Source organism: Ammospiza caudacuta, chromosome 6, assembly GCF_027887145.1.
Source record: "Ammospiza caudacuta isolate bAmmCau1 chromosome 6, bAmmCau1.pri, whole genome shotgun sequence".
NCBI lineage: Eukaryota > Metazoa > Chordata > Aves > Passeriformes > Passerellidae > Ammospiza > Ammospiza caudacuta.
This window is the reverse complement of record NC_080598.1, coordinates 61,892,770-62,036,948: the sequence shown is the minus strand read 5'-3', so window position 1 is coordinate 62,036,948 and position 144,179 is coordinate 61,892,770. Positions and strand designations below refer to the sequence as shown.

Sequence of the window (144,179 nt, the reverse complement as noted above, 5' to 3'; positions counted from 1 at the left end):
ACATGTTCTGTGTCACTACCATCTAGGCAGGATCTTCAGGCCTTGCTTCTAGAAGGAAAGTTTTGTTCAGGAACCCAGATAGGGCAATTTATCAAAGGAACAGATAAATGCAAGTGTTTGTTTCGCTTCAGTGAGAGAAAATGAGAAATTGTTACTTAAGGTTGACCCAAACACATCTCCTTGTTTCTTCCCACTCCTTTCACCTCCTCTCCTTCCTCCCTCTCAGTTTTTTCAGTTTGACCACTGAACTGAAAAATTAATTATTCTTACAGCTCTATTAAAGGATAACTTATGCCAGGCTGCATGCAGCCTAAATGATGTACATTAAATATCTCTATTTCTTACTTGTTTTTCCCTCTCTTTTAACATTTATCCCTTGGTTTGAAAGTTTCTGAATTCCCAAAGTACTCATGGGGTGCGATCGATTGTTCATTAGGCAAATATGTGTTAAAAAAAATTAAATTAAATTAAATTTTTAAAAAAATTAAAAAATAAATAATAATAATAATAGTAGTAATAATAATAATAATTTTGAACCAGAAAGATAAAATTAAAGAGTCAGTTCCTAATCAGAATGGCACACACAGCCTTCAGTGTGCACAGTAATGACTATCTGTGTAGGACAGAGTTAAATGGGATATTGATGGGATATTGGGAAGAAATTCTTCCTTGTGAGGGTGCTGAGGCCCTGGCACAGCTGTGGCTGCCCCTGAATCCCTGGAAGTGCCCAAGGCCAGGTTGGATGGGGATTGGAGCAGCCTGGGATAGTGAAAATTGTCCCTGCCATGGCAGGAGTGGCACTGGATGATCTTTAAGGATCTTTCCAGCCCAAACCATTCTGTTCCATGATTTTATGATTCTCTCTACATCTCTGTCGGACCTTTCTGGTTTCTCAGCAAAACTCACCAACCTCACAACATTTTGGTGCAAATTATTCAGCTGGGAGGGCAGGGAACACATGGCTTGAGAAACAAAGTGAGGTGATCAACAGAAATAACCGAAGCTCGTTCATTTTTTGTGTCTCTCCATCCTCTGGAGGAGGTCTGGGCTTTGGTCACCCTCTGCTTTAGTCATTTATTTCAGTTTTCCAGCAGAAGTACTTACAGATAGAGAAATACGGAATTTATGCCTGGAAGAGGAATCCCAAATGCTTCTCATGGCCACAAAACCACGAATGGATCTGTCCATTCATAAATTAGAGGCCAAACACTCAGCTGTGAACCAGCAAGGGTTCACTGCAGATGCAAAGCCAAGGCTGAAACAGCTGGAAGTCAACATGATCCATTTTTGGATCCAAGCTGGGAAAGCACTTCCAGGAGAAACGACACAACTGCTGGGTGCAGCTGTGGTTATATCACACTGCAAGACACGGAATGCACTTGGAAGGATCCATAAAGATCCACAGTGAGCAGCCCCAGCAATGACCTGAGAGAAGGAGAATTGTTCAAGAATCCTCTCAGCTACTCATTGCTTGCCTCAGCCAGGCAAACACTGATCACAGGTTCAAAACACAGAAAATCAAAAGATCAGCTGGGTATTTCAGGGTGTAGAACACACTGCTCTTAAACTTCCTCAGAAGTTCTCACTTTTTTCGTGTGATTTCATTTCAGTCAGGTACACAGAAAAATTCACTGTGCAGTGCAGCTAAGAAAGCTGGCAGGAGCAAACATTAAAATATTCAGAACATCTTAAACTGCAGAGTTAGAGTTTTTTATTGTTGTTTTATAACTTTGCTTTAATCAACTTTTTATCCATTGACTCCCTCGCAAGTGCCAACCAATATAATTAGCACTATCTAAATTAGTTATCACTCAAAATTACTTCCTTCTTGGAAAAAAACAGTTTTATTTTTAAATCATAGGTGTTGCCATAGGCTGTACCAGAACTATATGCATGGACACATTTTAAGTAGATAATATTTTTAATCCTAATTAAAAAAAAATAAATTCATCCCCTCCATAAAATGTTGAGATTTGTGAATGACTTTATTTTAATTTTTTGATAGAAACATGGTAACAATCAACTGATTTTCATTCATATACCTACTGTGCACCTTCCATTGAAGCATTATATTGCTCAGCTGAGCTTTTATAGAAACTCAACACAAATTGCCACTGCGGGGTTTGTTCCCATTTCATTGCACACTGGATGGAGGGCAGAGGAGCCAACACTCCCCAGGGGTGCCTGTCCCAGGGGCTGTTATTGGCACACTGCCATCAGCAGCAGGACTTTGCCTTCTGCAGCCTCCAAACCCATCAATACCTGTTGACTTCAAGGTGAATTGCAAGTACATCAGTGCATCTGATAAAGCAGCTCTCAGCAGCGTGAGCTGAGAGTGGAGATGCTGAGATATCAAATCTCCCAAATGTGGCCTTGGATCCGGGACCTATCAGGGTGCTGAGAGGGGCTGGGCACCCCAGCTGAGCCACTTCAAAGGGACCAAAGATATTTGTGGCCTTGGCCTCAGGGGTCTTAGGATGAGGGAAGAGACAAGGATCTGACCCCATGTTTCAGAAGGCTTGATTTATTATTTTATTACATATATTATGTTAAAACTATACTAAAAGAAGAGAAGAAAAGGTTTCATCAGAAAGCTAGATAAGAATAGAAGGGGAAAGAATGATAAAGGTTTGTGGTTTGGACTCTCTGTCCAAGCCAGCTGACTGTGATTGGCCATTAATTAGAAACAACCACATGAGACCAATCACAGATGCACCTGTTGCATTCCACAGCAGCAGATAACCATTGTTTACATTTTGTTCCTGAGGCCTTTCAGCTTCTCAGGAGGAAAAAATCCTAAGGTAAGGATTTTTCATAAAAGATGTCTGCGACAGATATTATTTCACAGAAGCCCACAGGGTCATGATCTGGCTTTGAAAATGTTGTCCCTGGTGGAAATTTTATTCACTCAAGTTTGGATATGCTGCCTGGAGATTTCATAAAGCTCAGGGACATGGGTTAGGGGTGGCTTGGCAGTGCTGGGTTAAAGGCTGGACTTGCTGATCTTAAAAGTGTTTTCCAACAAAAATCATTCCATAATTCTGTGGTTTTACATCCTCCCACCACTCAGACCTTTGGGAGCCCAGCACTGCTGCAGGCTCTGCTCTGAGTGGGTTGCAGGAATATTTCCTTTCCCTATTGATCCCCAATAGTCAACCTAAATCCACCTTCTTCAGCATCAGGGAACAGTTCAGAGCTCCCATTTCCCCGAGGAAGGATCTCCTGGTGCCTGGGGGATGTTTCTCTTGCTATCCCTTGCAAGCTGTCATTCCTTTAGGGAATGATTTCCATGCCCTCACCCACCTGAATGCCCCTGGTATTTATCCCTTGCTGAGGGAAATGAGGATGGGATGGGGACGCTGGAGAACAGCCTGAGCTCTGAGAGGAGGCTCCTTCCAACACAGAAGAGGGGCAGGATGAGGCACAGGATGGAGAATATTGGGCAGACCCGAGCAGGAGGGCTGTGGGCACATGCCTGGAAATGCTGAGCTGCAGTGCCTCACCTGGGAAAGCTCCAGGCTTACAAAAAAACCACTTTAATTGTTGTTTATTGGACATGCCAGTGTTTATTAATGCTACACTGCAGTGCAGGGTACCCCAAATCAGTTTTATTACTCATTGCAATAAGAGCATCCATCACAAACTGCCCTTTCCATATATCCATCCTCCAGTCCCGCTCCCTCTCAGTTTCATGTCACTGGAGTTGGGGGTGTGGGAGGTGCAACAGGAATCAAAGCCACCTTATCATTTCAGTGTATCATTGGAAACTGGGTAAAGAGAAAGCTGAATCATTCCCCACAACCTGAGGGCAGTGCTATCTTTCATCCTGACTTGTTCTGCTATTTACAAAAAAACCTGCATAATTACCAGAGCAAATGCCACGTCACAGCCTGCACCTGCTATGGGCAAGATAGAGAACATTTTTCTGAAAGTAATAATTAAATAAACCCATCCATCAGTCAGCTGCATCTAGTTTTGTGGCTTCTGTGGGCTTTAAAAGGAGCAAAACAATGCATTTGTGCAAGGAGCTTTCTCTTCACGTTTTAATGGCAATTATTGCATGTAAACTAGCTTTTGTAAGAACTAGGAAGCAGATGGATGTGGTCAGAAAAAAACCCAGGCAAATACACCCACTGGAAAATCAAAAAGATAAAAATGCAAAGTCACTGCGTGTGTAGTTGTGTGTGTGCTGTGAAATGGTTCTTTTCAGCCTCAGCATCTGAATATTCCCAATGGAAATGTCATTACAAAAGACAACAGGTTGTTTCAGCAGAACTGATCAAAGGCTGAGATTGCTGTTCCAGGCACGGCCCCACAATGAGTCTGACAATCCTGAGCTAAGGAATTGTTATTTCCCAGAAGCTCAATCTCCAATGGAAGAGACATCCAGGAGGAGATGGAGATGCCTGAAATGCTGGGAAGCAGTGAGAGGGTTGTGAGGAGAGCACTGACAGCGTGGGAGCATCTTCTCATCTGGCCTTCATTTCCCCTCTGAGCTGTGCACTGAGGTGTGCCAGGCAGGGCACCCCTCCTTTAAACCTGCTTTAAACAGGAGTCCCAGCCTTCCTTTGGGGCTGCAGCACTTTCCTGATGCCAAAATTCATCCTCAGCCAAGCCAAGGGGTGATTTGGGTGCTGCACCTTCACAATGACCAGACAGATGTTGTAACCATGTTCACAGGGGTCTCCTGTTGAGGGAAGAGAAGAGGATCTGACTCCATGTTTCAGAAGGCTGATTTATTATTTTATGATATATATTACATTAAAACTATACTAAAAGAATAGAAGAAAGGATTTCATCAGAAGGCTGGCTAAGCTAAGAATAGAATAAGAAAGAATGATAACAAAGGTTTGTGGCTTGGACTCTCTGTCCAAGCCAGCTGACTGTGATTGGCCATTAATTAGAAACAACCCCATGAGACCAATCCCAGATGCACCTGTTGCATTCCACAGCAGCAGATAATCATTGTTTACATTTTGTTCCTGAGGCCTCCCAGCTTCTCAGGAGAAAAAGTCCTAAGGAAAGGATTTTTCATGAAAAGATGTCTGCGACAAGATGTTTAATGCTTGGGCTCAGGCATCTAAACATCCCCACATCTGTCCACCTGCTTCTTTCTCCATCTCTTCATGATGCATTTTCCTCTCTCCCAAGCTCACACCTGTGGTGCACATTCCTTTTACACTGCACTTTAGCTGAGAACTGGGATGAGCACATTTGTCCTGGGTGACCACTGGAGAGAGCTGCCTCTCCTCTGCCAAGGGACAATTTTAACCATATTAAGCCATTCCACATCAAATTTTGGGAAGCTGCATGCAAGGTAGGATTATGAGGATTAAAGGGGTGGAGGGCTCTGCTTTCCATTAAGGATTTGCTGACAAAGAATCTGTTGGCAATTAATAGATTAATAAATCTTTTTGTAAATGTCTCATGAATTCCTGCGGAGCCGAGCAAGGCAATGATCCCAGTTCAAAAGCCCACAGAGCACTCTGTGATATTTAAACCTGTGATTTGCAACTCTTCTTTTTTTTCCACAACTTTCCATGCTCAGAATTTTGCAGCAGTGGCCCAGGCCCTGCCCAGTGTGTCTAAACCACTTGCCAATGTTGTTCTTCACCACCTCCAGAGACCTTGCAGAAGCAACTCTTGGACAACTTTGGAAATCTTTGCTTTGGACCAAGCAAAACAAGCAAACCCTGACTTCAAAATGCTGACTTTTTATTGCCAATTAAGCCTTCAGAAAGCACTGAAGATTCAATTCTTGAAACACACTGTAGCTAAGAAGCATGTTTGAAAAGACACCACAACCAAAAATGGGAAGGCAACAGAAATGGCTCAAGAAAATTCCAGCAGATGGCTCCTACAGGGAAACAGAGCCCAGGAAAAACCCTGCATAATCACCTCTTCAGACAGCAAGGAAATAACTTCTGGGAAGGATTTACTTCCATCCCTTTTCAGTATCCCATATATTCAGAAACTCTTCCTGAGATCTGCAGTTCCTACTTAAAGAGTAATTTATTGATGTTCCTAAGAGAGAAGGCTTTAATTCACAAAATATAATTCATCAAAATGCTACAAAAATGGCAGTTTCATTCTGATCCTAATCTATAAAGCTTTTTGTCTATCTTTAAAGCTATGGTTATCTTGAAGTGCTTAGTCTCATATTCATTGCTTTTATAATTGGACAACATAGAACAATGGGAGATTTACTAGTTTATTAAGAACCAAAATGAATGTAATCCAATATCACCCTTTGTTGAAAGCCACCTACAAAAGAATTGCATGAGGATGTGAAATGAATAATCTTTCTTGGTTTTCTCCTCTTGAAATCACTATAGTGCCTTTCCAGAGCATAATAAATGGCAGGATGTTATGGAAAATTACTACAAGTCTTGCCAGGTAAACAAGTTCAGGAGATTTTGGGGAACTGGTGCAGCTCATTCCTGACAAAGATTTTCACAGAAGAATCATTTTTTATTTGAAATTATCCTTATGGTCCAGAATTAAAAAAGAAAGCCTTAGGATCAACAATCTGGTTCTTCAGATTCAGACATTCAACCCAACCTTTTTTTTGTCTTTTTCTTACCTATAAACATGGGCTCGTGCATGGAGCAAAGTTTCTAAGGTGGGAAAATAAAAATTTTTCCAGTAAAGGTAGGGCAATAAATAGCATTTAATATATAATAAATTCTTTTATATACAATATAATAATATATAATAAATTGATATCTAATAAATTGTTCCAGAAAAGGTAGGACAATAAATAGCATGTAATATATAATAAATTCTTGTATATACAATATAATAATATGTAATAAATTGATATCTAATAAATTGTTCCAGAAAAGGTAGGGCAATAAATAGCATTTAATATATAATAAAATGTTATATATACAATATAATAATATACAATAAATTGATATCTAATAAATTGTTCCAGAAAAGGTAGTGCAATAAATAGCTTTTAATAAATAATAATAAATTAGCACTGTGAAATAAATCTGAAAGAATTAGCTCGCAAGACCTAAGTCCTCCTCTGCATTATTAGTCCTTTAAAGAGGAGCTGAATGATCAGTGCTGAGCAAGAGTTAAATCTTCAGGAACGAGAGCAATGAAAAAATGGGAGCAGTGCCTCTCCATGATGTGTCACAGTTTGAACCAAGCAGCCAAACAGAGAAAGGGATTTTGATGACTCCTTGCCATGGACAGAACTAATTTTTCGTGTTGTAAATTCTTTCTAGGTTGGAATGAAGCTGAAATACATTGAAAAAAATTCACAAATCCCATTTTGGATAAAAACTGGCTTTGACTGGGCAGTGAGCTCAGGGAGTGTCTGCCACCAGCTTGGTCTCCTCAAGCCCGCTTCAAATCAGAATACCAATTTCTAATTTCAGTTCAGCTCAGTTCTCCGCTATCACTGTTCAGCTCCACCATTATTGCAACAATTTCTTCCCTGGCCCTCAAAGTGCTTTTGTAAAGAAAGAAAATGGCACTATGCCTCATTCGCCCTTAGGGAAACTGAGGCGCACAGAGACAAAGATTTACTTTTGTAAGTAGGACCTAGAGAGCAGAGCAGTGCAGAGCAATAGGAATCTCTGGTGCCAGGAGGGGTCTGTGCCCTGCACCAAGAGGTCACAGTTTGGGCTCAGACCCATCTTGGGGCTGGATTTCCATCACACCCATGGCTGTCACTTGTGGGGATCCCTGAGGAACCAGTCCTGAAGCAGCACTTGACTCCAGTGTGTCTCTTTGGACTCCTCAATAATTCCCTTATTATATTTCATCTTCAATAATCTGCCTTTTCCTGATCATCATCCAACCCTAACCTTGCTCTGTAAATTCTCAGCTTTGTTGTAATGCAAGCAAAAAATGCATTGAGCTCCTTGGAGCAGACCTCCAGGGAGATGTCAAAACCTTCAGGAAGGGAACCACAAAGCAGAGGTGCAGTAAGTTAGTTCTTAAATTCTCTTTTATTTGATGTGGTGTTTATGAAAGGCCTGATTTCTACCTCTCTTTCTTGCACCATGAGCTTGTGGTCTTCCCATCCTCTGGGAAATAGGATGCTGGGATTCCTGAGAGAAATGGGAGAATTCTCTCCTTCTGTTTGACAGGACCCAGCTCCCCACCTCCAGGAGGAGAGATGCTGGGATCACTGAGAGAAATGGGAGAATTGTCTCTTTCTGCTTGACAGGATCCAGTTCCTCACCTCCAGGAGGAGAGATGCTGGGATTCCTGAGAGAAATGGGAGAATTCTCTCCTTCTGTTTGACAGGACCCAGCTCCCCACCTCCAGGAGGAGAGATGCTGGGATCACTGAGAGAAATGGGAGAATTGTCTCTTTCTGCTTGACAGGACCCAGCTCCCCATCTCCAGGAGGAGAGATGCTGGGATGACTGAGAGAAATGGGAGAATTGTCTCTTTCTGCTTGACAGGATCCAGTTCCTCACCTCCAGGAGGAGAGATGCTGGAATCACTGAGAGAAATGGGAGAATTGTCGCTTTCTGCTTGACAGGATCCAGTTCCTCACCTCCAGGAGGGCTCTGGGCTGATGCATCTGCAGGGAGATGGGAAAAAATAGATGGGAAAACCTCAGCATGCAGATTGCCATGGCTCAGCTCCCCCCTCCCCACCACCAGCAATGGAAATAAGCAGATCTGCCACTGGGGCAGCATTTGAGCCCTTCCCATGGGAAAAGCCAGAGGGAAAAGGCTGGATTCATGCAAAGGTCACTGACAAACTGAACCCAGGGGATCTCCATGCATTTACACCCTGCAGAGGATCCACCCAAAAACACCTCAAAAAGTGAGAATCACTTCAAGCTCTCTCACACAGATCGCACATAAGATCATTTCTCAAGTTAAACTTTATCCATTGGCTTCAAGAATAAATAAATGTTATTAATAAATGTTATTGTTGGTTGCTCTGCTTTTCTGCAGCACATGGCAGGGCAGGATGTCAATTGCCTCTTTGCTCAGGACTCGTTTATCTTCTGTTTTTCCCTATAGATGCTTCCTTATAAAGAGAAAAAAAAAAAAAAAGGAAATGAACAAATTGAAAAAAAAAAAAAATCTTGTAGACCCAAAAGAAAGAATGCACCTATTATAAAATAAAATCTCTTTTAGTAGCTATTAGAATGCATTAAAAATATTCACAGGACTCTCCCCTCCAGTTATGTTGCAAAAGCCATGCAAATAATTGTGGCTAAGTGCAGTACAGTGACAGTCAATATTGTACTTCCCAAGCTAGCACTCATTATTCTTTATGGAAATCATGCATTTTGTGAAAGATCAAAAGATTTACATATCATATGGAGTGCTTCAGGGAGTGACTTGCTGTGCACTTTAAATGCACAATGTTCCACAGCCATTTAAATACAGATTTCATTTCTCTCTTCTGTGTGATATTAAATTTGAAAAAGGAGTGAGACAGGGACGAAATCGACTTGGGTACCTTTGTTCACATCATGAAATACAATTTTAATTTGCTTCTGATATAGAAGTTTAATATTTTTATGGGATGTTATTGAATAATCTGCTAGGCTCAGCATTGGCCTTTTCTCAGGAAAGAGATGAAAGAATTTTTTTTTATTTTTTTCAGAGCACTGCAGGAAAAAATCGTCAGCTCTTCCATGCCCTGGAGAAGGAGACAGACTTTGACTGCTTGGCCTCCCTCCACCATCAGCTCCCCTGCAACCTTGCCCTGTTGGTGTGGTCTGCACTGGAAGGGGCTGCCCCGGCTGGAGTCACCATCCCTGGAGATGTCCAAGGATGTGGCACTCAGGGCCATGGTTTGTTTGGCAAGGTAGTGATCAGCCAAAAGCTGGACCTGATGGTCTTGTGTCACAGACATCTTTTATGAAAAATCCTTTCTTTGAGATTTTTCCTCCTGAGAGGCTGAAAGGCCTCAGGAACAAAATGTAAACAATTATTATCTGCTGCTGTGGAATGCAACAGGTGCATCTGTGATTGGTCTCGTGGTTGTTTCTCATTAATGGCCAATCACAGTCAGCTGGCTCAGACAGAGAGCCGAGACACAAACCTTTGTTATCATTGTTTCTTATTCTATTCTTAGCCGGCCTTCTGATGAAATCCTTTCTTCTATTCTTTTAGTATGGTTTTAATGTAATATATATCACAAAATAATAAATCAAGCCGTCTGAAACGTGGTGTCAGATCCTCATCTCTTCCTTCATTCCAAGAACCCCTGTGAACACCATCACAGTCTTGGAGGTCTTTTCCAAACTAAACAATTCTGTGAGTGTTCCCTGGGTGCTTCCCCTCAGAAGGTGAGGTGGGGCTGACAGCCAGAGCTGCATTCCGGGGAATCCACCAAGGCTGGGACCAGTCCAAAAAGCAGATTGTTCAGAATGGTCTGCAGAGCTGGGGGTTATTTCTGGGTGGCATCCACGAGTCTGGGTTATTGTTGAAGATTGCAATGCAAGATGTTTTCCATTACCATCTGTATGGCAGGTTACCTCTGTCAAGTGGGCAGTTTGCCTTATCTCTCTCTTTGAGTGACCACAATCACTCCTCCCTCGGGAGGGGACATTGCTGATAACAGCTATTGAATGTCCCTGCATGGCTGATAAGAACTACAGCATCCCATTGGGAGATGTGAGCCCAGAGGGAGGAGCCAAGCATTCCTGCCTGGATATAATCTGGAGATTCTGCAACACCAGCACGGCTTCTCCACTGGATTCCCCAGAGGAACAGCAGCTGCCTCTTCTTCCACTGGATCTTCAGAGGAAGAATACATCCTTCTCTACAGGATCCCTGCTCCAACAGAACCACCCCTGACACTGCAGGAGGGCTGAGCCACAATTCCAATGGGACTGCTGCCAACAGCCTGACCCACAGGGTGTCAGGTTGGGTTCTGACTCTGTCAGTGCTGTTCTAGTGCACTGCATTGTTTATTTTATCCTTTATTTTTTCTTTTCCCTATTAAAGAACTGTTATTTCCTGCTCCCATATTTTTTGCCTGAGAGCTCCTTAATTTAAAATTTATAGCAGTTGAGAGGGGTGGGGAGGGTTCACATTCTCCATTTCATGGGAGGCTCCTGCCTTCCTCAGCAGACTCCTGTCTTTCCAAACCAAGACAATAATTCAGGGTCTAAGCAGCAGCACTGGGAGGAGTTGGGCACCACCCAACAAGAGATCCACACTGGTGAGGATGAGGAAAATTGTCCCTCTGCCCCCTCTGAAGGGAGAAAAGAGAGTTTTCTGCACAAGCAATTAGTCCTGTATTTCTGAGCAAGAAGGAAAGTGTTGCATGAGCAGGAAATCTGCCCTGTTTGTTTGCTCCTGATACATCTGCATTATTTTCTGAACGGAGCAAATGGAAAACCTCTTTAATGAAGCATAAAACTATGTTGTGATTAAGGCTTATTCTGTGTAAATATTGACTCAGATAACACTTTCTCGGGACAAACAGACCATAACCCATGACTCTGGCAACAAAGCCAGGAAGATTAACAGGAAAGATGCATTTTCTGGTCATCTGAAGAGAAGTTTGACACGGCCAAGACAACAGGCAAAGTCTTTTATGATTGTGAGATCCAGCCACAGGGGCTTCAAGAGGCTGTAGCTTTCTAGTTTTAGTGAATATTTGAAAGTTCAGGGGAAAATATCTCTGTCCTTCCCTAAGTGGTTAGCACAGAGACAAGAGCAGAGTGGCAGGAATTTCTGGAAACTTCTAAAAGTGAGAACTTCTCCCATTATCTTGGAGGAAAGATTACCCAAGGAGTCTTGCAAGCCCTGTTGAAGTACAACCACTGGCTCTTTGACCTTCACCTGCAGATAAAATCAGAATAAGTCAGGCATGCAGATAATAATCCTGGGAGAAGAACAGGTAGATTGGGGTCTGGAAAGCAAAATCTGTAATTAGAACAGAGGGTGCTTGGAAAATCAGCTCAAAAGGGAGAGATAAAATCTTGTGCCAATTTCAATGGTGTGATGTTTTCTGTTTCTTTCAAAAAGCATAGATTTGCTTTATAATAATTTTAAAAAATAGTTTTATTTGGAAGAAAGGTCCTGGTCTGAGGGAGGGGGTGTGAAGGGTTTTTGGTTTAGACATTGTTATGTGTATTACAGTCAGTTCAGAGAACCAAGCTCAAACAGGATCCCATTTTGGGGGAAAAAACCCAAACCAAACCAATCCCAAAAAAACCAACCAACCAACCAAAAAACCCAAAAAACAACAACAATAACAACAACAAAAAACTACAAAGAAAACAATAAAAAACCCCAAATAACTCACCACAAAAAGCCTAACCAACCAAAAAAACCCCACAGGAGTGAATCTCTGTCCCAGAAGGATTACCACGAGGTGAGGGAAGGCACACAAGAGGGTGAGGATTCTACAATTCTGTTTTCTGGGATTTCAGACCTTTCCATCTCTGTCTGCAACTAGCAAAGCAATGATACCTCCCAGAGAAATACCACCTCCAGGGCTAATCAGCTGCCATGTCTTGGAAATATTCATAAATAAACAGAAGAAAATGAATTGTTTCCCACAAATACTTAACAGATAAACCTTCCTGGGAAGGAAAAAAGCTCCCTGAGAAAGGAATTATCTCCTTGGTCCAGGGGAGTTTTTGATCATTATTAGGATTTGGGAATTTAAAGAAATCATGACAATAGATGATGGTGTCAAATAGAAAAGCAAGTAAACTGCTGCAGCTGTACAGGCACAGCAGTGTTCTGTAATTCCAGTCTGGGATATCACCGGGGCAAGGTGAGGAGTTCGGAGAGTTAACAGGAATTATTTGAGCAGGAATTTAATTCTTTGAGATTTATTCGCTTATTTTAGCTTTCAAAACTCTTTAAAAGGTAAAATTAACTTTGGGCATGCCCCTAAATGTCACTGTGGACAAGAGAAAGGATTTATACTGGGTGTTTTTTTCAGGGTTTTGGCAGTGCAGATGGTCTTAAAGGACAATAAGGATGGACCGGGAAATCCTGGACATGAACCTGAACTCTGTGGGCACTTCAGGAGGAAGATTATCTAAAACAGATTCTGGTTAGTCTTTAACTCCACCCTCTCTCCAGTCCTTGTTTCTTCAGACAGTGTTTTTTCATGGTATCATGGAATCATATATGTCTCAGACATCTTTTATGAAAAATGCTTTCTTTGAGATTTTTCCTCCCGAGAGGCTGAAAGGCCTCAGGAACAAAATGTAAACAATGGTTATCTGCTGCTGTGGAATGCAACAGGTGCATCTGTGATTGGCCCATGTTGGATGTTTCTAATTAATGGCCAATCACAGTCAGGTGGCTTGGACAGAGAGCCGAGTCACAAACCTTTGTTATCATTGTTTCTTATTCTATTCTTAGCCGGCCTTCTGATGAAATCCTTTCTTCTATTCTTTTAGTATAGTTTTAATGTAATATATATCATAAAATAATAAATCAAGCCTTCTGAAACATGGAGTCAGATCCTCTTCTCTTCCCTCATCCTCAGACCCCTGTGAACACCATCACACATACAGGCTGGGAAAAACCTTTATGATTACAAAGTCCAACCATTCCCCCAGCACTGCCAGGCCCACCCCTAACCCATGTCCCCAGGTGCCACATCTACAGCTACAACATATCTGGAATATTTCCCTACAGAATTCTGCCATTGTCTTTCCACCTTTGCCACCTGTCCAACCCACCTAAACTTTCAAATTTCTCCTCTGTTCCCATTGTAAACTTCCCCAAGCTGAGCTCTGCAGCTCCAAGGATTTCTGGATGTGTCAGAAGTGTCCAGGTTAGCTAAGTGTTTGTAAAAGATAAAATTATTGTTTTCTGGGAAAAACCCCCAACAACAACAACAGGGGAGACACAAAATAATAACCCAGCAGATCTCACAAGCCAATTGCCAAAACCCTTTACAGCCGTGCTTTGTCTTCCCACCAGCTGCAGATCCCAGCCCTTATTTTGGGCTCTGCACTGCAAAACTGGCCTTTCCTTTCCACTGGAAGGAACCAGGAATAAAAGAAGCACGGAAATGTAAAGGCTGAAATGAAAGTGGGAGAGCAGGGGGAGCGTGGCAGTGCTGGTGTTAACGCTGAAGTATTCCCTGGGAGCGTGAGCTGGCAAACGGAGTGGACACCCAGATATTTGAAATGCAGCCAAATAATTTGGCACATCTCTAAACTGGCACAAAGCAGTCTTAGCAGAGCTTCCTACTGCTGCTGGCACTTTTACAGCTGTCTTTCTTCATCTTGCTCTTCCCACTGCAACAGCTACTCAACAGGTGTTTCCACAGGCACAGTGTGTTTGGCAGCTGCAACCCTTCAATATTATCGCTGGAATACATTTTTCTCCCCATCAACAGCATTGCCTGGCTCTGTTGCCCAGAGGCCAGCATGGCAACGGGGACAGCTGACCAACTGGATTTGGGAAAAGGGGGCTGTGGGCTCTGGGCAGCCAGATGTAGGAGCCAGTAGAGCAGTTGGAGAACATCAAGGCTTGGCATGGCTCGGGAAGGCTGGAGTGATGCTTGGCTGAGGTTTGTCTGGAGCCCCATACTCTGCTCACCTGGGTCTTCACTGCTTTTTTTTCACTTGTTGCTCTCCTGGTCCCACGTCCATCAACAGAACATATTCTTAGTTATTTTCTGTTGATTAAACAGGCATGGAGAACATAATTTCTTTGTTCTCTGTTGTTCGCTTGGAATGCAAGGGGGTTTCATATTCTGTGATTTTCTTCATTGCAAATAAGTTTCCCTAACCTCTGGGTTTCCTGTCTTTGATTTTTCATAAGGATTGAGTGTTTGCTCAAATTAAGATGGATTTTCCCTGCCTGACCCTGTTCAGTCTTCAATCCAAATGTGCTTATAGCAGAAGGCAGGAGAATTCAAATCCTAGAGGAAACCTGGGAACTGTGAGACTTTCAGACACAGAAAGCACCCAGAGCAATTCAAAGGTGAGCCATTTTGGAGTAGAGTTCATGAGGACATTAAAATTAAAGAATTATCTTTTTGCTTTTTTTTTTCCAGCTTGCCTGTGGGGCTTTTTGGCCTTTTTTCACCTTTTTGGTTTTCATCTCATACACGCCAAGGCAGTCTCAATTCCTTCAGCAATGCAGTTTGCTGGATGTTTTCTTCTTCCCATTGCACATTTTCCCCATGCACAAAACCTTGCAGCTGAGAAGCTTCCAGAGCAAGAGAAAGATGGTGTTTAACAGCCCCCAAACAAGCTTCTCTCCATGGATTTATCTGCTGGCTTTTTGAACCTTGGTGAACTTTGAGCATCCACCAAGTATTGCAGCCAGGAGCTCCATCCCTTCACATCTCTGGATGCAAAGAACCCCTTCTTGTTTATTTTGTGCCACCATGATAATTTTCTGGAAAATCCCTTTGCCAGGATTTCTTCTCCTGGGAAGCTTCAGCTTCTCCCTGTTTTGCTGCTTTGGAATGTGATTTGGAGATTGTTTTTCCAGCATTAAGTGAATTGTTTCTACTTAATGGCCAATCACGGCCAGCTGTGTCAGTCTCTCTGAGTCAGTCACGGGTTTTTATTATTGATTCTTGTTAAACCTTCTGATGTATCCTCTCTATTTCTTTAGTATAGCTTTAGTATAGTATTCTTTTAATATAATATAACATTATAAAATAATAAATCAGCCTTCTGAGAACATGGAGTCAAATTCTCATCTCTCACCTCATCGTGGGGACCCTCACATACACCACAATTTTGCATCCATGACCCAACAGTTTTGCTTGGTGTCCCTGAGTCTTGTGTTGGAAAACAGGTGGGAAAATGAGTTTCTGTCCCTCCCTGCTTCTCCAGCAGCTGTGGTTTCTCAGGTCTGAGCTTATGGGTAAGTTCTCCACCCATCCTCCCTTTCCCATGAAGTGCTTGACATGGACATTTAAAATACAAGTATGGAAATGTCCCAGTGGATCTTAACTCTCTCTGCTTCCCACAACATCTCACCTTGGATTCAGTCCAGGGGAGGCCATGAAGGTGATTAAAGGGATGGAATCCACTCCTGTAGAGAAAGGCTGAGGGGGTTGGTGTTGTTCATTGAGGAGATGATAGAGCTCCTTCCAGTGCCTGAAGAGGCTCCAAGAGAGCTGAACGTGGGCTTTGGACAAAGGTACAGGACAAGGAGGAATAGCTGCACACTCAGAGAGACCAGATTTAGATTGGATATCATGAAAAAATTCTTGCCTGAGGGTGAAGGTGCTGAGGCCCTGGCACAGGGTGTCCAGAGCAGCTGTGGCTGCCCCTGGATCCCTGGAAGTGTTCAAAACCAGGTTGGATAAGGCTTGGAACACCCTGGGATAGTGGAAGGTGTCCCTGCCCTTGGCAAGGGGTTGGAAAGAAATGGTTTTTAATTTCCCTTCCAACCCAAACCATTCTGGGGTTCCATGACCTCTCCGAAGAGCCTGAATTGTATTTCTAGCCCTCTTCTCTCTATGTTTATGTTGGATGTGTAGACACAGATTGGCTAACCACAGGTAGGGGCCTTGAAGAGCCCAAGTCTCAAGGTATCTGTGCACAGAATAAAAGTTGTTAAATCTCTGTCCAGAGCACCACGAGCTCTCAGTTCCCCACAAGGACCAGGAGGCCGTGAGGCTGTTACAGCCCTCTTCCCATTCTCCCCAATGTTGCCATTAATATGTAAAACCTTAAGCTTGCTAAAGGGATTATTTCCCATCCTATCTGATTGTAAACTGGCATTTCAATGATTACATGTATCTTTTTGTCATTTCCTCGTAAAACATCTTATTCTTGAACAGCATAATTGGCCTCTTACTAATGTTTAATGAATGATTAAATCAGCATAAATGCAACATACAGCTCGACATGGAAAGCATGTTTACAACCTCCAGAGCCACAAAAATGTAGTTTTTGCAATATAGGTTTTAAACCCTTGTAGTTTCCTGATTATGAACTTTCTGGTATATTTCACATTAAATACATGGGAAAGAAAATGTGAATTTGCCTGTGTGAGCTCAGAAGCAATTCAGCCACTTATCATTTTGTTTGCAATTCATAACCTGTGTATTAACAACACCTCTGTGGTTTTCATTTAAGTATATTATGTAATCTTCCCAAATTAAAAGCCAATTAAAGTCACATAATTGCAGAGCTCAGGCAGGTAAGTCCTTGTGGAGATGGCTAAGCAAGGACACTGCCTTGCACTGGCACATCACATTAACCACCCTCACAGAGAGATTCCAGGATTTGCCCAGGAAAAGGAGTCCAAGTCAAATGAAGCATCAAATGAGTGTAAAGAGAAATGGAAAGCTATTTCTTCAAAGGAAGGAGAAATATGGGAGGATACAAATCCAGCTTTCTGAAATATGAGGTTGAGAGGCTTTTAAGACAAATGGAAAGTCAATGATGATCTCAGGATCACAGGTGTGAGATTAATTTAAGAAAGTCCACTTTAATAAAGGCCCCTTTTGACAAAAACCAGACCCATAAAACTGGGATATGTTTTACCTGGGTGACTGCAGCACTCCAGAATCCTGTAGGAGTGGAAAAACCAAGTGAAGTCCTAAGGTTTATCCAGTGGAGTTAGGGGAGTATCACTGATCCTCTCCAGGTCACTGGCTCAGGAAAGATCCACCCATTTCAACAAGTACAGAGAAGCCAGGGAGATGGGGAATTTCAGTCTTCCAGGAGAAGATGCAAAAACATTCTGCTTTCCCTGTAGAAATATGGCAGGGAAGTGAGCACAACAAAGCAAAGAAGCCTGCTCAGGCAGAAAACTGGCATTAGCACAAGGATATATCAGAACAAGCCAAATAGTTTGGGGGTGGAAGTTACAGCTCCCAAGCACTGAGATGCTGAAGCAGCTCTTCGACAGATGCTGCAGGGCCAAGGAAATGCACAGGTTTGGAGTGAGGCTGGATTTGTTCGTGAAGGGGCTGGGGGTCTGTTTTCCCTTCAAAGCTGCTATCTGCATTGTTCAGCAAGAAAGTTTCTCTGCAAGAGCAGGAAGCAAAAAAGACACCGTGAGGCAGCATCCTTGAGGTGTGCCAGGCTGCTGGCTGATCCTGGGGCTCAGCTGCACCATGGGATTGTTAATTTGAGACAAGACCTCCAAATCACCAGCTGACCAGCTCTCCTGGGGTTCAGCTGCACCATGGGATTGTTAATGTGGGAAAAGACCTCCAAGATGACCAAGTCCAACCATATCCCCAGCTCTGCAAAGGCCACCCCTAAACCACGTCCCCAAGTGCTGCTGTCTGGGGATTTCCTGAGCTCCCTCTGCACCTCTACTGAAGAAATGTCTTTTCTCATTCTGGAGAGGAGGAGAAATGGGGATTTTATCCAACCAGACCAGCGTGATGCCCACACAAATGGATTTTCCCTTCTGCTCTCCCACAGCTGTTGCTATTCCTCATGTGCTTTTATGGCAAAATTCCACAGTCAGGACTTTCTGCCCACTGCCCAACCTGTGGCCTAGTCCATAAAGCCCAGCTGACAGGAATTCTTCCTCCAACCTCCTTTGTCATTTAACCCTCCCATATCTTGCTGCCTCCATCCACTTCTGGATTGCAGCATACAAGGCAGTGAAAAGAAGAAGACAGTTGGGTGGTCTGTTATGGTTACAAATGCAAACAAAGTAAAAAAAAAACTAAAAACTAATTAAAATGGCAAAACAATGTCTTATAAAGGAATTTCAGTATTAAAAAAAAAAAAGATGGGGGATCAATATTCCATTTTCTGAGGTGTTGCTGTAACACTTCACAAGGGTCACAGCACTGGTATCTCAGCACTTCATCCAGCTACCATGCACCACAGACTAAATCTGAGTTTGGCAAACACTTTCCTGGTCTCATCATCTGGTTCATAAAACCACTGGAGGATTTTAAAGGTACCACAGGCAGGTGCACTTTTAGCTGGCATCCCAGTTTGGATTCATGGCATGCCCTACCCACCAGCAGGAGCAAGTGTTACTGCTCTCAGCAAAACCAGCCCAGATTTATTCATTAACACATGAGGAAGGAAAGGCAGGAGCTGAAACCAGCAGAGATTCACCCATTAAAAAGAACAAAAAGCCGAATCAGGTAATGCAAGAGCACAATATTTTAACCAAAATGCAAAGAAAAATTAATCATCAAAACATTTGGAAATTTTCGGCCAAGGTGTCTGATGCTGTCATGACAAGACCACAGTCTGAAAGTGATCCCAGGGTGATTTTTAAATTTTTTTAAAACAAAATCACAGTGTCAGAGAATGACTCTTCAATGAGCCTTTGTCCCTGCATTCCCATCCCTGGCAGTTCAGCTCTGGGGGCTGGGGCTGCTCTGCTTTGCAAATCTTCTGAGATACTGAAATGTCCGAAAAAAAAGAGGTTCCTGTGAGAATGCCAGGTGAAGATTTCGAGCTGAATGTTGGAATAACCAACTTTCCAAGCCAAATTGATTCGAGTTATCTTATTTGCTTTTTATGTAAACACAGGTAAGCTATTCTTGTATTTTAGGAAAATAATGGAAATAAAACCAAAAAGTAATGCAGTGTCAAGCTCCTTCAAGCATGCCCTGATCTGTCACTAAGGGAATCCTCCCCAGCCATGTTTGAGGGCTCCACATGAACCATGGCAGTGTCTAAAGCTGCTCTGTTTGCTCTCTCTGACACAGCCCAGTGGTTTCAGTCAACACAGATACCTGGAGACTGCCGACTTCAAACATTGTTTATTGAGCAAACAACCACCCTACAGCTCAAAAGGCAAAGGGGGGGGGGGGGGAAGAGATGGGCAAGTGTCCCTGTGAATGTGAGTCAGGAGGGACACGAGCCAGCCAAGGATATTGGAGAATATAGCAAATATTCTGTTGCCAAAACCATCTAACAAAATAGACCAAGGATAAAATAGCAAAACCAGAACCAGTGGACTGGGATGTCTGGGTTAAAATCTCTGCCAGGAAGGTGTTTAATTCTCAAGATAATAAAATTCTCTAGGTGCTGCAGTTTCCACCCAAAAAGTCTTCACAGCACCTGTATTTCAGCTGTTGGGCACTCACGTGGCCACCCAGGTCCTGCAGAGCACTGGTGGGATTCCTGCATGGAATCTTCTAGAGGGGAAAAAGGGAGGATCTACCCAATCAAAAATAAAAGGGGAAGGACACACTAGTGGCTAAAATATTCTGTTACATCACACCAATTTTTTCATGTGTCCTGTACCAAATCTGATCCTCCTTGGTAAAATTATTCAAGATTGAGGGTTAGAGGGAAAACAGGAGATTTCTGAGTGCTGGAAACTTATTGGTCTTCAAGCACTAAGGTTTAGTTTTAAAACAACTCACATTCAGTCACATCACTCCTGGGGCAGGACACTGTGTTGTTCTCATGTTGTAAAGCCAAACAAATGAAACAGAGACAGACCAAGAGATCACTGAAATTTATTTTGCCCATTTTAGAATGTTTTCCAAGGGTTTACATATCCACTGGCTTCTGACATGATTTACCTGGAGTGGTGCATGGCATGGAAACGCCCTCCTTCTCTGGAAATGTCAGCAAATCTTCTGTTCCCAACAAACCAGCAGAGCCTGGAAAAGGGACTGGAGATGGGGTGAAGATGATAGTTTGGGACATTACTGTGAAAGATGAGGATCCATGCAGGGAAGCAGAGATGGCACGAGGCAGAATGGGAGCATGGAACGCACAGAACATACAAAAGATGGGAACATACAAAAGATGGGAATTTCAATCTTCCAGGAGAAGATGCAAAACCATTCAGCTTTTCCTGTAGAAATATGGCAGGGAAGTGAGCACAACAAAACCCATGAAGAAAAGCACTGAAACTCAGAAAAACTCACTTTCTGAGTTTCTCCACATGATGGTGGCTCAAGGCTGTGCAATTGGGGCACTGTGGTATTTTCTGAGGCCCCCATCATTGGAAGGAAATAATGAATCTGACTCCATGTTCTTAGAAGGCTAATTTATTATTTTATGAGCTATATTATATTAAAGAATGCTATACAAAAATTATACTAAAGAATAGAGAAAGTATACAGACAGAAGGCTAAAAGATACTAATGAAAACTCATGATTCCTTCCAGAGTCCTAACACAGCTTGGCACTGATTGGTCATTAAGTAAAAACAATTTACATGAAACCAATGAAACAATCACCTGTTGCTAACAATGTCCAAACCACATTCCAAAGCAGCAAAACACAGGAGAAGCAAATCAGATAATTATTGGTTTCATTTTTCTCTGAGGCTCCTCAGCTTCCCAGGAGAAAATCCTAGGCAAAGAGATTTTTTAGAAAATATGACAGTGACAGAGCACCTTCTGTAGTGCACATTAGAGGGGGAGAAAATGCAGAGAAAAACCCAAGTAGGGAATGGGTTGTGAGAGGGAACACGTTATTCTCCATCCATTTTCAGGGAGAAGAGGTGCTGGCATCCCAGCATCCCAGATTCCTTCCTTACAGGAAACCTGGGCACTGCTTCTTCTCAGTCTCAGTGCTGTCACAGCTGTCACCACTGCCAAGCAAGCTCCGGTGCCACCCTGTGCCCCTCTCTCCAGGGAGGAAATTCCCAGTTTCCATCTCAGGGCAGGAGAGCTGGCATGGCAGAGCCCTCGCAGATGGGTGAGCAAACCCACAGCTGGCACTGCAGCTTGCATTTAGACAATTACACACCCTGCCAGCAGCCACGCTTCTTGGAAGGGATTGTGCTGTAAATATTTCACTGCCTGCTGCCCGTGGCCGCTAAACACTGACAAATGCTCCTGTAACAAAGGCTTGGGCTCTGGACCTCAAACCTCTTCAGTCCCAAACTCCAGCCTTGCTCCTGTAACTCATCCTCACCCTGGCAAGGTTGTTTTAGTGGGATTGGGTCAACACAGCTGCACCTACTTCCCGCAGTTCTTTTCATTCTGTCTCTGTTCTTTTTAATTCTCAGCGTTTTATTGTTTCTGGAGAGTTTAATTTAAGAAAAAAACGCTTGATTTCTGGTTTTCTGGGGTTTGGTTTGGTTTCTTTTTCAAGTCAACAAAACCCCCCACAATCCTGCACCTCCAGTGAAAGGAAAACTTTCCCTGCCAGAATTAAGTGGAGGTGGCAGAAATGAGGATATTTGAACAAAGAAAGCAGGAGTGATCACTACCCCATCGCTGGAGCGCACAGGGAAAGGAAAGACAGAAATGGAACAGCAGCAGTGAAAAATATGCATGCATATTCAGCCCCTTTGTCAAAAAACCTTGTGCTGCAGCATTTCAATTAACAAAGTAGGATGGTTTACCTGATAAAATGCTCCCTGTGTGAGTGTAATTACATATTTATGCCCCACAGAGATTTTTTAATTTCTCTTCAGTTTGTTTGCCTTGAAAGTATTTGTCACTGGAAATGTTCTTGATGTGTAATTTTAAGGCAGGGTTGGCCAAATGTGTAGTTTGTTTTCATTTTAGATTTACTTCGCTGAAGAAGGATTGGAAGATAATGTATATTTTCAGAGCAAAGGGAAAAAAAAATCAATAAAGAAGGTGATACATGAACCAGCTGCAGAAAAAAATACACTCAAGTGCTGCTTCAGAAATTTAATTCTCTTTTTCTTTCTTTTTCTCTTGCTTTAAATATATTCTCAGGTGCTTGAAACAGCTTATTGTTCTGCCCCTGTCATTTTGTCCTTGCTCCCCAAATGCATCTCTTATGTTTCCAGAGAGGCTGCAATGAACAGGCAGATTTTTGGTCATTGTTCTCCTATTATTTGAGCCCTTCCTGAGTAATCCCTGCCCTGGAGTCTCAGTGCTGGGCACCTTTCTACCTCCAGCAAGGCATTACAGATGTGCTGGAGCCCAAAGGTGCATCCAGTAGGTTTTGAGTTGTGGTATTTGCTGGGATGAAGGAGGAATTGAGAATCTGACTCCATATTCTTAGAAGGCTAATTTATTAATTTATGGTATTATGTTATATTATATTATATTATATTATATTATATTATGCCATACTAAAACAATACTAAAGAATAAAAGATACTTACAGAAGGCTTAAGAAGATACTAATTAAAAACTCGTGACCTCTTCCAGAGTCCTGATACAGCTGGATCATGCTTGGTCATTAAATTAAAACAATTCACATGTTGGATAAACAATCTCCAACCACATTCCAAAGCAGCAAAACACAGGAGAAGCAATCAGATAATTGTTGTTTTCATTTTTCTCTGAGGCTTCTCAGCTTCCCAGGAAAAGAAATCCTGGTGAAGGGATTTTTCCAGAAAATATGACAGTGACATGAGTTGTCCAAGTCCTTGTCCTCACTTGTGCAATGCTGGGCTGGGTCAGGGCTTGGCAGAGCACAACTCCTGTAAATGCATTTTCAAACCTTAGTTTAGCCACAGAAATGCAGAATTAAGACTTTGGAGAGCTGCTTGAATGCTCAGAGAAGAGCAGAACTCCAGCTCCCATCAAAACCCACCCTGCTGTTACTGGGGTTTTTTTCCCTTATTTCCTCCAAAGTTCCTCAGGAAGGACAGAAAGAATCTGAAGGTCAAACCCACCCCAGTTTTGGCTGGGGGACAGCTCAACAGCAGGGCACTGCTGGCTGGGGAGGTCAGTGAGCTTCAGAGAGATTATTGGAGAGGTTTCCTCAATAGCTTCAGCCAAGGCTTGAGAGGCCACCACAGCATAAACCATGTTATGAGGATTATTCCCAGTTCAACCTTGCAGGAAAGGAGGAATTTGGAGCAGTGTCAGGAGACAAATCCATGACTCTTCCCAGGTATGCTGATGGCACAGGGATGATTGTGCTGAGCTTCTGGCTCTGGAGGTGACAAAAACCCAGATCCATCTCCTGGATCTGACAGCAACTCCTGACACTGCCATGGCTGGATCCATCTCACAGGCCTGGAGGAGAGAAATGAGTCCTGGAGCTGGCTCTGCTCCTTCCTCCCTGGCAGATCCCAAGGGTCAGGAATGGCATCTGTTCCGTCTCTTCCAGGATGCAGAAGGGGAGCTCGTGTCTTCCTGCTCCCAGGAAAGAGGCTCAGAGATGGGATTCAACCCCAGTGCCTGCCAGACCGTGCCACTTCCCTGCCACAGCCAGGATTGTCTTCTCTCCCCCCAGCTGTCCCAGTGTCCCCGAAGAAAAGCTCCAAGATGAAAGACAAAGGAGCTGGCAAAGGCCCAGCATGTGCTTGTTTGGGATGAGGAAAACATGCAAAGGAAATGCCCAAAAATCTTAAACACTCCAACATGTCATCTGGACAACAGTGCTCTGCTACAGCTCCTCTGAACAGAGATTTTTTTTTTTTCCTCCCACACTTTGGTTACCCAAGAAATGCAAACTTCCCTTCAGGTACAAGTCTGGAGCTGCCACCACTGTGCTCTCTATGTGTTTGGTGCCTGTCCCACTCAAGGGTGATTGCCAAAAGCCAAAAAAACCTGATATGAGTTAACACAGAGCAGGAAAAGCATTCTGGTGCTGCACAGGGTTCCTGCACACCTGTAAATCAGGTGGTACCTTGCAAAGCATCAGGTCAGGTGTGATGCTGTTCACAGGGGTCTGACGATGAGGGAAGAGATGAGGATCTGACTCCATGTTTCAGAAGGCTTGATTTATTATTTTATTATATATATTACATTAAAACTATACTAAAAGAATAGAAGAAAGGATTTCATCAGAAGGCTAGCTAAGAATAGAAAAAGAAGGAATAATAACAAAGGTGTGTGTCTCAGACAAACAGTCCGAGCCAGCTGACTGTGATTGGCCATTAATTAGAAACAACCACATGAGACCAATCACAGATGCACCTGTTGCATTCCACAGCAGCAGATAATCAATGTTTCCATTTTGTTCCTGAGGCCTTTCAGCTTCTCAAGAGAAAAAATCCAAAAGAAAGGATTTTTCATAAAATGTGTCTGTGACAGTCAGTTTCTTCTCCAGGGACAGGACAAGAGGAAACAGCTTTGGGTTGCACCAAGGGAGGTTTAGGTTGGTATAAGGAAAAAATATCATCACAAAAAATGGTTGTAAGCACTGGAAAAGGCCCAAGGCATTGGGATCCCCTGCAGGGATTTAAATGATGTGTGGATGTGGGGACGTGGCTTAATACTGGTGTGGCAGTGCTGGAAGAAAATTTGGACTCAATGATCTTGGGGGCCTTTTCCAACCAAAATTATTCTGTGATTCCCATCTCAGACAGCAGCCCTCTGTCCAAGCACCAGTGTGAAAATGAGGCAAGCAGCTCTCAGGTGCACAAAGCCACGCCTGACCACCCAGACAAAGAAACGAGGGTGCTGAACATTGGCTTGAGCTAATTCCCCATCTTGTGATACGGGAAATCTCACAGTCTTCATAGAGCTCCACACAGGGTTTTGCAAAAGTTTTCCTACACAAGAAATGCTACCATGTGGTCACCAATATTAACCACTGCAAGCCTGGCTGTTAAGCAGGAGGCAGAGTTTTGAAAAGGGCATAGAGTCACAGGACAATGGGAAATGGCTTCAAACTGACAGAGGGCAGGGTTAGATTAGAAATTACAAAGAAATTCCTTACTCTGAAGATGGTGAGAGACACCAGAACAGGATGCCCAAAGAAGCTGTGGCTGCTCCATCCCTGGAAGTGTCCAAAACCAGGTTGGATGAGGCTTGGAGCACCCTGGGATAGTGGAAGGTGTTCCTGCCCTTGGCAGGGGGGTGGAACTGGATGGTCTTGAAGGTCCCCTCCAACCCAAAGCATTCTGTGACTCTTTGATTCCACGTTCCAGCTTCCACAGGCAGGTTTGGCTCTGGCCCAGCTGGAGAGCAGCTCCCCTGGCAGGGAGCACCCAGGGCTGCCAGCCGCACCAGCGCCTCTTGGCAGCCCTGCCCTGCAGCTCCTGGAGAAAAGTTAGCAAGCACTGCTGGCCAGGCTGCCAAACTGCCCTGCACCCCAAAGCTGGCCAGGCTGCCAAAGAGCCCTGCACCCCAAAGCTGGCCAGGCTGCCAAACTGCCCTGCACCCCACAGCTGGCCAGGCTGCCAAACTGCCCTGCACCCCTAATCTGGCCAGGCTGCCAAACTGCCCTGCACCCCAAAGCTGGCCAGGCTGCCAAAGAGCCCTGCACCCCTAATCTGGCCAGGCTGCCAAACTGCCCTGCACCCCTAATCTGGCCAGGCCGCCAAACTGCCCTGCACCCCTAATCTGGCCAGGCTGCCAAAGAGCCCTGCACCCCTAATCTGGCCAGGCTGCCAAAGAGCCCTGCACCCCTAATCTGGCCAGGCTGCCAAACTGCCCTGCACCCCACAGCTGGCCCAGCCCCATCCTGCAGCACAGCTCTGCGGGGAGGCATTGACTTCTGCTCCTCAAACTTCCAAAGGCACCAGGTGCACACACCTGGTGGGATTGTTCATATGAGAAGACTGACATCTCTTCTCTAGGGACAGAAGAGATGTCTGTCCACTGATTGTACCATCTCCTGAGGTTCCCTCTGGCCCCCTGTCTGTGTGATTGCTCTGGATGAGTTTGTGGTGCTCCTTTCCACCAGCTGGTTGTTGACACCAATTAATTCTAGTTTGAATGGCCCAAATGGCCTGCTCCTGTTGCAGGCTAAGATTAGCAGCAACAGAAAAAAATAACAACCAAAACACACAAAAAACCAACCCTCATTGCCTCTTAAAATGGGATTTCTGTCTTAGAACTCCAGTAAGACTCACTACCCTCTCCAGTCTCCTATTCCAGCGATATCTCACATTATCATGGGATAGACAGCCCACCACACATCCCTCTGCTGCTCATAATTTCCAGCTCCAATTCTGGCATATTCTGCTTCTTCACCTCATTTTCTCTCTGGCTTCCTGTCCTGGTTTAGGGCAAATTTGGGAGGACACTTCCTCATCCCCTCTTTTACCCCTCAGCCAAAAATGCTCTATCAGGGGCCCACTCTTGCCTGGGAGTGTTTGAGTGCATGAAAAACTCCTGAAGGATATTGGTTCTTGTGAGAGGTTTGCACAGAATCCCACATATCATCTCAGGAATATCTGCTTTTTTAAGCTATATGGTAATGCATGCTGTGCATCTGAGATTAGAATAAGGCCCTGAGGAACAAAACACTCCTCTCCCTTTACAGCTGACAATGCAGAGCTGATTTTTATGAACTCATTTCCAAGAGATTCGGCTCCATTGTTTAACACAGCCCTGGTTTCAAGGGAAATCTCCAAAGATGGTTTGACTTGGAGAATTGCCATTTCCCTCTCTAGGGTGCAAGATTTCACTGGAGGGTATTGATCTGTGGCCTGGGTGCCCAGAGTGGGGCTGGGCATTCTAAACAAGCTGGGGAAATCTCCAGACTTCCAACTAACAGCCCCAAAAATCCCAGGGAAGATGCGCAATGACAAGAGGATGCTCTTGGGAGCCCCCAAAAAGATTGCTCAGTTCCTGTGATCTCCTGGGTCTTTGTAACAGATCATATTCACCTCCTCTCACCTTCTTCCTCTTCATTATTAAACACTTCAGTGCAATTCTTATCTTCACTCAGAGATTTAAAAATCCACAAATAATGGAACAACACCCTGAGAGACTGAAAAAATAAAATGGAGTTTTTTTTATAAACTTACAGAGCCTGGAGAATTGGCCACTCCTGCAGGAACAGTTTTCACCTCACCTCAAAATAAAGTTTATATATATCTATATATCTCTATATAGATACAGATATCTTGTCCCCAGTCCTTCTCACAAAACATTGCCTTAAACCACAGTGTGATGGTGTTTGCAGGGTCCCAGGATGAGGGAAGAGACGAGAATGTTGACTCCATGTTTTAGAAGGCTTAATTTATTATTTGATGATATATATTATATTAAAACTATACTAAAAGAATAGAAGAAAGGATTTCATCAGAAGGCTAGCTAAGAATAGAAAAGGAATGATAACAAAGGCTTGTGACTGATCAAGACAGTCTGAGCCAGCTGACTGTGATTGGCCATTAATGAGAAACAACCACATGAGACCAATCACAGATGCACCTGTTGCATTCCACAGCAGCAGATAACCATTGCTTACATTTTGTTCCTGAGGACTCTCAGCTTCTCAGGAGGAAAAATCCTAAGGAAAGGATTTTCCATAAAACACGTCTCTGACACCACAGCACTGACAAAACACCGTTTCAAGAGCAGAACAAAATGGGGCAAAAATTAAGGCAAAATAACGAACCTGTTCCAAATGGAGACACATCACCAGCACAGAGGGAAGCTGGGCTGGAACCCTGAGGCACCTGGACTGCCATGTGCAGTGTGTTTGCTCTCTCCTGGCCCGCTCCTGTCCAGTCGCTGCTCTGCCACAATCACAGCAGCAGCAGCAGCAGCAATGAATGCAGCTCAGCCTGCGGTGGATGTGGCTATTTCATTTTGCAGCACGAATGTTGCTAAGTGAAAGCACGTCTTTCTCAACTGCCTTGCTCATGGGAACCATTTAATCATTATAGAGCAATTATAGAGGTCTTTATTCAGTTGTTCCTTAAGTCCTCATTCAGGCAAACCTATTTCAATGGGAGCTGTGCCTGAAAGGGGACTCATCAAAACCTGACCAGGAAATGGCCAGTAAGAGTAACCGATTTCCAAGAGAGAAAAACTCATGCATTACATCCATAATGGGTAACTTCTTATGAATACACCTATTGAAGTGTGTTATATTCATTAAACTCCATTTGGAGAGGAAGGGGAACCTTCCAGTTAACACAATTTCTAAGGGCTGGTGAGAGCTGGGCTCTGTCCCTGCCTTTGACACCGGTGCCCCTAGGAGCACGGCCACACCACTTTGTAATTTTACCTTAAATTTAGCAAAATAGGTGCTGAACTGGGACAGCAGTAACCATCAGTTTAACTATATTTCTGGCCCCTGGATTCTCCTTCTGCAAAACAGAAAAAGGAGGAGAAAATGTCTCCTATTTTTTTGGTTTTTTTCTGTTCACATTTTGAGGCAGGGCAAGGCTTTAATTCTGTGTTCCATCGCCCAGAACGTCTTTGAAGGGGGCTGTGCTGATCACAGAGCAATAATAATACTAACTGTTATCAATACAAGCTAAGAATGCTGTGCTTTTGTGGCAAATGTCCACTAGGAACTTGACTGAGACCATCAACATTCCATCTGGGAGTTAAGCCCCATTTGAACTTGTCTCCCAAAGCGAGAGTTTACAAACACAATTTAGTCCCTATTTGAGCAAGCTCTTTGAAGATGTAAAGTACTAAATTGTGTATCTCTATGTACGAGAGACAGAGACAGAATGTGTAATTTCTTTCTGCATTCAGGGAACACAAGATTTCCTTTTTTCCCCTCTTTTTGGAAGGAAGTTTACTGCTGAGACCATTAGAGAAAATGCAAATGTGCCGACTGTTTGTTAAGGCTCCAGGAGAGAAGGCACAGGCAGTCGTTACCACGAGTATTTCTAGGAAAATGGGAAATCTTTGTCTTTAAGTGTGTTTATTTAGCCAAGGGAAGTTTGCACAGCTTGTGGAGCGTGGTTCTGGAGGAAATTAAATTTCAGCTGCACCTTCATATCGCTGCTACACCTGCCAGTTCTCCCGACCAGCTCTGTCCTGCACCGACGTCACAGATGAGCTGTTGGGCAACCACCAGGGCTTTTCTCTTATCCAAGAAAGAGGCAACAACCCCACTCCTGCACACCACAGATTGCCCGTTGCAGCAAAACCACAGGCAGGAGAACATGGAACAGGAGGAATTTTTGAGGCTGATTCAAGAAAAATGAAATTACCTTGCTTGTGTATATAGGTTGGTGTGGAAGGATCCAAGCTGGATGGAGCCTAAGCCAGGTTTGGTGCAGAACACATTTCTCATTAGAGCTTATTTACTTGGACACGGCCAAAAGAGGACTTGAGGCTGGAAAATGGGAATGAGAGATAGAAAAGGGAGAAACATTTGCAGACATTGACCTTGGAAACAGAAGAAATAAGCAGAGGCAGAGGCTGTTTGGGCGCAGCACACCTGTCATGAAAAACTGTGGTCAAACTGCAATTTAAGGCAATGCAAAATGTTTTGATCATACTTTGCAAATGAAACGTTTTGTTTCTTCAGTTTGAAACTAATGCTTCAATTCCAAAATATATTTGCAGTTCAATTTTTTAAAAAATCAATTATATGAGTTTAAAAAGTTAAGACCTTCACGCCACATTGAAGTACAATAAATGCATTGAAACACCATAAATACATCGAAACACCATAAATATATATGGTTAGGGCTCAAAGATTAAATCACAGAGATATATTTCATCTGCACTATAAACATGGGTGCATCTAAGCTGATCATTCAGGGTTCTCTCTCAAGCCACTGAAGATCCAGCCAGGAAAATCAGTGGAGCAGAGGATGAAATTCACTTTTTCTTACAGCACCTATCAAAATCCAGTCAATTAAGTGGCGCCCTTAAAAGCACCTTTGCTCCTCACCACACCACAGGTGACTGGCCCAGGGGTAAAAGTCTGCCTGACACACAGACACTGTGCTCTCCTAATGCCTGTGTGCAGCTGGGGTTAATCTGCCCCAGACCTCTCTGACATGGAGAACCACAGGGCCATTAAGGTTGGAAAAGCCCTCTGAGATCGAGTCCAAACATTCCACCACTAAATTATAGCCCCAAGTGCCACATCCACACATATTTTGGACTCTAAGGGATGGTGACTCCAACACTGCCCTGGGCAGCTGGTGACAGAGCTGGACATTCCTTTCAGAGAAGAATTTTTTCCCTGTTATCCAATCTAAACCTGTCCTGGTGCAGCTTGAAGCAGCTCCCTCTGCTCCTGTCCCTGTTCCCTGGAGCAGAGCTTGATTCCCCCCCTGGCTGTCCCCTCCTGTCAGGAGCTGTGCAGAGCCACAAGGTCCCCTCTGAGCCTCCTTTGCTCCAGGCTGAGCCCCTTCCCAGCTCCCTCAGCCTCTCCTGATGCTCCAGACCCTTCTCCATCTCCATTCCCTTCCCTGGACACGCTCCAGCCCCTCAGTGCCTTTCAGAGCCTCATTCTTCCCCTCTGCATTTTCCAGTTCAAAACAAAGACCTCTCCCTGGCCAATCACCTCCAAAGTGAGAAAAGGGCTCTGAACGTTCTTTGCTCCAGGCTGAGCCCCTTTCCACTCCCTCAGCCATTCCTGGTGCTCCAGACCCTTCTCCATCTCCATTCCCTTTCCTAGACACACTCCAGCCCCTCAGTGCCTTTCAGAACCTCATTCTTCCCCTCTGCATTTTTCCAGTTCAAAACAAAGACCTCTCCCTGGCCAGTCACCCCCAAAATGAGAAAAGGGGATGTGTGTGAAAACCCCTGACACAAATCTGCAGGATCCTGAAGAGCTGTGTTCTGCTTATTCTCAAGGTAAGAAATCTACATTTTGCTTCGGTCGGAATTTTGCAGCTCATGTGCACACACACTCAGCACTGGGGGGGGAAAAAGCATAAAGAAAAGGAAAGCTATCTTCAGCAGAGCGATAACTTATCTTTCCAGAGATATTTTTTCCCCTCTATCTGCATTTAAAATGAGTCAGATTTGGATGGAGGAGCAGCACTTGCTGCTTCATGTGCTTCTACACAGGTTTTGTGGATGAGCACTGTGATGTATTAATGACTTTGTTGTTTATGGGGTTTGAGTGGATAAAAAGGATAAATGTAGTGGGCTCATACAAAAAAGTACATTGGGATTAAGACAAAAAAAGCATGGCTAAGAACTTCCTTAATGAACTCATCTCAAGAAGAGCCATTCCTTCAAACACCACACAGAATGGAGACATAGTCAGGTTTCTCAGAGAGCAAAGTTGCAGACAGATGCCAGGGGGAACCAACAAAAATTTCTAGCATGTTACCAACCTCACCTAATCTGTTTAATTGTGTTTGTAAATTCATGAGGCACCCAACTGTTCACCCAAATACCTCACTTCTGTGGAGCAGGTCCTAAATTACCACGTGTGGGGTGCATTACCTCAAGTGCCAGACTTTGTTGAAGATCAGTCCCTCTCCTTATTAACATCCACTCCTGCAGAGATGGAACCTTCTGTTCAGAGGCATCTCATCCTCACAGCTCCCAGTGGTAAACTCTGTGTTTGGTAAAAGCACCCTTTGTAGCAATTATATTTTCTAAGCAAACCTTGTTTTTTCATTATCCTGCAGCAAACAGCCTTGTTCCGTTAGATACAGCCAGAGGAAGAAGTGGATATCCAGAATTACACAGAAATATTGGTTTGAAGAAGGAAGAGAGGCAACGAAAAGGATATTTATACTTGGGAATCCTATTCCATTTATTGTCTGCTGAGGACCTACTAACACACACTCCTGGGTGTGTTTTTGTAGAATGGAAATGGGTTTGTTTGAAATTCCAGACAAGGAAGATTTATTTGATGATACCCATCCATCACAGACTTCATCACAGATAAAGGCTCAGGGAGAAATAAAATTCCCAAAACTCCATTTTCTTCCTAGCTCTCCTGATCTCACAAGACACAAACTCCAAAAGAAGAGAGCCCCAAACCAAACAAATCTGAGAGTTGGTATTTCACTACAAAATGCACTCTCACTTTGGAAAATAACATCCTCCTATTCAGAAGGGCTAAGAGACATTGAACTGGTATGGAAACCATTGGTTTTCCCATTTATTTTTTTTTTCCACCGAGAAAAACCACAACATGGCTGGCAGGCACAGAAATAGGTGTTACTCGCACAGGGATGTTCTGGGGTTTGTCTGCAATAAAATTTCATTCTGTGCCACATCCAGCCGGTCAAGTTATCCCAGGCAGCAGGAAAACGCTAATGAAATCTTCTCAGTAGTACTTTACAGCTAATTAATCATTCTCCTAAGACAGATCTAATGGAAGAACACAACCTGGAGTGTGATATCTCACACCATCAACATCACCCTGATGAAATTGCATAATTTAATTCATTTTTTGGGTTATAAACACAAGTATTTGGTCACTGTCAAAGCACCACGCGGGAAACGCAATCCCAGTTGGGCATTTACAGTCCAGCATAATAAACCAGAAATATTTTTTGAGCATTTTGGTCACTCTGGAGGGACTTGAGAGAGATTATACACTTTGCTGCTTGAGCCCCACAGGAAGTTCTTGATATGAGGCAGGTTTTAGAAGGGGGCTGGTGTCTCAGTGTGCAAGACTGGATATCTGTTTTTTCCATCTGATTAATGTAAGGAATCCACACCCACCCCATCCATCTACAGAGTCTCTCCCTCCAGTTCAGTGATAACCACAGAAATGCTAAACAGAACAAACAAGGATTTACCCTAAAGTAATCTGCAGGTGCCACATCAGCCAATCTTCCCTTCAGATACACACACACACAGGAAAGATAACACACAACATTTAGCAATCCATTTTTCTGTTCTGTTTCATTGCCACCTCAATGGAATATAAATATATGTATATATAAATATGTGTGTATAAAAATATCCATACACACATACAAATATATACATACATATATATATACATATATATATATACATAAACATATATATATATATACACATATATATATGTGTGTATATATATATATATATATATATATGTATGGAATGGGGTAGGAGAGAGAAGAGTGAAGACACAGGAAAATACAACATTTAAGTCCATATAGTCAAGCTTATTTCTGTATAATCGAAGAGGCAAGTAAAGAAAAGAATTTACAGAAATTCCAAGCTCAAGTCGAACCTGGAGCTTGTTTTCCTTCCCCAAAACATTGTTTGACTTCAGGGCATTGTAGTCCTCCACCTTCTATGTGTCCTCAAAAAAATAAAATGGAACTGTGTAATGGGAACAGGTGCCAGCAATAAAGCCTGGAAACTCTATTTGTCCTCCCAAGAAATTGTCTTCTCACTACATAAGTACAGCCTGGTGCTGTCGATAAATGCAAACAGCATTTTGATAAAGATAAATTACGAAGCAGCTCTTTGGTCTTCTGAAGAGCTGGGGTGGTGTGGACAGCTATTTGGCTGCTGGAGCTACATTTAATGAGATTTGTGCACAAAATTGTTTGCACGTTGGAGGGATGCATTTCACAATGGCACCAAAAACAATTGGGTGTTGTGGGATAAGTACCTTTTACAGTATATCAAGGTCAAACCTTTTACTTGATGTACTTAACTAACCATGTAAAATATTACATCAGCAAGCCTATGAGGCACTTAGAGATATATTCATATTTGCATAATGTCCTCTGTAAGTTAGTCTGCGGTCCTTAAGGGTGTTTAGAATAACTGCATGCAAGAATATACTTAATCCAATCTCATTTTAGCTTTTGCTCTTTTAAGATTTCAAAATTAATAAATCCTCCTGATACTCCAAATTACCATGAGCTTTTATAAGCATAACTTTGTAACTTTAACCCATTTATGAACATACCCTACAGGCATATGTACTAATGAATAAGAAATAACATTAGAAGTTTAAAGATGGTCTCTTTATGAAGTAATGTAAGAAAATCCTGTTAGCTGGATCAAGTACAAAAGTGTGATTTCTTAAAAATAGAAAATCCTTCACAAAATTACTTGTAATTACAATAACCAAAGGATAAAAAGTAAGAATAGTTTAAGCATTGTGCATTATTTAACTTGGTACATGAAATATGTTTTATGTATATGTATGAAGCATGCAAATAGCAATCTGATCTAAAGTGTGCTTCCATGGCTACAGGATTTCTATTTATTTATTTATTTATTTCCTATTGTGCTTGATTGCTGTCAAGAGCACTGACAGATAAAGGATTTCAAATTACCTTAAACACTTGGTGCTTGTTCCAGTGAACAATCCCTTCTCCTGTTTGCCTCTAAGACATCTGGAGGAGGTGGGGAAAACCTTCCTGGCCAAAGGTTCTCCCCCAAAGTCCTCCAGAATCCACAAGCTCAACACCTGCACTGGAGAATTAAAATGATGATGATGATGATGATGATGATGATGATGATGATGATGATGATGATGATGATGATGATGATAAAAACTCATCACAATTAATGGGTCAATAATTGAAATTTCTCCTTCTGCTTGCTGTGGGATTTAAGCAGCCCCTGCTGCCTGCCCACAATCAGGAGTCATTACAACCCAGGGGGTGAAATGTCCTGGTGATCAAACCCTGCAAGCAGGGCGAGAGAAAGGAGTGAACCCCAGGCACTGCTGCTGATGGCTCATGGGAGGAAAAAAAGAAAAAAATTCCATGTGGGAACCACGTGGAATTGGGAAAGTTTTCATTTTGCCTACCGCATATTTAATACAGGCAGAAAAATCCCAAATCATCTCTTGCTTGCCCTCAGCCCTTCCCACTTGAAGTTCAACATTAGGTGGCCAAATTATAGGGTGCTCTCTTCTTTTATGTTATGATTTATTATAGTTATGATTTATGATAGTAATCAATTTTGTTCTGTTTCCAGATCAGCCAAAGTCAATGCTCTCTTTGCAGAGAACAACTGAAAAAAGGGGTTTCTATCAGTTTATCTGCTATGAGCAGCCAGTGTGGATCATCAGAGCTGCTTCCAGTCAGTGCAGATGATACCTAGAACTGAACAGCTGGCCCTGAGACCCCAGATCAACTCCTGATTTCCTGAGTGCCATTTCAGGACACCAGGAGTGTGCTGCTTTCAGGAGGATGACAGGTGAAAGTCCCAGGTGTCACAGGAGTCACCCTGTGGTTGTCAGGAAGCTGAAGAGTGTTGACAGGTCTTACAACAACAAAACCCATCTCACTCATCACACCTTGACCTTGGCAAGTGTTTGCCCTGCTCCGTGGAGCAAGGAGAAGGTGAATTTAAGGCAATGACAGGGGAGATGTTGCCAGGTGGGTGTTCTGGAGATGCTCCACTGCTCTCCCACTGGATGTCACCCTGACTTTGAGCCCAGCTCTGGACTCTCCACAGACCAAAGTGGCTTTGTTCGGGGAATAAAGCACGAGCTGGTGGAGAGCAAAGCTAAATTACTCCCTATTAAAGCAGCCTCAGATAGCCAACAGCTCTTTGATCTCGGAGTCTTTGTGGCTGAGATGACTTTGAGGTGTTAGAAAGTCTTTTTTTCTCGAGATCGAAGGAGGAGTCAGGATTCTTTGGCTCTGGTTTTCAAGGTTGTTTATTTTCTATTATCTATAACATTATTTTTCTGACTTGCTGACATCTGTCCAGCAAGTTGGTCTGTGGCACACTGACTGCCCTTGGGGTGGTGTTATCTTTTTATACTAAAAACGACATGTACATTATTTAGAGTTTTTCCCAATACTTATCACCTATGTTAGACAGTGGTTTCTACTCTAAACCTATCTAAAAGTGTCAACATCACCCAGAAGATGGAGGCTAGAAAAAAGAAAGAAGGAAAAGGCACACCCAAACCCCTCCATCTTGGCTTCTGAACCCCCACTCTAAAAACCTCAAAATTCTACTTTTTCACCCTGTGAAAAACTAACTATCATTCTACTTAAACTCTCGTGGCTTGTAAATCTTCACACAAAGTTGGTAATTTTCTCCATGGGTTAAAATCAAAGGCACAGGTGTCTTTGGCTTCATGCCAAGGTCTCTGAGCCCCCTGGCAGGGGCTGGAGCCCTCCAGGGCAGCCAGAGGGATGTCCTGGGTTCCAACATTTGAGAGGTGGGATGGTGCTTTGTCCCAGGGATTGATGGGGCACATATACAATAATTCAACCAAACAAGGCTGGGAGGGGATAGATCTGCTGCAAGTAAATCTGGAGCATTAATGCCCACAGGGAGAAATTCCTGATGCCAAAGCACAGAAATGCACATGAGCATAAGAGGACCTTGATCTTGTTTAGACAGAGAATTAGAGGGAGGTTTCAATGTAGGACATCACGGAGGTCATGGAGCTGCCTGGGTAAGTGGACTAGCAGGACAGTGCTCCCTCTTCCCAAGAAAACAAACCTCAGCCAGCATCAAAATGGACCTTGGTCTGTTTAAGAGTGGCATTTCATCACTGTGTGGGTCACGAGGTGACCTGAAGCTCTGACCCAGGAGGTCTCTTCAATTCTTCAGTCATCAGCCGCACCTTTGCTGTACCCACCTCTGCTACACACTGAGGAAAGGGATTTTGTCAGGAGTACAGTCCCCACATGGGAATAAGAGGAGATGTTTCTGCCTCCTGGTGTTCTCCTGCCTTCCTCCTGCCTGCTGTGTCACAGTCACAACACGATGGGACAGCTAAACAGGACTAAGAGCTGTCCTGGCCTGGGCAGGGCTCACAGAACCCTATAAATCAATAATTAGGTTCAGTCACCTAGACCATCTCTCTGCTCTTGTAGTCTCAATTATAGTCTAAATTATCATCACCAAATGTCCTCTCCTGCACTTCACAACCAGCCTACTCCAGAACAAGATGCCAGAAGAAATGAGACAGGCCAGAGTTTGGCCAAACTTGTTTCAGCTCACCCAAATCAGAGGTAACAATTCAGGTAACTCAGATCCCCATGGCAATGACATTTATACAAGGGAAAAATTCAAAAAAATACTATTAGTCTCCTAACAACCAATAAATCAATGAATACTCTTCCTCCTGCATGTGACCATGGATTCTGGTGGATCATTAAATCAAGATCAGGCTGTCACAGACAACTTTTATGAAAAATCCTTAGGATTTTTTCTCCTGAGAAGCTGAAAGGCCTCGGGAACAAAATGTAAAAAATGGTTATCTGCTGCTGTGGAATGCAACAAGTGCATCTGTGACTGGCACATGTTGGATGTTTGTAATTAATGGCCGATCACAGTCAGTTGGCTTGGACACAGAGTCCAAGACAGCTGCCTTTGTTATCATTCTTTCCTATTCTATTCTTAGCTAGCCTTCTGAGGAAATCTTTTCTTTTATTCTTTTAGTATAGTTTTAATGTAATATATATCATAAAATAATAAATCAGCCTTCTGAAACATGGAGTCAGATCCTTGTCTCATCCCTTTAACCTGAGACCCCTGTGAACACCATCACAATCAGGCATCTTCAGATTGCCTTAGAAAAGCACCAAACTGGAACACAGGAACAGCCAAAGAGAGTGAGCATGACGAAATCCAAATTGTAGCAGCAGAATGCAAACGCTGAGTGGGACTGAAGAAAGGCCAGTCAGGCATTTCTGGGGTGGCCACTCCACAGGCATTTGTCCTTGTGAACAACCAGGAGATAAAGTAATAGACTCAAACATAAAAATTTGGAGTTCTGTGAGAACTGAGAACTTACCAGCATGGCCTTGACAAAGAGAAAAAAGGGCAAGTTCTAACAGCAAACAAAAAATTCTAGTGGTTGCAGGAATATCCAGGAATAAAAGTACTTTGCAATGGAAAGATGATGATGATGATGATAACGATGATAATGATTATGGTTGTTGTTGTTGTTATTATGATAATAATATTATTATTATTGTTATTGTTATTGTTATTGTTATTAGCTGTTAAGCACTGGAATGGGCTGCCCAGGGGGATGCTGCAGTCACCACCCCAGAGGTGTCCAAGGAATGACTGGATGTGGCACTCAGTGCCCACCCAAGGTGGTGGTTGGGGCCAAGGGTTGGGTTTGATGCTCTTGGAGGTCTTTCCCAACTCGAATGTTTCTGCCATTCTGTGATTATCCTCTAAATCCAACAATATGAAGTGCTGTCAACAGGATGTAACTATTTGTGAGTGAAAAATAATAATTTTATGTAAACGGTCCAATGTAGAGAGAAAACATGTCACTGAACCTCAGCCATGTCACAAGTCTGAAGTTTCTTTACCATGGCTTTACTGAAATTTCCAAGGAAGGAATAGTCTGACACTCCTAAATTTCTTAAAGGATGAATAATTTAATTTAATTCCCACGCTGAATAACAGATTTACTTGTAAATGCTCAGACTTTCATTCTGCACTCAGGGTAAGCACCCTGGCTTTGGGGAAGAAACACTGCATTTGCTTTTATATGCAACACTAAGTTTGATACAGCCCTTCAGCTGTAAATCTCAATTCCCCTCATTTATTGGGCCATCATTGATGCCTCCACAACAGCAAAGTCAGAGATTTGAGAGTTTTGAAAGGGTTTAGAGTCCCATTAGACTCATGGGAGCTGTTCCTGTAAATCTTCCAGGCAGCTCTAAAAAATTTTAGTCTAAATTCCTTCCCCCTCCTTTTGCATATTTTAAAGAAACAAACTTGCTGGAGAGCAGCAGCAAGTAGAGAGGAGACTCTGTTTTTATCAGGGTCAGCGAGGTAAAACAAGAGAATTGGCTTTGCATGGCGATAAAGTTTAATGAAAATTTAATAAAAGTTTAATAAAAGACACTGGAAAGTGCCAGAATGTTTGTCCTGAAGCTGCAGACCTCACACAAAATATCAAGTGAGTGAGGCTGCAATGCCAAATAGGACAAGGCCAGAGTGGAAAAATCTTCTGAAAGGTTTCTAGTTCCTCCTGATCAAAACGAGAAAGAGAAGTTTAAGAAACTGAAGGAAGGAAAGGAATTTTATCCCATTTCAATTAACCAGGAAGGCTGGATGGAAATGTTTACTCCCAGAGAGCAGCACTATCAGCTTCAGGTGTGATTCTCCTTTAGGGGACAGGAGTTTTGATAAAAATGCAGCGCCCTGGTGCTGGTGGTGATAAACATCCACAGAAGGTGTATTTTGGGGGTGATAAGGAGCTGTGTGACCTTGTAGAGCCCCCGAGCTCCCAGGCAGAGCGGCTGCACCTCAGAGCAGAGACAGAGACAGCAAAGGCAGGAAGGAGCTCAGCTCTGACACAAAACATCTTTTAACTCAATTACTGCTCACAAACACAGCCCTGCTTCCATCTGGCGAGGCAGAGCCCAACTACTGTCAAAGTGGATCATGAAATGGAAAAGGAAAAAAAAAGAAATTAAAAAACCACACCAGGAATATTTGCCCAGCATCCCTCATTTCCTGAGCTGTGGTCATCCAGTCCCACCCAGAGGCACAGCAGGGATCGGGCTCCCAGGAGGAGCAGGCAACATAAAAGTCTGGAATGTGCTCTCTCCTCCACCCATCACAGCCAGGCATGTGAATATTGATGTGAATATTGGATTTGGTGCTGTGCTTCCACAGATACAAAACCAGGCCGACAGAAGTCTGGACTGCGGCCCTTGCTCCGTCCTGGTGACTTGTGGGGAGCTGGTAGCCAAGAGCATTTGGAACGGTTGTCTCCCTCCAGATGCCGCCATTCATTTCTGTGGGAACAGGACCACTTACATCTAATTACAGTTTCTGCTCAAATTAACAGGACAGAAATGACAGCAAAAAAAAAAAAAAAAAAAAAAAAAAAAACCACAAAAAACCAAACCAAACAAAACAACCAAAAAACAAACCTGAAACAAACAAACCCACCCCCAAAATGTTTTCTGGGAAACTTTTTGCTGTCATGGCTTGGGAAGCAGTTGATCCTTTCCAACAATGGCTTTTAAGTGATTTTAAGTTCATGTGAACTGATTGCCCAGTTTGTCTCATTGGTAAAAACATCAGGAAAGGGAGAGTTTTATCACAGAGATCCCCTGTTCATGAAAGATTTGTTAAATGACCACGCAGTCAACTTTGGAATTGGGACCATTGTGGCATATAACGTTGTTTTCATTATTAAACCAAATGCCAATTGCACGTTACAGTATTTTCTGTGGAATAGAAGTCCTACAAAGCCTCGTTTTCCCTGGTGCTGCACAAGGATTGGAGCATATGTGTGGAGTTTTATACACGAACACCTCTGTCTTCCCCTTCCTTGTGGAAATCAGGACTAATTCCACCCAAGGGTAAGGAAATCTGCAGTTTTCAGGTGACAGCCAGGCCACTCATGTCCAACCCCTTTCCTTGCATTCCTTTTACCATTAGGATCACATCAGCTGGCCACTGGATGCAGAACATTTCTGCCTTTCAAAGCCCACAGCAGCTGGATTATGTCACCATCACAGAATCAGAGAATATCCTGGGCTGGAAAGGACCTACAAGGATCATCAAGTGGGGTGTCGTGAGGTCCCCAGGATGAGGTGAGAGATGAGAATTTGACTCCAAGTTCTCAGAAGGCTGATTATTATATCATATTATGTTATATTATATTACATTACATATATTACATATATTACATTACATTACATATATTACATTTTATTCTATGCTATACTAAAACCATACTATAGAAAAAGAAAGGATACATCAGAAGGCTAGAAAAGAATGAATAATAAAAACCTGCGACTGACCAGAGTCCTGACACAGCTGGACTGGGATTGGTCATTAAGTTAAAGCAATTCACATGCTGGGTAAACAATTCTCCAGATCACACTCCAAAGCAGCAACACAGGGAGAAGCTGAGGCTTCTCATCTTCCCAGGAGAAGAAATCCTGGCAAAGGGATTTTTCAGAAAATATCACAATCAAGTCCAACTCCTGGCCCAGCACAGGACACTCCAAGAACCCCTCCAAGGGGTAGAGTAACTTTGCTCTGACTGCTCCAGTCACAAAATGGAAATGTAGGGGAGAGCTGGGCTGGGAGATTCCTTCCCTTGGTGGCTCCAGACCCATGAGGGGTCTCCATGTCCTTCTGGTGAATCAACACCCAATTCAGGCTCCCTCCTTGCCAAAGAACTCATGAAAATCATTCTGGGCTATCAATCATTATTGATTTGTTTTCCTGTTCCAACCTTGGTTAGTTGCTGCCTCTCAGATCTCCATCAATGAGTGGTAGATGAAACAACTCACAGCATTCCAAAAGAAGGGGTTAAATCAACAGTTATAGCTTATAGAGTCAATGGAAAACTCTGCTCCTTTTTTAAAATCTTCCTCTTTCATAGCTGACTTTCAAAAGACTAGCTCCTAAATTTTCCAAGTTATTTCTCCCCCCAGTTTCACAGTTGGACAAAATTTTAAAGTTTTGTCAGCCAGGCCCAGCTCCTGGCCTGTCCCAAGGGGCAAAGTAAAATCACAGAAACCATCAGACATTTCTTTTGTATGTGCTGGCTACAGGGCAAGAATTTACAGACTGCAATGCACAAAATTTTGACTTTTCCTTCTATTTCAGCAGCAGAGCCCTTGAGACATACCAATCAAAGTAAAAATACTTGCCTAGAAATATGGACTTCACCTCCTACTGGCCAGACCTTAAAAAACATTTCAAGTCTGAGGTGAATAAAAGAACAGGAGGAAAGGTTATACAATGTGGATCTAGACCAATTTCATAGGAAAAATAGGAATTACCTTTAACTGCAGCTTTTCTTACCTGTCCTGCCTTTCCTTTAAGAGAAAAGAAAAGCTCTCCATTTGCTCCCACTTTCATTTTATGTGCTTTTTAAACAACTAAGCATAGTTCTTGTTCCCTGGAATTAAACTCACACTGGTGGTTCTAAGAAGAAACCAAAACCTATGAACCAGATTTACAAAAAAATAAAAGAGAAATTTTTATCTTCAAGCTGCTAAAGATTCAAAGTTATTTTGTAAGGGACTAGCTAAATGTTGACTTTTTTAAAATCACAGAGGATATGTACCTGTATTTGTATAACACAGGAACAGGCAACAATCCATTTGAAATCAGATTGCACCATCTTAGACTTTTCCAGAAAAGACTTTTTTTCCAGCCAAATTTTAGGGATACTGTCAGCTGGTTCCAAGGAGAAGTTCCTGGAATAACAGCCACTAAGTTCACAGATTCAAAGCTTTATCTAGAGGGAACATGATAGAGAACACACAGCACAGCAGATTTTTCACTCGAGACTCATTCCAAGAGCTGCAAAGCTGCAATAGTTTCCAAAATGTAGGACAGAATTCCTCAGGTCATTGCCTTACACACATGTCCACACAGCCAACAATTAAAAATTCACAAGAACATCTTGTCAGACGCCTCAGCATCGGGTTTGCTTCCCAGTCTGAGCCTAATCTTACCCTGAGCATTCCTTATCTCAGGAGGGAGAGAGACTCGCAGCTAAGATAGGACTGGGCAGCAAAGTCACAAGACTTCAAGTTCTGATCCTGCTTCTGAGTTTTGGAAGGACTCGTTTAATCCCTCCAAGGTGCAGCTTTCCCTGTGTGGAATAGGGATAACACCACTTGCTTTTGGTTGTCTGTTCAGTCTATCCGAATCCCAAGTTATTTAGGAAACAGTTTCTCAGCATAAATTTACCTTTTCCTTTGTGGAGCAGGACTTCCAATGCCACTGAAGCCCTTGAGCAGTGATAGTGAAAGCTGGTGAATTAGTGCCAAAGGAGACTGTGGTGTGCCCAGCTTTTCAAGCCAGGTTAGTCAAAAACCCCTCCAGAATGTTTCAAACAAAAATGTTCCTGTCCTGCAGTACACAGTTCAGCTGCATTATTTCTTCCCAGCAGGATTCATCAGTTAAGAGCTGCTGCTTCTCTCACCCTGGCACAAGGCTCCTGGGTCTGAAGGGATTTAATCCCTGATACAAAGCTTGAAGGCATCACTGAGGAGGGGAGACAGTTTTGTGGCTCCTACCACGACAAAAGCTGAACTGTATTGCAACCAAACATTGGTGGGCCTGATGGAGAGACTTCAGGATTGCATTCTTTGTCTAAAATCAGCCAGGTGTCAGGAGAGGTGATCACAGTAGATCCCGTTGTCTTACAAAAATTTGGCCAATCCACTGTGGAAAATTCTCAGCTCAGACTCACGAGCAAGCAGTGATTTCTTATTGTATCAATACACAGAATCCCAGAATGGTTTTGTGTGGAAGGAACCTTAGAGACCACCCAGTTTCATCCCTGCCATGGGCAGGGACACCTTTCACCATCCCAGCTTGCTCCAAGTCCTGTCCAACCTGGCCTGGAACACTTCCATGGATCCAGGGGCAGCCACAGCATCTCTGGGCACCCTGTGCCAGGGCCTCACCACCTCATAGGTCATGCCAGGAGCAGCCTTTAGGAAGCCTTTGCAAAATTCCAAGGAGTAAATACCCCTCCAAATACTGCAGGCCACTTGGGGAAATTCTTTTGCATGTGAGGAAAAGGGATGTGGTGTTTGGAAGAATACAGCCTGCAAATTGTTCACCCCATTCCGCTAAGCCTCCTAAATGATCTGGAGGTGTCCCAGTTAAGCAGAACTGCAATCCCTAATAAGTGGCACTCATTGCCACTAAGCACTGTTGGACTTAGATGATTTCCCTTGTAGATGTCTGGATTAAGGGGTTTTGCCAACTAAGCACCTCCTTTTTCTGATTCAGCGGCGCCTACGGAATCGAACGTATCTCACCGCTTTATGTATCTCAAATGGCACAAAAACAGGCTGGGTTTGTGAAAATTAAAATACAGTTTATCTCTTGCACAAATTTTCAATGCATGTGAGCTCTTGGGGCACGTGGAGAACATTTCACCCCATCCATCCATCCATCCATCCATCCATCCATCCATCCATCCATCCATCCATCCATCCATCCATCCCTGCATTGTGTATGCAGAGCTGTTGCCACATTTCTCTTCATAGAGAAAAGCAAGGCACAGTTCTTCCCAAGTATTTCTGAGATTCACATTCTCTGAACCTCAGAGAAAGGGAAAACACAATTCTTATTGTGCTGTGCCTGTGTTGTGCCAAAGTAGGATGCAATATGGAGATTGTCTATCCAAAGTGAGGATGTTTTGTTTCCTTGGCCTATCAGGGCCAGGTGTGTGTGTGGACTGTCAGGGGACAGTCACAAAATTCTGTGCAGTGTGAGCAGGTGTGTCATAGATACCTTTTATGAAAAATCCTTTCCTTAGGATTTTTCCTCCTAAGAAGATGAGAGGCCTCAGGAACAAAATGTAAACACTGATTATCTGCTGCTGTGGAATTCAACAGGTGGGTGGATCTGTGATTGATCTCATGTGGTTGTTTCTAAATAATGGCCAATCACACTCAGCTGGCTCAGACTGTCTGAGCCACAAGCCTTTGTAATCATTCTTTCCTATTCTATTCTTAGCTAGCCTTCTGATGAAATCCTTTCTTCTATTCTTTTAGCATAGTTTTAATATAATATATATCAAAAAATAATAAATCAGCCTTCTGAAACATGGAGTCAGATCCTCTTCTCTTCCTCATCCTCGGACCCCTGTGAACACGGTCACATGTGTGTGCAGAGTGAGTGCTTGGCAGATTCAGTTTAGATGAAATGTATATAGTATAGCATAGTAAAGTAATTAATTAGCCTTCTGATATCCATGGAGTCCTCATCATCATCCTCTCTCCCCTCTGTCAGAGTCACTTTTGATTTACAACACAGAGCAGCCTCTCTTAACCTGGTCTGATAACATTCTTCTGAGCCAGGCATTGTGTCAGGGCACAAAGGAAAAGGGGAAAGAAATAAACAAGTCAACCCCAAACCCAGGCACCTTGAAGCAGAGCTCTGAGAAAACCGCGTGTCTCAGTGGAGAATCCTAAGGCCGGTACATTTTGGCTGCTTTCAGAGCGAGCAATGCCCCTTTCACTGGGCACTCAAAGCTCCAGAGTCACATCTGTTTGTGCTGGCGTGAGATTGGCACGCTGCTCCCAAGGATGAAAGCTGGAGTGGTGGTGCCAACCTGCTGGGAAAAGCATGGCTTTCAGGATTTTCCCCTTTCTTTCCTTTTGCTGCAAGGATTCTCATGTGGTGCCAAGGCGGCGCGAGAGGCGAGCGCCACAAGTTTCCTTTGGAGAATGAGAGGAAGGGTTGGAAAGGAGGAGGAGGAGGAGGAGGAGGGGGTGAGGAATGTGGTGGGGGAGAACGGCATCGTGTGATGCCTCAGGTTTTAGCTTTTATATTTTTCAGGTTCTGTGCTGCTTTAGTGTGAGGGTCTGGGCTTCATATTTGGGGATGGTGAGCTCTGCACAGAGCAGGGAGACAAAACAATTCCTTCTCTAGGACAAATGATCCAAATCTCAGGCCCAAGAGCATAAACCTGGACTGAAGGGACAAAACAAGAAGGATGGGACTTCATAAGCTAAAGCTGGAATTGGACAATTAACTCCAATATGCAAATAGACCAAAACTTATAAAAGTGTGAGACCTGGTGCTCCAACCCCTTGGCCAGCTCCACTATCCTATTTGCACTTCATTTCCAGGTCAGTTTGGATTAATGAGAATTCATGGTATAGGCCACAATTTGAGTTCTAAAACAGGAATTAATCCAGGAATTAAAACGCGTGAGACCCAGGTCTCAAATATGACTCCCTGAACACCAAGTGGGAGGCAGGGCCAGGAAAACATTGCTTGGAACAGCAGGAAAATAGCACATGGCTCATGAGGCCAGAACTCAGGGAGGCTTTCAGTGCCTTCATAAAGGAAGATTAAAAAAAAGCAAAAGAAAAATAATTTGTAGGACTGAGATTACAGCTAACCTCATTCTTGTGCCTTGTAAAATATCTGAGAATAATTAAATCTGTTCCTTTTCTTTAATTAGCCTTGTGTCTCATTAGAGCAGTTCACTGCCATGTCTTTATTTACTTGATTTATATCTCCTCCACACCTTTGCCTTCCCTCCTTCACCTAATCTTAACATCTCTCTTTTCCTTCCCTTAAAGCTCTTTATTTTAGTGCTTTGATGTTATATTGGCTTCCCCTTGACATGTTTTGTTTAAAAGAAAAACAAAGACAGAAAATCTATACACAAAACAGAAGTCAACTACATCTTGACAAATCAAGCTTTTAAAAAGTCAGAAAAAGCAGATTTAGAGATGAAAGCTCATTCTTAACCCAGCTTCCTTCTTCAGAGACCTTAATATGATCTCTTTATGTAACTGTTTGCCAATTAATTCAAAATATAATGCAAGCTGCAATTTCGCTTAGAGACACGCATTCATTAGGGTTGGGGAAAGTATATAGTTCTCAGGCTTTGATTGATTTTTTAAATCTCATTGAGACATACAGAACAAGACATCTTTTAACGACATCAATTGTCCAAACAGCCACGGTTTATATCTACAAATTTACAAGAAACAGATGGTTTGCACATGGGTGGAAAACAGAGTTATCCTAGAAGAATGGTAGCAGCCTCTAATCTGAGAGTGATGACAAGTCCTGCTCAAGTTGTGACCTACATTTGGAGAAAACAGCAGTTCACCATCACAGAGTTTGCCTTTCCCAACACACAGAGATCAGATTCCTGAACATGGAAGATCATAACCTGTCAAAGCTGCTCTGGACACTCGTAGTTATCACTTCCACCCCATGGAAGATGCCCTGGCACTGTACCTATGGCATGAGGAGACGTGGCATTACAGGCACACAAATCCCTAAAACCAGCCCAAATTCAAATAGGAAAGTTGGGGTTTTTTTTTTTCCTCCTCCACCCAATTTATTTCTCAATTCAGCTTGAGAAATAAACATAGACAGTGGCTGCAGGGACAGAGGTTTCACAGCTTTCCTGATTTCACACCTAAACAGTGCTGCTACCCCAACATTGTCCATCTGATCCTTGCTGGCATTCTCTGGGATACAAGGAGAGATAATAAAAGCTATAAACTGTGGAATATAATATTGAGGTTCACTGGCATGTGCTCCAAGTACCCAGAGTACTCACTAAACAGGAAAGGGTTTAACTGAGCTCAACAGGTTTAATTGTCAGGGATTCCTGAGTGGATTCAGGAGTCCAAACCTTGATGCCTTTCAGATCTCTCCACTCCTGACCTACTGAGAGTGATTTGCAGTCCCTGCCCTGCTTTGCCTCCAGCTGCAGCACTGATACAGGACAATGATGCTCCAGCATTCAGCTGCAGATGCAGCCCAAGATCTCACAAAAAATGGAGTCCCTGCCTAGAAAAAAATTACAGACATTTAAGTCCTGGTATAAACCAAAATATTCCCTGCATTTTTCACATGTAAGTGATCTGAAACATCAAAACTCCTACACAGAGATTTTGGGCACATCAATTAGTGTGAAGGTAAAATAAATACCTCTTTGAGCTTTATCACCCACGGGATTTGTTTGGAGACCACACCAGCTCAGCAGGCATAAAAACAACCTTCAGACCCTACCATGGTTCTGAAATATGTGACAAATTATGTTAGAAAGGTACAGTGACACCTCTTGTGACTCTCTGAGTGTGGCAGGACTCAAACTCCTTGTGCCACCAGGTGAAACAAGCCAGGTGGAAAAGGAAAATCTGAGCAGCAGATGGGTGAAAGAAGTGGACTGCTCATGAGAGAGGGGTGCAAAGCAAACAAAAAGGAGAAGAAGAAAAGCACGTGGCTGTTGGGTGAAGGATCAACAGCTGGCTCATGGGGTGGGAGAGCAGCACAGGGCAGCAGCATAGCACTGATAGAATATCAGACACCAGATTATCATTTCAGGGTGCAGGAGCCTGCTCTGAGCTTCCCACTCAATGCAGACAAGTATCAGGGAGGTGATCTTAGCATAGGAATAACTGGATGCTAGAAAATAACCTGTTTCATCACAGAGTGCCCTGTGCTGGCCCAAATCTGATTCCGTTGAAAATAAAAGAAAGAATTTCTAAACATCAGCAAAACCAATAAAAAGGTGACAATATAGACAGGTTACTCAAGGGTCCCAGACAATCAGGATCCCAGCCTTGTCCTCTCTGCTCAGACAAAACTACTGAGGGGAGGAATTTGCTCTGTGACAGGGCATGCTGGAAGCATGCCCAGCCCCACCACGGCTCCATCCCAGCAGTTCAGCATGGAGCCCCCGGTGCTATTCACCATCAAGAGAGTGAATTCTATAACCCCCTGCTTCCCCCTGCCCCTCTGGCAGCCAAATTCCTACACTGGCCTTATGCAAATCCAGCCCAGGCCCCCCTGCTCCCCACTCCTGAGCCCTGGGCAATATTTTATTGAGCCATTGTTTCTCCAGGACACTACAGAAAACATCACGTATTTTCCTCTGCTGACAGTCTCAGACCACAAAGGAAAATATCCCTGCCCACACAGGGGAGGTCTGCAAGCACACAGCACGTGCAGCCCAAGCTATGTTGAGGGAAATACAGGTTGGATATTAGGAAGAAGCTTTTTATAGAAAGGGTGATAAAGTTCTGGAATGGCTGCCCAGGGAGGTGGTGGGGTCACCATCCCTGGGTGTGTTTAAAACAGACTGGATGTGGCACTGGGTTTAGTTGAGGTATTATGGGTTGGACTCGATGATCTTGAAGGTCTCTTCCAACCCAGTGATTCTGTGAATTCTTAGGCCCCATTCCTGGCACCACGGTCCCACAAGGTCTGGCACACCAGCCACCATCCAGGGCAGCCTGTTTGCCCAGCTGATGCCACCCCAGGCATTGTCCCAACACTGGGATCCCATTCCCAGCTGGCTGCCAGCTTCCCCAGCACCCAAAGGACAAAACTTTGCACCCAACCCCATCCAGCCTGAGCCTGTCATGGTTTCCAGGCAGCTGTGCTCCCTGCAGACCTGGGGTTCTGTCCCTCGGGGTCAGAAATTTCATGTGGGAAGGCTCTGCAGAGGTGTTCTGTCCCTGGGGGTCAGAAACTTCACATGGGAAAGCTCTGCAGGGGGATCTGCACAGGCTGGATCTGTGGGCTGAGCCCAGTGGTCTGAGGTTCAACAAGGCCCAAAGTCCTGCCCGTGGGTCATGACAACCCCTGCAGCTGCAGCCTGGGGGAAGAGTGGCTGAAAACTGCCAAGAGGGAAAGACCCTGGGTTGCTGGTGACTGCAGCTGAATGTGAGCCCAGGTGTGGCCAGATATTCACCTGGCCTGGAGCAGGAACAGAGTGTCCAGCAGGAGCAGGGCAGTGACCATTCCCTGCGCTAGACACTGGCAAGGCCACACCTCCAAAACTGGGGTCAATTTTTGGATTCTCACCAGAAGAAAGATGCTGAGGGGTTGTAGTGTGTCCAGAGAAGGGAATGGAACTGGGAAGGGGCTCAGCCTGGAGCAAAGGAGGCTCAGGGAGCACCTTGTGGCTCTGCACAGCTCCTGACCGGAGGGGACAGCCAGGGCTGGGCTCTGCTCCCAGGCAACAGGGACAGGACAAGGGGAAACAGATTCAAGTTGCACCAGAGGAGGTTTAAATTTGATGGTAAGAAAAATTTCCTCACCAAAAGAGTTGTCCAGCCCTGGACAGGCTGCCCAGGGCAGTGATGGGGTCCCCATCCCTGGAGGGACTTAAAAACTGTGTACACCTGGCACTTGGGGACATGGGTCAGTGGTGGCTTGGCAGTCCTGGGCTAACATTGGATTCAATGACCTCAAAGGCCTTTTCCAATCTAAATGAATGAATTATTCCCATGGTATCAGACTCTTCTGGGATCCTCTGTCACCTCCAGGAGCTGGCAAGTGTGGCCAGAGCCATCTCAGAGCTGTGCCTGCTGAGGCAGTTCACTGGTCCAGCAACATTTCCTTTTCTCCCACATCACAAAATAAAAAGCAGGAGAGAATTATTCGTCAGCTCAATCCCTGTGTTAATCTAGTTGCAAGTATAATGTGATTTCCCTCCTGCCCCAGTAGTAGGTATTGCAACACCTTACATATGGATCATTTTAATCTAATATAATCTGGCTGGCTAGAAAGAAGGTTTCCCTCCACCACAGCTGCTTTTGATTAATGCTAAACATACATGCAAAGCTTCAATCAGCAAGAGTGTGCATCTTAGCTGCTCTGCATTTGGGAAATCAACAGTAAACCCTAGAAAATGCAGAAGATGCTGCAAAGCTTTACATGCTTAAGTTATATCCAGCTTTTTCCCCCCCCCCAGATGTTTCCTCTCTTTGCCATTTCAAATGTATCATGATTTATTACTACTTTTCTTTAAGCAAAATTGATTTAAAAGCTGCTGATCACAGGAGATAAGAAGTGCCAGCTCACCTTTACAAAAAACAAACCCTGGGCAAATACTCATTAACTGTTTTGTCCTCTTCATTTTACATTCACTTGCTGCAAACTTCAGCAAGAGGAGAAGCATTTCTGCTGGAGCTGAGATCAGGCACATATGCTATAATAAAAACAAAAAGCAAATAAACGATAGCTTTTTTTATCACTATTAAATACAAACATGTATTCTTATTTTACTATAATTATCAAACTAGGATTAATATAATCTTGTATATTGCTTCCCTTCACGGTGAATTAAATTATGTAAAAAGTCTCCCACCAGTGTTCTTACCCAGCAAGAAACATTTTAATTGTAAATTTGCCTTTTGGAGTCTTTAAATGACACACACACACGCATTAAAAAAGGCCACGACTATGGAAGCTGTGTATCCACTAATCTGTAAATAGACTCCCAGTCCAGGACTCATCTCTGAAATGTGGCATCAATTGCACAGGCTCCCATTTAGTTTTAGTTGAATAAAGCCACACTAGATACGCAAATAACATCAAACTTGCCGGATTAGAAAGGGGCACCTCATACTCTAAATCATGATTGTCAATCATCGCCCAGGATTAAGGGATATAGTTTAAAAACCTAAAAGCAAGCACTTCCTTTTAACTTCTGCCTACTGTGCATTTTGGATTATCGCCCAGAAGCAGCATTACTTGAAACAAGGCTGCCTCCCTTCTGCCAGCTCCGGCAAGTGCAGCTCTGCCACCTCCTCGCCCCTGCTTTGGGGAAAAAAACCTCTCAGCAAAGCATGCAATTTAGATTTGAGATCTACTGCTGGCTATGATTATATTTATAACTCGCTTTTCACACAAGAATGGGGGGTTATTTTTGGCTTAATAAGTGCTTTCTGAACACAGTCCCCATTCTTACCACAAAGATGTAAGGCAGTTAAAAACCAGAGCAGCTGCTCTGTTCTTCCACTGAGCTGGCAGCCTCCCTGAACCACCGAGTTCCTTCCTGGTGAAGGGTTTTGAGGGAATTACCTGGAATGCATTTCATTGTGCTCCTGAAAGCAGAGCAGCATCCCCTGGGTAACTCACCTGCCCTGGGCAGTCACAGCCTTCCTGCTCTGTCCCCCATCTCTCATCACTTTTCCCACCTTCCCCTGGTTGAGCTGCAAGTTGTGCCAAGTGAGAGTTGCCACTTGGAAAGTCTCTCCTGGGCTGTCAGAAAGGACCATGGGATAGGGAGATTTGGTCAATAAACATTAACATTGAGTGTGTATGTGAGCTCGGTGAGCTGAGCTCAGGATTGGGACAGAAAGCAGGAATAATTTATGGGAATACTTAAGAGAAGTGGCTGCTATTTGGGCACTGACTCATTGTCAGGATCTCTAGCTGGTCAGGGTGACCCCAAGAAATGTTAGAAAGTCTCTTTTCCCAGCCTGGTGCTTGTAGAAGGAGTCAGAGCTCTTCAGTTCTCGGTCTCAAGGTTGTTTATTGTGTCTTACCTCTAAAATTCTTTCTCCTGTCCAGCTGAGGTCCGCTCAGCAAGACAGTTCAGGCACTCTGCCTGCCCCCAGGGTGATGTTATGTCTTTATACTAAAATCTACTTGTACAATATTTACAATTACTTTCCAATACCTATCACCTATGTTAGACCGTGAGCTTCTACTCTAAACCAATCCAACAGTGCCAACATCACAGCAGAAGATGGAGGCCAAGAAGGAGGAGAAAGGCTGGACACACCCAGATCCCTCCATCTTGGCCCCCTGAATCCCCATTCTAAAAACCCCAAAATCTACTTTTTCACCCTGTGATAAATTCACTATCATTCTACTTAATTTGTCATGGCTTGCAGATCTTCATCTAAGGTTGGTAACTTGCTCCATGGGTCATAATCAGAACCATGGGCATTTTTGGTCTCTGATCCCCTTGTCAGGGGTCTTGGCTGCTCAGCACAGCCAGAGGGATGTCCTAGGTGCTGACAACTCATAACTGATTACCTGATTTTCCAGGTTTGTGGTTTTCCTTATCTGATGTAAATCCAGGCCATTTTTGGCCTTTTGGTTGTTTCTGCCCAACAAGTGTGGTGCCAACTGATGTACCTGGACATGCAGGTTCTGTTGGAGAGCTGGACATGGGTGATGAAGAGAAAGCACACAAGGAATGGGGCAGAGAGGGAACCTGCACAAACAAGGACCTGTTTGCTTGTGTGAAGGCATTCCCAGCCAGCATTCTGTGTTTCCATTCCTTTGGCTGCTACCACAGACAACACACATCCCATCCTGTTCCATAAAAACAGGATTAAGTCATCTTGCACAGCTAATGAAGCCTTTTCCAAAATCAGTATTTTTGGAACACATTTATAACTGAGATGGTCACCAGGACCTGGGGACAAGGGTCACACCCTCACTGATTTGAATTCACAGCTGCACTGATTCCAGCTTCACTTCCAAAATCTAAAGGAGTCAAAGCTCTTGCCCCTAAGGTGCAGTTTATGGCTGCAAAGTGATTAAAGAAAATATACACTGGTTCTTTAAGCAAGAAGGGGAAAAAACTCAGCTAAGGCTAATCTTATCAACATATAACCTTTTAATCAGATTATTGAAACAACATGTTAATTTATGAAAAGTTCAGCATTCTATTAAATTGCAAACAACCCAGTGAATTGCAACCCAACAGGCTGCTTCATTGAATTCATGCAGCCACTCCTGGCAAAGGCATTCCAAATTTGAACTTAATTAATATTCCTACTCCTGGTTTCCATAGTTCCTTTTTAAACATGAGTACCAGCAGAAACTGGCAGTAACTTTACCCATATTCTCAATAATAACCCCCCTCTGGCTGTCAATATGTATGAAAGGAAAAATTTTTTGCATACCCCAAACAGCCTGTCATTTTCCTGTCTTTTGTCAAAAATATGTTGGCAACTTTTTTCCCCTCTTTTTTTTGCTTACACAGCTTAAGATGCTTAACTGTTTCTCTGCTTGGGTTGTGGGTGAGGCACCTTCTCTTCTTGGAGCACTGACATCAAATGACAGCCACATTGAAAAAGAATCCCTACATTTCACAGAGGTATTGGGGGGGAAGCTTTCCTTGGAGAATCAAGAATGTAAGTGCTAAAATGCTTGGGGAAGCATTTAACATTTCCCATCCTTGCTTAGGAACTTAAAAAATTACTTGTCTTCATTATGGAGTGAGAATTTATTACTCTAAATGTGATTTAAAGCTATTTTTCTATTCCTATACAAGCTGCATGTCAGAAACACAGAGCAAGAAAGCCTCACTCACCATGTGGGCAGAAAGCAGGAGAGAAGCACAGCACTGAATCCCACCTGGGCATGGAAAAGGAGGAAAGGGACATTCCCAGCAGTGCCCTGCTTCCACAGGGACCTTCCAGAGAACAAAGTCCCTCTGCAGCTCCACACCTCCCTTTCTGTATGGTGTGGTGCCCAAAACCATCTTCCACTGTTCACCAAAGGAGCCCCTCATTCATGGTATCCTTTGACTTTTAGGGAGTATTCTTTGTGGTTTGTGTTGGTACAAGAGGAACATAAATGTCATTTGGTAGGGTACCCAGATAGCAGAGGGCTCCCATGAAGAATTTCAGGCTAAAATCTGCACAGAAAATCCACCCTGAGCTCTGTGACACTGCAGGACACTGTAATAAAGATTAATCCCTCAAGCTTTTGGACCAGTGACTTCAGATTTATGCCTTTGGACTTCTGCACAGGAATAACCCTGGATTGCTTTCCATGGGAAGCTCAGTGTCTCTGCTTCATCTGGCCAAGCACACCCCAAGTATCTCAGAGAGTGTCTGACTGAACCTCTCTTAGAAGCAGAACTGAGCTTTAAACCAGGTGAGATGCCAGTGATGGCAGGTAGAAAGTGACCTCACAATTCCCTAAATTAGGGACTAAACCTAAAGCTTTTTCCTAAACTGAAACCAGCAGGTGAGCGCAGGATCTTGCCATGGATATATCCAAACTGGTTCTTCTCTCTAATTTACCAGGAGAGTGGGAAGATACTGGTACAGATTGCTCAGGGAGATTGTGGCTGCCCCAACCCTGAAAGTGTCCAAGGCCAGGTTGGATGGGCTTGGAGCAACCTGGGACAGTGGAAGGTGTCCCTGCCCATGGTAGGGGGTTGGAATGAGATGATCTTCAAGGTCCCTTCCAACCCAAACCATTCTAGGTTTCTTCCAATCCAAACCAAACCATTTCATTCTATTAATTTCTCAGGTTTGGAACATTAGTTCCATTTTAACCAAAAGTGGCCAAGGCATAGATTGATAAAAGATAAAATTCCCCAATAAATTTTATGCAAAAAAGTTCAATGCAAAGATCAGAAATCCAAATCAGTGCATCACCAAAGGCAGGCTGCAGAGTGAGCTCAGCAGCAGTTTGTTGTTTATCCCATCTGTTGACCAGCTGAAATGTGTGAACTGGTGTCCAGTTAGAGCATATGTTAATGTACAGGAGATGTGCCAGATGCTGTGTGGCTCACAAGGAGCACACAGAGCCACTCACCCACCTGTGGGACAGCACAGAGGGTGCCCAGAGGGATTTAAAGGAGAGGGATTTTAAAGGAGCACATCCAGAGGGAACAACAAGGCTGGAGAGGCGCTGGGAACACAAACCCTGTGAGGAAGCCCTGAGGGAGCTGGGGGTGCTCAGCCTGGAGAAAAGGAGACTCAGGGCTGCCCCCATCACTCTGCACAGCCCCTGAAAGGTGCCTGTGCTCAGCTGGGGCTGGGCTCTGTCTGCAGCAGCACTGACACAGCCAGAGCACACAGCCTCCAGCTGCACCAGGGGAAATACAGGTTGGATAGCAGGGAAAAGTGTTTTACAGAAAGGGTGAGAAAGTTCTGGAATGGCTGCCCCGGGAGGTGGTGGAATCACCATCCCTGGGTGTGTTTAACAAAGCCTGGATGTGGCACTGGGTGCCGGGGCTGAGTTGAGCTGTTTGGGCTGGGTTGGACTCGATGATCCTGAAGGGCTCTTCCATCCTGGTCATTCTGTGATTCTGTGAATTCTGTGATTCTGTGAGTTCGACATCACAGAATCATTTAGGGTGGCAAAGACCTCTCAGACCACTGAGCAGAGGGAGGAACCTGTTGAGTATCATTCTCCAGGAAACCAGGCTTGATGTACTCCAGCGTTAAATACAATAAAATTAATTAACACGTTCCCTGACAAAACAAGGTTTAGATACACACAGCCAGTAAATCAGGTTCTGCACCTCTGAATTTGGTGCTGATCCTGCTGTAAAGGTGGTGACTTCCTGAGGTGCCTTCCAATCTGATTTATCCCATGTCCATCCTACATCTGGGAACACAAGCAGCTCAGTACAGCCATAGGTGGATTTTCCACCTGCAAAGGTGGAAAGGTGAAAAATTTTTCTTTCTGCACTAAAGAAAAATCCACACGAGCAAAGATTGAACTCCCAGATTCCAAACTGACACAGTGAGTCTGCATCACACCCTCAACAGGTACAGGAGCAGGCAGTGATGCCAAACCCCAACACTCAAACACTGAACACAACAAGGCGACCTTGGGCTGGTCATGACACCTATTCCATTCCATCAAGGCTGATGTCAACCACAATTTCCAGGATTCTGCAGGATAAGAAACCTGCCTTCAGGGTATCACAGTGCAGAAAGGTGATGTCTCATGCTGTCATTCCAAATTCTGCTGTTGCATTGAGTTCAATCATCCAGGCTCTGCCAGACGGGGAAACTCAAAGCCACCTGCAAATCAGGAGGGGACAAGATGACAAGCAACTGTTTGACTGGTGAGGATCCTCTTCTTGGAAGAGTTCCTGCCTATCCTGCCAAAAAATGCCTTGGCTGAGGAGTGTGTGGTGGTTTGGGAGGAGGGATGAGGAGAGGGGAGGGAGTGCTGAGGATCAGAACTGCCTCCAGGTAAGGTAGACCCAAGGCAGAGTTGAAAGAGAATGGCAGGTCGGATGGAAGCACCCTGGAAGAGATGGAGGATGTCCAGCCAAAGCCTGGATTTTCTTCAGAAGGAGATAAATAATTTCTCCTTGATGTTAGTGCTGGCCTTCAGCTTTAGAGACTCTCCAACTCAGGGAAGTGGTTTAAAAAAAAAAAAAATAAACAGATCAGGAAGCCCAAGTGATCCTTGGATGGGGCAAAAAGATGTTTTGTGGTTCACAGTTCACAACAGAGAAAAGGGCAAATAGGATGGCTGGAAATAACCTTCCATGCTGCACAGGGGAAAAAAAAAAATCTCTTAATTCTTCAGCTGCACTGGGAAGGGCAACAGACATTATTTCTGTTATGGCCTGATAAGCCTTAGCTAGAAATGGATCTTGGAAAACAAAGGGGTGAAAGCAGTGAGGACATATGAGGGCAGGTCATCAGCAGAGCCCTGCAGGAAAGAAGAGCCATAACACTCTGCCTGAGCAGCTCTGAAATACCAAAACTCCTGAGAAACTGCTCAGGGCCAGCATTGCAAAACTCCACCTACGAAGGGGAGCTCACCATGGAAAAAAATCAGGGTAAAGACTTGCAAGGAGAAGAGGAGACAGGCCATTGCTCCCAGAAGCCAGGCATGGAACAGATGGATGGCATCTGGAGATGGCCTGAGCTGCAGCACAGCTGAGGGAGCAAACGGTCAGGGAGCAGCTGCCACCAGGCTGGGATGGGGAGCACAGGGACAGGGCCTGCTCTGCTCTGCCAAGGACCAGCAGGTGTGCAGGGACAGGGATGCCAAGCAGAAGGGAACCAAGCTACAAGGAAACTCATTCTGTTTGAAGTAAGCCAGTGTCAGATTAAAGGAATCAAAGACTTGTTTAGAGCAAAGCAAGGAGAAATAAAGGAAGCGTTTTTCAGATTTCAGTCCAAGCCTTTTGTCCAGTTTAACCTCTTTCCTCTTACCCCTCCATTTGCTTGTTTTCCTCATCAGTCACAACAGAATGGCTCCTCCAGAAGAGGCTCATCCCTTGGCTTTGTGATCACCAAAGAGACCAAGATCAAAGCAAATCAGGAAGAGTTTTCATGCCTGTACCCCCTAATGTGGTATGGGAGATAAACCTGAGCAGAGCCACAGCAGCCAGAGGGGCTGTGCAGTTCTCCTAAAGACAATTACTGCCCACAGAAAGGAAGCGTTTGCCTGCCATCAAATTCTCTGCTCTCCAGTATTAGCATGGAAGCAAAGTCCTCTCAAGGTTCTTCCTGTTAAAAAGGAAGAGGAAATACAATGAGCTGAATTCATAACAGATGGTTTTTGGGGGTCAAATTAACAAGTAGCCATGGCTTTCTTGGCCTCTGCAAGTAGTGAGGTTATCTTAGGCACTCATTTTACTCATTTGCTCATTAGGCATCCCATTTTAGCTGGTTTAAATGAGTGGCTTGCATCCCTTCAGAAGTGATGAAGCAACTGAGACTCTTCTAGGAAGCAAATCATCTGTCCTACTTTAGCTCCATGCCAGGATGAATCAGACTTTGAAACAGATCCCTTCCCTCTCAGTCCATGATACAGAGAGCCTGCACAATGAGCACAGTGCCCATTTCAACTCACAGGATGGGAATTTGGGGCTCAGTCCCCCAGGATGTTTCCATGCCTGGGGAACTGCTCCACTTTTGCCTCTTTTGGCTCCACTCCTGTCTCGTGTGGCACTGCAGAGGAGCTGTGTTGTCTTCTGCAATCTTGTTCCATCACAGAACTGGCTCTGTTCCATTTCCCCTTGGAATCCACATAGTTCAACATCCAAAAAATAACTACCCACTGAATTAAAACAAAAACTTTTAACATGTTGTCACTCTCCCATAGCTTCCTCAGCACATCTAGTTCTTTCTGGGTCTATTTTGTACAGGGAATGCTCAAGAAGGAGAACTATTCCTTGTCTTTTTTGGCATGAAGCAATTTTCTGGCACTGACAATTAAAAGCAAGTACATTCCAACTCAAAGCTGGAGACAAATTTAGGAGTGTGTCTGACAGCACAATTGACACTCATGCCATTTTTTTAAGAAATGAAGTTGACAGATTCTTAGGAATTTCTAAGAGCAGACTATTTGTGAGCCTGATTAGGACCTTAGTGAGTCCTGGAAATAAAACCCCAGGATGAGCTCTCTTCTTTAGCTGACATTCCTGTTGATTTCTGCCCTCGCCACGCGACTCAACACTCGGTGCTACAATTGAATCATTATTTCCTGCCTTCTCTTTTTCAGCTTGGCCCCTCACATTGCTAAATGCGCCATTTTTCCCATGAAACAAAGCAGAAAACTTCCCACCTCCCTGTTTCTCACCTCACATGGTGGGTCTGAATGGAAAACACCAACATGGAGAGAATTACACGTTGTACAAAGAACGGCTCCGGTTTTCTCGACGGAAACAAACCCAGCTTTGGATCACACCACAAGGAACTGTCCCTCCAGCGGCCTGATCTGAGGGTCTCCTCTGGAATAATGTCCTAGAGGGAAGCTGACAGCTCTTTCTTGCCCTCCCTGCACACAACCAGCAGCATTATTTTACAGGATTGTTGTTTGTGAAGACCAAATAAAGCCATTTCCTTTAAAGCAAAGTGCCTTCACAGCGTAAAGGCTTCAAAGAGATCTTTGCCCATCATTGCAGGGAGTGCTACAACCCTGAACCTCTGTGTTTTTGTTTCCCCAAAGTCACTTGAACCTATTTTTCAATTTGCAGAAAAGAGGAGTCTCTTCTTGCTAACACAAACACCACCTTAGCACCCCTCTCATCAAAAAATTAAGTGCTATTAGCTAAAGACACTCTACTGTCTGCTCTGAGTTAGACACCAGTCATGGTAGGTTTTAATTTGATTAGTGATTGGGCTAAAAGCAGCTAAATAAAAATTATAATGCCCAAGAGCCACTTAGACTTGTTCAGACTCTTTAAATACCAAATCCCTTCAGCAACATAACATTATCTTTATAGACAAAACTGAGTTTAAAAGTACAAATCTAATTGATCTCAAGTGCATTGGAATTACTATATTTAGGCATTGGATTATGTACTACAGAAAGCCTCATGCTATGCAGGCAACAAAACTAATTGTGGGAAGACAAAGGTATGTGTCTAACGTGCTTATGGACTTTTAAAAATTCATATTTCCATTGAAGCTGGCAAAATTACAGCTGCTCACACCAGCAGTGAATTTGGCACTGTGCCCCACATGTTGAGCAAACACAAGCCAGCTATTCTGGTCTCCTTCAGAAGACCTGGACTTCAAGCTCTGCCTCAAAATTACTATTTAAGGCTTTCAATGTTGCAGGAAGAAGAAAGTAAATAAAAAAGCAGCAAGTTGACTCTCAGCAGCTAAACAAGACTTTTCTTCTCTTTAGTCTCGACTGGGGGTTCAGTTCACACAGACATTTATGGCAGAGGCTCTGACACTGAAGAAAGATGTCTTTCCACATTTAAAGGAGCTTTTCAAATGTAAGATGCTATTTCAGAATAAAGGAGTTGCCTAGACAAGAGGAAGGATGAATCCATCCCCACAGCCTCTTCTGAGATTGATATTTGTCAGCATATATACAAAAATCACCCTCACACGTCCAAAACAAAGGGTACACAAATGGAGAGATTCACTAGCCCAGTTGAACTTGTGTCTGGCTGGTCAGGAACATTCTTTTAAAGTCTTCAGATGGATGCAGCAATTCTGGCTGCTTTGAACTGCTGCTGCTTGCAATTTAGTCACCTCCCTGCAGACAGTTTTCCCCAGGAGGAAAAAAAAGCAGCAAAATCTATTTCTTTTCCCCCAAAATACAACCCCAGATCTGCATGTCAGAACAAAACAATTGTCAAGAAACACTGGCAGACAACATGATCCAAGATTACAGAATTATTTTAGTTGGAAGGGACTTTAAATCATCTCATTTCACCCCCTGCCATGGCAGGGACACCTTCCACTGTCCCCCAGGGTGCTCCAAGCCTCATCCAACCTGGGCTGAAACACTTCCATGGATCCAGGGGCAGCCACAGCTGCTCTGGGCACCCTGTGCACCCTCACACGGGTGAATTTCTTCCTAATATTGAACCTAACCCTGTCCTCTGACAGTTTAAGATATTCCCCTAAAACTTGGTGGCTCATCACCGTGCAGCATTTCCTGCTTATCCCAGAATGTCTCCTCTTGATCCTTCTCTATAAAAGGAGAAGCAATCACTGCTTAAACACACTGACTTTACCCACAGAGGCTACCAAAAATGCATTAAGAAGAGAAAACAACAAGCAACATAGCAGGAGACAAAACAGGTCTTAAAAACAGAAAAACAACCAAAACACCTGAGCTTCATATAATTCAGAAAAATCCACTGAAGGAATCCACCTATTACAAGGCACTGGACTGGGTCTTGGAGATCTTATTTCAATTTTTTTCCTGACAGGCTGGAGGGAGAAGGAAAGAGTTTGGAGAATAAATTCCATGGAAGAGCAAGAATCTTTCTAGGTTGAAATGTGGTTTTTTTTTTGGGTTTTTTTCTTAATGAGAAATTAAAACCACACATGCTGAGAAACAAAGTTAAGTTAAATCTAGCCCAGCTTTACACATTTTAACAATTCACTCTGCTGTCTGTAGAACACAGCAATATAAATATTGCTATCTCTGTTAAAATGAATTATTGACAATTTTAATACATGTTGCACAGTACATATTAATATAGAAAAATGCATGTTATCAGCAGTGCAATGTTGACCATGTACTAATCCATTCCACCTGCTCAAATATTAGTGCAAATAATTATATATTTGTAATGCATCATTGCTGTCTAGTTGAATCTCTGCCTCCAGAATAAATGTCTCTTCTCTGAAGTTGTTTGCTATTATGAGTAAAATGTTATATATTCATACTCAAATTGACTTTGGGTGGATAAGTAAAATGAGCAACCTTCAAAAATCCACTTGCCTAAGACTTAGCAAGTCATTTTAATGAATTGTTTACAGTAAAATGGATGTTATAAAAATGTTTCAGATGCAAGCTTGTGTTCACTGGCTTCTCCACAATGCTCAAACCTCACTTAAACATCAGTGGAGGGCTCACAATGCCCATCTGCAACCCAGGTGAACCTGAACTGTTTGTCCTAACACCTGGAGCTTGGAATTGGCTCTGGACACATCTTCTCTCCATAATCTGTTTCTTTAGAAGCAAAGAAGGGCCCTTGATGAGGCTGAACCCCTGACAGAACAACAGCTCCTGTCCCCAACAGATGGATGCTGTGGCATTCACATTTTCTGGAAAAATCCCTTCACCCAGGATTTTTCTCTTTTTCTCCAGTGAAATTGAGAAGCCTCTGAGAGAAAGGAAAACAATAATTATCTTATTTGCTTCTCCTGTTTGTGCTCATGTGGAATGTGTTTGGAGATTGTTTACCCACAGGTGATTGTTTCATTGGATTCTGCTGTGAGTTGTTTTGAATCAATGGCCAGTTGGGGCCGAGCTCTGGAGAGACTCACAAGTCTTCATTATTATCTTTTTAGGCTTCTGTAAGTATCTTTTCTGTATTCTTTAGTATAGTTTAGTTTAGTATTCTTTAATAAAATCTAGTATAATAAAATAAGAAATTTGCCTTCTGAGAACAGGGAGTCAGATTCATCATTCCTTCCTGCCACAAATACAACATGATGCCACCATGGAAAAGCAGCTGCACATCCAAGAGCTGCCAGGGCTCCTTTGTGCCAGGATAAACCCTTGGGATGGGGCTGGGAGGGAACAGGGCAGCCCTGAGGAGATCCAGAACCCAGATCAGCTGGGATTCAGGCGAATCATTTCAAAGGAAGAGTGTGGTGCAAACAGCCTCCTTTGGGGAGGAGAAACAGCCCCCAAATTACAGAGCCCCACTGTGCACACAGAGGGAACAAATGGAAAGGGCCAACACCTCTCAGTCTGCTCTCTCCTCTGTCCTTGCTAAATCCAGGTCTGAGGACAACAAAACACAGCCTGAGGGGCTTTCAGCAGCACCACTGCTGCAATGCTGGGATCCTGAACCAGCACTTCTTCCTTCACACTCTGGACTCAGCGGCCTTGCAGATGATTTTGGGGTTCAGTGAGAGAAAGGAGGTTTAACACTTCAAAAAGAAAAATTTTAACATTTCAGCTTCCAAAGAATGCTGCACATTGGGAGATCAGCAGAACAAGGCAGCACTGACAGCTGGGGCTCTTGGGAAGGTCACACATGATCTAAAATTATATCAGTGGGGTGGGACAACTCTGACCCCACAGGGAGACTGGATATTAGGAAAAGGTTTCTCACTGAAGGGAAGGCAGGCAGGGAATATGGGGGCTGGCTCCTCACAGCAGGGATGAGGACAGGGAAGGCATGGAAAGGATGGGAATTGCCACAGCCTGTGGCTCAGCTGTGTTCCAGCCTCAGCTCCAAGGCCTCCTCACTCCACAGAGAAAAATCAGCAGTGCAGATGAGCAGGATTTGGGACTCCTACAAGCAAGCCTCAGATTCGGTTTCATCCCATATCAGGATGAACTGAAGTTACAAATAAATGAATTACTAAGAAAACTTCAATCAAGGATGAAAACAAGTAATTTTGACTTAACCTGATACTCTTCAGAAATGGCTCAACTTTGCATTTCATGTTACTTTCCTAGTGAAAGATTAAAGCTGAGATATCTGAGTTTTCCCTCCATGGTTGGCTCCTTCCATGACATTTCGATATAATGTACAGGTCAGGGGGAAAGAGATGGAAACAGAGACCTGCAGAGATGAGAGAATTTGGGAAAAGGAGAGGGATGAAGGGGAAGGGAGCTGCACTTCTTCCCCCAGGCTCCACATGGATGAAGAAGCACCAGATAATATGTGAAGGTCTCCAAGAAGCCACACTGCAAATTTAAGATTTTTCCCTCTCTGGCAAAGTGAGTCAGAAGGGAAGGGATAGTGCAGTCCTGAGATCTGAAAGGAAAACAGGGCACAGGGACATAAAGCTAAGAGAATAAAAGTAGAAACCAAGGTTTCCACACACACTGAGGGCTGTATTGACACAGGGCTGTGCCCCACACAAGAGAAAAGATGCCAGGCAAACACAGCTGCTTCCCCACTGCAAGATAAGCACAAGATGTGGTAGAGAAATCTCCTACCACCAAAAGAAATTAGAATGGAGGAGAAAAAAAGAACAAGCAAAACACTGAATGTAACTGGGCAGGCGATCTGCCTCCCTCCCCTCCTTAAAGCAGGTGTAGAAACACCAGGAAAGAAAAAATAAAAGCCTACAACATGCCAGCCTTGACACAGAAGCAAAACAGAAATCTGTCTGCATTTACAGCTACCACAGAGGAGGTGGTGGGGAGGAAATTATGCCCAGAAGCCAAAATCCAGCAGAACATGAGGACAAGAAAGGTGTTCCTACCTTTCTGTGGTCCTCTAGAAGAGAGCTGGTGGCTGGCTTGTCCTCCCTGCTGCTCCTGGGACAAGAAGGGCAAAGGGTAAGGGCTGCTACCTGCATTTAAAGTCAGACAAACAATTGTTTAGAAATCTGCTTCCTTTGTACAGAAAAAAAATCATAGCCTCAAACGATGAGTGGCTCAACCCAAGTGCTAATCTGAATTAAGACAGTTATTGCTATGAAAACTTAATCCAAAGAGCTCTGGAGTGTGTCATGACATCCAGAACTGAGAGTGTTTAATGCCATTCACATACTGCACTGAGAAACCTGGAACTTTGTGGTTGGAAGGACAGGACAAGGTGTACCCAGCCCAGGAAGGGATCCAAGAGGCCTCATCCTCACAAAGCCACTTTGTAGGACACAAATCTCCCCCAGAAATAGAGCAGTCAATACAGGCAACACTCCATCACAACACCAATTAATTAAAACGACTTTGTGAAGAGGAAAATAAAACCAAACCCAACCCAAGTCCTCTCCCCACAGCCAGGATAGCCTGAATTTCCCTCTGCTAACACTTGCCACCCTCAAATCCAGCAGTCACTCACCTTCCTCCAGCTCACTGTGGTCCTCAAAGACAATCACAAGCTCAGCTCTGTGGTTCTGGACGCAAATAAAGGCAAATCCTCCTTCCCTCCACGGAGGCTGCACCTTGCTGATGCATTTCCACTGCTTGCAGACTCCCACACCACCACCTGTCCTTCAGAGCAGACACACACAGGGTTTGGTTTCTCCTCCCGTTGAACCCCTCTCTCCAGATGAATGAACAGCTCCACAGCCAAGCATTTCAGCCAGCCCCTCTCCTCTGGAGGCTGATTTCATTTCAGGGTGGGACACAGCTGTGGAAATTCAACGCCAATGCTGCTTTTTCTCCCAGGTTGATGTGTGTGTCAGGTTTCCATCATTCCTATTTTAACCTCCTCCTCCATGTGCTTCTTCATTTAAAACTGCTCCTTCTCCACATCCTTTTTTAGATTATATCTTCTTCACATCTTATCCTCTATTTCTCTATCTCAGATTTCCCAGCACTGCTGTTTCCCCATTTTTTTTGCATTATTTCTGAAGGATTGTTACAGAATTCCTTCCTGCCCTCTGTGCACACACAAACAGAACAAAATAGCAAGTGACCTTGATAAATTACAGGACTTGAAAAAAACCCCACAGCTTCTTTTCCAGCCTACAACAGTTTGCTGCAAAGCCATTTTCACCAATTGTAGACAACATAATTACAGACACACACACTCTCCCCCTCCCAGGTTTGGCTGCCAGCCTGATAAATAAATGCCTATGTTGTAGGAGGGAACATTAGACAGGCAATACTTTAACTCATTATATGAACATTAAAAGGCATATTTGTATTTTAGATACTATTTCATTGCATTCATAAGCCACTGGAAATATTTTTCTAAATTACATGCTGTAAGACCTCTAAACTTACAAATGTGTGAAAATTATAGTTCCTCCATCCCATCCCAATACAACTTGTATTATAAAATAAACTTACTGACAATGCAGCCTTCTCCAGAAATAGAAACTTCCAGTGTGTGCATGGGGGGGGGTTTTAAAGGAAGGAGAAAGCTCACACCAGTGATAAATTTGGTCAGTAAAATTACTTTTATTCTTTTTTTTTTTTTTCTTTTAAATAGAAGGGCTTATACAATTGAGTATAAATATCTTCGAGGAACATGGAAATGAAATGAAAAAAGTATCTAGAAGGAATTCTTTTTATTGAGGAAGAGTTTACATATCTAAGTGTTCACCTACTTTTTGCTGCCTCCTGTTAACAGGCATAATGGAAATATTGCACTGAGCATATGCATGGAAAACACAGCTAACAAAGCAAAGAATATGGTAAATACATTTCATACAACCTTAAAAAAATTCAAACAGTCATACAACAAATTCTGAAGCACTTCTGTGATCTGCAGTCTCAGGATGATGTTCACTGTTCTGAAGTGTTAGCAAACTGACACTTTTATTTTCTTTTTATTTTTTTTTTGTAGAAAGATTTTGTATTGGTTCATAAAACCACAGCCTTAAAATTGTTGGCTTTCAGTTACAGAGGTAACAGAGAGGTATCATCTGAATTCACATCAGAGCTTTTGGAACAAAAATGGCAGCAGTACAAGCAGGTGCCTCCTCCAGTGTCCAAACCCCTCTGTGGCTTTGCCATGGCCAAGGAACAGAGCAGAGCAGCCCAGCAGAGCAGCCAGACTCCCTGCATGCTGTCAGCCAGGCTGGCATCCATTCCCTTGTTTACTGACAGAATGCTCCCCTAAATCCAAAATGAAGCAGGAGAACCCCAGCTAAGCAAGAGAAGTTCCAACAGGTCTTGTCAATATTGACCCCACCTGGGAATTCTTTAACAGAAGAGGAAAATCCAATTCTCTGACCAACCCTTAAAGTGAATGGATAGAAATGCTGCTCTGGAGATGGGAGACAAAGAAGTTTCCAAAATGTGCTGAGCCCACAGTAGAAGAAAGAACATGTTTGCAAGGATTTGCTCCACTGCAGTTCCAACCTGGTTTCCACAAGAGCCCACTGTGAAATAAAAAGGTCTATTTACAACAATTTCCAGCTGCTTGTGGAAAAGCCAGCCCAGAGGTTTCAAACACCACTGCTGCTTCAGTTCAGTGTGTGCACACTGTGGGTCCATGTCAGGAACTCCCGAATAAACCCTGGAGCACAACAGACACAGAGTAGCCTCTGTCCAATATCAAAGTTACAGTCAGTGGAAGAGCAGCTTTCACACACTTCAACATTTTATATTGCTCAGGCACTGAGGAACAATTCTCTTCAGCATGAGAATTTGCCACTCTAGGTTTTTGCTGGGGCCATTCCTGCCACATAGCAAAAACTGGGCTACATTTTATCCTTTCACTTTGTTAGAATTTGAATTTATTTACATACAAAATAAGACAGGAGAAAAAGTTCTTTTACAGTAACCCAACAATGGGCACCTTCCCTTGCAATAGGGATGCCTTAGGCAAGGCAGCTGCATTTACTTCAGGAGCATATATAAAATTCAGTGTGCTGGTATCTAACAGAAACAATAATGTCAGATCATACAATGCCAGTACATTCCAGTGGGCCCTTGACTATTAGGTAAAAAAAAAAAAACAACAAAACAAAGCCAAAGAACCAAAAATAAAATTTAAAAAAATCCAAAACTTTTCACCACTTTAGTTCCGTTTAGAATGCTACACAATGAATAAATTATGTCTTTCTGGGATAGTGTTTTACTCCTACATCTCAAAGAAATTCCAAGCTAATTAATTAGAGCAAGAAATTACATTGAGCAGGATAACGTTTTAAATGAAAGAAATGACTTAGAAACACCAATCAAAGATAATTTGATTATGATTAGCTGTGCTGAAGTCTAAGTCGTTAAAATTGATGAAGAATGTTTTTACACTGGTCTATTCTATGTAATCCATTACCTACGCTATGCTCTGTAGTTCAAGTCTAACAAATGGTATCTGATAATTCAATATTGAAGACTAAAATACTTTCAATGCACCATTTGCTCTCCTACACCAACATGTTTCCAATTAAAAAAAAAAAAATTCAGTAGCAAGTAGATTTGTGAAATTCTTCACTGGGAGAACTTGAGCTAACATGAAACATCATCCAGATTTTTACCTGCTCACCTTCCACATGGCCAGGTTTAAATATGGCTGCTGCTTTACCCTGAACAGTCACTGTCCCACAAAAGTTACACCCATGGTTGGTAAGAAATAATTCCCTGTGCTTTCTAACAACTGAGGCTGCCCAAAGGTGCAAGGATTATTCCTGCCATGCTCTCTCTCAGCTGAAGTGGCGAGCCAGACGAGCAGACCTGTAGTCGACACGCAGCTGGACAAAGGAGTGAAGGATGTTCTTGTCCAGGTTAGCAAGTTGTTCTCCTGAGCAAACCTGCTTCAAATTATCTGGGGCTACAACCAGAAGGTTGCAAAGTGCATGCAGGGTATCAAAGAGCTGTAAGACCAGCGCAATCTGTGGGCAAGAGGAAACAAAGGAAAAAACCAGACATTAAATTAGAGTTGCTTGAAGTCTTATAACAGAATATCCATCAGGTGAAAGTCTTATAACAGAATATCCACCTACATCCATCACTGGCTGGGGTCTATGTACAAATCACAAATGCTAGGAACAGCCTTGAGCTGTTTTATTTTCCAACATCAGTCTCATTACATGGTTTTGACAATGGGAAGATGACATCAGCAGACCAAGAACTTAATGTTACAACTTACTTTAAAAGTTTTTTGACCAATTACACAAAGCAAAAGCACATTGACAGTAGTTCCATCCAACCACTATAAACACACCTTTGGTTAAACAATGCTTGCTTATTTTGAATACAATACCTGCTTGTAAGCCTTAAAACACAATGCACAGAGCTTCATTATTAAGCTTAGAACTTCCTAATATCTCTCTAGATAAACTTTTCTGCAGCTTAGGGAGCTCTTCTAGACAAGCTTTAATACATAAACCATTGTTCTATTTGTCCTTACTTTTCTACTTCTTACATAATTTTTCTGCTGACCAATCTCATGGCTGCTGCTTAGCTCTAATCACAGTTCTGCTGCCTCTGAGGCTTTCAGAATCTCTGCTGGTCAGGATGACCCTGAGATCTGTTAAAAAGTCTCTTTTTCCAGCCCAGCAGTCAAAGAAGGAGTCAGGAGTCTTCTGTTCTGGTTCTCAAGGTTGTTTATTGTTTCTTATCTATAACATTCTTTCTCCAACCCACGGAGATCTGTCTGGCAGGTCGGGTTGAGCCACACTGACCACCTCAGAGGTGGTGTTGTCTTTTTATACTAAAAACTACATGTACACTATTTACAATAACTTCCCAATACCTAACACCTGTGTTAGACAGTGAGCTTCTACTCTAAACCACTCTAAAAGTGCCAACATCACCCAGAAGATGGAGGCCAAGAAGAAGAAGGAAAAAGGACAAGGCACACCCAAATTCCTCCATCTTGGGACCCTGAGCCCCCATTCTAAAAACCTCAAAATTCTACTTTTTACCCTGTGATGAACTATCATTCTACTTAAAGTTTTGAGACTTGTAATTCCTCATGTAAGGTTGGTAATTTTTTCCATGGGTCAAAATCAAAGGCACAGGGGTTTTGGCCTCTGTGCCAGGGTCTCTGAGCCCCCTGGCAGGGGCTCAATCCCTCCAGGACAGCCAGAGGGATGTCCTGGGTTCCCACATGAGGACTGCCTTTTGCAGCTTTCCCAAAACCCTCCAATTTTAAGGGTTCCCACAGTATCTTCAAAAGATGAGGAGCAAGAGGATTTAGCACCATCACTCCCTCCTGATGGACAGGTGTGGTGGCGTTCACAGGGGTCTTAGGATGAGGGAAGAGATGAGAATGTTGACTCCATGTTTCAGAAGGCTTGATTTATTATTTTATGATATATATTATATTAAAACTATACTAAAAGAATAGAAGAAAGGATTTCATCAGAAGGCTAGCAAGGAAAGGAAAGAATGGAATGATTATAAAATTTTGTGACTGACTAGAGAGTCCGAGCCAGCTGACTGTGATTGGCCATTAATTAGAAACAACCACACGAGACCAATCCCAGATGCACCTGTTGCATTCCACAGCAGCAGATAATCAATGCTTACATTTTGTTCCTGAGGCTTCTCAGCGTCTCAGGAGGAAAAATCCTGGCAAAGTGATTTTTCATAAAATATCATAGCTACAGACAGGCTCACCTTGAAGTCTTTGGCACACTTCCTGTACTCAGCCACATCACAAATGGCCAGCATCCCCCCCATGCAGCTGTAGGAATATTGCTGGAGGTGCTCGTAGATGAGACGATGGAAACGAACCCCAAACTCCATCAAAACAGTGTCCACATTCTTGCCATCCATGGAATTCCTGATCTTCTCCACCTGTTTCCTAACATACCCACACACTTTAACACAAGCCTAGATTAAAAAATAGAAAGAAATCAGTAAGAATTAGGTAATCTGCTGTGGTGGTATTTGCAGGGGTCTCAGGATGAGGGAAGAGATGAGAATCTTGACTCCGTGTTTAATAATGCAGTCAAAGTGAAATAATAAATCAGAAGGTTGATTTATTATTCTATTATATATATTATATTAAAAGAAAATTATATACTAAAACTATACTAAAAGAATAGAAGAAAGGATTTCATCAGAAAGCTTGAAAGGAATAGAAATAACATCTTGTAACTGCTCACAGCCTTGACACAGGTGGCTGTCATTAGTCATCAAGTAAAAACAATTTCACATGCTGGGTAAACAATTCTCCAAAACATGAAGAAGCTGAAGTTTCTCAAGGAGAAAAGATCCTGACAAAAGGATTTTTCATAAAATATGTCCCTGACAATCTATTTTCTTCCACATTTTAAGTTAAACATCAGTTACTAACTCTGATTAATCTCAATGATGTGTTGTAAAAGTTTATTCCCCAGTTTTTAATTTTCCACATTTTTTTATTTTCCAAACAAAGGTGCAAAAATGCAAGTTGAAAGATGGATGCAAGAAAATATTCAAGTAAGTTATAGTTCATATCAGTTCAGAATAGAACATTTTAATCTGGATTTTTAATTTAGCGATCCACCAAAGGGGTGTGTGATTAAAAACCTCTTGTGAGCCATAATCATAAATCCAAATTAAGAGCCATACAGGGATTCCCACCCTTCCCACACTCTATTACCTACTGCTGCCCTTCTCCCATTCCCACCTGGCTGCAGGCATTTAGGGAACACTCTCATTTCTTCCCACTGAGTTTTTTCCCTACTTCTCCCTGCCTTTTTCCCTAACGTGAGCCACCCCAGCCGCCCCTAGGCTGGGATTCAGACACACTCACTGAAGAGAGAACACTGCAGCAAAATGTTCATGCTGCACCTGTGAGGCTTTGCCATGTTCCTGCCATTCTGAGAGGAAAAAGCACCCAGCAAATGGAGAGTACCTGATAATTCATTTTCTGAAACTGATAGCTTAAAGGTAATTATCAGCTAAAAGCTTTGTTCCAAATTTGGGCCTCTTGGGAGGAGAAAGAATGTGCCAGTTCCTCCAGCAGCCACTGATTTGTGTCTGACACTAGATAAAAACTACTCACGCTCCTTTTCAGCTTGAGACAACAGTCCACAACAGAGTTTGGAGGTGCTTGGTGCAAGATGGAAGTAAATCAAGTAAATGCACATGTTGTCTAATGGGAGTTTGGGAAGGAACATCTTGTGCCTGGTAACACTCATGAGCTGAGACTTTGGTTACTTACATTTGTATATTGAATCAAAACATTGTTTTCATCTTCTGGCTTGAAATCTGTCTTCTTTTGCTCTGCAGCCAAGATGTGCTTCATCTGTCCAATCATACAATTCAGTGTCCTTTAAAGTTACAAATACAGATTGGGTTTTGGAGGGAACTTTTTCATTTCCTTGATTTTTATATTAAATATACTGACACAATTCTGGACAATATTAAGCAGCATGAAGCAATGAGGGAAAAAACCCAGCATCTAACATTTTTCTATAGAGAAGATTTTATGAAAGCAGTTATAAAAAGGAGCATCAGCCAAAAAAAAACCCCTAAAAACTCTTTCCTGCAAGTTCAGTGTCTTGGAGCAGAGCATGCAGCCTGCTGGGCTGCTGCTTTTAAAGGGAACACATGAATTGTGAGGTAATCCATTCAAATCCAGCTCTTCAGAGGAATTGGACAGCATCCTTCAGAGAGAATCAGAAGGAAGCATTCCAAGGAGTTTAGCAGAATTAGATCACATTGCATATTAGTCAGAAGCAAGCCTCAGAAAACACTTGGAAAATTAAGGAAGGGTGAGGGCAAAGAAGAAACGTCTTCCTTTGCCAGAGCTTGGTATTTCTCTTGCTCCCAGAAATCTAATGGAGTTTTACAGCATCAATTATTTCTCCTTTATAGGATTTATCTGTTCAGAACATTATCTAAGGTCAGGGCTCTGCTTTCCTTCGAGTCCAAAGCAAAGGTCAAGCAGCAAAGCAGAGACAGAGGCTGCAAACCTCCTCCAGTATTCCCCTTGGCCAGGAACATCCCCCTGGCTCTCTTCTCTTCCCCTCCCCTGTCCTTCATCCTCCTCATCCCCCCAGCCTTCCCAAACAAAACTGTCAGGGACATTCCAGGCCTTGAAGGATTCAAGCTGGGGTGGGGTGGAGAAGAATGCATGCAACCAGAGAGGGAAAAAACTCCTTTTATTCCTGTGTATAGAGCTCAGGCTTGTATTTCAGATTTACTCTGTTCCAAGTCCACATAACAACAGAAATTCAAAGAAATAATACCTTGCATTCTCCTCAATTTCCATTTGGAATAAATACTCCCAGAAGGATGTTTACACAAAATACATTCTGAGAGAAAACCAGTTGAATTAATTCTGTTTGGCTAATAAATCACTTTTACTGAGATAGATTATTGCTGTGAATGGTTTTCAAGAAGTTGCACTTGGACTTTTCCATATTAGATAAAGGTGAAACCATTAATGTTTCAAAAATTTGCTTTATTTTTTAAGCAGGACAATCAATTCTCAACAGCATCAAAGCAGCCCACAAACACATTTTACATGTAATGTTCATTCATGTTCATCATGAACATGTAATGTTCATCTCAAAACTCATCTCCCTTTTTTTATGTGCTGAAACACAATTTTTTTAATTCCTCATCAACAAACCTTTGATTATACTGTCTTCTGACAAGAACTTGTTCTCCTAAGTCTTTAAGAGATTAATTATTTAAGACAAACAGATACAAACCACTGTAATACTGATGATTGTCCTGTACCTATCTAGATCTAAGCTTATGGCCTCAGTGCTTCAAGTGCTTCAAACTTCATGGTTAAACCTCTAAGGTCACCTACAACAGGAGCAGCTAAAATCTCAATTGCCACCTTACACCCCCTATTTCTACCTTCTCCTTGCACTTGCAGAAAATAATACCCCAAATCAGAAGCAGGGCATCACACAACAGCTCCATTTCCTAATACTAAGTTCGTTACTTTATTATTTTCCTCTGCTGCAAAACAGCTGTGATTTTAATTTCCAATTTTTATAGCTATCCCCTCATTTTTATTCTGAGAAATAGAAAAAAGATTAAATGAGTCACAACCTCAAAGCAAGTCAATGTCAGAATCAAAATTATTCCAGGTCTCCAGACTTCCACGACTCGGTCTAATCCATAGCACTGCACAGATCCCAGCAAATCATTTAACCTATTTTTGTCAAACCTTGCTCCTAATGGAAATCCTGAAAGTGCTTAACCTATTTCAATCATCATTTCTCCCTCTTTCAAAGTAGAAAAACACTAGTTGGAGACAATAAGGTAACAGTGAATTATTGCACTCTTTCAACATAAGGAAAATCCTTTAAAACATCCTTCCAGAAGCATTTTTGGGCAGAAATCTGCCATGGAAAACATGACCCTCTAGACACAAAAAATCTAAATTTCCTGTGCACAATAATGGATGTTTATCTGTTAAAAAAAAATTAAAATATCAATTTTGAGTTGAGGAATAATTCATGCTTAAAAGGCCAGTTAACATATATCACAAAGGTGTGGTTTAAAAAAAAAGATTAAGAGAAAGTTTTAATCTCTACTTGCCTATCAATGCCCATATCCAGCTTCACTTCCATTTGTTCTATGATGTCCTTTTTCTTCTGAAGGCATTCAGATAATTTAGGAGAAGAACTGCAACAGTACAGAAGATGTGAGACAGTATTAAAACATCAAAATTAATTTGTCTGCTGGGTTTGCTGCTTCCAACAGGATCTAGTGAAGATTTCTCACCCCAGCAGGAAAAGGGCACAGCCACAAACCCCCTTGGAGTCCCACCTGGAATGGAGCAACAAAATCTCCATGGAGCAACATGTTTTTCCTTCCTCTCAGTATTCCTGGAGCTCACCCTCTCCCATTTGTGTCCAAAGGAACCAATTTCTTTAAACTTCCCTTCTTCCCCCTCCCACAATAACTACTCCAAGCATAAACTCCTCTTAATAAATATGAGAAATGAAAAATTTATTTTCTTCACCAAAAAAAAAAAAATACCAGAGGACATGTTAATCAAAGCAAAGGTACCTGATCAGTGGCATCAGATGATCATTGAACTGCTTGTCAAATAAATGGAAAATAGTATTGGCCTGGTGGACAACATCCAAGAAATAAAGATTTGCATTCTTTGAATCAGAAGAGGGAATGCCTGAAGCAAAGGAGGTTTCATTAGAATTGTAATGATATGCAGTCCTTATAATTAGCATGATGACTTTTTAAATATGCAGATTTTTTCCATGAATGCTTAAATCACAGGCTTAGAGTTTCAAAAATTTACCACGGTGCCATATATAGAATTCTTCTCATAGCTATATTGGTAACAAGCATAAGAAATACTTTATTGGTAACATTTCTGATGGCAAAACAGAGCAGTCAATTTAAAAACTCCTTCAGAATGTGAGTTTGATGCTGTCTCACAAGACAGGTTCTCACTGTCAAGATTTTAACTTCTTTAAACAAGCAGTTTTCTTATTTACTGTCACTCTAAGCACACAAATATACAAACAAGCATGGAATTTCTATAAATATTATGATTTAATACAAAAATACTCTCCTGTTATGACACAGAATACAGAGGTAGGGAATGCTGATGTCCCAGCTTCTGTGATAAAAATGTTTCTAAAGACAGAAGCACGTTTCCATCTGTACATCAATTCCCCAAATGAAAGTTACACTTTAGAAACCATTAAATGTCAACCCCCAAACACACAAAACAGATTTAATTTAACCAACACATCCTGAACAAGGCCAATCAATAAGGCACAGCAAAGATCATCTGCACAGAAAGGCCAAGGAGATGAAATGCTCAGGAAATTCTGTACTCACCAGCAAGGCCTGTTTCTAATGCATAATCGATGTGTTCAGTACATAAGAACTCTACAAGCATAGAAAAAATTCTGAAAGCATTCTTGGGTAAGTCAGAGGGATCAGAGAGCTTTAAAGAAAAAGAAAAAAAAATATCCTAAAGGTCAGTTCTACATAGATTTGAAAGTTTATTGGATATTGCATAGGGGATAAGCTTAAAATGTAACAAGTACTCCAGAATAATTGGAATTTTACTCAAAATGAAAAGTATCCATACAGAGAATTATTCAAGAACTGACTGTAATAGCAATAAACTCTTCAGCATTTACAAGTAAACTGAAGCTGCCACAGGATGCTACAAATAAAAGCATTAACAGATGATGATAATAATAATAAATATTAATTAATAGTCCTTAGAACAGTTTTCCAGATGCAGTCTCAGAACTGCCTAACCTGCACACCACTGGATGCTGGAAAATGCATACAGAAGTGATTATTCTATGCCTACCCTGTATTTTTTATTCTTTTACCACTCTCCTGGCACTGGCCACAGTGAGGAGCAGGACACTGGGTTAGCTGGAGCTCCAGTTTGTGTTCTCTTAGCACTGCAGCAAAAATAATGCAGCTGAAGCTGGGCCACATTTAGCACAGTTCAGCTGGAGTCAGTGGAGCATGAACACTTTTATTAAATGCAGCAATGGCCACATTTACACTCAGCATCTGGACTTTGATGAGCTGTAAGCAACATGGGATTTTGGACAGCAACCTGTCAGTAAATCCCTTTTCTAAAGAAAAACGTGACAGGGCTTTTGTACCCAAGAAAAACAGCTTTGGTTCCTAAGGAATTAGGTGAAGACTTTTATAAAGCTTCAAGGAAGAAAGATTACTACTGCAACTGCAGGTAATTTACACAACACTCACAAATATTTCTGCTGTATTTCCCCCCTAAAAAACTCAAAAACCCAACAACAGAGGTTCCCAAACAGTGAAATGTTTCAATATATGGCTACAACAAAATTACCAATTTATTTTTCCTGAAGCAGTCACAGCTGGCAGAACCCTGCACACATCTGCTATGTGACATAAATACCACAATTAGTTAGCCAGGGACTAACTTATCTTTTGCACAGTGAGTTGCTTTGTCCACAAACCCCTAAATTCTAAAATCCTCATTCTAGAAATCTCCTTATGTGCCAAGATCCATTGGGGTTTCCACTCAAATAGAATTCTTCTAAAATAATTTATATTAAATCTGATCCCAACAGAAAGGCAGAAACAAAAGGTTGTGCACATGTGGAAAAAAAAAACAAACAGTTTATATCATGAATTTAACAACTGCTTCTAGCAACTATGATGTTGAGAAAAATAATGATCCACCTGCTTGCCTTAGAGCACTGATTCTCACCTGAGGAAGGTGATGATCCCAAGGGTGTGCAGGTAAAGTCTGTACCCTGGTCTGTCTTTGGCACCACTCAATTTACAAAATATTAAAACATTTAAATATCTGAAGTTTTTCTGCCATAAGCTCATTGAGAATGTTAAAGGAATTAAAATTTCCTAGAAATCAGTGTGTTTAGCTAATAAAAAAAAATCACATTTAAGTCTGCAATTAAATTTCAAGGGTTTTCATTTACACCAAGTACCACACAAATATGATTGACAGGCAGTAAAACCAGCAATTTAATCAGAAGTAAAATACCTTTTTTACGTTAGACTGAAGCATTTAAAGAACTGTAGAGGGTTACCAAGGTAAATAATGTTTAAGACTATTCCTCTCAGCATTTTATTGGTGATCATTCACTAATGTAAAAAGAAATTACGCTTGAGGCAGGAAAACAACTGTTGAACTATTCAGTGTATTTTTAAAGCAGGGAAAGAAAACCACACTAGATGTTTCTCAGGTTTTGGGGCTAATTTAGTAAGAAAATCAATGCAGCCAGTAGGTTTAACCATCCCCACTTCTTCCTAATCCTAATACTCACAAATTACAACCAGATCCACATGGAAAAACAAACCCTCAGCCTCCACTGTGGCTCCATTTCCATGAAAAACACAAGAGACAATTGAAATATCCTATCTTTTCCAGATTTACAACAACCAAAAAATTACAAATTTTTACAAATTTTTCTTTCAAAATTTACAACAACCTTCCTATCACATCTCAACCAAAAACTTAAGATCAAGATTTAATCTCACACACAAAATGATACCACTACAGGAGGTGACAGGAAGCAAACTTACCCTGTGACATCTTTCAAAAGCTTGCTTGGTTTCTTGCAAAAGGTTAACCACCACTTCTTGGGACAGGAAAGTTTCCCCATGTGTGTCAATGCTTGGCCCCAGGGGTAAGTTTGTTCGTTGCCTTAGTCTCTCTTTGAGGTCTTGAATACTGGAACAAAGACAGACCCCAAGAAGATTTCACCAGGTGGAAATTTTGGCACCCAAACTCAACAACAATTCAGGTTCTTTTAGTTGTTAACTCAAAAAACAGGACCCAAGACACAGTTTAGGATGTGCAAGCATTAAGACAAGTCTTGCAAGCTTTAAAAACAAAAATTGGCAGTAAATGCAAAACTACCACCTCTGATTCCATGGTCAACTGTGTTCTGGAATGGCACATTCACACATGGGAGCAGCTGTTCATTCCCCTGTGGGATGAGTGATTTCACTGGAATCCTGCAGCACTTCTGCTCTCTGGACAGATTTAACCTCCATCCTCTCTGTCACCTTCCAAACACTAATGAGAGCTTCCTATCTCATCCACACCCACAAATCCTCTCATCCTCATCCATGATCTCAGCAGTTCTTTATTTAGTCAAGCATGCTTCGACACATTTCCATGCATAAAACAACCCATACAGTTACGCACCACAATAAATTTAATTTTCCCCAAGAAAATTAAATTTTCATCTTTGCTTTATTTTTTAATTACTTCACTGCTGCTTTTTCCATATCATTCCTCATTCCTGCCACACTGAACCCAGCAGCTCTTTGAAAGGTGCAGTAGCCTTAGCACCTCTGCTTCACACAAGTTTTAATACTTCCTATCCCACTTCTCACTACTCCTGCATTAGTTTTTCTACCCTGAGGATAATGAAGTCTTGTTTTACCTTTCTCTAAGTCCATTGCATCTTCTGGGCTCACTAAGAGCTTTCTCACTGACATTGCTATGGTCTTTTCCCCTTCCTAGGTCTTGGGAGGGGACCACAAGACCTGGGCAGGTGAAAAAAAATGTATGCTTTTAGATACACACATATACATGCTTTAGGTACCTTAGTTTTGCTTCAGTCCTTTTGTGGATCTGGATCCTAAGTTGAAACATAGGTTTAACTGGTATTTTTCATTTCCAGTATGTACAAATACCATGCACTGAGTACATTTCACATGTATTGAGAGCAACATTTTGAGCAGAACATAAATTGAAAGCAAATAATAAAAGGCTGTAGGTCTTTGGCAGTTCATCACTGTGCATCTGACATGGCAAATACAGCTTTTCTCCCCTCACCACCTCCCTTCCACTTCAAAATTATCAAACTTCCCCAAAGGAACTTACCCTCCAGTGCCAATGGACCTCTTCTGGTGGTTTTTGGAATCATAATAGCGCTGCAGAATCATTGCACTCCTACTTTTCAAATAACCAATTTCCACCTCAATGTAATTCTCCAAGTAGGAAATGAAAATGGCCTTGATAAGCTTAGACAAGAAAGTCTGCTTATCAGTACCCAAGTTAAATTCCATCAATTTGCTTGACAGATTAGTGGTTCTTTATGCAAAAGAAACAAAGAAGGGAAGGGGAGGAAAAGGTTGAATGTGGATGAATTACAGCATTACACGTTTGTAAAGTACACAGCACAGCAGAACCCTGATGGTGATTAAGACCTGGAGCAGTTTCACATTTAAGTAAAGAATTTCACATAATTCATGTTTAATTACACACAGCACCACTGCAATCAAGTTGCCAGTGAGATGGGGAGGACTGGCTTTTGCACAGTTTTAAAATTACTCTTGAAGATCACAATAATACCTATTGAAAATAATAATGGCCACTTTGAATTTTCCTTAGGAAACCCATCATTGTAAAGGTTAATAGACAAAAAAAAATTCACAGCTTTTATGAGAAGTTTACATTTTTGGCTCCTTTTTCTTGACAATAAATCTGTTTATTTTCCAATAGCTCCAATCCAATAATTTCATCATTGATGCATACATACCTTGTATAGAGATCATAGAGGTTTTTAAGATATTGTTCTGCATCTGATTTCCTGTGTTCTTCCAGCTGGTCCTTCACATAACTCTGCAAAATTTGGAATATCTGTTAGAAGATCAACTGACAACCAAATGAAATACTCACTACTTCCTAGATTATATGGAATTTCCTGTAAAGTGTAGATCTTAAAGGAAATTCATCTTTCCTTTGGCTTTACATCTCTAATTTACACTTCCTGTATTATCCACAGAGGGGGGTGAACACACTTGTAGAAGAGAGTGATTTAATAATACAAAACAGTAATGTGTGAAGCAAAGACAAAAGATAGATGGCTTTGAAAATATGTCTGACCAAATAACACAAAATCCCCTCACTTTAAGAACCAAAAGCACCAGAGGCCTCAGAGCATTTCTGCAGTGGACAAGGCAAAGGACATGGTTACATATTTGCTTATCATAATATGTACACAAAGCAGATACAAGCCTAGAGCCTTCTTATCATTGAATATTTGAACAAAAATATAATTTAGCATAAAATACTAATTCAAAACTGACACACAAAATTGGGGGTGAAACACAAGCTCAATCTCTACACTATGAGAACAACATCTACTGGGAAATTGCTTTTTGCAAGCAAAGTCATGCTGCTGACTTTAAGAACTTAAGTGGGTGTATTTGCAGGATGAAAAACTTAGTATTTTCAATTATTCTAGATTTTCATAAATATTGCATTAGCTGCAAGACAGTACTCACAACATAAATGATTTTCACTTATTCAATGCTAACCTCACACACAACACCCAAATCCAAGAATGAGCAAATTAAAGATATGAAATGTGGATGTTCTTTTCCTGACATATTCTTGGAAGGGGGCATAGAGAAGAAATCAAACTCATGTATGACATCTCATGAATTACTCAATGAACACAGCAATTCCCCAATAATTTTACATATTGAGTTTGAGTATTTGCAGTCACCCTGTATTCAGAGCACAAGGAGATTTATTTGATATGGGTTTGATTATCTGTCAGAGCAAGGAGTTGATTCCACACCCTTATACAAAGATTACAAATACTTTAAATTCTCATTAATTGCTATCACTAGATAAAATATTTTTTTATTAAGAGACTCCTTAATGAACTTCAACATGTTAAAATTTGAAATACCTGAAGTTTAACTTCAAATATATTTTGAATGAGTTTGGCTAGCACGGTCTCTGGATTGCTGAAGATTTCTCCAACTTGCTTATTTACTCTCTGGCAGAGAATGGCTGCATCTTCAAAGACATCATTCCTCAGGAATGCACCCTAGGGATTGAGAAGCACATTTTAGAATATATTTCCAACAACCTATAGGACTAAATAAATCAAAAATGTAATGTAAATAAAGAAATTATGTAAAACAAAGTGCATTACCTCCTGACACTGTTTTATGTACACATCAACACAGTGGGAATAGCCCTGTGGAAGGAGCAAAACAGTGTTAGAGCAGGGTGTTCATGTTTTCAGTGGAAAACAAAATCAAGGAAATACAATGCTTGTGAAAAAGTTAATTAAGAAAAAAAAAACCTCAAACAGAATTCATTCAAAGCACAGACTTTTCCAAACCCATTTTCTTACATATCTAACATAACTCCACTTAGCACCACTCTACATGGATCTACACCTCAAGTTTCAACATTCTTTCTCAAGCAAGAAAGTCAGGTCACACCCATGCAAGAAAAGATTATCTTAGAAAGTTCCCCACTGATGCTGCCCCCAATCCCCCTCATCTCTCTCCTTTATTCCCCTGCACTTGATTTCAGATTGAACACCTCAGTCCTGAAGTGACACATTATCTGACATGAGGGTTTGCCCACACAAATACCTTCACTCAAAACAGGCACTTATTGTGCTGTGGGTTGATTTTATTCAAATATTTAAATTAAGCCACTCAGCTTTTACCTTAAAGTGAAGCAAAACTGCTGCTACTTCTCTCATCCTGGAGATTTCTCCTCTGCGCTGAGCACTGGTAAACTCTTGAATTAACTGGCACTCTAAATCATGGTACTTACCTGGAGAGAAAAGGGGATAACAACAAAAACCCATCAGGCAAAAACTGTAATACTGACAGTATTGCTTACTTCTTTAATCATCTTTAACAATTTAAATACAGCAATATGGATTGAACTGGATAGATAACTTACTTGCTATCTTTGATTTTACTTCAGAAAACCTGTTAACAACAACAAAAAAATAGCATGATTAAATTCAAATCCACATCACATGAGAAATCACAGGCATCCTGGATCATGAACAGCAGGCACTCTGCTTAAAAATGAAAACATGCAGCACAAAGACGACAGAAAAGTTCCCTGCTTTATATCCCTAAAAACCTACAAGCATCTAATTCAAATCTAGCATTAAGTCAGCAAAGCAAAATTATCCCATTAAAAGTCTGTTAAGCAGTTTAGGATGTGTATGTAAAGATGATCCTACAACATGAGTGCGTGAACACAAATTTGAGAATAGAGGAGAGAGAAATAAGCACACAATCCAGCTCAAAAGCTCCATGAATCCCTAAGCACAGCACCAAAAGGGGAGACAAGGGAAGCATCAGGAAAATCATAGCTGTGCGAAGATTTGCTTTCTTAAAAAGATGTTCAGATAGATTTTTACCTGTCAAAAGGCAGTTCCTGTGCAATCAAATGCAGTTTCTGAATAATATCAGCTGCCTCTTTAATCTGGTGAGAGGAAAACATGACAGAGTCATTAAAGGAGGTCTGATTTGGGGCTGTTCCTTTCCTCCCCCTGCACTGTCCAATTTTCATACACAAAGTTCCTATCTCTAAAGCTGGTTGAGAATTGACATACCCGTGGAAGAGATCAGCCCCTCCAAGTTCCCATATGTACTTTTAAGATGCTTAAGGTATTTTTCTTTAAGATAAAGTAATATAGGTCAAAATATGAAGAAAAGTCACATTACATGTTCCCATTGGGGATGTCTGTGGAGGTGTGTGAGCTGGCTGGACAAATAGCTCACACCAAAAAAAAGCCATGACCATGCATGCTTGGCATGGAGAGGGGAAAAAGGGGATTAAAACAGAGAATTCTCCCAAAGAAGATGAAATGTAAGATGGATTAGAAACTCTGAGGTCCAAAGCAAAAATCAAGATGGAAGTCAGGTAATTACAGAGCTACAAAATAAGAATAGCTGCATGAATACAAAAGTTAATAAATAGATAACACAACATGCAAATCTGTGCTCTGCTCTGGGCAGCAGAACCTTTTATCCATTATTCTTCCACCACCAGTCAGCACAGGAAGTGCATCTAAGCAGGGCTTAGTGACTGCTTCTTTAGGCTGAACAAAATGGTGGAAAACCCAAATTTCAAAGTGTGGGGAAGGCAGCTGGTTGCAACTGAACTTGAGTGGATTTAAGCAGTGCTGCCTGAGGCAAACCTGACCCAGCTGGAGCACATCTGATCAGGGGGAGCTGGGGGTCTCAACCTGGAGAAAAGGAGGCTCAGGGGGGACCTTCTCACTCTCCAAAATTCCAGGGGGCAGCCAGGGGGATTTGGCTCTGCTCCCAGAGAACAAGGGACAGCACAAGAGGAAACAGACTCAAGTTGTGCCATGGGAGGTTTAGCTTCAGGTTAGGAAAAAATCCTTCATGGAAGGGGCTGTCACTGGCACAGCTGCCCAGGACAGCGGTGGAGTGCCCATCCCTGGGGGATTTGAAAGCCTTGTGAATGTGGCACTTGGGGACAGGGTCAGTGGTGGCCTTGGCAGTGCTGGGGGAAAGGTTGGGCTCGAGGGTCTCAGAGGTCTTGTGCAACCTGAATTATTTGATGACTAAAAGCTTTATAGGCTGACACAATGGAGAACATGCAGAATTTGCAGTTTATCTTGTTCCTCCAATTAGTGATGATCCAGGGAACTGAAGTGAGAGGGAAGGAAGTAATGAAATCCTATTCTGCCACCACTTAGAGCAGGCTGGATTAAAACTTTTCAAGAATAGAAGCAGACACACAGGTAAGAATAGAGAGCACAGGCATCACACCAGGCTGGTTGTTCAGCAAAAATAGGGGCACTCAAAGTGTATCCATTCTGACTATTAAGAGCAGCTTATGTTTTGAACTGTCAGCTTACAATAGCCTCTTAAGGCAGAAGCTGCTACACTCCTCAAACAAACCCAATGAAAGAGCAGTTATTTCTATTAGCTTGCAGCAACATTAATACCTAACACCTGGGATCTGTTAAATTGTCCATATATTAGCAGTTATTCACCAAAGCTGCAAAATCAAAACAAACAAAAAAAAACCAACCAAGAAATCCCACAAACACAACATTTTCTTTGTTTCCTCTTCACACCATAGCTGTTAACTAACTTAGATTTTATTGAACCCAGGATTTTTTCTATGCACAAGAGAGGCCATGACAAATCAATTCTCCACAGTTTCTCCTTAAACCCGGACATCTTTAATTTTTAATTGAATCAGGCTTCTGTAAACCATTAAAACCAAAAAGAAGTATTAATTTTTTAAAATACAATTTAAGGGTTATAATGTATCTGGGAAAAAACAAATGAAAAATCATGGAGAAATAACAGCAAGACAGAATTTTAACACAAAACATGCACAAGTGAAAAGGCAAAATGAAGTAATATTAAGAACAGAACATAAACAGAGAAATGGACATAAGAATAACAGTAAATATAATAAGCAGGACAATGTTATTGAATGATAAACAAGTGAGCTGCTGATCATTTTTACAGTTTAATTGTGTTGGAGTGATTTGCTCACTTCAAGAATCTTCAGTACAGCAGAAAGATTGGTTAGCTAGCAGCACAAGGGAAATTATAAGGATTCAGAGGGTGAAGACACAATGCACAGAAAGGGACAAGCCAGCAAGGAAAACCTTCACAGAGGCAAGTCAGAAATTGCTCAGTATGGCTGGGAGAAAGTGGGAAGCAACAAATGGAGTGCAGGGAAAGAAAGGAATCCAACAGATTTTAATAACAGACACTATTGAGAAAAGTATCAATTATAACACAACTGTACTATGTTATTTTTTGTGCCTCTCCTTTCACAGTGTCCCCTCCATGTCTCAAAGAAAAGTCCACACTTGTGAGGGCTGGCAGAGCACAAAAAATCATAACATCCTCTAAAACATTATCTAAAACCCCCATCAGTTTGAAGATCAGAAGACATTGACAAAGCACTAAGGCTTCACATTAAGAAAGTTTGTTACTATCTTGTACTTTAGAAGTATTTTTAGTACAAAGATGCATTAAGATGTAACAGCTCCTGTCTGGGCAGGCTCTTTTACAAACACTTCCCCCTGATTTAAACAATAACTTAAAGAAAAGTTCAAGAATCCACCTGGATGAAATTAGCCCCAGTAGGATAACTTGTATCCAGAAATTCTTGTTTGTGTTCCCACACCCTTCCCCTGCAGACTGGCACAAGACTCAGGGCCTTTACATTTGTCTTCCTCTAGAATTGATATCTTACTATTCTTTGGGGTGTACAGAGGCTTATTTATTTACAAATTTCCAGGTTCACCCTATTTATCTACCAAATGTTACTGGTTCTCCAACAGGATGTATCATGAAATGTTAATTTATAAATAAAGTGAAAGTTTAATTCTTTGAGCCTCTTGAGCAGAAAACAATTCTCTAAATTTTGTTTTGTTATTCACCATGCTGCCATTAAATATTTGTAAAATGCATGTTTCATTACTCCTTAGGAAAAAAGAATTTATGCAGCTCTGGGAAAGGCTGTCCATCAAAAGAACTTCCCTTATGCTGAAACCTTTCTGTTTCCCTTGGAAATCAGGGAAGTTTTTCTTCTGCTCTCTCTTGAATTAGGGCAAGCTATCAACCAGTAATTACCACATATCCACAGACCATGAATCAAAAGGCACTGTGCAAGTGACTCCTTGGGAATACAACTATATAAAATGATTAGCTTTTCATTTCCCTGAGAGACACCTCCAGCTCAGTGGGGAGGGGGTGACTATTAACCTGTTCTCAGGTCGTCCATGAGCTGCACATTTCAAGCACAGATTTTTCCGCTGAATGTGCAAATCAAGTGTTTGCTGTTTCCACATATTATCATTCTTTTCCTGACTTCAACCATAGCACTGCACAGAATTTAAGGAGGGAAGGAAGATTCTTCAGGATACATTAAAAAAACCCCAACAAACCCAAACCAACAACTTTATTTAAACTGCATTGAGAAATCCAATGTGTCCTTTTGCTTAGAGCTGGATTTTTTTCCTTCAGTTTATTTCTGTTTGTCACACCACTCAGATTATATTTGCTTCATGAACGTACTCTTGAAGCACAAGAAAAACAAAATGCTTGAACATTTCTTTGAAGTTCTCCTGCCTGGTTCCTCTAAATTCCAAGGGTGGAGACATAACCACAGGACTACACAAAGCCCAAAGGCATGCTGTGACAAAAAGGTATCCAAGGCCAGTGGACTGACCCAACAGAGCAAAGTTGCACAAAGAAGTTGCATTCAGAAACGCTCTGCTTTACAGGATGGATCTGAGGCAAGGGGTTCAAAGGGAACAGGCAGATATTGTATTGCACTCCAAAGTTGCCCTCCCAGCGTTTCCCAAATCTCCGATAATTTCATAAAATGAAAAATGCCAACATTGCCACATTAAGCATGGCTGAATACAAATGCTTTATCAGCAATCTGCAGCCCAGTGTTGTTAATTTCCATTTCAGAACAATGAAACTTTAACAAGTCAGTCACTCAGTGGTTTGAAGTCTGACCATGGTAAGTCATGGTAGCAGCTTGTAATTAGGGCAGTCCCGCTTATTGCTTTGAACTGCTTTCATCCCGCTGACAGCTCTTACCTTTTCAGAGTTTGTAAAAACATCAGACTTCAGCTCTCCATCCAGAAACTCATTAAAGTATTTCATCAGCTTCTGAGCCTCCACAGCCCGTTGCCGTGGCGTGTTTACCCCCTCCAGCTGGTCACCAAGGTGACAGACCTTAGTTGCTACATAGCTGATGTGCTCATCCAGCTCTTGGAAATGTTGGAAGGCAACCTGGAGAACACAAGACACTAAAATCATGATTTCCATTCCATCTACTTCAGGAAACACAAGATTTCATTCAGGAAGAAGCCCAGTGAATGCAGGCGCTGCATCTCAGAAGTGTTAATTAATTAATTATACACAACCCAAATAAAGCTTAGTGTTTTTCTTTAAATGATTGCGAAGACTGCCCGCTTTCAGCATTGCTAACACTCCTTAATGCAACATTGTCCTGGGTTGACTATATGATGCTTTTATCCCCAATCCTCTCATTCTGTTTATGTTGAATAATAAGTTTTGCACCTTTAAGAGTGTTCCAGAGAGTGAAGGGGGGAGAGAAGAAGCAGCACTTTGTTTTCAGACACTGCACTCCTCCTCCACATTCCTGCTCCTGGACTGTTGTTGTCCGCAGACAGACAGCGGGACAGAGCTCTTCTTTTGATTTTTAGTTAGTTTTTAGCTACCTGAGGCAAAGAAGTTCCCTGGACTGTTTATTTTCCTTTTTCTTTGGGCCTCTTGAAACTGCTCTGGACTGAACACCCAGGAGAGCACCGGCAGCTGCAGCTGTGGCCACCGGGCCAGGCCTGGCCTGCGACAATTCCAGCACTGAGGGACTGATCAGAGACTGAGTGAGCTGAGCTTCAACCCGGGGTTTTCTCAGTTTGTCATCTCTTTTAGAGTGGCAAGGGGTCTCATTGTTTGATATTGCTTTGGTTTTATTGTTTAATAAACAGTTTTTCCCACCTTTCTCCAAGTAGGTATTTTTTCCCTCCCAGACCAGTAGGGCGGAGGGGCCGATTGGATCTGTTTTTGCCCCGGAGCTCCTTTGGGGGATTCTTCCCCAAATTTGCTCTAAACCTGGACAAATATGCAGATGAGTCTCCTCTGACAGGAGAAAGTGTCATCAAACCCTCTTTATTCTTATCTCAAACAGCTGCACCCTGCACCAAGAAAGGTTAAAGGAGCACAGGATGCTTTGAAAACTTGCACAGCTTCCCACTGACTCCACCCCTTGGATTTACCTGGTTGCTTTTCTGCAGCTCTTGTACTTTCTTGGCAAATTCCTTTGCTTCCTTCTGGCACTGTTGTTCTAGTTTCTCCACCTTCCTCTGAATCCTTTCATCCATTACCTGCAATTCTTGGATATGATTTACAAATTCTTCCAATAATCTGATTTAGAATAAAATACAGGAAAACAGACTTTAGTTTGAAAGATACCATCTTCTGAAGAGTTTAAAACACCTCAAAAAAAAAAAAAAAGCAACTTGCATACAAGGCTGATCTAACCATGTCCAGCTTAGAAATATTTCTAGATTGAAGATTTAAATAAATAAATTTAAATATTTTAGAAAATATTATTAATAATAATAACAACAATATTAAATATTTTAGAAAAATTCTGTTTCTAAAATTTTGTTTTAAATTACAACACCCTAGCGTACGACTCTATGACAACATAAAAACTCTGTGCATGGTGGGCCAAAGGAAAGAGGCACACCAAAATATTAATCATTCAAGAACGTGGCTCTGCCACAGATGCAGAAATCCCTACATCCCCATCTTCCCTAAATAAGAAAAATGGAAATAATTTGGAAATCATTTCATATGGAGAAAAAAAGCTGAGGCCACTACATCCCTTCATGGTAAGGGATACAGCAGAAAAATATTCTCTACTCTACATGTCACTGTAAAGTTGGAAATCAGCATTACGATGAGTAATTATGAATAAGTAACTGATACAGCCATAATTTCATAATGTTGTTATGACTGACTTCACTTCTTCCTACACCCATTTTAGAGGGTTTTCTGCCCTTTCCCATCATTAACTTTTCTTTCAGACTCACATTTTACTCCTCCCAATCACAGCACATCTGAATGCATTCTTGAATACCCTCTGTTCTTTTCATTCTGTTCTCAACATCTCTCCCTTTCTCATTAATTTTGTCCATTCTGTCCCATTTCTGTCATATTTTCAGCTCTTATTTTCTAAATATCCCAGTCACTGGTCACAGAATGGATCCTCCACAGCCATAAAACTCATGGTAAGAACTGAAAATATCTGAAACATTTCATAATTTTATTGTCCAGGTTTAATGTCAGAAGAGGCTTTTAGCCCAGTCAGTTACTTGAGGGCACAACTTAAAGAAAACTGGACTGAGGCAAATGTTGGTGACTCCTCTCTCACTCCCTGCGTGCCAGAAGCCCAAGAGCAATCTGCACAATTGCAGCAGATTTCACAGAAAGCCACAAGGAACACATCTGAGTTTACAGAAGTACATTGAAAATCAAATTTAAACAACAGTGACACAAAGCATTCTTTCCAACAAAAGCCTAGAGAAATGCAGGCACTCTCTATTAATTTTAACAAACTGATTCAGGCTGGGGTTTGTTTTTTAAACAGGTCTTGTGGCAACTCTTCACTTAATTCAGCAGCACTGCTCAATATATTTAGAAAGGAATGAAGCAGAAGAGGCAGCTGCTGGTCAGGTTTTCAGAAGAGAAATACAGACTCCAATACTCTTTCTAACAGAAAACAGAAAAGAAAAAAAATAGATACCAAAATCTGTTTCTTTTTCAATATTAATTTCGGCTCCCTGCCCAATACTAGAAGATACCACAAGAAAAATATTTATTGTTGCAGGTTTTGCTTGCTTGTTCTGAAAAATATAGAAGTGCCTCGCGGAAGTTCACACAAGCAAACCAGCAGAACTACAGAAAATCTGTTAAATTAAGTAGGAATTTGTGCAAATCATGAACCACCCTAATGTATACCCTGGGCACAAGCACAGGGAAAGAGCTCCAGGGAATAATGTTGTGCATTTCCAGGCTTCTTCCTGCTTCCATCACACCTAAAGCTCTGCATAGGATGCAGGCCTCAGACTGAATGTCAAGAGTTCAGCATTTTGCTAGAAATTCAACAACATCCTTTCTCTCCTCAGATGCCTCCAAAGAGGCAGAGTGCTCCAGAAGAAATGTCCTTTGACTGTGTCAGGTTCATTTGCTGACATTTTAGTCAGATTAGTCTATCATGAGATCTCATCCCCAGAGCTGCCTCTCTTGCTGTTCTACCTTTTTGTGCTTTTTATTTACAAATTACTGTGTCTTAAAACAAGGCAGCTCAGGAAACTAAAGTAAGGAACTCATTCAATTGGCTTAACTATCATAGCAGTGATATTTTGCTTGAATCCAGCAACTGTCTGGCAAGCAGAAACAATATCAATTCTCCTTCATTCAAAAGGTCTCAATCAGAAAGTGACTTTCCCTACTCATTACTGAATAATTAGTCCTGAATAATTGGCTCATGGATACAAATGTTAACAATTTTCCCATAGTGGACACACAGCACTTACCATTTACCACTACATACAGGTTTGTGTGGAATAAATATATTGAATATATGTGGAATAAAACAGTACAATCAGAGATAAATCCACTTTGACCATTGTGCAATTTGATTTTTTTTTACCTTTTGGGATCGAAAGCTTCTCCACCTCTGGAACCTCCCCCAGGTGTTCTCCATGCCAGTCGTTCAATGTATTCATCTGCCACAAAAGGCTCCTGGCCACAGAAGAAAATCCCTTTACAAAGTGCCACAGCAGGCTGCTCCTTCAGCAGGTGCTCACACCTCATTTTCAAAGTGTTTAGAAGCTTTGCTATAATCAAAAGTACAGTGCTGGCAATTACTCCATCACCTCTTGGGCTCACATATTTATTGTTGAGAACACAGCTTTTAATATGATGAGTTGGAAGATCCAGTTTAGATATTATCAGGCTGGTGGCAAAGAATGTGCTGCAGGTCTGTGAAGGGCTGGCTGTAAATGACATTATTTGCAGCTGAGTTTGTGGCTTGTCATTCCAAAGTGCCTGATTTGAGAGGTTACACCACCCTGAGCCAGCCATCAGCAAAACATCAGAGAATTCATCTGCCCACAAAAATTATGAGGCAAAATAAGGGATTTTTATAGTTGTTCAACTCTCTGTCACACCATGGCATCACACACAGAACTGACCAAAAAACCCAGCCCAAAAAATCCCAGCATCCCACTGGATGCAACCCAAGTGCAACTGCAGAAACAGAGCAAATAAAAATGAGGAAAAAAGGCATAAAAACAGAGGATGAATTTGATTTCTACAAGTAGAAAAAACAGGGTATGAGTGATATTAAAACTCAAGGTTACACAAGTTTCTTCCATAATATTTGCTGGTTCTTCCATAAAAACACCACTCAAGGGTAAATATTTAAGATTATTTCTCCACCCAACAACATTTTCTGGAGGCAGAGGCCTCACTTATAAACCCAAGCGCTCCAATTTTAGCTGGCTTAATACTTACACCAGCTCAAACATTTCATCACATAGTTAATACTAAATTACTCTAAACACAGTCCAATTTCTATCATTAATAAAAATAATATTTATCACTTCAGCAGCAGTGACTAGGTGCTAACATCAGCACTTCTAAGACCAGTAAGAAAAGTATTTTCACAACCACCAGGATTTTATAGAAAGCTTTTGTATTATAAGAAACAACAGTTTCAAAAGTGTGAAAAACAGAGCTGGGAGTGGCTCTGGCTAATAGGAGTATTTGATGAAACAACTGAATATGCCACCACTGCTTTTGGTAAAATTTGGATTAAAAAATGAAAATAGTAAAAAATAAACAGATCTCAACAGGTATTACATTGGTTACTGTATCACTATGTCTGAAACTTTGTCACAAAGAATAAGGAAGCAAAAACCAGCCTTACAGAGTTAGTTTTGAAAGTAAAACCAAGGGTTGAAAAGCAAATATTGCCTGTTCAAGGTCTGTCTCCCCAGAAACAAATTGTGCCCTATCCAGTCAGAACCAGCCACTAACCAGGAAGATAAAAGATTTTTAAATATACTTTGTTACACACTAAATCCTGACAGATATGGCAGAAATTTCATCACTCAGTAACTCCTCATGCACAGACTGACTCAAGTAACCGTGTTGTGCTCAGCCTCCTTGGCTAAACTTCAAAAATAACTGGCTGATCCCACATAAAAACAATTTCCCTGCAAGTCACTCATCTCTTTAACCAGGTCCTTCCTGATACACAAGGTGAAGTTTCCTCTGCAAGAATCCTTTTCATCAGAGCCACAATGCCAAGGTTTTCTTGCCAAGTGTTAACTCCCTCCTTATGCCACCTGGGTATCTAAAAGTTTGGAACACTTTTGTAATTTAATTTTAGGTGAAATGAGTCATTCAGAGCAGTAGCATTCCCTTAGGGGAGGCCTCCAGCTTCCCAATTACCTCAGGGCTCCTTGCAGGACTCCTCCTTTATATGAAAATCCACATTTTTTCCTCTGAATCCTGTAATTCAGCTGAGGCACCACTCTGCTTACAAGGATACCACAGCCAAGTGTGCAAGAACCCTAAATAAAGGTTTTACTGACACTCTGTGTGTGCAGATAACATTTTCTACACTCCTCACTTCTAAAAGATAATTCACCTACACACATATAATGGCTTGGAATATTTTTAATTTTGTAAAACATATTTTTAATTTTGTAAAACAACATTTACAAAGTTTTTCTGCAAGCCTCTTCTCCTAGAGAAATCTGATTTAGATGCCTCAGAAGGCCAAAAAATATTATAACGTCCATCTATTTCACCCATCATGCCTCTATACACCTCTAAATAATCCTTGGGTGCACTTTTACAGAGACCACCTGCAGCTCCCTTCCTGGAAAATACCTGTTCTTCCAAGAACACTTACACAGGAGACCTGTCCTTCAGTTTTTTAATCATATAAATACCATTTGATATTATTTAAGAAATATTAACTGCAGTGGATATTATGTGCAGGATGTTGATCAACAGAGAATTCAAATGAGCTTTTTCTTCCAGTTTTCCACAAAGGATGTGCTAAAAATAATCTACTTGATTTATAAGGAATAAAGGAAGTTCAACAGTGTCTTTCTAAGACATGATTTTCCAGGTTCCACTGCAGATCCAGAAGTTTTCACTTGAGTTTGCACCTCCCATACACATTTGCTTTTTAAGATGCTATCTTGATAACAGGGTTACTCACAGCTGACAGCCTAACTCCCCTTTTAAGTCCCCTATCCTGTTCTGCAGAAATTGCTGAAAATCAGCTATTACAAATGTCATTTGCAAGTCCTTTGCCGGTTATCAGATGAGCCCCAACAGTCAATTTCTCCAGCTTTGAACTTCCCTCGGGCTCCAGATGAATTAACATGATCCCATCCATTCAGCCAATACTCCTGATTTAATAAGAGATATGCCTGAAGTGGGTCATAACCTGGTTTGATCTGGTGTTTACAAATGAAACTACACTGGACACAGCCAGATTAAAAACCAGTTTAGAAGTATCCACTATTAAGTTATGTGAGGGAGAATTCAGACCATGTTGTGCACGTTTGCAGCACAGATCCTGCTACACAATTTCCCATATCTGTACTGAAATTTACTTAAATCACACACTCATGAAAATATGGTAATGAAATTTCAACCTCAGAAGACAGCTTAGGGGTACTCCCATAACAAGCACTTATTTATGTTCTTAAATAAGGCAGAAATTTCAAACTGACCAAGTAGGCAACATTAAATTAGTGGACATCAACAAAAACTCTCTTGCCTTTGGAGTGAAATAGAAGCGAAAGCAGGAGAGACAGAAATACTGAATTCCATGCTGGAAAAACACAATTTCTAGCCCCAAACTTCAGGCAAAAGTCTCACCTAATTTGCTTATGCTTTCATGCTTATTGCTATTGCAAAATGGAAAAAGTTGTTGCACGACCCAAAGCAGCCAAAACACACAGTTTTCTTTCCATATTCAAATTACCTCACACTCAACACCCCACAAAGACCAGAATGGCACTGTCATCATGTTGAGAAACCAAGGGGCTCCTAGAGTGGTGCAGGGAGGGTACAAAACCTGGCATCCAGCTACAGGAACACAGTGTTTTAGTCCTGCCATTTTTTAAAGCTATGCAAACCAAAAGATGTGAGTCATAACACTCGTGTGCCATCACAATGACTCACAAATTCAAATGCACACAATGCATTTACATAAAGCCCAGATATAGGAACTTCCAGAGAAACAGGAAGACCCTTTCCTGAAGGCTGGGCAGAGTGAGTCCCAGTGACAAACCAGCAGAACAACCAGCTCTTGAGTGACTTGGAGAGCACATACACGACACCTGGGGATGGCACCATGTCCCTCTGGAGAGGAAGTGGGGACACCACACGCTTTCTGTTTATCACAGGTCACATCATGAGAGCTCAGGGCCCAGGCCAGACGCTGAAGCCACAGAATCACTGAAGGGTTTGGGCTGGAAGAGACCTCAAAGATTATCTCCTTCCAACCCTCTGCCATGGGCAGGGACACCTTCCACCATTCCAGGGTGCTCCAAGCCCCATCCAGCCTGGCCTTGGGCACTGCCAGGGATCCAGGGGCAGCCACAGCTTTGCTGTGCCAGGGCCTCACCACCCTCACAGTCAAGAGGGCGATATCGTTCTTCCTAATATCTAACCTAAACCTGCTCTCTTTCAGTTTGAGGCCATTCCCCGTGTCCTGTCACTACACATTCCTGTAAAAAGTCTCCCCTCCATCCCTTTGGCAGGCTCCCTTCAGGAGGGAGATGATCCTCGTACGTCTCTCCCACCTTAGGGCATTCTGTAATTCCAGGGGAAGAATGTGACAGACTCCTGCTATTACTGCCCTGCTCCTGCGTGGCCTCAGCTGAGCCATTCTCCTTCTGTGCCTCGCTTCCACCGCGGGTAAAGGGAGGGCAAAGTCATTTCTTTATTCCATCCCAGCCCCACTGACACCGCCGCGCCGGGGTCAGACCAGGGGGTGCCTTCGGCAGAGGGATGGCGGGGCCGGGCCTGCCGTGGCCCTGTCACCCGCCCTCTGCCAGCACCCGGGAGCCGGCCAGGAGAGAGGCCCTGCAGCGGGGCAAGGCGGGCACCGCACCCGCGGGGCGGCACCGGGGCTGCCCCGCTTCCCCAGCCCCACAACCACCCGCCCCTCCCCGGGGAGAGGCCGCCGCATCCCCTGAGCCAGCGCAGCCGGCCCGGCCAGCGCCGCCCGGCCCGCGGCGCCCGCACCCACCTCGAAGAGCTCGGCCGTGGTGGCCATGGCCGCAGGGAGGGAGGGAAGGAGGGCGGCGGCCCCTCAGCGCCCCTTCGCCGCCGCCGCCCCGCCGCTGCCGCCCATTGTGTCCCCCGCCCCGGCAGCAGCAGCGGCGGCCGCGGCGCCGCCTCCGCCCGCCGGAAATGGGGCTGCGCCGGGCGGTCACGGCGCGGCCGCGGCTCCTCCCCGGCCGCCATCGGCACCGGCGGCATCACCGCCACCATCGGCACCGGCGGCATGGCCCTGCGGGCGCTGTGGCTCCTCAGGCACGACCCCGCGGCCGGCGGCGCCGTGCTCTTCTCCAGGTAGCGACGGTACCGGGCACGGCGGGCTGGGCAGGTCCGAGGGCCGGGCCGGGTTCCCCCGGTGATCTAGAAGGGATCCAGGTGTTCTGAGGGATCCGAGTGCCCTGGAGGGACCGGGCGATCCTGGGGGTCACCGGATGCTCTTGGGGGTCCGGGTGCTGTGGAGGGAACCGGGCGCCTTGCGGAGAGCCCCCTCAGGGGGCGCAGATGTTCCCGACGGGGATCGGGTGCTCTGGGGGTCTGGATGCTCTGGAGGAAATCCTGATGTTCTGGGAGTCTGGATGCCCTGGAGAAAATCCTGGTGTTCTAGGGGTCGGGATGCCCTGAAGGAAATCCTGGTGCCATGGGGGGTTCGGATGCTCTGGATGTCCTGGAGGAAATCTTGATGTTCTGAGGGGATCGGGTGCTCTGGGAGTCTGGATGCCGGGAAGGAAATCCTGATGTTCTGGGGGGTTCGGGTGCTCTGGGGGTCTGGGTGTCCTGGAGAAAATCCTGGTGCCCTGGGGGGTTCGGATGCTGTAGGGGTCTGGAAGCCCTGGAGGAAATCCTGATGTTCTGGGGGGATCGGGCGCTCTGAGGATCTGGGTGTCCTAGAGGAAACCCTGGTGCCCTGGGGAGTTCGGGGGGTCTGGGGATATGGGTGTCCTGGAGAAAATCCTGATGTTCTAGGGGATTTGGATGCTCTAGGGGTCTGGAAGCCCTGGAGGAAATCCTGGTGCTCTGGAGGTCTGGATGTCTGAAGGAAATCCTGGTGCCCTGGGGGGTTCGGGGGATCTGGGGGACACTGCTGCCCCGTGGGGCAGATGCAAAAACACCAAAACCATCTGATACTGAACAAATCCCTGGTCTTGTCCCAGTGCTGCTGGATGCTGTGCTTTTCTGACTCCGATTTTCCAAAGTTCAGAATCAGGGTCGCTTAATGTGCTTTTAACTAAATATGGCAGCTTTTTCACAGCTTCTGCATTTTGCACGTGAGTTTCCTTGCTCTGTTCCTCTTTCTTTTTTGTCACTGTGAACATTTTGCCCAGCTCTTCTCCTTCCTAACATAGTACAGGACAAGGCAGTAATTGTGAAATACTGTCAGATTAACAAAATGGGCAAAATAGAAAGCATATATTATTGCTTGTATTTTACTTATATTCTCTTCATGTTGTTCTATAGCTGCACTTAAAATAGAGTATGTTCAGACAGAAATTCTGTCTGAATTTGATATTTTTTGCATATAAATACATTTTTAAAATTATTGAGGGACTTTTAAGTTATTGAACACTTAAGAGTCCTCCAAAGGAACAGTTTTTATTCAGAATTCTTGCAGGTATAAAGGAAGACTTTGGGCTAGGCAGTTACTTTTGTTGGACTGGCAAGATTTGTTATGTTTTTTTTTATTTTTTTGTGACTTTAGAGAAATGCAGACAATGGGAAGGAAAAGAACTGGGTCTAGGGAAAGTTTGTGGGGAAAAAATAACAACCAAGAAAAAAAGTAAGTAGACTATCTTCCATCTTCAGGTGCAGACAGATCTCTCCATTGGACACTCCTCTGATTGTTTTAGGATTAGTATTATGGTCCTTGTATTACCTACAGGACTAGAGATGAGGCCTCCCCTCTACAAACACAGATAAAGAGAAAGCCTTGTCGCCAAAACCTCGGAGAGTGTAATCACCGCGGAGCAGGGGGGTGGTGACAGCGGTGTCTGAAGTGACTTGTCACACAGTGAGCGCCAGAGACAAGGAGTGGCACTCCTTTGAAAAGGGCAAACTATCCTCGATGCTTCAAGTGATTTCCAGACTTAGATCTTTCAAGTTCCCAGAGGAAATAATAGGGCTGTGGAAGCCCCAAGTTTATCCTCCTAACTGACCTTAAATTCAACAAAGCACGCGGACAATACAAAGAATGCCCGGATCACATGGAAACTGTTGGTTTCAGGACTTAGGCACTCAGCTGGAGATACGTGAGCCCTGATCTTTGACCTCAGGGAAGACATCGGGGACATCAAAGCATTCCCCCCCCTCCTTTTTTTTTTTTTTTTTTTTTTTGAGCTGATCATAACTTAATTCAGGCAACAAGGACGGTCTCTCTCTCGAGTCACCGAAGCTCATTCATCCCTGGAAACTTTCATCTCTTTTTTTTTAAGTTTGCATCACTTTCTAGAAGGGAATACTGAAAAACTGGGATTTGAAGGGCTAACTAATGATCTAATGACCCAACTGGTAAAATTCAGTGGGAGGAGGAGGAGGCTGCTCTGGTGTGGGGACAGCTTCAGCAAATGGAGCAGAGACACTGAGACTTGACTAAGACTGAAATATCTCCTCTTCCCTTGTTTTGGAAATGTTGGCCAAAAATAAGAGCTGCTCACCAAGGTTACACATAGCCTCTTATCAACACCCTGGCTCTGCAAAGCCTCATAAATTTTAGAGCTGTAAACCCACTTTGTTTCTTTGCTCGCCAGAATAAAATGTGAGACCACAGGGAGGTTTTGCTGTCATCTGTATCCTGTTTACAAATTGTGTAGCTCTGGCTTTGCTCTGTCTATGTTTGCTTTTCCCTTACCAAAAAAAAAAAAAAAAAAATAAATAAATAAAACAAACCCAAAAGCCCTTGATGCCTGACTAGGAATGAAAGAAAAAAAGCACAGTCACTGAAAATAAGCCTGAGGAAGTTTAACTGCCTGCAGCTACTCAGTTAAGAGAAGATGATGTAGCTGGGACTTGGAGGCCACAGGATAAGATCCATGGGAGTGCTCAGGAGCAGGAGGGAAGTGCTGCAGATGGAGGTCACAGATATAACAAAGCCCCACACTGCTGGGCTTGCAAGTTTAGGAAGCAGGCTGTCAGTGTGTCCTTAAAAAGATGTAAAAAAATGACACCAAGTGAGGGCCTTTATATATCTGTGCAGTTTTTTCCTCCCATGTTGCAAACAAACATCTGCGAACATCTGCTACAAGATGATCCATAAAGTGATTTAATTTTGTGTGTGTGACCTGTGAGGGGCACTTTGAGGGTCTGTGGATAACTATTGAGAGGAACCACAAAACAGAATGTAGGAAAACCAGACTTCATGTAAGAAACACTCAGGGGAGTCTGCAGTTCCAAACCAGGGCAAAACCAGTGCATTCATGGAAGTAATGTTTTTTGTTTTCTCAGCTATTTATTAAAAGACAATCCTCAGTTCCTCTTGATGGATTTGGGTTACCTTGAAAAGAAATTCATCCCACTCCCCTTTAAAAAACAATACTGCTGCAGGACAAAAAAAATCCCAGATATAGTTTTAAACAGTTAATATGATATTCCTCAAGTATTATCTCTAGAAAATTTGAAATGAAATATATCTATTGGTACAACATAGCAATTCTAAATTGTACAAAACCTCTGTCCATGACATTATCATTACATCTTAAATACATGATAAAATGAAATTATGAAAAAGTCATAAAAGCTTTAAGTCATCTATATTGCATGTGCAGTGTGGAGCTATTGTTATTGGTATTGCTATTATTGTTATAGCAAAAAAGCTGTAGCACTAGTATACTTTATCTAGGCAAAAAGCTGTTGTAGTTGCATTTTTTTACATAGAACATAATTTTCTTAAATATCTGAGAACTTGTCTTCAGTGTGATCTCACCTCTTAGAAATATTTTGAAGTTCTACTCTGGTGGGAGTCATTCTTTAGTGTCATACAAAATTCCTGTTTTGTGTGACAGCACAGATGGACAGATTCACAATTTATTTTAAAAAATAGATGTTTACTCTCGTGAATGTACTTACTCAAAGTTTGGACTTGCTAGAAAGAATCCTAACTACTCCTGGAATGGTTTTATTGACAGTGATTTTTGTTCTGATCCCACCTCTGCTTCTATCAAGTTGCTGCAGGCTTCCATGTACACGAGGTTATTTTTAGGCCCAGCAGGTTTTGGGGAGTTGTTTGGACAATGAAGAGAAACCCAATGTCAGTAATCCTAAGATTTTCATAATGCTTTTGCAGCCAGAAGAGGGCTTGGGAGGTTCTGCCCCAGAAGTTTTGGGGTGATATTTTGTGTGGCACAAAGGCACCTCATGGGTTTTGCCCCTCTCCTTGGGCCCCCAGGGTACTCCCCTGATGGGGGAAGCCCTCCTGTGACAGTTCTGTGCCAGGATAGAGAGATGCACGGGACTTTTTGGGTCTTCAGCTTGTTGTTTATTGTTATCTTATCAACATTTCTGGCACGCCATCTACATCAGACTTGGCACGCAGGAAAGCACCACAAAATGGCTGCAGATGTACTATGGCTACATCTGTACAGATGTACAGGTTGCTCCAAATCCTGTCTAACAACTTTCAAGGCATTTTCAAGTTGTTTCATCCAATTAACTCTTAAAATTTACTTTATTTCTACCTTTCTACCAATGATTCATCCCTTGTCTGTCCATGTAACCTCTGCACTGAGGCTTTCCTCAGCCAATCGTCCTGTGCCACCAGCACTGCAGAAAATGGAGTAAATGAAGAAGAAGAAACCTGAAACAAGGCCCAAAATCCTCCATCTTGCTTCCTATCTACTTCCATACTAAAAAACCCCAAAACCTACATTTCTCATCCTGTGACAATCTACACTATTCTCTATTATCTGTTTCACACTCTGGTAGGCTCTAGTCTATCCCAAAGTCTTGGAATCCTTCTCCATGGGCAAAGGGTAAAGGCAGTGCTTCTGTGGGAGTCAGGACCCCTCAGAGCAGACAGAAATATTCCCTGTGCCCTGGGTTCCAACAGCACATGGTACTGCTTATCTGGGAGTCTGTCAGAACCCAGGACATCCCTCTGGCTGCCCTGGAGGGCTCAATCCCCTGCCCAGGGGGCTCAGAGACCCTGGCACAGAGCCCAAGGCCCCTGTGCCTTTGATCTTGACCCATGGAAAAAATTACCAACCTTATATGAAGATTTGCAAGCCACAAAAGTTTAAGTACAATAATAGTTATTCTGGGTGAAAAACAGATTTTTGAGGTTTTTAGAATGGGGGCTTGGGGTCCCAAGATGGAGGAATTTGGGTGTGTCTTTTCCTTTTTCCTTCTTCTTCCTAGCCTCCATCTTCCGGATGATTTTGGCACTTTTAGAGTGGTTTAGAGTAGAAGCTCACTGTCTAACATAGGTGATAGGTATTGAGAATTTATGTTAAATAATGTATATGACAGTATTCACAGGGCTCTGAGGATGAGGGAAGAGAAGAGGATCTGACTCCATGTTTCAGAAGGCTTGATTTGTTATTTTATCATATATATTATATTAAAACTATACTAAAAGGATAGAAGAAAGGATTTCATCAGAAGGCTAGCTAAGAATAGAAAAAGAAAGAATGAATAACAAAGGTTTGTGTCTTGGACAGAGAGTCCGAGCCAGCTGACTGTGATTGGCCATTAATTAGAAACAACCACATGAGACCAATCCCAGATGCACCTGTTGCATTCCACAGCAGCAGATAATCATTGTTGACATTTTGTTCCTGAGGCCCCTCAGCTGCTCAGGAGGAAAAATCCTAAGGAGAGGATTTTCCATAAAAGATGTCTGTGACAAACGTACACGTAGTTTTTAGAATAAAAAGATAACACCACCTCTGAGGTGGGCAGTGTGCCTCAACCCAACCTGCCAGACAGACCTTGGGGGGTTGGAGAAAGAATGTTATAGATAAGAAATAATAAACAACCTTGAGAATGAGAATTGGAGAATTCTGACTCCTTCTCCAACTGCTGGGCTGGGGAAAGAAGCTTGTGTGTATCTCAGAGTCACTCCAAGAGGAGTCAGGACCCCTCAGAGCAGACAAGGAACATTCCCTGTGCCCTGGGTTCCAACAGCTCCCATTCCCTCCCCGCAGGCGCTACCCCACGGTGGAGCTGCGCGCCGAGACCTTCAACGGCTCCGCGCGCGTCCCCATCCCCTCGGACAGCGCCTTCCTCGAGGCCCTGCTCCTGGAGCTGAAGCTGGAGGACGAGCACCTCTTTGTGGAGCACAGGGACACCTGCACCAGGATCAGCCACTCCTGCGTGCACTCCGTGTCCACCGCCGCGGGCGAGCTCTGGCCCGTGCTGGCGTTCCGCAAGAGCGGCCTCATCTACGCCTGCGTGCCGCTGGTGGAGGGCAGCCTGGAGCCACGGCCGGCCCTGCTCACCGTCAGAGGGCTCTCCCAGGGACTGGCTCTCCTGCTGGGCATCATGGACTACGTCTCTCCCAGCCGCAAGAACGAGGCCGAGCTGAGCAGCAAGGTCGGGCAGCTCCGGACTCTGCTGATCCAGGCCTGTCCCCTGGGCACCCCCCTGAACACCAACATCCGCAGCCTCAGCAGCTCCTTCGAGGACATCCAGGAGATGCCTGTGGACAAGGAGCAGCCAGCCTGGAGATCCAGCAGCTACAAGGGCAAACCCCAGGTCAATGTCTGCATCGCTGAGAAGGTCAAGTGTATGCAGTATGACCAGAGGGATGTGGTGGACACGTGGCAAGTTTATGGAGCTGTGAACTGCAAGGTGTGTTGCATGGCTTTGCAAGGGTTCCTGAGGGTGAGAGAGATAGACGAGAATCTTGCTTCATGATCAGAAGGCTGGATTTTTTAATTTATGATATATAATACATTATGACTATACTAAAAGGAATAGAGAGAAAAGTTCAGAAGCTGCTAAGCTAAGAATAGAATAGGAATAGAATAAACGAGAGCTCTCTGTGAATCTGTCCCAGAGAGCTTGGTCCTGATTGGCCCTTAATTGTAAACATGGAACATGGGCCAATCATAGGTGCACCTGCTACATTCCACAGCAGCAGATAACAATTGTTTACATTCTTCTTCTGGGGCCTCAGCTTCCCAGAAGAGGAAAAATCCCAAGGAAAGGATTTTTATGAAAAAATGTCAGTGACAAAGGTGAGAGCGTTTGATGTGCAAAGTAGTTTTTGTGCAAAATAAATACTCATTTGTGATGATCTCTAAGGTACCTTCCAAACCAAACCGTTCTGGGATTCTACAATGAAAACCACTGTCACATACAAACCATCCAGAATAATTATACAACCAGTTTCTTTTACCAGGTTCATTATCAACTGTTCTTATGTCATGAGACACCAGCTTTTGTGGGATCATTTACAACATTTGATGTAAAATTATGTATTGAGTTGAAAATTTTCCTGATTTTTGTTGTCTAAGTCACATTCAGGAGTTATAGGTACCTTTGACTGTAGGGGGATAGAGTATAAGAAAATAAAGATAGTGTCGAAAGTAATCTTACCCCTAAGGAGTTGCAGCTGGGCCAATTATCAAAGATTAGGAACAGGTCAGGGATGTGGCTGACACGTGGCAGGTTTATGGAGCTGTGAACTGCAAGGTGAGAGCGTTTGATGTGCAAAATAAATACTCATTTGATGTAAAATGACGTGTTGAGTTGAAAATTTTCCTGATTTTTGTTGTCTGAGTCACATTCAGGAGTTACTGGTACCTTTGACTGTAGCGGGATAGAGTATAAGAAAATAAAGATAGTGTAGAAAGTAATCTTACCCCTAAGGAGTTGCAGCTGGGCCAATTATCAAAGATTAGGAACAGGCCTGACTTTACCAGGCCACAGCTGTAACCAATGAGAAGAAGAGTGCTGTAAAAGAGTGGGTTGGCTGGTTGAGAAGGGAACTCGAGTCAGTTGGCTGCTTTGTGAAGAAGAAAGAGTCATTGCTCTGAGACATTGCCCATGAGAAACATCAAGAGGGTATGAAACTTTTGTGATAAGGAGACAGCAGCATGGAACCCCTGCAATAAGATGACAACATTTGACTGCTTGGCCACACTGCCCTTACTTAAAGTAAACCACTGAAATGCCTGAATTAGACAAAATATATCCAGGCTGAGATGTCTAAATGCCTTCTACAAGTGTCTTTACTTGAGCATTTTTAAGTATTTTTCCTGCCAAATGAAAGTTTAATCTTTTGTCCTTCCTTATTCTACTACAACAATATTTTGATCCCACAAAAGGTGGTGTTTCATGACATAAGAACAGTTTATAAAGGAAACTGGTTGTATAATTATTCTGGATGGTTTGTATGTGACAGTGGTTTTCATTGTAGAATCCCAGAATGGTTTGGGTTGGAAGGGACCTTAAAGATCATCACATTCCAACTCCCTGCCATGGACAAGGGACACCTTCCACTAGACCAGGTTTCTCCAAACCCTGTCCAACCAGACCTTGGACACTTTCAGGCATGGGCTTCCCTGGGCATTGTTTAATATTAAAATATCTCATTGTTTAATATTGCAAGCTGGGGACTATTTACTCAATATGTCCATAATAATTATTAAATATATTAAAATTTGTAACTATAATTTGTACTGCCATTCATTCTTTGCTCTGAATTGTGCTTAGGAAGCACACAATATTATCTTGGCACACTGTATTTGGAGCTGCCAGTGTTTTCCAAGGAGAGAGACCTGCTAATCAAGTGGGAATTTAATTCTTTGCATGCAGTGGGAATCTCATCTCCAAAGGAGGCCAACCTAAATGCTGCACTTCCAAAGGCTGGGTCATTTCCCACCTGCCATGCTGGTAGGGATTGTGTGAGTGAGCAGCTTCCTGAGGGACAATTCCCAGGTCACTTTGCAGGGTGGGTGGATGGCCTTATGCAGAAAGAAAGCTCAGGTGTGATCATGGCCTGTTGGGGATGAGACAAGGGACACTTTCCTGTGACAGAGCTGGCATGGAACCACAGAGGCCATCCAGAACATGCTGGAATCCATTAAGTGGATGTTGTGAAAACAACCTAATTAATTAAATTGTCAGCAAATGTGTGAGACTGATGTCTTAGTACTGGTGGTTAGTACTAATGATCGAAGCCAGCTGAAAATTGGTAGGGATTTAATTTCTTTTTAATGCTGAAAATGTGGTTTGTTTTTGAACATCTCACTGTGACTCGATTCAGGTACTTTAGAATAATGTCTTGACTCCTTTTGCCCAGTGTGACATCGAGGGATCTGCACCAAACGTCGCCCTGAGCCTGACGCTGCCCAGCAACGCGCCCCCGCTCCAGGACATCGTGGTCCATCACTGCGTCACCTCCGTGGACCCTGCCATGCTCCTGTCCACCAGTGCTGAGCCCCTGCACGACTCTGTGTACAATGGACCCTACAAATTCCCTTTCATTCCTCCTTCAGACTCCTTTGACCTGTGTTACTACACTTCCCAGGTAACAGCACATTCCCAGCTGACATTGCTGTTAGTGTTCAAACAGAAGTGAAAACACCTGTGTGGGCATCAAGCCCACATGGGCGTGCTGGAGTGAGTTGGAGTCCAGTATAGATAACAAAACATTATATAAAATGGGTTTTATGTAATATACTGCTTGGAAGGCACTTAAGGACTTGAGTTGTCTGAGTCATGTTCAGGAGTTATTGATATCTTTGCCTGGCAATGCTGCTCTTACTTTAAATCAGCCACTTAAATGCTTGAATTGGGCAAATTCAATATCAGCCTGATATCTAGGCTGAAATGTCAAGTGCATGCCCCCCAAGTCTCTTTATCACAAGCAGCCTGCAGAGTTTAGCACAGTCACTAATTAATGTTTGGGGTCTTTTTTGAAGTACTTTATCAATGAACATAGTGTATAACTAATCTTGTATTGATGGTGTTAATATATCTTGAGAATGAATATAGTTTTTTCCAGGTTCCTGTTCCACCAATTTTGGGATGTTACCAGCTCGTTGAAGAGGGATCACAGATAAAAATAACAGTTAATTTAAAGCTCCATGAAAGCATAAAGAATTCTTTTGAGTACTGTGAAGCTCGTATACCTTTCTTCAACAGGTAAGAATAAAGAAAACCTAAATAAATTTCTTCAATTTCTCTGTTATCTTCCCAAGATGATCTTGTTAGGAGTCAATATAACAGATTATGCTCCCTTAGGGTGCTACCAGTGAACACCAGCCTTGGTGAAATGAGGTGGAATACAGAACTATGCCAGAATATTTGATGACATTCCCAACACTTAGTTTCTCATCTTGTTTCTCTGTGGCATCTTCTCACATGAAACACTGCCACAATCCCCCAGGTGGATTAAGCTGGAGATCACTTCCAGCTCAGGGTTACCTGTTCCTTAAGACTGCTAATCCTAGCTGCAGATCAGCTTATCAAAAATATAGTTATTTCAAATTAAAACGATAGTTTTCATCTAAGCCTCTCTGACAGCTGCCACGACCGTGCTGCCACCTAATTATCGTGAAAATTCAAAGATGGGATGATACAAAGTTGCTGATGCTGATCATAGTGTTAGTAAAACACTATCCGTGAACTAAAACATCAACAGCTCCTTTATGATTACTGGGCTGAGAGCACAGTGATTTCCTCCTGCTCTGTAATTTCTTCTCATAAATTAGCAGTGTGCTCAGATAGGTGTGATTGGTCTGTATGCTCATAAAAAACATCTGTCAGCATTTCCTGGCTTTCTGTAACAAAACAGGCATTAACAAATGCTGAATGATAGTGACTGCAGTGGTTTTGTTTCTCCTCTCTCCCATGCAGGGGCCCCATTGCTCAGTTAGAGCACAAAGTCAGTCATGGCCAGCTGGATTTGTTCAGGGAGAAGAGCCTCCTGGTTTGGGTCATTGGTAAGGACCTCCCTTCTGTGACTGCCCTTCCAGCTCCTTCTCTGCAGCCTGGGCACAGCTGTGGGACATCTAATGGATGCTGTCTCTGCCTTTAGGACAGAAGTTCCCCAAATCTTTGGAGGTTTCCCTGACTGGAACTCTGTCTTTTGGCACCGCAGGCAAAGAGCACCCGACTGATTATGTGTGCACTGGGAGCACTGCTTATGTCAAAGTAAGTTCACAGGCTCTGGGAAAAGAGGCCTCAGTAGCCAATTCTTATTGTCTTCAATTGAAGATACATTGATTTAAAATCTCACATTCTCAGCATGGATTTTTTTGTTTTCCTGCCTAGAGGATTTGACATCCTGTCACTTTGGAGTACCCTTGCACACGCAGAGCGTGTGACACGGATTGCCAGATTTGCACAGCAAGGGTGACAATGTGCATCTGATTGTGTTTTCCCTCTCTTTTTGTAGCTGTATTTTAGGATCCCAGACTTTACACTTACTGGATGTTATGTAGACCAGCATTCTGTTCAGATCTTTGTTCCAGGGAAGCCCAAAATTACTGCATGTGAGTTGCTAAAATTGAATTGAAGTTATAAACTGACTAAAGTTATAAACTGAAGTTTTCAGTGACTAAAATTACATAACTAAAGTTGGGCTTTTGTTCTCTGCTTTTGAGTTGGGTTTTTTTTTTTTTTTTTGTGATGTTTAAAGCATTCCTGGAGTAGGGACAGCCTCTCCCTTTGAAATGAGAGCCCTTACAAAGTCAGCCTCTCTGGGGCTCTCTGCCCTGTGCTGGTTCCTGTGCTCTCCATAATGGCAGAACTTTTTTGGAGGACACAGGAATGATCCTCCCTAACCTGGCCCACCTTTGTCAGAGACATTTCAGGTGGGTTGGCAGTACCCAGGTACAGAACTCAGCTCCTGCATGCAAGGTGACACTGCTGCTGTCAGTGTCACCACACCAGCACCTCTTGGTGGATGTGGCTCTACACAGAATGTGTGAAGCAGAGCCCAAATCTGCTTTTTGTTAACACATGAGCACTGCCAAGCCTGCACCAAAAATACCCTAAATGGCACAGAGAAGGCACTCATTAAACCTGAGCACCTCTGCCTAATGAAAGCACTTTTATTTGTAGCTGTCCCTCTCTGCTGCAACTTCTGCCAGTCACGGTGGCAGAACTCAGTAAAAGCCTTTTGAAAAGCATGGTCTACACTGTTAATTTTGTGACAGGTCACACTCAGCCCTAAATTGTAACACAGAAAAAGCAGCATTTTCATGTTTTATATTGAGTGTGCAATTTATATTCATTGAACAAAATCCAAGCCATCCACCTGCTTTTGACTTAACCTCTGTTTGAATTTTAAGCTCATGACTGATACATTAGTAAAGGTAATTGAAGCTGAGACTTTAAATGTCTCATTATCAGAAACGATTTTCAAATAATAGTAAGAGTCTTACAGTTTAAAGAGGCCATTATACCTTTTCTGTAAACTGGTAAGGATGGATTAGTAGTCACTTAACTTGGATGAAGGAATGTCTGATTGTGAGGCACCCTGTAATGCTTATTTTTCTTGCCTGTTTTTTCCCTTTAGCCCGGGAATTGATTTCTTCTGATTACTACATCTGGAATTCCAAAGCACCAGCACCTATGGTATTCAAACCCTTACTTGACTAATGTACTTGGGAATAATTTTAATATTTAAACAAAGCACAGTGTTAATAAGATTTATGTCATGATACAGTAAAATAAATGTTCTTCAGCACTTTTGCTTTCCTTGTGTTCTTAAAAATTTCTGTTGGTGGAAAATGAGAGGTCACTTGTCTTAAAAACATGAGTTGGGTTTAAATGGTTGAGTTCTGGCTGATGGCCCAGAGAGGACAATTTGAAATGTACTTGCTGTGGTTGGCTTTACTTTCCCTTCTAACTTTAACTGGTGGTACAAAATATGTCCCTGGTGTTACAGGTACAGACATTGAGATTTCCAGTTAATTCACTGGTTTCCCATTGCAGGATGGGAAAGGTTTCAGCATCCTGTTCCTGTCCTGAAGTCACAAGAATCTCATCAAACTCCAGACTCAGAGAGCAGCTCAAAGCAGAAGTTGTGTTATTTTTACAAGATGTGTACAGAATACACACCAGGCAATAATTCACAAGGATTTTCACAAGTGCTGCATGAGCAGCACTTCTGAAAGTGGAGGCAATTTTAATGAAGGAATCTTTATTGCCTCTGCCAGCAGAAGTGGTGAGCTCCCTTGCACACATGCCTGTGATCTGCTTGCTCTGGAAGCAGAGGTGGGAACTGGGTTTTCCAGCTCACAAAACTGGTTCTGAGGAGGCAAAATCAGCTAAATTTGCTGGAGGTTCCAGAAACCTTCACTGAGCTGTTTTTCCTGGAAAAGTAGATGGAAAAAGGTCTCAATTTACAGATGCAAACCTCTAATTTTGAGATCTGCAGGAACACAGGAAATGGACTTTAGGAAATGTGCAGATTCTGAAGGGCTGGTGAGGTGCCACAACCTGGGGAGCAGCACAAAAGCAGAGGATGCTGATTCCTAACAGAGCTGCTCCTGCCCTGCCTCGTGTTCACTCTGCTCTGTGGGGTAACTCAGATCAGGGATTGTGCAAGGAGGGAATTTTAAGCTGCAATCTGAAAAATACTTTGATAGAACAATGTGATGGGTTGGTAAATGTTCTAGAGGGTGGAGATGCTGTTGAGCTGAAACTGCTGTGCAAACTTGGAGCTGTGCCCTGTTTCACACAAGTGATGTGTCTGTTTTGTTTAGCAGCAAAGTGAGTTTGTGATTTTGCCCAGGACCCTGCTGGAGTTGTCCACGTGCCTGGACACCACAGTGTGAATGGGGAGAGGAGCTCTCTCTGCTGGAAGGGTTTAGAGCCTGTTCTGGACATCAGGCCATGGGGTTTGCCTTCCACCTACCCATGAGAAGGGTGGGAGCTCTGCTGTACACAGCAGCACTCTGCAGGAATGGCTTTTCTTACTCAAACAGCCCTGGGAGGCAATGGCACTGCCTAAATTAGTGGTTTGTTAGGAGACCCTTTGCACTTAATAAAAAGGGATTCTTCTGAATCCTGATCCTTTGTGTTTCCCTCCTGCCCATGACTCTCTCATGCTTAGGGGAGTTGAGGAGCTCAGGAATGGAGTGCTCTGGCTTTGCTAAGCTATAAATGCCATTTATTCTACAGAAGCTGTGAAAGGAAATAACGAACTGCTTTGCACACACTCAGTAGGGCAGGTTTGGAGGGAGGGAGGGGGCAGGTGATGTTTTGTGAAAAACTGCTCAGGGCTAGGAGGGAAACATCACCTGCCCCCACAACCTCACATCAGCCATCACCTGTTTTGATTTGTTATCAAGGTTTGCTCTGTAATTGCTGCCGTGCCCTGCTCAGGGACAGCTCAGTGGTGAGAAAAGTGGGGGAAGGAGCCCTGGCTGTAAGAGTGGAGAGATCTCTGTGCAGATGTGGGTGTGCAGCACACCCTGTTCTTTGGGAAGCACCAGGAATGGGGAAGGCAGCAAAACACAGCAGGTTAAAGGCACACAGCTTCACCCAGCATTGTGCACCCCCTGTGGGACCCCCACAACGGGGAGAAACCAGAGGGGGAGCTTCTCCTGGCCCAAATGGATCTTTCCTAAATATTTATAAGGTAGGAAAGTAGTAAACTCAGCTTGGTAAACTCACTAAGTTAGGGGACACTGGGTAGAGATAACATGGGACGAGTTCAAGGATTTACAAATTACTAAACCTTTCTGTGTTTCTCTGTTCCCTCTGTAGTTTCCCAGATAATTTCACTGTTTCTTTATGTGCTTTGAGCACTTGTCTTGTTTCATAAAAGGAGAAAAGCCCTTCAAACCCTAAATGAGGAAGATCTGATGTAGAGCTCACATGAGCCTGAGGACTCCCAGGGCAGAGTTGGTACCTCACAGAGGTTCTGCTGGGCTCTAAAGGTCATCTTTAATAAAATAAACAAGCTTTTAATACAGCAGTTTCCTTAAAAATGTGTTAAAGGGAAAAAAAAAAAAAAAAACCAAAAAAAAACCAGAGTGGTTTCTTCTACCCGAGTCTTTGCTGCTTGAAGTGTTTCTATTTATGATTTTGTCACAGGCATAGATTATATGAGACCTTTGTGAAGGTAACTTTGCAAAAAGACTTTCCAAAAGAATTGGCCAAAGAGTTCTCCAGACTTTTCATTGTGTTTCAGAGGGCCAGAAGAAAACTAAGATGCAAAGAAGTGAAAACAATAAATGTGAAGACTTAAATAATGGGTTGTAAACCTGACATCCCCCCTCCAAAAAAAAACTAAAATACTGGGTATAAATATCAAGGATTAAACATGGAACTCACTTCATTACTGAAATTAATTTGTTTCATTTCATTAAAATTTGGGAGTAATGTAAGAAACAGTGATTAAAATTAATTTAAAGCAAATACACTCTGTCAAAGCTTGTGAGGTGAGACTGAACATTAGTTGGCAATGAGAATTGATGGAACAGACCTCCAAGAAATTAACATAATTCAAAATCCATTTATAACACAGTAAAAATGGCTGAGGTTTCCAAATCCAGTTGTGGTGAGGAGCCCTCACCAAACTTGTTTTATTTAACACTTGTGGAAGGTGTGGAGGGAAATGGGGAATTTGCACTGAGGTTCCCAGAGGCTGAGAAGCTGCAATTCCTGTTCCTCTTACCACAGAGGGGAATGAGTATCCTAAAAACAGCTCCACGTTGACAAATCTGTCACTGATCACTACTCAGTGATTTGATGGTTTTCCAATTTTCTGGAAGCCCTTTCCTCCCCCAGGGTATTTGGTGACAGCTCCAAGATGGTTTATGCAGTTCCTCAAGAACTTGGGGGTAAATCCTGTTCCTTGACATAATTTGGAAGCTGTCACTTTTTTCATGCAATTCAGCCCTTCCCACCTCTGCATTTTTTGCTGTTTTTACCAGCGTTAACTGCTGTGGCCATTTGTTACAGTAAACACTGAAACAACGAGGCGTTAAACATTCCATGGCTGTCCCCAGTTTATTCATGCTGTCCCAGGAATTGGCCACACTTTGTCCTGTTTGCACAAGCCCTGCTGAGATTTCAGCCACAAGAGAGTTTGTGAGTCCATGTTTGTCCCTCACTACTTTTGCTGACTCCCTCACCACCACCTCCCTGTTCTCTCATCCTTAGGGGACAGACAAAATGTTTTTAACACCTTTTATTTCAACACCTTTTACCAAGTGGGGAAAACCAAGCCCACACAAAGCTGAATGCATCCTGAGAGCACCATGGTGGAAAATCTCTGCAGCCCTCAATCCCAAATGAGACATTAGGTGAGAATTTTGTGCATCCCAGTTTGGGAAGTGCAAGTTTCCCTGCTGCTGTATGGCTGTCAGTGGGAATCCCACAGGGGCACCTTGGGATTGTTTCTAAATTACATTACCATGCCTGAATTCCCCTCTTGCTACCAAAATCTTGCCACACAAACCCGATGCAACAATTCAGGTGCAGGGAACAGAGATTTAACTCTGACTGTGGCTCCCCTGGACATCCTGGGGACCCCCAGCATGGGGATTGGTGCCGTTCACTGACCACCTAAAATTCCTCTTCCTTATTTCCCCTAAGATGCACCCATCTGCTGATTTTTGCAGGAATGAGGTGGTATCTCAATAAGGTGATAATTCAATAAGGTGACACTTCAATAAGGTGATAATTCCCCCTGCAGGTGAGCAGGACCTGAGAGAAAAAAAGGCTCTTTTCCCCCCTAAAATTGGGGATTCTCTCTCTTGTGAGCAGGCTGGCATTAAAGCAGGGTCTCTCTCCACCCACAGCCAGATCCAAAGGACTGTGGGGTCGTTACTGCAGCCCTGCAGCAGGCAGGACATCCAGCCAGAATTCCCAAGAGGCTTTCCCAGGAAAGCAGCATCCCTGGAACTGCAGTGAGCAGCACAGCAGTGCCACCACTCCATCCCAAGTCAAGGGGGCCAGGGAGGAGCTGGAAAGGAGAGGATTGGGATGGCCCATTGCTCCCCCAGCCAAACCCCACTGTCCTCAAAAGGTCTGGAGGGCTCTCCCAAAATCTTCCCACTAAAGATGCACCTGTGCCCCAGGATGCCACACCCTCAACCATTCCAGCCAAGTATTCCAGGGAGATCTCCACCCTCAGAGATGCTTTCATTCCTAAGGACTCCTGACCCACAGTGCAACTGAAAATCAGATATTTTAAGCCACAGGCCTGCCCCCTTTTCTCCTTCTTGCCTTTATGAGGCCTGCAAGAAACCTGGTCGAGCTCTAGATAATTTTTTGTAGAGACACATAACAGCAGAGAACTAAACCCAACCCATTTTCCCCCCAAAGAGATCAGCTGGTCACTTTTGATTTTCTCTAGAAACCTATCTCTTCAGGACCTTTCTTTTTGCTTTTTCTTTATTTTTTTGAAGTCAAAGTCTGTTTCCCGTTTGGTAGGTGACCTGTTTAATGTTTTCCCTGTGTCTGGGAACTCCTTAGTGTAATTAGCGACCTTTGAACTCCACAACTAATCCTGAGCTATTTTGTATTCCTTACTCATCTTTAAGGCTGGACCTTTCTTTTCTTTTGAGTCTGCTGCCACAATTAAAGAAGAAACAGCTGCATTTCAAAGGGATTCCAATTCCAGAAGCTTAATCGTGATTGACATGTTCTTATTCTAAGCTATAAGAAACTCTAAGAGTCCTTTCTTGGGTTAAAACTTCAATCATTTTCTAAAAAATTATCTCAATATGGATTTTATTCATTTTCTTTGATAACCATTCTTTGTGATTTTTTTAACTTGAAAGATGCTTTGAGTTTGTGATGAATATGAACTGCGCCCACCGAAAGAATGAATGGTGTCGGGCTCGGGCTGGGTGCAGAAGTGCCTAAATTCCATTTATTGTCAAAATCTGATTATGAAACCTGACGTCCTCCATGTAGCTTGACATCATTCCACATGCCCCAAAGGAAGGAGAGGTGGAAGCTCTTGCAAATGAACCCCAGGAAAGCTGGGGAGGGAGATGGCATAAAGCATTCTCTAGAAATAGACATATTTTTTAACAGCTTTTCCCAGTTTTTATAGTGCAGATTAAGAAGCCTTCCAGTGTTGGAAGGGCCTCTCTTCACTCTTGGAGAAATGAATTCCCAATGAAAAGTCACTGCCAAAAACAGCTGCCTTAAAACAGGGATAATTCTTGAGGTTTAAAATTATTGCCACAACCCCACCACAAACCCTGAGCGAGGCTGTGGCACTTAAATCTCCTCCAAGGGCTGATCCCAGAAAATGACGGGAGCCTATTGGGTCCTGTTATTTAATTATCTCCCTCTCACTTACACTCAAATTCAGCATGACCTCAGAAAGATGGGCTTAGAAAGGAAAAAAAAAAAGGCAAAAAGGCTGAAAATCTGTTTGTGTGTTTGCCCAGATCGACCTGATTTTTGGCACACAGATCCATGGGCATCACTGATGGTCTAAACCTGCCCAAAATCATCCCAAGGAGCCCCAGGAACGGCAGCAGGCGAGACCTGGTGTTCCTAAGACAAAGGTCAAATAAAAAAAGGATGTTAATAAACATCCCTCCATTTAAAGGGACTTTCTTCTTCTTTTTTTTTTTTTTTTTAAGGATTACATCTTAAATTCCAACAAATCAGATTTAGGAGCTACTGAAAGTGAAATTGATCCATCCCTCAGCCAAACTTTGCAATACTTTCCTGTTCTGACATCATTTAGATAGTTAGCTGCATTATCAGATTAAAAACCATTGTACAGGGCCGCTGAAAGGAAAAGGAGCCAAAAAGCTAAACACTGCCTGAATTCTGAACCTTTTAACCTGGCTGAAGTACGGTGGGGTCCCTGTTATGCAAATACCTTCAATCCTCTGCTAAGTTCAGTGGAAATAATTTTCTTGAATGACAGGTTTATTCAGCAAGGATTCAGTTGGCGATTAATCCCCCTTTGATCTAAGGTATTTCACTTAACCAGCAGTTACCTCGTCCTGACAAAGTGCAACCGAGATTAGGGAGATCTCCCCACCAGCGGCCGGCCTGCCCGTTTATTCTCCCCACCGTTCAAAGGGAAGGGCCAGGAATGCAATCTATTCCCACTATTTGAAGATGGAAAGTGCTGTCTCCCGAGTTAGAAAGTCAATTGAATACCAAGTGGGGCTCGCTCCTGACCGAGCTCCCGACCCCAGATATTCCCATCCTCGGGATGTTTTTGTTCTGACCCCGCTCTCAGACTGGTTTTCACTCTGCCAGAGCTGCCTGCTTATTATTTATTTTTAATAATAAATATACTTTCATTTATTGTTGTTATTATTTAGTTTATTATAGAATTATTATTTTATTTTATTTTTATTATTATTATTACTATTATTATTACTATAACTATTACTATTATTATTATTATTATTATTTCGATTAGAGCGCGGCACTGTGGAAAAGAACGTTGCTTTTGGGAAAAGAGGATAGTTCCCAATTTTGAGCTGGTTTTGAGCTATTTCCCAGTTTTGAGCTATCATTCCTTCATTTTTTGCTGAAAAAATCCCTTTTGCAGTACTCCAGCTAGTATAAAGACTTATTAATATTTAATAGACATTAGATAGATAGATAGATAGATAGATAGATGATAGATAAAGATAGATAGATAGATAGATAGATAGATAGATAGATAGATATTACATGTATTATAAATATATACGTATGTATATAAATTTATACATATACTTATGTGTGTACATTTATACATTATACTACATATATTAAATGTATATACATTTATATATATAAATGTATATACTTATTTTTGAACTATTTCCCAATTTTGAGCAAATATTTCTTCGTTTTTTGCTAAAAAACTCCTTTTGCACTTCTCCGTCAAGTATATATATTTATTAATATATAATAGATATAATACATAACTGAATATTACATGTATTAAAAATGTGTATTTTTGAAGTACTTCCCAATTTGGAGCTATTATTTCTTCATTTTTTGCTAAAAAAATCCCTTTTGCACTTCTCCAGTGAGTATGAATATTTATCTATATATAATAGATATAATATATAAATTAATATTACATGTATTATAAATGCATATATTTTAAAATTTGATAATAGAGCTAAATACCCAAATTGCATCAGAACAAGAAAATTTAGCTGAGGGATGGATCAATCTCCCTTTCAGTAACTCCTGAATCTGATTTTTTGAAATTTAAGATGTAATTCTTAAAACTAACCAAATAAATTTCCTTTATAGCTGCAGGGCTGTTTATTAGCATCCCTTTTTTTATTTGACCTTTGTCTTAGGAGCACCAGGTCTTGCCTTCTGCCATTCCTGGGGCTCTTTGGGATCATTTTGGGACAGGTTTATATGGCTGGATACATATTTATACCTCCAGCAGGCGTGGTGTAAAATTTTAGTGCCAAAACCTATTAATGAAGGAAAACACATCACTAGAAATGATAGAATCCTCCCCTAAAATAAAAAAAAAAATTCAGGCAACTGCTCCATGGCTGCCTGACATCCGAAAAAAGCATTTTTTACTCTGCTTATTCATTCACTGATGCGTTTTCCCTTTTTTGCTGAATTACGACATCATTTTGGAGCAGCATCAGCTCCAGAAATGCGGCAGCAACCACAGGAGCACGGTCCTGATCTGGGGCTTAGCTGGGCCAGCCCGTGAGAAGCTGATTACAGGACTGGGCACAAAGCTGCATTTCCCCATCCCGGGGGAAACAAAATCATTTGTGGGATTCTCCCCGTGGTGAAAGTGGCCAGTGCCAGGATTTCCACTCGGAATTTGATGATTTTAGGGGGGTGTTTGTATGCAAATAGGGCTGAGAGAGGGGAGGGAAATTATCTTATTCCCTCACTTTTAGGACTTTACCATCCTGAGATATCAGGCAGCTGCTTAAACAAATTCCTTGTCTGCAGAATCTGTTAACATCAACCTCCTAAAGAATAGCTGTGCTTGTAAGTCCTTGCAGAATTGGGGCTGTAATTGGGAATTTCTCCACTCCACATGTAAAAGATCCTTCATCTGTGTTGTCATTTTTTTCACTCCCTTATGTGAAATAATTGGAATTATTAAATTGCTGCTCTGCAGGGTGAGCTCTGCCACACGAACCTGCCCTGGGGTCCCCCCATTCCAGCTGCACCCCCTCCTCATTTATTCCCATTTTATAGAATCCTGGAGTGGTTTGGCTTGGAAGAAACCTTAAGGATCACCCAGTTCCAACCCCTCTGCAAGCCACGGGCAGGGAAATTTAAACTTCCAAAAAAAAATGAGAATTTCCTGGTGGGATTCCACAGCCTCGAAATCCCCCCCCCCAAGGCTCATTGAAGGCCCCCATCACACTCGATCAGGTCAATAATACACAAACTAAGAAGGATTTGCACTCGAGACAGTAACAGCTTCTCAAGAGCCATTACACTGTAGTGGCTTTAAGAAAGAAATCCCTTTTAAGAAATGCCAGGCTCTGGAGTAACGTGATAGTCCGTAAGGCTTTAGGGTCTTTCTAGCAAATATAATGTTACACGTGCTTGCCAAGGGGAGTTTACCCACTGACAAGTCAGGGAAAAATAAGATGGGGAGGTTTTAAAATATTTTATGTATTTGTTTTATTGACCATATGAACTCTGCAATGAGAAATTTATATTTGAAAATAAGCCCAAATTGTTGTCTGCATAATAAATACAGAGGGACTGCAAGCAGTCAAAGCAAAGAGCCACAAACCCCATGCTGGTCTCTGTAGTGCCTCATCAGTGACAGATAATTGATTGGTTTAGCTAAATCAAACTATTTGGAAAATAATTGTAGTCAATTTGACTTACATTAAATTATTTAGAAAATTGGGTTGTATCTGTATGAGATTCAGAAAATGTTTGCTGCTGTTTTGAGCAAAAAGAAAAGTGGGGAGGGGGTGTTGCTGTTTTGTGATATTTGTGTGAGTCTGTGCTCGTGTCTATACAATAAATACATATATATGTACATAAATAAGGTGGGAAATATGGCAAAACTGAATGGTATTTATCATTTTTGTTGGCTGTTTTTCCCAATTTGAGCAATTAAAAAATCTTCTTCATATAAATAATATAGGATGATATTCTACGCTGATTACATTAAAAACTATTTGCTGATTATTTATAGTAATCTGATGGTTAATTGCTGAATAAACAGGGTTTTGTTCAAAACCAGGAGGCATCCCCAACCCCTCTGAAACATGAATAATTTCTATCTTTCAGCCCTCAGCAATATTTCTAGAGGAGAAACACCCCAAACCACCTCTCAGAGCCCTGCTTTAAATGCAGCGTGCAGTAGGTCAACCTCCCAATTTCAACAGAGGGCAGGGACATTTTATTATAATAGATGGATGTTTTCAGGGATATTTTAATAACGGCAGAACTTCCCTGGCTGCCGCTCCTTCCAGGGGAAGGCTGATGCTCTCCAAAGGCCGTTCCTGCCCCCCTGTGGTGGCTCAAACCAGAGCTGCAGCCCCAAGCCAGCACCGAGGGACGGAGCTGGCTCTGACATCTATTTCTGTGCGCTCTGGGTTGCTTGAGGGTCTCTGGGACACTTGATTTTGGAGGGAAGGACATTTTACAAATGTCATTTTACAAATGTCATTTTACATTTTACAGAGTGACAGGATAAGAGGGGGTGGGTTTAAACTAACAGAGGGAAGGTTAGATGGGATATGGGGAAGGAATTCTTCCTTTTGAGGGTGGTGAGGCCCTGGCACAGCTTATCCAGAGCAGCTGTGGCTGCCCCATCCCTGGAAGTGTCCAAGACCAGGTTGGACAGGGCTTGGAGCAACCTGGGATAGTGGAAGGTGTCCCTGCCATGGCAGGGGTGGAACTGGATGAGTTTTAATGTCCCTTTCTAGGATTCTGTACTTCACTAATTTCACTGATTCACACTGCAGCCTTCCTGGTGTGAGCACTGCAAACATCTTCACTCTGCTCTTTGAACCACCCTCATCCTCACCCGTTCTTATTTTATTCTGATGTGTATTTCTCACCCAGGCAGACATTTCCTCAGAGTTTGGCTTCATTTTGGGGACAGGAGAAGGTTGGGAATGATTTTGTTATCACAGCTTGGCCTTTGCAAGCATTTATGGTGATTCTCAGCCTCCTGCCACAGCAGCTCCAGCCCCATGCCAGGCCATGGCAGCTCCCTGGGATGGCCCAGGTGAGCAGAGGTGCCTCACTCTGGGAAAACCACAACAATCTGAACAAAGCTCAGAAATAGACTCAGGATTACATTCACAAATTTCTGCAGAATCACTTTGATACTGGCAGAGCTTCTCCAAGGTTTCTTCCCATTTTCAGAAGAATTTTCTCAATTTCAAGACTCAGGAGTGCAATATTGTGCACCTTTCACTCCTAAACCTCACTAAAAATGCAGTAGCAATCATGAACTGATTTTTGCATCCATTTTTCTACTTCCTGGCAGAAAAGGTGTGGCCACCTTTACCCCTGAGATTTAATGAGTGCCAGGAGAATCATTGCCAGGCTGGTTGCATTTATTGACACCAGAGGGTGAGCTGGGATTGCAGACTGGGCAATTAGGAGAAATAACACTTTGCACTGCTAAAACAGACACATCTGGCTTGGAGCCACAGAGAGAGCAGGCAGAACGAAGGGAACATCAGCCCATTGCTACAAAACCACTGCTCTCCTGTGGGATTCCCATTCTCTGAACCTGAGAGAAGCAGTGAGAGAAGCCGAGAAAGGAGCAATCAAAACAATTCTTATCTCATTTGCTGCTCCTGCGTTTGTGCCAAAGTAGAATGCAATGTGGAGATTGTTTGTTGTGCCAAAGTCAAATGCAATGTGGAGATTGTTTACCCAAAGTGGTGGTTTTTTTACCCAAAGTCATGGTGTTTTGTTTCCTTGCCCTATCAGGGCTAAGCACATGTCCAGACTGTTGGTCAGCAGACAGTCACGAGATTCTGGGCAGTGGAGTTGAGTTGGGTGCTTGTGCAGATTCAGTTTAGATTCAGTGTAATATATTCTAGAATAATGCAGTATAATAAAGTAATTAATTTGCCTTCTGATATCCCTGGAGTCAGATCCATCACTTTCTCCCCATCATCCTGCTTTTCCTCTCCCAATCCCTGCTCCAACACACCCACCCTGCTCCTCAGCCTCCTCCGTGCTTGCCCAGGGATCTGGCTGGAGAAGGAATGATGCTAGATGAAGGGAGCTGCATTGTCTGAGCAGTCTGAGAGCAGAGCTGGGGGCTATTGCCACGGGAATAAATCACCTCCAGACATTTCTTCACCTCCTCACCAGGTGCCCGTATCCGTTTCTGCGGCCGGCGGGAGCCGCTTTTCCGACATGAAACCGTAGCTCCAACAGCCAGCGCCTGGTGGCACTTCCAATTCAATTAACTTACTCACTGGAACTCCCAGAGAAACTGAATATGACCAGAACAAGAGGGGAAGCTGGGCCAAATTAATAGGATGAGATCCTTTTACAGCCCCGGCCAGCAATCCTGAGCAGCAGCCCTGAAAAGCAAATTGGAACAAGCAAATTGCTGTTGAAAAATTCTTTCAGCACTCGGCTGTTGCTACTCAGCCGGTCACTGCGGGGAGTCAAAGGTTGAAAAATCCTGGGATGGTGCTGACAATGGAGGCATTCTCATGACAAACATTTACATTTTATTTATTGGAGTGTTGGAGGTAGATTAGTCTCATCTTCGGCCGCTCGGGATGGGCTGCGCCGTTTGGAGAGGAGAGCAATGGGAACAAGCATTTTATTGTGGGGGGAAAAAACAATAAAATCATATTTCCTGCTCCCAGCCTAAGGAAAGGGTAGTCAGATTTTGAAGATTACCCTCAGGAGAAAGCTTTTGTCCCCAAGGACTCCTTTTAAGGAAAAAAAGCACATGATGGGGGATTTTTTCTGATTCCAAATTAAGTTCTCTTCAAAAATAATGTCACTTTATGTATATGTCTGACTTGCCATGTGCTTCATGCAAAAGTCCTGCTGCTTTCCCTCATGGAGACCAAGGCACACAGCAAATAATTCACTCAAAAAAGTGTCTAATCAATGCTTTGTACAGATGCAAACTTGTGTGTGGGCATTGTTTAATTGTGTGTGGTTCCCATATTCATGGGAAACTCATTAGTTTGTAAAAAGAATAATTCCAAGCTCACAGCTGCAATTTCACTGAAACTTTTTGACTTTCAGTGAGCTGTGGAGAGGGAGTGAAATCTCTGCTGGGGGAATGGACACAAACAGGAAATCATAAGCACATCATGAGACATCCTTCTTCTGAATTATGCCCCAGACTTTATTTTATAGATAATAATATAGACAATACACCTGTGGGATAAAATGCTGGGGGAAAGAAAAGGGAAAACGCCCAGCTGGGAGCCAAGTGAATGGTTTGAACTGGAAGAACAATCACAATGACCAAGTTCCTCACGGGGCAGCGCTGGTCCCATGGAGGCTCCCGTGCCTGGGGATGTCCCAGTGGGTGCAGCATCTCCAGGGCTCTGCCCCAAAACCCCTGGGACAGCTGCTACAAGGGGACAATCCCCTTTGGCACCCTCCTCCTTGGCACACAGCAGAGAGCAGGGCTGCTCTTGATGCTTTCTGCACCTCAAGTCCAGCTCTGTCCTTGCCAATTATTTGGGAAAGCTAAACCCCAAATCCCTTCACTCTCTCCTGCTGCTCCTGCCTGCTGGCCCACAAACAAGAGCTGAGGGAATGCTTGTTCACAGACAGAATGTCTCTATTTTTCTGTGGTTTCCTTCTGTTTCTGTGGTTTCCTTCTCTTCTGTGGAAGGACAGACCAGAGAGACCATCAGCAAGGGGGGTGTTGGTTCCAGGGGCAGGATTTTTGTGCTGGCTGCTCTTGGCCACCTCTCTCTAGAAAGGCAAGATGATGATCACTCCTCTTTTGGGGTGATCTTTTGGGGGTGATCTTTTGGGCATGATCTTTTGGGGATTATCTTTTGGGGGTGATCTTTTGGGGGTGATCTTTTGGGGATTATCTTTTGGGGGTGATCTTTTGGGGGTGATCTTTTGGGGGTGATCTTTTGGGCATGATCTTTTGGGGATTATCTTTTGGGGGTGATCTTTTGGGGGTGATCTTTTGGGGATTATCTTTTGGGGGTGATCTTTTGCCTGTAGATCCCACACTGGAGCATTCCATGGGCCACAAAATCTCTCCTGCCCATCTCTCCTGCCCCGCACTCCAGAAGCAGCAGGAGAATGAATCCCAAGGCAATGCAGCAAGGTGAGCCCTGCAGCGGACACTGGATGTTCACTCTGGCTCTTCCCAGGAAGCAAAGAATGAGCCATAACAACTCCAGACCGTTCTGGGGGGTTGCTGCCACACTCAGCCAGCCCTTGGATGATGAGCAAGGTCCATTTGATCTCCAAAGCTGCCCCAGCTTGAGTTGCAATGAGGCCACTCGGGCCAGCAAAGCTTCTGCTGCAAGACTCACCTGCCTACAAGGAGATTTTGCTTTGTTCTCCTTCTGAAAGCCCAGAACCTCCATAAAACACCCTTTGTGTCATTTTCCTCCCACGTTTCCTCTCCCCCATCTTTGCTTTGTGTCTGGCACAGTGCTTCCATCAAATTCCACAAAAGCCCTACCTTAAACAATTTGCTCAAGAAAAAATCAACGCCTGTCCCTGCCCAGCTAAATTGGATTCTGCAGGAAAACTTGGAATATCATCATGCACTAAGAAAGGATGGAGAGGAAAGGTGTACCCTGGTTTTCTTTTATCCATGACCATGTATGGAACAAAATGAGCTCACTGGAGAGGGACTCTAGCCAGGAACTGTAGGGGTAGGACAAGGAGAAATGGGATAAGAATGAAAGAGGGGAAATTCAGGTCAGATATACAGAATAAATTGTTTCCTGTGAGGGTGGTGAGGCCCTGGCACAGGCGGCCCACAGAAGCTGTGGCTGCCCCATCCCTGAAAGTGTTCCAGACCAGGCTGGACAGGGCTTGGAGCAACCTGGGATAGTGGAAGGCGTCCCTGCCCAAACCATTCTGTGTTTCTGTACTGTTCAATTCTCTAGGTGGGCGTTCCAGGTTGCAATGCAAGGTGTTTTCAATTACCATCTGCATGGCAGATCACCTTTGTCAAGTGGGCAGTTTGCCTTATCTCTCTCTTTGAGTGACCACAATCACTCCTCCCTCGGGAGGGGACGTTGCTGATAACAGCTACTGAATGTCACTGCATGGCTGATAAGAACTACAGCATCCCATTGGGAGATGTGAGCCCAGAGGGAGGAGCCAAGCATTCCTACCCGGATATAATCTGGAGATCCTGGAATACCAGCACGGCTTCTCCACTGGATTCCCCAGAGGAACAGCAGCTGCCTCTTCTTCCACTGGATCTTCAGAGGAAGAATACATCCTTCTCTACAGGATCCCTGCTCCAGCAGAACCACCCCTGACCCTGCAGGAGGGCTGAGCCACAATTCCAATGGGACTGCTGCCAACAGCCTGACCCACAGGGTGTCAGGTTGGGTTCTTACTCTGTCAGTGTTGTTCTAGTGCACTGCATTGTTTATTTTATACTTTTTTTTTCTTTTCTATTAAAGAACTGTTATTTCCTGCTCCCATATTTTTGCCTGAGAGCCCCTTAATTTCAAATTTATAGCAATTCAGAGGGGTGGGGAGGGTTTGCATTTTCCATTTCAGAGGAGGATCCTGCCTTCCTTAGCAGACTCCTGGCTTTCCAAACCTAGACAGTGGGATTTGCAATAAATCTCCCTTTATCCCCAGAGAGGGGCTGTAGTATTCCTTTACATACCCTTGTGAACCTAAAGCAGCCCAGCACTGTGAGTAGCTGGACTCCTGACACCTGATCCACAGAGCAAGGCCACTGCATTAAACACTTTGCACCTTTTTAATTCCAGTGGCCTTATTTCTAGCATTCAATATTTTCTCTCATTTTTGACTCAACTTATTTTTAGCTATTTTTTTTCTTCCACTGTCAAGTGTATTGAAGCTGACATAATTATCGCTCTGCCTCCCCCAAAGGCATGTATTTACCTACTTGTTAAAAGGCTTTTTCCATGCTGCCATGCTGTTGCTGTGACAAGATGACTTTGAAGGCACAGTAGGTAAAATAATATTGTATATTGCACAGCAACCCCAACAACAAAATGTTAATTTAACCAATAAAGTAACCACATGGTAATTATAATAATCACTGTTCCTTATCTCTTAACAGGGCTAAAAGTGGAATTCAGATTTGCCATGTAGTGCGTGTCAGCTCAGAAATTACTACACAAATCACTCAGAGCAGGGAAGTTTTTAGCCCCACCACCTCTAACTCATGGAAAAGATTCTCTGGAGACTTCAACGTGGTCTCAGAGCCATCATCTTCCTCCCCTCTGCCCCAGCACCACTCTGGCAACAAATCACCCAGGGGCTGTGCAGGGACACCCTCTCTGAGCAGGTAATTAGGATTTAGCCATCATCCCTTTGTGCTTCCAAACCTCTCTGCTGCCTTTGAGACTCCCACCCTGCTTCTCATTGCCAATGTCACACAAATAAATGGATGCCAAGTTCTCTTTGAGACTCAGGAAACGAGTTACCAAAAATAAAATAAATCTGTGGCAGTGATGGGCACCTCAGAAGGCAGAGAGCTCACAGAAGGAAAAAAGGCAAGGACAGGGATGGAGAGCCTTTTTATGCTTGTAGGCATGGCAAAAAACCTGCTTTTTGCCTTTTTGCTGAGCAGCAAGTTAGGAAAAGTGTGCAGTGCAGTTGAGGGAGGGTGATCCAAAGATGTACAAGGGAATTAGCAGGGCTTAGCCCATGGCTGCTCCCCAAAATGGCAAAGCAGGAGCATCTCAGGCTGGGTACTCAGCCCTGGAGAGGAAGGGGCTGCAGCTGCACATCCCAGTGCCTGGGGGGCCTGTGCCCACAGGGATTCCCCAAGGTTGCAGAACTGCTTGGGAACCATGCCCAGTTCAAGCACAAGGGGCTCCTCCTCCTGCCTTTACAACCCCTTCCATGGCAGAGATGGGATGATCCAGCTGGGATAACCCTCCCAGCTTAAAAACCTCTGCTGGGAGTGTGCCACACACCCTCCTGGGATGTGGGGCACTGTCACAGACATCTTTTTATGAAAAATCTCCTCCTCAGGATTTTTCCTCCTGAGAAGCTGAGAAGCCTCAGGAACAAAATGTAAACATTGATTATCTGCTGCTGTGGAATGCAACAGGTGCATCTGTGATTGGGCTCATGTGGTTGTTTCTAATTAATGGCCAATCACAGTCAGCTGGCTCAGACTCTGTCTGAGCCACAAACCTTTGTTATCATTCCTTCTTTTTCTATTCCTAGCTAGCCTTCTGATGAAATGCTTTCTTCTATTCTTTTAGTACAGTTTTAATGTAATATATATCATCAAATAATAAATCAAACCTTGTGTAACATGGAGTCAGATCCTCGTCTCTTCCCTCATCCTCAGACCCCTCTGAACACCATCACAGGGCACAGAGTCCTGCACAGATGGAACAGGGGCAGCTGCAGACAGCAAACCCCACAACCCCATAACAACACCATGGGTTAATTCCTGCTCCTGCTGCAGGATGTGGCTCCCAGACCAAAGCTGCCTGGCCAGGAGGCCCTGGTAAAGCAAGGTTGTTGCTCCCCTGAGGGAAGGATCTGTAAGTGATCCCAAGAAGGTCCTGACATCCCCTCCAGAGGAGCTTTTTGAGGATAATTCTGTTACAGCCCGAGCAGCGTTGAGATTCTCCAACACCACCAGTCTGTGTGAGGTCCCAAAACAGATTTTTCCCTTCTCACATTTTATGGGGCGTGGAAATAAAGCCAATTCCCATCCCAGGCCAAATCCCCCAGCCAGATGCCAATCTGGCTCCTGACTGTGATCCTCAAGCTGATATTAACGTGACACTGAGGCAACAGCAGAAATGAGGAGTTTGAAGAGCAGGCCTGGCTCCTTGCTAGTGTGGGTTTGGAATTTTAGTCCAGAACTTCTGATCTGAGGATTGATCTGTGGCTTTGCAACATGCCTCAGGAGCCACCATTAAACATCAGAATATCCAATGCTTGCTCTGGGCAGATTTTAAAGATATCAGTCTTTCTCTTCCCTTAAAAAGTCCTGGAAACAGCAATATTTCAGGAGAGCTTGGTAAATACTGCACTGACCAAAGCACCCCAGGAGAAATGCAGCAGCTCTTGGCATGGCCACTGGGTGTTCTCAGCCAGGGCTCAGGTTTTCATTTTGCCAATACCAATCCAGCAAGATATCCCTTATATTTCCCATTTCTACTCCCAGTGTGGATCTTTCTCCCTTTTTCTCTGCTCTGGGGCTATGGCAGGGGCTGGACAGCAGAGAATTCCCCATCCTTTCCTAATGAGGAAATGCAGCAGTAACTCTTTCCTCTGTGTTAAATAGAGGGGGTTTAAGCCATCCCCACACGGCTTCTCCTGTCCCCAGCACTCCCAAGAGCATTTTAACACCAAATCCACATCACCTGTGGCACTTCCCAGGCCTCAGAGGTGACAAACCTTCATCGTCACCTGCAAATGCCACTTTGTGCATTCTGAGGACCAACGGTGAGAAAATGCACCCGTGCCTCATTTTAATTTTCTCATCAGATTAGAGGCATGCACGTGGCAGGGGTTAATTGCCAGCAACTTTAATTGTTACCCTATGACTCCTGCTTCCCCTGTGTGTTAGTGGCACACAGTCAGGGCTAATAGTGAGAAAATTTGACTGCAGCTCCACCACTCTCTCTTCATTAGGCTAATGGAACATTTTCCTCTCATTTTCTCCCCGGGGTAGCTGTAGGAGTGCTACCTTATAATTGTTGCTCTTACTGTAATTGGCAGTAGTAGGAGGATGTATAAGCTCATTGTCTTTCCTGTGCAGTGCTGGATTTATTTATGGCCTATTGACAATTCCCAGCCAGCAGCAGAGGCACAGTGAGGGCTGCATTAGCCTTTCCCCCCCCAGCAAAGGGGAGACTGCACAAAGGCTGTGATTAACCACAAAAAACAGGAGCCCAAGCTGTCCCACAGGACCAAATGTTAACATCAGGAGTGGCAAACAAAGGCACTGCTGACCCTGAAGGGATGTTGGCATCCAATTGCCAGGATTCACAACAACATTCGTGAGTTCTCATGGCCCGCTCTCATCTCACAAAGGGTTAAATTCCTCTTCAGAGCTGCTTCAGCACATTGACACCAAAAGTGTTTTCCACACTGCCTTCCACCATAGCTGGGTGAGAAAATGAGGTTCCTCAAAGCCTGTGGGTGAGGGGGGACATTCCAGCCTCACTCAGCAAAGAACTTAAACTTGGGCTTAATTTTCAAGTTCTTGCTTTGGGGTTTTGCTTCACAGGGCCCTAAACTGGTTTGGCAATGGTTTGGATGGCCTCACTTCTCCAGGATGTAACAGTTTGTGCCATCATTGAACATAATCACAGAGTCCCAGGATGGTTTGGGTTGGGAGGGACCTTAAAGCTCATCCAGTTCCAGCCCCTTCCACACCTTCCATAGGCCAGGCTGCTCCAAGCCCTGTCCAACCTGGCTTTGAAAAAAACCTGATCCTTCCTCCCAAACATGACTCTTGGATCCAGAAGCAGCTTGTAGGTCGCAGCTGCTGTTGCCAGGTGGATGGAAAAGAACAGTTTTTCCATGGATGACACCCTGCAAGCAGCTATTTCAATCGCAGGCTGGCAGAGACCTCGTCTATGTCTCCATGTCTTCTCTACCCAGAAGCTGCTGCTCCTTTTGGCTGCTGCTCCAGAGGAAAGCTCTTTGTTTGAAAACACAGACCAGAATTTTCATAGCAGCAGCCTCAGACCTTTAGAAAGTTGGGGTCAGGGCAAGCCATGAAGCTCTCCAGGCTGGAGAACTGTGAGCAGGCATTTATCCAGTGTTGCCAACAGAGCCAGGATCAGGCCCTGAGACCCTGAAAACCCTGGGTTATCCTGCTGCTCCTCAGGTGGAGAAAATAACGAGAGGTAGGTCAGGATCAGAGCTGGGATGGAGCTCATGCAGAATGCTCCCATCAGGTTTTTCCAGTGGCTGAAATGATGCTCTTTCTTCCACCTCTCATCCTCAAGGCTGAATCAATCAAAGCAATGCTTGGAAAATCCCTGTGTCTCCAAAATAGGGAGAACATGAAAAGCAAATCTCTGTCCTCCACATGTGACCGTGTTCACAGGGGTCTGAGGATGAGGGAAGAGATGAGGATCTGACTCCATGTTTCAGAAGGCTGATTTATTATTTTATTATATATATTACATTAAAACTATACTAAAAAGAATAGAATAAAGGATTTCATCAGAAGGCTAGCTAAGAATAGAATAGCAAAGAATGATAACAAAAGTTTGTGGCTCGGGCTCTCTGTCGGAGCCACCTGGGCTATGATTGGCCATTAATTAGAAACAACCACATGAGACCAATCACAGATGCACCTGTTGCTTTCCACAACAATTTTACTTTTTGTTCCTGAGGCCTCTCAGCTTCTCAGGAAGAAAAAATCCTAAGGAAAGGATTTTCCATAAAAAGATGTCTGTGATACTCCACACTGTTAGCTTTATTTATTTATTTTTCCATCTTCTGTCTGTTTAAAAAAAAAAAAAAAAAGTAAAAAGAGAACAAATAAACAAATAAATTAATAATAAAGAGGGAAGCAAAGATAAAAATATTGACCCAAATCCACTAGCAAAGCAGAAAAAACAAAAGAAAGAGGGAGGGCACCACAAGATGCATCCTGGTTATGTGCTCATGCTCACAACAAGGCTCCTGCTCATCTCCCTGAGATGGTGTTCACAGGGGTCCCAGGATGAGGGAAGAGAAGAGGATCTGACTCCATGTTTCAGAAGGCTTGATTTATTATTTTATGATATATATTATATTAAAGCTATACCAAAACAATAGAAGAAAGGATTTCATCAGAAGGCTGGCGAAGAATAAAAAAGGAAGGAATGATAACAAAGGTTTGTGACGGACTGAGACAGTCTGGACAGCTGGACTGTGATTGGCCATTAATTAGAAACAACCAACATGGGCCAATCACAGATGCACCTGTTGCATTCCACAGCAGCAGATAATCAATGTTTACATTTTGTTCCTGAGGCCTCTCAGCTTCTCAGGAAGAAAAATCCTAAGGAAAGGATTTTTCATAAAACATGTCTGTGACACCTCCCTGCTGCTCAACCAGGTCTGTCTGTGCTCCCACCTCTTCCCAGCCCAGGAAAGGCAGGTTTAGGGCTGGTTTAGGGCATTCCACAGCAGGCAGGATTTTCCCTCACAAAGGAATTTGCCAGCTAGGCCCCAGAACGTGACCCAGGTAATGAGCTTTGTCATTTGCCATGTCTCGTGCAGGAGCTATTTTGGGAGCCAAACCAGCTTTTGTGCTCTGCTGAAAGGCTTTGAACTCGGAGGGGCTGTCTCAGGGATGCCTCTGACAGTGAGAGCCAGAACACCCGCCCTGACACATCCAGCACAGTTGGTGGGGGAAGCTTTCCCAGAAAAACCTGGGATTTTCCAAGCTTTCCCAGGAAAAGCTGGGATTTTCCAAGGGAACATCAGTTTTTGGGTAGGAGGGGAGATCCAGGCTCTCCAGGGAGGTGCTCAGGCAGAGCTCAAGGAGGGTTTGGGCAATGCTCTCAGGCACAGGGTGGGATTCTTGGCGCTGTGCAGGGCCAGGAGTTGGACCTGATGCTCCTTGTGGGTCCCTCCCAGTCCAGGATATTCTGTGATTCTCTGACCCTGCCCATCCAGAGGCAGAGATGCTGGAGATGGGGCTGCCCATGCTCAGCTGCACTGGTGAGAAACCCAAGCATGAAGATGCTCTGCAGGAGCAAGAGCCTGGATTCTCCCATGGGAGCAGCACCCTGGGAGGCCCCATGGTGGCCCTGGGAAAACAAAATGTTCCAAGAGAAACATTCATGGTTTATCCATAGGAGATGGACACAAACACCCTCTTGAGTCCTGCATATCCCAACATGTGGAACAACATGACACAATTTTGGAATCCCACCACTGATCCCACTCCTTGCTCTTTGTGCATGTCCAGGCCCTGAAGCTTGTCCTTGCCAGCCCTGCAATGTGGTGTTGAAGATTGCATGGCAAGACGTTTTCAATTACCATCTGTATGGCAGGTCACCTCTGTCAAGTGGGCAGTTTGCCTTATCTCTCTCTTTGAGTGACCACAGTCACTCCTCCCTCGAGAGGGGACATTGCTGATAACAGCTACTGAATGTCACTGCATGGCTGATAAGAACTACAGCATCCCATTGGGAGATGTGAGCCCAGAGGGAGGAGCCAAGCATTCCTACCTGGATATAATCTGGAGATTCTGCAACACCAGCACGGCTTCTCCACTGGATTCCCCAGAGGAACAGCAGCTGCCTCTTCTCCCCCTGGATCTTCAGAGGAAGAATACATCCTTCTCTACAGGATCCCTGCTCCAGCAGAACCACCCCTGACCCTGCAGGAGGGCTGAGCCACAATTCCAATGGGACTGCTGCCAACACCCTGACCCACAGGGTGTCAGGTTGGTTCTGACTCTGTCAGTGTTGTTCTAGTGCACTGCATTGTTCATTTTATCCTTTATTTTTTCCTTTCCCTATTAAAGAACTGTTATTCCTGCTCCTGTATTTTTTGCCTGAGAACTCCTTAATTTCAAATTTATAGCAATTCAGAGGGGTGGGGAGGGTTTACATTCTCCATTTAAAGGGAGGTTCCTGCCTTCCTTAGCAGACTCCTGGCTTTCCAAACCAATACATGGGGTCAAGTCACAGAATCTCAGAATGGTTTGGCTTGGAAGGAACCTTTAAGACCATCCAGTTCCACCCCCTGCCATGGGCAGGGACACCTTCCACTATCCCAGGTTGCTCCAAACCCCATCCAACCTGGCCTGGAACACTTCCAGGGATGGGGTAGCCACAGCTTTCCTGGAAACCTTTTCCAGGTGTCCCAGTCTGGGCCTCACTGGATGCCAGTGGAAGTTTTACTTCCATGCCATGAGAGGGAAAACCAGGATCGGCCCCTGCCCAGAGCAGCAGACATGTGTTGATGGACAGGATGGATTTTTGTGTCAGAAGAGTGGTTTTGCTTATCTTCCACTGCACACAGATGAGCTTATTAAAGCAAAGTAGGTCAGGCACATGATATAACAGTGTGATCTGTGTGAAAGGCACTGGGAGGTGTTCATTGTGCTGAGACACTCCACTTCTGATGGATTTATTCCACTTCACACAAAAAGACTCGGCCAGAGCCAAATCCCCCCAACAAAGCCAGGAGCAAGCTCCCCACTAACTTCAGTGAGACCAAGATTTCAGCATCAGCCCCTGGTTTCTGCAGAGAATATTTCAAGTATTCCACAAAAGGAATTACTATCCCTGGATTCTATGGAAAATAAAAAGACAACAAATAAAATTAAAAATAAATTAAGGAGTACAGCGCTGACTTCAGAAGGAGTATGACTTTACTTCTCCAGACTGTAACAGGTTTTATCATAATTGAACACAATCACAGAGTCCCAGGATGGTTTGGGTTGGGAGGGACCTTAAAGCTCATCCAGTTCCAGCCCCTGCCATGGCCAGGTTGCTCCAAGCCCTGTCCTACCTGGCTTTGAACACTTCTGCCACACTTGCAGCTCCGCAGGAACATGAACAGCCAATCTGTGCCTTCACCCAGCTGAAAATTAACCAGGTTTTGTGTGACAGTGTTCACAGGGATCCGAGGATGAGGGAAGAGACGAGGATACGACTCCATGTTTCGGAAGGCTTGATTTATTATTTTATTATGTGTATTACATTAAAACTATACTAAAAGAATAGAAGAAAAGGTTTCATCAGAAGGCTACATAAGAATAGAATAGAATCAGAAAGAATGATAACAAAGGTTTGTGGCTTGGACAGAAAGTCTGAGCCAGCTGACTGTGACTGGCCATTAATTACAAACATCCAAGATGGGCTGATCACAGATGCACATGTTGCATTCCAGCAGCAGATAACCATTGTTTACACTTTGTTCCTGAGGCCTCTCAGCTTCTCAGGAGGAAAAACCCTAAGGAAAGGATTTTCCATAAAAGTTGTCTGCGACAGTTTTGTCCTCCCTCATTCCCAGCTTCCTCCTCTCCCTGACCTGGCTGGCACAGATGCTGACACAGGCCTGGAGCTTGGACTCAGCCCAGGACTTCATTTCACCTCCCAGACAGAAGATTATTCTCATTTAGGCCTGAGCAAGCCCTGACTCCTCGCTGGTGAGCAGCTGGAAGTGGTTCCCCCTCCAAGGGGTGTCAGATCCAGCAGGAGATGCCTGCCCTGGGCTGGCAGGGATAATCTCTCCCTCCCTGGTGACAGGCACCAACCAACGTTATCAAATCCAGCTCGTGGCTCCTGCTCAATCAGCAGCTTATTTAGAAAAGTCAGCTTGCTAATAGAGAAAAGTTTAATGAATTTTTGGTGTACAGGAGAAGAAAAAAAAAAAAAAAGATTACTTTATATTACCGATGTGTTCATTTGAAAAATTCATTACATTTATGTATTGTGTTTTCATGTAAATACCTCAGCCAAAATGTATTAGCAAAGAATACAATATTATGGTTCATGGTTCATGTGGTATCTGAAAGGAATAATTGTATAACTAATCAGTGAAAACAAAGTAAATGTTCCTCTTGAGCTTGTACAATAAAAACTGAATTAAAACTATTCAGGCTCAAAAATGCAAATATGCCATGTTTCCCATCAGCAAGAAAATAAAAAAAATTAATATTTAGAAACCCACCTGCAGTACTGGGTTCAGGTCTGAGGGCCCAGCTTGAGAAGGATGTGGAGATGCTGCAGGGAGTCCAGAGGAGGCCACAAACATTCTCCTATGTCGGAACCCAGGACATCCCTCTGGCTGTCCTGAGCAGCCCAGACCCTGCCAGGGGGCTCAGAGACCCTGGCACAGAGCCCAAAATGCCCCTGTGGGTTTGGTTATGACCCATGGAGCAAGTTACCAACATTATATGAAGATCTGCAAGCCACAACAGTTTAAGTAGAATAATAGTGAAGTTATCACAGGGTGAAAAAGTAGATTTTTGGGGCTTGGATAGCTTCATGGGGGTTATGGGGGCAAGATGGAGGGATCTGGGCATGTCCAGGCTTTCTCCTTCTTCTTCTTCTTCTCCTTCTCCTCCGTCTTCTGCTGTGATGTTGGCACTTTTGGATTGGTTTAGAGTAGAAGCTCACTGTCTAACATAGGTGATAGATATTGGGAAGTAATTGTAAACATTGTACATGTAATTTTTAGTATAAAGACATAACACTGCCCCGGGGGCAGGCAGAGTGCCTGGAACTGTCCTGCTGGATGGACCTCGGCAGGGCAGGAGAAAAATTTTTATAGATAAGATACAATAAACAACCTTGAGACTGAGAAATGAAGAGCTCTGACTCCTACTTTGAGTGCCGGGCTGGGAAAAGAGACTTTTAACGTTTCTCGGGGTCACTCTGACCAGCAAAAGATCTGGAGACTCCAAGGGCTGGAGCTCCTCTGCTCTGGAGGCAGGCTGGGAGAGCTGGGGGTGCTCCCCTGGAGAGGAGAAGGCTCCAGAGAGAGCTCATAGCCCCTGGCAGGGCCTGAAGGGGCTCCAGGAGAGCTGCAGAGGGACTGGGGACAAGGGATGGAATGAGAGGACACCGGGAATGGCTTCAAACTGACAAAGACAGGGTAGATGGGATTTTGGGAAGAAATTCTTCAGTGTGAGGGTGCTGAGGCCCTGGCACAGGGTGCCCAGAGACGCTGTGGCTGCTCCATCCCTGGCAGTGCCCAAGGCCAGGCTGGATGGGGCTTGGAGCAGCCTGGGATAGTGGAAGGTGTCCCTGCCCATGGCAGAGGACAGGGGATGGAACTGGATGGACTTTCAGGTCCCTTTGCTAACCAAACCATTCTGGGGTTCTGGAATTCAAGGACCCAGGGTCTCTGGGATTTTCTGTTTCATCACAAGGCACTGCCCCTGTGGTTTGTTCAAACCACAGCCCCACCAAACAGCTCAGGCCTGGACTTGGGCAGCTCAGTTTTGGGGATGGTTTTTAAATGCAACTTTCTCAAATGATGCCTGCAGTGTTAGGGCAGAATGGGAACAAGGTGATTAATGCACAGGAACAACCCCAGGGTCTCTCAGAGAACAACCTGCTATGCTTGAATGCACCCAAAGCAGACAAATGATGCTGGCATTTGTAATTCCACTTCAATCCCAGTGGTTTCCTGTCCATTCCTCTCTTTTCATGTACATATGTGGCTCAAACTGAGACAGCTTTTCTCAGGGCTGTCTCAGGGATCCCTGTCCTTGCACAGCCTGCTCTGAAACCCACAGATCAGAGCTACACTGAGATGATTTTTGGGAAGCACAGGGTCTGGATGAACAGCACAGCCTGTGGAGTTGGCACAGCAGGGCCACAGCCTCTGTGTTTTCCAGAGGACAGGGAAATGCTGCAAGCAGGTGAGAAGGAGGGGAAAACCAAGGGAATCCTCTCACTCTGTTCACTCCCAAAAGCAGGGGAAAAGGAGGTTTTGCTCAGATTACGAAGAACTCAGTGGGTCACTGATGCTGTGTGTCTGTTGGACCCCAGGACCTCAAACAATGGACAGTGGAGCCTCCTGGATGGGACCTTCATGTCCTGACAGCAATGGAAAAATTTTTTAAAAAGGGAAGGGAAAGAGAAAAAAATCCACTTTCAGCATCACTGGTGACAATGGGATTTTCACAGCCAATTGCTGTAGAAGCAGGGCTGATGAGCTTTCACCCAGGCTGCCAGCAAGGAAGGGGTTTGCTGCTCCTTCAGCAAAACCCCAAAGGGCAGAGACAGAGGAGATCCAGCACCTGCAGCAGAGGGTGGAGATGGAGGATGGAGAACATCCAGAGCTGCTCACCTGGGCGGGATGAGGAGGCATTTCCAGGATAAATAAAGTCATACAGGATGCCCTGTGTGGGGTGACACAAATCCTGCAGCTCTTAATGGATTGGGGACCCCAAACCCCATCCCCAGCCCAGCAGCTGGGTGTTTCTTTTCCCAGAACCAGGCTCATTCCCGAGGCACAGCGTTAATATCAGCAGTGCTAAATTATTCACTGCCTCAAGGCACTCTGAGCCAGGGCTGGATGAAAGCACTCAGGAAGGCTCTCACAGCATCCTTGGGGGCTGCCACAGTGTCCTGGGTCATTGAGGCTGTGAGGAAGGAGCTGGATCCTTCTCGGAGGGGCAGGAGGAGCCTCCAGGTGCCCTCGGAGCTGGCCCCGAGCAGCGTGCACTGGCTCTGAGCAGCCACAAGAGTGTGCCTGCAGCACAGCTTTGGGAAAATCAGCGGGATGATGCTAAAAACTCTCCTCCTCTGCATGATTTATTTAAAAAATGCCCGAACCCAGGACATCCCTCTGGCTGTCCTGAGCAGCCCAGACCCCTGCCAGGGGGCTCACAGCACAGAGCCCAAGATGCCCCTGTGGGTTTGATTATGACCCGTGGAGCAAGTTACCAACCTTAGATAAAAGATCTGCAAGCCACGACAAATCAAGTAGAATGATAGTGAATTTATCACAAGGTGGAAAAGTAGATTTTGGGGGTTTTAGAATGGGGGTTATGGGGGCAAGATGGAGGGATCTGAGTGTGTCCAGCCTTTCTCCTTCTTCTTCTTCTCGGTCTCCATCTTCTGCTGTGATGGTGGCACTCACAGATTGGTTTAGAGTAGAAGCTCACTGTCTAACACAGGTGATAGGTATTGGAAAATAATTGTAAACATTGTACACGTAGTTTTTAATATAAGGACATAACACTGCCCCGGGGGCAGACAGAGTGCCTGGAACTGTCCTGCTGGATGGACCTCAGTTGGACAGTAGGAAGAATTTTACAGATAAGACACAATAAACAACCTTGAGACCAAGAACTGAAGAGGTCTGACTCCTTCTTCAAGCGTCAGGCAGAGAAAAGAGACTTTCCAACTTTTCTCAGGGTCACTCTGACCAGCGAGAGATCCCGAGAGAAAAATATGGATATTGATCTAGTGCTGATATCCAACTGCGAAGGACAAAAACTCTCTAACAGTTTACAGTTAGAAAGTGTGTGTTTATTGTGGGATAGCTCCCAAATACACACCACAATTTACAGGTGATTCCAGAGTCCTTTTATGTATACAAGTATTGAATACCCAAAATACAAATGCATATTCATAACTTTGGTAGATCCCACTCCCAATATAGATATTGATCTACTATTTTGGAAGCCTTCTTCATGGCCTCAGGTCAAATATAGTATTCTCTTGAGGGTCTGTGCCCTTCAGCACAGAAAGTTTAAAATTCTCAGCATTCAGGATTCCAACAGCAGCATGTCTGGGTAGGCATTTTCTGCCTCAAGGATGTTTTTATTTTCAGGCTCCTTAAAGCTGTAAACTCCAGAGATGGGTCCCTGCATCAGCAAGTTGTTCTCCCAGATCTTTAAGAGGTGTCCGAAATTCATCCTTGGCAGAGCTGCATTAATTGTTGGACTTGATGACCTTAGTGGTCTTTTTCAGCTTTAATGATTCTATATTTCCATTATCTGAGCTGGTTACTCAGGTTCTTTATTAGGAAATTGCATCCCTAGGGCAAGACCATCCGAACTTCACCCAGTGAGTGTAGGATGAACACAGACCTCAGGATTAAAAATGTCTTTCCTTGCATGTAAAGGGAGCCAAGGGTGTTTATTGCAGTTCTAGGGGTTGGTGACTGTAGATATTGTGTTTGGCCAGGCAAACTGATCTAAAAATTCACTCCTATTGTCTGAGACCTGCTTTCACAGAATCACACAATCATTAAAGCTGGAAAAGACCTACAAGATCATTGAGTCCAGCCTTTGACTGATCACCGCTCTGTCAACAAGACCAGAGCCCTGAGTGCCACATCATTTCCTGAACACCTCCAGGGCTGGGGACCCCATCACTTCCCTGGGCAGCCCATTCCAATGCTTGGCAACCCTTCTGTGAAGAAATTCCTCCTGATGACCAACATGAAGCTCCCTTGATGCAGCTTGAGGCCATTTCCTCTTCTCCTGTCTCTTGTTACTGAGAGAAGAGCCTGACCCCCTGGCTGTCCCCTCCTGTCAGGGAGTTGTGCACAGCCAGAAGATCTCCTTGGATCCTCCTTTTCTCCAGGCTGAGCCCCTTTCCAGCTCCCTCAGCCTCTCCTGGTGCCAGGATTTCTTCTTCTGGGAAGCTGAGAAGCCTCAGAAAAGAATGAAAACAATAATTATCTGGCTGCTTGGGAAAGTGGTCTGGAGATCGTTTACCAGCAGGTACATCTTTGATTGGTTCCATGTGAATTGTTTTTAATTAATGACGAATCACCATCAGCTGTGTTGAGGCTCTGAGGAGTCACAGGGTTTTATTATCATTCTTCTTGTTTTAGCCTTCTGGTGTATCCATTCTCTATAGTTTAGTATAGTTTTAGTATAGCATATAATATAATATAATATAATATAATATAATATAATATAATATAATATAATATAATATAATATAATATAATATAATATAATATAATATAATATAATATAATATAATATAATATAATATAATATAATATATCAGCCTTCTGAGAACATGGAGTCAAATTCTCATCTCTCACCTCATCCTGGGGACCTCACAAACACCACAGTGCAGTGAGTCCGTGCAGTGATTCCATGAGCCCACACAGGACCATGGAAACCACTTTCCTACCTGGGAATGACAGCTCTGAGCATGGTTTGGTGTCACATCCATTCAGCATCAACCCCCACCCCTCACTGCAAGTGCTCTGCTCTGCCAGGGTCCTCTGAGTCTGCCTGTGCTGGTTTCTGCCAAAAGGAGGAGGTGGTGGAGCAGTGAGTCAGTGCTGATGGCTTCTCCCTCGGCACAGATGGGCAGCTTCTGCAGCCAGCACCAGCTGCAAGGCCCAGCACGGAGGGGTTTGTGTGCAGGTGCTTGGGAGAAAAGCTCTGAGCTTTAAATTCGCATTATCAGTGACTGCTGACCCCCCCAGGGCTGGGAATTCCCACATGCCGTAAAAAAAAAAAAAAAAAAAAATTTATTAGGACATAGATTTTTCCCTTGTCTGCCCAGTGGTTTATTTATCTTCTTGTATTTTGCAGGGAATTTTTTTTTAATTCCATCAGAATTACTAATAGACTTTAAGTAGCCAGGTAGCTTCAAAAATGCTCTCTGCTGTCATATTCTCACAGTATGAGCATTCACGTGTTCCAACCTCCCTTGTATTTGTGCAAGAAAATGTGATGTCAAGAGTGATGGAGAGATGGAGCTGGTCAGTGGTTCTGTTTTGGAGTAGCCAGCAGTGAGCACAGCACCCAGCTCCATCTCCCAGTGAGGAGCTATGTGGCTGCATTTCTCTTCACACAGAAAAGCAAGACACAACTTCCCAAGGATATTTTCTGGGAATCACAGCAAGGCACCTCAGAGAAAGAAGAAATAATTCTTATTTCATTTGCTGAGCCTGTGTTTGTGCAAAAGTAGAATGCAATGTGGAGATTGTTTACCCAGAGTGATGCGGTTTTGTTGTCTTGATTTGGAAAGACAGGAGTCTGCTAAGGAAGGCAGGAGCCTCCCCTGAAATGGAGAATGTAAACCCTCCCCACCCATCCCAATTGCTATAAATTTTAAATTAAGGGGCAAAAATATGGAAGCAGGAAACAACAGATCTTTAATAGGGAAAGGGAAAAAATAAAGGATAAAATAAGCAATGCAGTGCACTAGAACAGCACTGACAGAGTCAGAACCCAACCTGACACCCTGTGGGTCAGGCTGTTGGCAGCAGTCCCATTGGAATTGTGGCTCAGCCCTCCTGCAGTGTCAGGGGTGGTTCTGCTGGAGCAGGGATCCTGTAGAGAAGGATGTATTCTTCCTCTGAAGATCCAGTGGAAGAGTAGACAGCTGTTGTTCCTCTGGGGAATCCAGTGGAGAAAGCCATGCTGATGTCTCAAAACCTCTGGATTATATCCAGGTAGGAATGCTTGGCTCCTCCCTCTGGGCTCACATCTCCCAGTGGGATGCTGTAGTTCTTATCAGCCATGCAGGGACATTCAATTGCTGTTATCAGCAGATGTCCCCTTCCGAGGGAGGAGTGATTGTGGTCACTCAGAGAGAGAGATAATGCAAACTGCCCACTTGACAAAGGTAATCTGCCATACAGATGGTAATGGAAAACACCTTGCATTGCAATCTTCAACATTTGTTTTCTTGGCCTGTCAGGGCCAAGCACGTCAGTCAACTTGGCAATCACGAGATTCTGGGCAGTGGAATTGAATTGAGTGCTTGTGCAGATTTGGTTTAGATGTAGTGTAAAATAGTACAGAATAATATAGTATAATAAAATACTTAATTAGCCTTCTGATATCAATGGAGTCAGATGCATCATTATTCCCTTCATCAGGGGTTGGTTTAAATCCTGAGGTCTGGCTTGGAGCTGAGCACTCCACATCCCTGGGAATTTGGATGGAGCTGTTTGGGAGCCACTGAAGGAACCAAGCCAAGCTGCCAAGCCTTGGGCTTGGTGTGAAGCTGATGTCCCTCCCAGCACAGGTGATGGGGAAGATGGGTCAGGGCTGGCAGCAGCTCCCTGTCACCTTCCATTTGTGAATGAAGACCTAACTCTGGCTGCTGCCATCTGCACCAGCTTGGACACGGCCACGGCATCCAGGGAAAACAGGACAGCCAAGACAAACACTCGCTTCCAAAAGTGCTCACAGCTGACATATTGCTCATCTGAAGGCCAAGGAACCTCCTGGTCACTGCTCACTGCTCCAAAACAGGGCCTGTGACAAACCCTATCTCTCCATTGCTCTTGATATCACACAAATACACAAGAGGTTGGAACACATCAATGCTCATCCTATGAGGAGATTATGACAGCAGAAAACATTTTGGAAGCTACCTGGCTACTTAAAGTCTATTAATAATTCTCATGGTATTTTTTTTTAAATAAATAAATTATTAGGTCATAGATTTTCCCTTCTCTGCCTAGTGGTTTATTTATCTTCTTGTATTTTGCAGGGAATTAAATTCTTGTCTCCATGGAGTTATCAATACTCCCACCCAGATTTCTTTCCTGAGCAGGTAATACCCATCAGAGTCTCTGATTACATATATATGGTTAATTACTCTTTCCCATATTTATTATTTGGAGCTTGCCAAGACAGAATTCCCCTGGAGTTTACCCTACAGAAGTGGGGATCCATTCTCTTCCCTTGACACAAATATTCAGGTTAAACCATCCCACATAATTGTGTGATCCCAGCAAGGTGTGGCACCTCAGAAATCCCCTTTTTTTCTGGTCAGTTCCTGAAGAGCTTATCTAGACCTTTAGGGGATCTGCTTGATAACCGCTCTGCAGTGAAAAATGACCATTGTTTCTGTATTTTCTCTCCTTTCTTTAAACAATTAGAAATCCTTGACAGGGCTTTCATCTTATGCCATAATAAAACAATTTATTTTAAAAATGATTGCAATAAAACTGCTAAAAATCTTTCTGCAGTGACTGATCTTCCAGAGACTCCAGGATATCCAAGTATCCCAGGGGATCCCTGCCAGTTTGTCTCTACACAATGAAGAGCTGCCAGGCTGTGGTTTCCAGGGCACCTCTCCCTGTGGTGGTGTTCACAGGGGTCCCAGGATGAGAGAAGAGATGAGAATCTTGGCTCCATGTTTCAAAAGGCTGATTAATTACTTTATGATATATATTATATTAAAAGAAGATGATATATTAAAACTATACTAAAAAAATAGAAGAAATAATTTCACCAGAAAGCTAGCAAGGAATGGAAAAGAATGATAATAAAATCTTGTGACTGCTCACAACCTCAACACAGGTGGCCATCATTGGTCATCAAGTAAAAACAATTTCCCATGCTGGGTAAACAATTCTCCAGATCACATTCCAAAGCAGCAAAACATGGGGAAGCTGAAGCTTCCCAGCTTCTCAGGAGAAAAGATCCTGGCAAAAGGATTTTTCATAAAATATGTCTGTGACATCTCCCAGCTCCACAGCCACACTGATCCAGACTCATCCAACCCACACTTGCTTTTTGTCTCGTCTCCAGCACTGGCCAAAGTGAACATCCAGGAAAAGTACAGGAGCAGGATGAGCATGAAGTAATGATTCCTCTCATACTCTCTCAGAATCCAGTAATTTTCCTCTTGGGAACTTCTTGAGCCAAGTACTTGCAGATAGTTGGAAATCCTCAGCTGCTGCTCCTCTTGAACACACATGAACTGTTGTCATTCCCAATTCCACTACAGCCATTTGCCACCCCCCTGTATGTATTTATGCACATACACCCCCTCCACATCCATAAAGGAACCAGAACTGGGGTACCCAAGAAGGATTTATGAGTTATGGATTTCCATCATGACACAACAGTGTTAAAATCTGGTGCCACATTTACAACTTTCCATTCCCCTGCTAAGTATCACCACATCCAGGAGATTTCTTGGTTACACTTCTGACGCTTATTTTTTCTCTTTAAAAGATTCAAATTCAAGCAGTTTGACATTTTCTGCCCTGAACATTTCAGAGGATGCTGGAAAGCATCCAGTACTCATTTTATCACTTTACTTTTTGGCCAGATTTCAGTGTAGCCTTTTTTCTTTTGCACAGAATTAAAAGATCACACAACAGGTTAGTTTTCCATATGTTTCATTGTTTTAAATTATTAGCTTAATTTAGGCTCCTTTGGTGTTCTCCTTTCATAGACTTTGCAATCAATGTGTTTACTAGCAAGTGAAGACATCATGAATGTATGTGTGTATTAGAGGGTAAATGTAAAAATTACATTCTGAATTCGCTGACACGAGCAGTCACCCCTACAACACGGTTTTGAGAGTTTAATCAAGAAACAAAAACTTGTGAGCCCAAACAAAACATCTTGACTTTCTCATTTCAATTGCTAAACACTCACCCAGGCTGCATGTGAATGAATTGCCGACCCTGAAATTATGTGCATAAATTATTTGGCAAACAAGTCTGACTAATGAACAAATGTGGGTGAATTGCTGTGTTGGGGAAGAGAAAGTGAGGCATGATTCATTCAATCACCCACTCGTTATGGCTGAGTCCCCAGGCTCAAATTAGGCAATAATCAAGGATCCTTCAGTGCAGGGGCTGGAGTGAGCTCAGCTGGGCTGTCAGCCTGTCAGCAGACACAGGATTTGGGAGTTCTGTGTGCTGGGGCCAGTGTCTGCAGCATCCAGCACTCATCCATAGGCTGAAGTGCCCAGCCAGTCCTGATGCAGCCACTTGGACACCCCTCACGCATCAGGAAATTGCAAAATCACACATCTCTGGGCCAAATGATGGTCAATCCACGGCCTAAGCCAGACTGGTTGTTCTCATGCAGTGTAAGCAGGGTTCACACTGGCAGAGAGTAAGATTAGATGGGATATTAGGAAAAAATTCTTGGCTGTGAAGGTGGTGAGGCCCTGGCACAGGGTGCCCAGAGGAGCTGTGGCTGCCCCGACCCTGGCAGTGCTCCAGGGCAGGTTGGATGGGGCTTGGAGCACCCTGTGATAGTGGAAGTGTCCTGCCCATGGTGGGGAAGTGGATGGGCTTTAGGGTCCCTTCCAACCCAGGCCACTCTGTGGTTCACAGGCACAAGAAAAGCTCACCTCATGCCATCCCTGATTTTCAGTACTCGCACTGGGTACCACCACCTGAAAGTGTGGAAATGATCCACAGACTGAACTGGATCCAAACCTGCACTCCCATTTGTAATTGTAGGAGAGGTTTGAGTTCTCTGCCTCTTGAATCAGGCTGGCTTCTGACCATTTCTTCTTTTCCACTCACACTCATTACTCCTCTGGGTTTTGAGGTTTGCATGGAGTTTCTGTAAACCTTGTTCTTGATGAAGGGTCTGACAAACCTGTGCCCAGTGTGACCAATATCCAACAGCTTCTGTCCATCCAAGCATGCCCTCAGCCCCACCTCCTGCCCTCTGAGCCAACAAAACTCAAAGTTCAGCTTCCCAACCTCCCAGCTGCCCTTTGCCCTCACCAGGCACATGTTCAGACCTCTGATGGTTTGGGCAGAAGCATTGCACTGCCTGTGCTAGGTGGTCACTCTGTGCATGCACAGAGCAAAACCAACATCCAGAGATTCTCCCGGAACCAAGGATCAACAAAACATCCTCTGTCCTGAAGCTTTGTGGCTAAAACCTCCCCAGTCAGACTTTTGAGAGAAGGAACAGAGTAAAAGCACTCACAGCAAAAAGTGCCTTTTTATTTTTCTTTGGCTTTGCTGAGCATCAAAACAAGTGCAAAGGTGAAATTCCCAGGTAACTTTTATTCCGACCATCCTCCTTCAGCCACTCCTGATTTCCAGAGTAACACTAGCAGGTGGTGCAGAAGACACTGCCAAGGCTCACTTGGAGGATATTTTTGAAAGCATTAAAAAAATTCCCTTGAACTATTCTGAGCACTGCAGGCAGCTCTTTTCTGCCTCAGAAGGGAGTGTGGAAACTTGGGTTTCCTCCCCAAAAGCAAAATACCTCTGCCTGTCCCTGGCCCTGCATGAGCTCCAGTGTAGAATATGAGCTGGATTCCTCCCCTGGGGAAACCAGAGCTGAGTTATTGTTCAGTGGCATCAGGAATTGATTCAGTGTGAATGGGAGAATAAAAAATCCAAGCAAAACTATGAGATCCCAGCCAGCAATACACTTTAACCCACATCTAATCTTAAAGTCATGAACAGTCCCAAGTAAAATACCAGGACTGGATGTACTGGCCTTAAGTGCATTAAAATGGGTTTATACATGCACAGTAATAAATTTTAGCAAGGATGGTGGTTTAAATTGCCTAATTCCCTGCAGCACTTTGGAGTTTCTGTTTCTGGTTATCTCAGATATCTATGCCACAGTGAAGGGAGAGTGACAGGCCCAGCACTGGTGCAGTGTGGTGTGGAGAGCAAGAGTTTCACTTTCCAGGCCAGCTATTTTCCCTCTGCTCCCTGAAGAAATCCTGTTGAAAGGGGAATTTGTCCATGTAGCGTCATATAAGAGAAGAAAGCAACAGTTTTGTACACCACTTTACACTGGAACACTGATTAACACTCAGGCAATGTAACTTTTACTAAATTAGATTGGCAGTCATAAAACACTTTGCTAATTCTGTTTTCAGTGCTCTGCCAGTGACATTAATGTGAGTGACATGGCCTGAGCTCCCTGTTGCACAGCTGATTCTGTGGCGTAAAATCCACTTCAGACAATCAAAGATTATTATATGGCTGGAGTTTTAATAGAAGCAGAGTACAAAAAGACCTCAAGAACCTTCTCTATTCTGTTCCTGTGTAACAGGGCAGGGATGAGCTGAGTGATTTTTGAGAGCTTTCCATGATTACCCTCTCCAGTTTATTACAGGACTTCACTGTTCATACAGGTCACATTTTTCAGAATTCTCCTGGTCAGTACACATCTCTTACACCTTCCTGGTGAATCTCTGAAACTCTTTGCACTCAGCTCTTTCTAACTCCACATTTACAATATTTCCTTTTCTTGTTTATGTCTTTCCCAACAAAAGTCTAACTAATGTCAAGACTCACAACTTGAATGTTTTCCCCTCTGTCCCAAAGCCTGTTGCTCTGCCATGGAGGGAAATGAGGTTGATTTGATATGATTTGTTCTTGATAAATCCATGTTGACTGTCTCTAATCTCCTTGTCTTCTCTTACATGCTTACAAATTGTTTGATTATTTGTTCCAGGATTTCTCAGTAAATTGAAGGTAAACTGATGCGTCCATAATTCCCTAGATCCTTTCAACCCTCCCATTTTTTATTAAATTTCCATCCTCACCTGCAGTTTTTTAAGGCACTTACTTATCAAATATTTCCTTCCTTAGAGAATCTATCAGCAAATTAGGAACTAGCAGAGGATATTCATAAAAAGAATGATCATAGTTTAATGACCTAAATTGCTATGTGGTATTTTAATCAGGTTTAGGCAGATTAATATTGGATTTTGATTTGCTTTTTTCCCAAAACAGTGCAGTTTGGGTCTGTCTCTATTGTACAGCTTTCAGCAAGCTCACTTACAGCATAACATGATTTTTTATTATGCTGTAACTGTTCTCCTTGACAGCTACAAAGCAAACCCAGCCAAGGGGGCCAGACTGAGCCTGACACTGCTGGTGGCTGTTACTACACTGAATTTCCTGCCACTGTGCTCCTTTCACACCATGAACTGGGATGGGTCACAGCGTGTGGGTGAGCAGTTCATGCAAGGAGAGCAACACATTGGCTTGCCCAAGTGCAAATCCCTCCTTGTGCAACGCTGGGAGCAGGGAACAGCGATGGATGAGAAAGGCAGACGTGCCCAATTCTCACAGCACCCTCCCTGCTGTGCCAGGGCTGCTCCCAGGGCAGCTGGGTCCAGCTGGGATCAGCTGCCAGCATCGGCTTTGCAGCATACATTGAGATTTCCTGGAAGTCACACTTGCACTTCCCCCAGACTCCTCCTTCTTTCCCATTCTCAGTTAAGGTTTGGGAAGAGGAGAGCTGTCTCCAGCCATCCACAGTGCAGTGCATCATCTGAAATTAATCATTCCCCATCAGCTTCCCAGGCCAAATGCCAGGCACAGTGGAGTCAATCCTCTTGCTTGATGAAATCATCTCTGAAGCAGCACCTCTGCTCTTAAGTGCATTTTCACTGGGTTTTTAAGCACACATCAAACCTGGGCTCAACAGAAAGAGATTTTCTCTGCTCTTTGCATTGTTTTTTCCAGCACTACTGAAGGGCACTGTGTTCTCAGGAGACAGGGAGGAGTAAAAGGAGTCTTGGCAGGGTAGCAGACAGAAGGAAACTCTTCCTGAAAAGCTTAAGAGCACCTTATCAGAAGGAGAATGAGGTTATGGACACACCTTTTCCTCCTGGTGAGTCATGACTTCTTCCTGCCACTGACAGTAGACAGGGAAAAAGCAGCCAGCTCCCAGTCAGTGATCAAAGACTCTCATGATTTCACTTGTAGGATGAAAAAAGAGGCAAGGCCAAGAAATGAAATAAATATTGTCATGATTGACTCATCCTTCCCACATCTCTGGTTTGTATTCCTTTTTTTTTAACCTGTCAAACCCCTCACTGTCGTTTCACACTTGGTTTCAACACAGCTACAGAGGTGGAGATGGCAATTCTC

At 43.3% G+C, this 144,179-nt stretch overlaps 2 protein-coding genes across 3 annotated transcripts; one reads left to right on the top strand and one right to left on the bottom strand.

Annotated features, from left to right (window-relative positions):
- Positions 1–65,510: 65,510 nt before the first annotated feature.
- Positions 65,511–94,270, bottom strand: EXOC5 (exocyst complex component 5). Of its 2 annotated transcripts, XM_058807998.1 has the most exons (18): positions 94,117–94,270; positions 89,482–89,573; positions 87,038–87,185; positions 85,833–86,027; positions 81,638–81,702; positions 81,166–81,194; positions 80,924–81,033; positions 80,396–80,440; positions 80,147–80,287; positions 78,986–79,068; positions 78,328–78,537; positions 77,016–77,163; positions 74,796–74,904; positions 73,998–74,118; positions 73,524–73,610; positions 71,182–71,290; positions 69,648–69,863; positions 65,511–67,915 (listed from the first exon to the last, which is right to left on the bottom strand). In XM_058807998.1, exons 1-18 carry the CDS (start codon positions 94,141–94,143, stop codon positions 67,727–67,729), a joined length of 2,124 nt encoding a protein of 707 aa, XP_058663981.1. In that variant the 5' UTR covers positions 94,144–94,270; the 3' UTR covers positions 65,511–67,726. The 2 variants fall into 2 exon arrangements, with proteins under 2 accessions (XP_058663981.1, XP_058663980.1); XM_058807997.1 differs by lacking the exon at positions 94,117–94,270 and having other exon boundaries at positions 89,482–89,645.
- A 104-nt stretch (positions 94,271–94,374) lies between these two features.
- Positions 94,375–106,779, top strand: AP5M1 (adaptor related protein complex 5 subunit mu 1). Its single transcript, XM_058807353.1, has 8 exons — positions 94,375–94,442; positions 100,280–100,925; positions 103,384–103,611; positions 104,089–104,228; positions 104,943–105,028; positions 105,124–105,239; positions 105,484–105,580; positions 106,609–106,779. The coding sequence occupies exons 1-8, from the start codon at positions 94,375–94,377 to the stop codon at positions 106,689–106,691; spliced, it is 1,464 nt and encodes a 487-aa protein (XP_058663336.1). The 3' UTR covers positions 106,692–106,779.
- Positions 106,780–144,179: the final 37,400 nt, after the last annotated feature.

What these genes read in the sequence shown, in the direction of transcription:
- EXOC5 (XM_058807997.1), bottom strand. Translation starts at nt 89,645, where the DNA reads ATGAGGTGTGAGCACCTGCTGAAGGAGCAGCCTGCTGTGGCACTTTGT. An exon ending in AGCTGCAGAAAAGCAACCAG is followed by an intron (nt 86,028 to 87,037) that starts GTAAATCCAAGG and finishes TGTGTTCTCCAG; the next exon opens with GTTGCCTTCCAACATTTCCA. An exon ending in CTCTATGATCTCTATACAAG is followed by an intron (nt 78,538 to 78,985) that starts GTATGTATGCAT and finishes TTTTGCATAAAG; the next exon opens with AACCACTAATCTGTCAAGCA.
- AP5M1 (XM_058807353.1), top strand. Translation starts at nt 94,375, where the DNA reads ATGGCCCTGCGGGCGCTGTGGCTCCTCAGGCACGACCCCGCGGCCGGC. An exon ending in GGCGCCGTGCTCTTCTCCAG is followed by an intron (nt 94,443 to 100,279) that starts GTAGCGACGGTA and finishes CCCTCCCCGCAG; the next exon opens with GCGCTACCCCACGGTGGAGC. An exon ending in GAAGCCCAAAATTACTGCAT is followed by an intron (nt 105,581 to 106,608) that starts GTGAGTTGCTAA and finishes TTTTCCCTTTAG; the next exon opens with CCCGGGAATTGATTTCTTCT.